Genomic DNA, 110,856 nt, shown 5'->3' with positions numbered 1-110,856 from the left:
GTTAGGTTAATGGTTGGACTGGGTGATCTTCAAGGCCTTTTCCAACCTAGATGATTCTGTGATTCTGTAAACTATTTGAGGTTCACAAGTGTACTGTGGAGGGAAAGGTCCAGCCAGCAACAGCTGATGGCTGTATAATGGCTTATAGGAAATGAATCTGCAGTCTCAAACTATTTCCCAGAGGGTGTGTGATTGCATTAGATAACAACTCTTTCTCACAGTTCTTAGAACAGCACTGCTACCAAAGAGACAAAGACCAATCCTCTTACCTCTGTGGATGATCCTGAAGTCCTAGGCTAGACTTACAAATAGAAATGCTTGTCTCGCTACTTGATGAGATGTGTGAGATAGTCTTTGAAGATGTCGATATACTTGATAGTTTTCAGAATGGACATGTATCTAAAAATATCTTTTAAAACTGAGGTCTGGCGAGATCTGTTGTCTTTGCAGTTGTTTGCGTTCAAGACTGAGCACCGTGCAATTGCTGAAAGATAAACAGGGTCTGAGAGTATGCTGGAGACAACAGACTGCAGGCTCTTGGGAGACCCAGAATACTTTTTGCCAAACAGGCCTTTAAGGAAGCAAGTAATGGAGAAAATGAGTGTCTTGATAGGCAAAGATGTGGTTCACAGGGCGGGAAGTAGGTCCTATGTATCCCCAAGATTAGCTGGATTTTCTTCAGTTGCCCACTGAGATATATTTCATTTCACTGTTAAACTTGTTTCACCTATATTCTTATACAGTTTCAGGTCTAACACTATTCCTTCAAGGTTTAAGACACTGTTTGGAGGAAAACACTGAAAGGCGGGCATGCATTTTGGACCAAAGCCAAATAATAATATGCTGAAATCAAATATATGCTTTATTTAAAGGTTTGATGTTTGGAAATAAGTTACCCTTTGTGGGAAAAAAAGGCAACACAATGCAAGAAAGGCTCCAGTGGCCAATCAAGATAAAAATCTCAAGCTTATCTGTAATGGTGACTTCCTCCACAAGACGGAGAAGGCACATGAATAACAGAAAGGTTCTGAGGTCTAGTACATCACTTTACCAGGTGTCCAAACTTGGGATCAGTGCTCTACTTTTCCTTGTAAAATGGAGAAATATGGTTGGGAAATTATTACACACAAAGGCAGTTTCGCTATGACTGAGGGAAGAAAAAGTGATGCATGGAAAACTGGGGAGAGGAGGAAGGGAAATGGAGAAGAAATAGATTTCAAAGTGAAACAGGAACCTGGAGCTTCCTCATGCATCACACTCAATGGGCTAAAAGAATATTGTAATAGTGGAAGAGGCATTGAAAAAAACAACAAAACCCAAGTGTTCTCACAGATCTACTGTTGTTACATACAGTTCAATCAGAACCTTTTAAAAACAATTTTCCCATTAAAAAAACAACTAATGGACAAGAAGACTTCAAGTTAGAATCACTGTAGACATCAAGTTTAATGAGTACCTACAGAAGCAAAATTAGGGTAGTTTAGAAAAGTGTTTCTCCATAAAACTGAAAAAAAAATCAGGAAAATAAATCTTATAAATACTTCTTAGGAGATTTTCTTTCATTTTATGTCATAGCTTTCAGGTCAAATTGCATGAATTAAAAATATGGCTAAGACCAAAAGCAAGCTGACTTAGTAACTGAATTTAAAGCCAAGAAAAGCAAGATTATTCAGTTGTTTTAAAATTGCAGGGTTAAGAATTATATGGTGCTTCTCTGGTATGTGCTTTTTGCAGGTAATCATAAAAATTACTAGGAAGGAAATTTATGTGATGTCTTCATTTAAAGGTTCTTTTTCTTGTTAAGATAAATTCTGAATTGGTAGAAAGTGTGGTTACTGGTATAGTATCCTTGGATTATTTAAACTTTCTTGGAAGAATATGTCTGTCAGTAACAGAGTGAAAAACAAGCTGAAAAATGCAGCTTACTTTATACTGAATTAATATTACCTCATCCTTGTTTCTTAGCATCATTTCTCTTTGCGTTTTGGCATGCCACCATGGTAAATGAAACATCCTTCCCTCTGTTAGTTTTGGCCTTTATTTTCTTGGTGCGATTTGACTTTCACTCCTTTGATTTGGATGGAACAGAATTAGGCTGCCTGCCTGTGAACAATAACAGCAATTTGTGTATTCAGGTACAGGATGATGACAGAAGACCTCTGGGAAGAAGCAATGCTGGTTTGAGCCGATGCGTTCACACCAGTGGAGCCACCTTCCATGCCCTCTTACTACACCAGAGTCTTGGAGGACTTTCTCCAATTCCTCATCTGCAATCTTGTTTGAAGTTTAGGAATGGGAGCAAATTGAAGTCCCCATCTTCTCCAGCAATTTGCTTAAAAAGCTGCTCTCTGGCTCCATCTTCTGTTTTGTTTGTTGGTTTGGGGATTGATTTTTAAAAATGTATTTATTTTGGTTTATCAAGGTGAAATTCCTCTGAGTTTTGCAAATTAAATTTGTTTAAAATAGTAGGTAATCACATTTTGTGTGCCAGTTCGGACAAGCTGGAGAGAATCCCGAGCTGCAGGAGAAAAGTGTGGCCCAGAGAGGAGGCAGCTGGAGGGTCTCCAGCTCTGCTGTCAGCCCTGTGTTTAGATCCTCCTAGCTGGGAAGTTGTTACTTCTGTTACAAGAAGAGTAACAGAATTGGCCAAAAAGCACGGCAATATGTTCTGTTTTGGCATTATTCTAATTTTTCTGCAAAATTATGATCATTACATGATCTGGTAACATAGTGACATCTCACATACCTTTCAGCTAAAAGTGACAAGCATTGGGGCCACTGAGTAGGAGAGGGACAATTTAAGAAACAGGTTGGCCTCTCTGCAGATACTAAGGAAAACGATCTTTTTATAAAGTGCTCAACAATAATAAGAGTAATATTAATAATCCCAAGAACAGGCCTTTAATAAGGAAAAAATATTTTATGGAGATTAAATTTTAGGCCCAAACTCTTCAACACATGCCCCTTTCAGCCATTAAAGTAATCTGATTCCAGTTGCTCTCACTCTGCAAGAGGGGGCTAGTGTGGGAGCGAAACTGCACTTTGACTGATTCAGTGCTTAAATTTAAAACTGCTTTTTTGACAGTGAGCCAGATTTTGGCTTCTGAGGCCTCTTCCTCAATCACCCATGCAAAACCAAAGAACTTATATACACAAAAGATAACCACATAAAAAAGGTAAAACCACTTGGCAACAAGTAGAGCTGCCTCTCAGTAGCTGTCAAATGTGGCAGTGCTTTATTCTCCCATGCTTTTCTTCTCCGCCTGTTTGTAAACTGAATGTTTTCCAGCTCTACAATATACGGGATTTACAATTTCTTCAAAACTTGCACTCCTATGCAACTGCAAAAATGCATGTTTAAAATTCTCTCCTTCTCTTGTTTTGTCAGCAGTGATAGCCTTCATAAGATAGTTACCGAAAAATATTTTTAATTTCAGATGCTACATCATTCTTGGAAGCATGTGGGAAACAAATATAGATGAGCTCTTTATATAGAAAGTCAAGACTTCACAGATCACCAAAAATGTTCTGTAGAAAATTTGCTTGTCCATCTTGCTTAAAAACACAAAACTTGTTATAAAAATGCACCCTCAGTTTTAGACATTTCTCCTTATTTTGCTCCAGGTATTTATCAGTCACACAATGAATAGTACTGCCTATCACATTTCTATTAATAAGCCCTACATGCTCATTATGACAGTTTCCTTCTATATTTCATTAGTCTTGTTTCATGTGGGTATTCAGAAAACGAGGACCTATCAGAAACACAGCTGGAATCTGCTGTAGGTCAAAGTTATGGAGGAAAAGATTAGCTTTAAAAAATATGCATGGCAGTATCACTGTGTAGCACCTTATCGAGAAGAAATACACTCATTTTTAGCTGCCATGGAAGTGATGTTGGCTTTGTAACTGACTGTGAACATGTGAGAACAAAAAAAGTGATGCTGTGTCAGTGTGTGGGCTGCAAATGAGAACTCCTGGCTCATACATTTTGCCCCATAAGCAGTTCTGGCATTGTATGCAGTCTTATTGCTGTTTCCTTTGTCCTCATTGATCCTGCTATAGTATTACTCACATTTTGGGCTCCCGACTTGCTGTAAAAAAACCTCTGTGATTTAATTCACTGTCTTTTTGGTGGAACTTTCTGACCACTAATTCTTCTAAGCTCATTATTCTTGTATTTTTCTAGGCCTTAGGACTCCGGAACCATTTTTTTTCCTAAATTTTTCTTCCTTCTGTGATATTGAAGAATCATGGAGTATCATCCATGAGTACATTTTCTATTTGGAAGATGTATTAAAATCACCTATCTAACCTGCTTGAAAGGAAAATAAATTTCTCTTACATGATGCACAAACCACATGAAAGCTTTGAAGTATTTCCTTTTCTTTCATCTAAAGTGTACAATTAAGAACATGTCCAGGGAATATCAAGGAACATTTTCTTACAAATTTTGTCTTTCACCTTTACTACATATGGGCTTACAGTGCATGTTGTTAGACTGACAAAATGCTTTCAACCAGCAGCCAACCATTCAGAAACCTCATGAAGTTCAAGAAGGCCAAGTGCAAGTCCTGCACCTGGGTCAGGGCAATCCCCCATATCAGTGCAGACTGGGGGATGAATGGATTGAGAACAGCCCTGAGGAGAAGGTCTTGGGGGTTCCAGTAGATGAAAAATTGGACATGAATCAGTAGTGTGCGCTTGCAGCCCAGAAAGCCGATCTTTCTTTTTGGGCTGCATCTTCTTTCTGGGCTGCATGAAAAGCAGCATGGCCAGCAGGTCGAGGGAGGTGATTCTCCCCCTCTACTCCACTCTGGTGAGACCCCACCTGCAGTGCTGTGTCCAGCTGGGACCCTCAGTACAGGAAAGACACGGACCTGCTTGAGTGGGTCCAGAGAAGGGCCGTAAAAATGATCAGAGGGCTGGAGCATCTCCCTTATGAGGACAGGCTGAGAGAGCCTTTCAATATATAAAGGAGGTTTATAAGAAAGACAGAGAGAGATTTTACCGAGGCCTGCAAGACAAGGGGCAACGATTTTAAACTGAAAGAGGGTATGTCTAGATTGGACATAAGAAGAAATTTTTTTACAATGAGTGTGGTGAGACACTGGAACAGGTTGCCCAGAGAAGCTGCGGATACCCCCTCCCTGGCAGTGTTCAAGGCCAGTTTGGATGAGGCTTTGAGCAATCTGGTCTAGCTGAAGGATCCCTCCCACTAGGTGATCTTTAAAGGTCCTTTCCAACCCAAACCATTCTGTTATTCTATGATCTGAGCATATAAAGAGAAAAAGCAAACAAAAAACCTACTATTAAATTACTAAACACTGGGATTTGCTTGCTAATATTTAAAGTACTTCAGAAGTAGGAATGAAGGAATATTTTACCAAAAAAAAGTCTGATACAACTTATGGTCTAAAAGATCCTAACAGTGCTATTGTTAACAAAGCTCTAACATAATTTTAATACACATTTTTCAATAGAAAGTTTTTTGAGCTGGGCAGTTTTCTTGAAGTCAAGCCATTTTGTAGATTCCCCCTTACTGCAATTACATGGAAAGCTTCATATTGTACAAAACAAGCACCTGAGTCTAAAAAAATAGGTAGATACTCACTAAATCTGCCAATTTTTGTTGACTCAAACCTGTGACAAAAGACTGCTTTAAAAGCTTGCAGTTCCTGAAGCAGGGTGACTGAACTAGTCCTTTCTGTGGAAAACGATTCCTGCAGAGAAGTCCTGAGAAGCAGCTCGAGAGCAAAATTGCTGAAGTTTCAGTGTATACAGGGACTTATGACTCAGTACCATAGGGCTGTTTGAGGAGTTAAAAAAGAATCCCAGATTGTCTAATCAAACTTTTTCATGTTTTGTGCTGTGCAAATGTTGTGAGTCACCTTCACTTTAGCAGGTAAATCAGCATTTCTGGCCATCACCGCAGGAAGGGGTTCTTCAGCCTGTAAGCACATATATACGTCCCAGCGACGTCACATTTGGATGGGCACTATCATGGATAGTGTTTGGAGCATTTGGTTCCAATTACCTCACGGCCATTCCTTATAAGCGTCATTTTTATTCTAGACAGAATATCTGATTGCTTTGAACATCTTGCACAGTAGTAGGCCCATATGTCTGTAGTCAGAATCTACAGAGTGCCCTTTGATTTTGAAGAGAGAACCATATCTGAGTCAGGTTTAGTTGCTTTGGGGAGACATCCTTTGGGACAAGAGTGGGTGTGGAAGCACTGGCCCATTTTAGGACAGACACCAAATGAGAAAATTCATGAAAGTGGGAGAAATACTCTTTATTTGTGAAATAGTAAATGCTCTAGAGACAAGAGGCCACACATGTTTGTAGGGTAAACCCAATTATTCAGTCACGTGCCCATATGTAACATGGTGACCTCCTTTTGTAAAAATATCATCTGAAAAGATAGTAGAAATACCTCTGTGAAGACTGAGGAACTGGTGAATCTGGTGAACCTTGTACCTCTGAAAGTGGATGAAGAAACTCCAAATGGGAAAACAAAGAAAACCCCCAAGTCAGCTCATCTGGAACTGACTGAAAAAAAAAAAAAAAGTAATCTGACATTCTTAGTAGTCTTGGTTAGCCCTGATGTTGAGGCCAACTGGCCCCAGAATAGCCTCTGTATTGTATGCTTAATATGAGCACAGGACAATTTTCACACAGAGGCTCTAAATCAGGTATCAATGTCAAAAATAAAGGTGCTCAAAAGGCTCCATATGAGACTGAGTGATGCTCTTGAAGTCAAAAGAACTTTTCTGGTGTGTTAGATTGGTTCCCAGTAATAGGAGGGAACTAGGGCAATGGTTATTTTTCACTGAACCATGACAAGAAACACTGTAAGAATTGACCATATTAGTGCTCCCAAAGTGTTCAAATGAGAAGACATTGGAGAAGGGACAGACAGTAACTAAGAATATGTAAAGACCCTTAAATTTTAAGAAATGGAAATAGGTTTCTCCATCTGAAAAGCCACAGGGGTAGGTATGCCTGTATGCACGTACTTAGACACATTAAAACAAACAAACATAAAAAAAAAAAACCAAAACCAAACTAAAAAAGAAACCTTTCCCTAAAGCTAGAGAGCCTGAGGCCAAAACTGTAGCAAGAAGTTCTGGTACCTGCTCCAGTATGGGTCCAGCTCTATTAGCTCATAGAACAGACCAGAGATCGTTCTTTGGGCTGTGAGGCCAGTCTGTCCCAGCCTTGTATCACAGAACTACATTTTCTTCTTCCCCCAAGAAAAAGTGAGGATGTAAAACTGCCTTTAGGGAAATGGTGCCTGCTCCACCCTGTCCTCTAAGCCATGTGCCAAAACTTCCAGGTAATGTGCTTAAAATGTAAAACCTTTCGTAACAGTGCCGGAGTGTTGGCCTCTGAACCTTACTAGTGTAGATCCAGCTGATGAATCTTTCTCCAGGGTTTTGGTACCTTCCAATCCAGCAATTTAGCCACAATGACCTTTCCACTGTAGCAGCAGGTACCAACAAGGCATCTAGCAAGCTTCTTGGCATTCAGGAGCTACATGATGGGAGTCCCAGGCGGCTGCTGGGAATCTGATTGCTACAGGAGCACTTGTGTGTGGGCAGCGCAGCTTCTCTCCTTCACGGTGGCACACAGTGAAGTATGAACCATCCTCTCGAGCACTTCATTGTGCAGATTTATTTTCTAGGGACTTTGGCATCTGGCTTGCAGAATCCCTCCACAGGGATGTTAGACCTGTATCAATCAGCATTCAATTCCTTGAGCCCCTCCCTTGCAAGAGGAGTGCCAGATGTTAGGGACTCTCTTACCTCCTCTTTGATACAAGCCTGCCCAATAGTTTTGCTCTCCAAGTGCCAATAACTGAAAAGAGAGAAAAAAAAAAACAGAAGAGAAACTAGGACAACTTTCCTACGCAGGGATGGACTTGAGCCTGATCCGAATGGGGAGGAGGAAAGAGGGAATGGTTGTGCAGCTGCAGCATGATTTCATACTGTGAACAATCACTGGCCAGCAGTAGTGATCTGGCTCCAGTGCCTCCAAATCCTCTTGCAAGACTACATTTGTCATATGTGTAAAAGTGACAGTCAAGGACGCTTTCCTACCATGGACTTTTCTAGGCATCTACCCTTTTCCCAACTTGAAGGTTGGCAGTGTCAGTTCTGACTTGTATTTATGAAAGTACTTTTTCTTTGAAATGATATTTTGATTACTTTCAGGGGTTTTTATTCATGTCCTTTGTTTTTTGCCAGAAAAATATGGATGTATATGCATTTATGTATGCAGCCATTCATGAACATAAAGATTCAAAAGAGAATTGAGGGAGAAATACCACTTCTGACTAGGCATAACAATTCTGAAGGGAAAATTTATGCACATTTATGCTTTTGTTTTTTAATAAGAGGTGACATGCTGCCCTAGTGCTGACTTGTAGCAGAAGAGATTAAAAATTCTTGGACGGTCAGTAGCAAGAAATCACAGGGCTGCACTTACAGAGGTCATTAACTGACCAGACATCTGTTGGGTAACAAAATCTGCTAAACATAGATCATGAAACGGTTCTTGAATTATGCAGAGGATAATTTCACAATCTAGAAAACAGATAATTCAAGCAGAGAAAAAGCCGTGTAAGACCTTCTTATTGCTAGTTGGGGAGGAATTTGCTATGATGTCAGAATTATAGGAAAGTTTGGTGCTAGTGGCAGTGGTCTGCTGGATTGCTACCAGTATGATAAGGAACAGATTTAGATGATGGTCACAATTACAGTTACATACTCCACAAAGTAACTGAAATTATAGCAAAATTGGCCATATTAATTAAAAGCACACTGTGACAAAGGTGTCCAGCTAACTAGACAAAAGTAAAAAATTCAAAAGTCTTGATGAAAGCTACGGTAAAACATGTTAACACACAAGTAATAGATTTCAGTATAAAAAAGGGAGTTAGGAAGCAATGAGCAGATGCAGCAATGGAAAAAATGGTGTTATGGTGGAAACAGGCTGGAGCATTCCAAACAATGTATAAATTAAAGCATAGCAGACCTTAATTCCCCTTGAAAAAGGAATACTGTCCCATTCTCCATAACTGTAGCAGCAGGTTGGTAGAGTGAGTCCACTTATGCTGCACTGGACTGTAATTGGGTTAAAGGGCTGTCACCTCTGAAACGAGAGCTCAAGTGATATCTGTCTACCTTTGGAATCAGGAGTTACTCTGGAATCAAGAGTTACTTATTAGCTGCTGCAGAAGTCAAGCACACAGCACAACCAAACATTGAAAACACAGAGAATGAAACACTTGTCAGGGCAAATGAGTAGTTTTGGCTTTTTTCCTTGGGCCATCTGAGGAGAGCCATACTGAATATGTAAGTAGAAATGTCAAGACCAACATATTGTAACTTTTTCTGAAAGAAGAGACAAGATAAAGAGAACCTGAAATGGAAGACGTGAAGAAAAATAAGAATGGATCAAGGAAAATAAAATACACACCCCCCCACCCCCCCCCCCCCGACCCCTGCAATACTTTGAAAGTAAACGGAATGGATATAATAGTTAAAACTCTGATTTTTTTGTCTCCTTTTCATTGTTAAGTTTAATCTTCCTTCAAGACCCCAGTTATATAAATCACTGTTAGCTGTGTATTCACAACTCCCATAAACCAGCCATCATGAATGCATATAACAGTGTCAAGGCCCTAGGAAAACAGAAATAACAGAAAATAGAAATGCCTTAAAGGAGGGAAGGAGCAGGAGAATCTCAGAGAAAATGTTACATTCATCACACAACTAGTGTACACAACACACTGTGCCAAACCTGGAGAAGCATACACTTAGTGTCAGCCTGAATTATGGGATGGGCTTTCTTGGACTTTTTATTTTGGACACATGCTTGGAAAATAACCATAAACTGTATACTGCCTTAAAAATGGCTTACCAACAGGAAAATATTAGAACTGATCCCGAAACGTTCGAGGCTTTCCAATTGCAACATCATGAAATTGAAAGCCATCTCCAGCAACAAAAGAACTCATCGCTGACCAAAATAGCACTGCTTAGTGAAGACTGTTGTTACGAAAAAAGGTAAGGTTCATTATAAGCTGGTCTCAAGTCAGCTCTAAAATTTTCTTAATGAGGAATGCTTTTGTAATCTCAGCTTTGTAAGAATTATCCTTTAGTGCTTTTCAAAGCCATGTTTTAAGTGTCCTTCCTTCCCGTTTGAAATATTTCTAAACCAAGACACTATTTTTCTGCAAGTTGGTGCAAGACAGATTTGCCTACTGTGACATCCATTCAAGATTTCTGTAACAAACAGGCCTTACATCAGGGCTTCAACGTGTGCATAAAAGTAGAAAAAAACCCTCTCATTTAACTGTATCTTTCGAATAACGTGTTCAGCAAATGGTCCCAAACACCTTGCCAAAGGTGCTTGAAGTCAGGGAATATAGATGAACAGGTTTCTTCCCTGGATGAAAGAGGCTTTATCAGGTTTGTTTTATCCTAGAAGACCTAAGTGTGTGCTTTATAGATGGCTTTTGTAGAGATTTCCAATTAGCTACTAGTTGAGATTTGATAAGTTTTCATTAACTGCCAAGTGGCAAAAGATAGACCAACTGGTCTATGTTCCTTTTGACACCAGTCATGCCAGCTGCTTTGCAGAGAGCAATCAAGCACATCTTTCTTTTAGAGTGTGTTTTGATTTGGGGCAAAAGATGGCAATGTATAATAGTCACATTTAGAGTAAAAGCTAGATAATAAACTTCTACGGTGTGGAAATATTATAAAGAAAGAGCTCCCAGCTCTCAAATACCACATGCAGGTGTGATACCTCAGTGAGAAGCAATTTAGGGATGAATGAATAATTCTGTCCTCTTGTTTACCAAGACTATACCCATTACATTGGCCATTAAAAAAGAAATAGAAAAAAAAAAAAAAAAGAAAAATACACCTCATTGTTTTGCCTCCCTGGGAAGTGCTAGTAGACTGTCTTTTAGCTGTAACTGCTTTATACTCCAAGCTGACTGTTGTTGGAATTGGTGTCCCTTAGCCACTCGATTAGTTAGATAAATTCTGCACGCCTGTGTCTGGGATCCATGGTAATGGAGTTACGTTGCTATGCTATGAAATGTGCGGGAGGGTCCAGCTCTTCGGGAAGGATATGATTTCCGGGGCTACTGAAACTTGGTAGTGTAGGCAAGAAGGAATGCTTGGAGGAACGAACAAAAACAATTGCTGGAATGGTGACAAGGGATTGCTCAGGTCAGCGGGTACGGGCAGGGCACTGATGCCCCAGGAAAGCTTCCCTGGGAGGGATATAACAACCATCTCAAAGACTGTTTGAAAGTAGTGTTGTGGGGGAAGAATATCCTAGTTCTGTTCCTGTCATCTGGAGGAGAGCCTGCATGGCAACATTGTGTGTTACAGGTATTTGTGTGAAGAACTGCATTAACCCCTTACACACAGATGAACTTTTAACCAGGGCTACAAGAAGAGAAAGCTAAACAAAACCAGGGTGGACTGCTACAGATGATCTCTCTCAAACTATCTGATAGATATAAGTATTATCTCTGGCCATCCTGATAAGAGAGGACTTTTTTTTCCCCTGGCATAATAAGCAAAGGTCTCATCAGACTTGTTTTTTTAGCGAATGCAGAAGACTCCTCCTGTCCTCACAGCCGGGGGGGGGGGGGGCTGGAAGGAAGATGAGAAATCTGTACCAATATTTTCCTGGGCACTGGTGTTATCAGGTGGACTGCTGCTGCCTGCTGCTACCAGCATCTCTAGGATGAAAAATAAGTTAGAGGAGAGGAGAGGAGAGGAAAATATCTTAGCTTTTGTATGCTAGCAGGTGTTTTCTGTTCTCTTTCGGTCTTGACATGCCAGCTGAGATACCCAAGAGATGGAATAAATTTAAAGGCCCAGAGCTGAGACAGACTTTTGCTCTTGACCACAGTCCTATCATAAGTGAAAGGAGCAATCTAACACATCAAGAAGAATCTATAAGAACTGTAACTCTATTTGAATTCTCATATGTATTACCTTATTACAACCGTAATTTTGAAATGTTTTAAGCAGCTTTCTTCATGTTGAATTTACTATTCCCCCTCGGTATCAAATAGGAGAGCTCCTCCTCTGTTAAATACATATGAAGACAACTCATAGCCTAGAAGACCTAGGCCAGTAATACTAAAGGAAAAGCATGTATCAAACATACAGTTTGATTTTAATGACAAAAGCCTCCTTATCTTCTATTCAGGTGCCTTGCAACCTCTCCATCATTAATTGACTGACTTCTGCTGTCACAGCACAGATGGTCCTCAAAGAGATTAGTTTTTCCTCTGAAAATGATCTTACTGTGCACTTCTATCATAACTTTGTTTGGAAGAACCTAAGTACTTCACAAATATTCATGAACTTAGCTTCCAGCACCCACATTCAGTCTGTACAGTTAGAAAACAAACTATATCAAACTACTATAATACCCGTTTCTTTGCATTTCCACATTAACTATTCTTCCCCTGGATGGCAGACTGCTGTTCACTGTGGTTCCAACTCCTGAGCCAGGAAACAGCAAGGGATTTGGATAACTGGAGGAGTGGTGGGGAATACAAAAATCCCTAGGAAGCTTCAAAGGCTATCCTCTGGGTTTCCCAATGGACAGACAATGAAATGGAGGTTGTCTTTGAAGATGGGCCAAGAGAAGCCAGAATGCAACTTCTTTTAGAGGTCATCATTCTGCAAAGGTTTATAGTTTTGCTGTGTTCTGGTGCTGGGGAAGCCAAAGTACAGACTTCTAAAAGGTGCTAGACAGTTTCAAAGGAAGGCAGCTGCCTCTGCAAATTTTAGAAAAATAGGCATCCTCAGTCCAAGTCCTAGAATATACATTAAAAAGCTGAGATCCAGTTATCTTAATGTCACTTTTCTGAAAAATTTTTGAGACTATATCTTATCTGATCCCAGCTTTCTCAGTAATTACTCAGTCTAGGATGAGTTTTATATTTTTACCTAAACTACCTGAATTATAAGATTAAATCAATTTATCTTTGGTAACAATTTCAGGAAGAGAAAAAAAAAGTAAGGTCAAAACGCTAAACTAGTAAAAATGACCAAAACCCCCACAATATGAGCTGCCATGTATGCCAGACAAGTGAAAAATAAATCTTATTTTTTAAAAAAAGCAATTAAGTTGAATGTACAGAACTTGGCTAAGGGAAGACTAAAGGGAATAGGACACAAATATTAAAAGATAATAAACTGAAACTCAGAATGCTGTATAAAGATATATATTTTAATGATAAGCAGTAACATAAAATTAGGCAATGGAAAATATAAGACTTCTAAACAGGGGAAAAAAGTTTAAGGGTAACAATCTACAAGGCTACTGAATGTATTCTAAAGGAAGCTCTGAAAAATTTATCTGTGTCATTAAAACCTGGACGGACCAAGATCTTGAAATATTATTTGTGAAACAAGAAGGAGAAAGCCAAGTAAAAAAAACAAAACAAAAAAAAATGCTGTCAGTTTTAGTTCTCAGACCTGCTTGGAGGTCTTTAGCATAACATCTTCCATTCAGACTTGCAGTTTAGGACAAAATAAGGCTAGCACTATGTGATAATAAAACAAAAATCTCACAAATACTGACTGGGAGAAGAAACTGTTTAAGGAAAAAATACAGTAACAGCAAATGATACAAAACATGCTCTTCATTTTTTTTCATATGATTTTATTTCAGGTATATTTTCCTACTTGTATTTGAGTTTTGATGTATTGACTTAGCATTCAAATTTAAAGTGAAATTTGCATTTTTAATACCATCTTGTTTTTCCCCAAATGGACAATGACTATTCTGAAAATCAGAATATGAGTATTCTTAGACATAGATATACGTTCATGCTTCCTCATGGATGCATGGCAGATAAGAATCAAAAACTGTACAAAAAGTAGCTGGAACCTTTGGCGTCATCAGGACAGCAAGACTATTCCTTCAGACAGAACCGTACTGAAATAATTAATCTGGATTTAGGAGAAAAGGTAGAACTGGCTCATTTAGACTACACATGTGGTATAACTTTGCCCACCATATAAAAAAGCTGAAAGCAAAGTAAGATGCATCTGTTTTCAGTGACAGCCTCAAGCTCTCTTGCTGCTCAGCTGTGTCAGCTCTACCAGTAATGAGCGTAAGTACTAATATAACTGGGTTTTGTTCCTTTGCAGCAAATCTCCCATATTTATAAATGTGACTCTGATGGCAGTACTAGCCATTACGACTCTCACATCAAGAGGCTGATACACACTTAAGGCTTGGGTTGATTATCTATCTTTGAAAGAATCTTTCTCAATATTAATCAAATTGGCCAGCTCCCAGCAGAAAAGTACTAATGCCTACCAAGACAACACACAACCAGCCTTGACTCTGCCCTATAGGGGATGTAATATGGCCCTAATACAAAATGCACAGGAGCAGGTAGAACGGAATGTTCCAAATGGCTTCAAAGATAACAGCAAAAAGCAAGTACATAGAGAAAACTACAGTTAAGTGGTTTTGCTTGTAAAAATCCCATTGGAACTGCATGTAAGTTTTGTCTGTGGGATTCTTCTATCAGTAAGAATCACCAGGGCTGAGGGGTAGAGTGGGCCCAGCTGTTTTGGTTCCACCTTCCTCTTGTGTTGGTAAGAAAATTACAGCATGCCTACAGCTTGCAATTTTCAAAGTTGATACAGAATTCATGCTGATTTATGACCAATTCTGCCACTAAGAGTTAACATGGCTCCCCCCCTCCCCCCTCCCCCCCCCCCCGCTTCATTTACTGGCAACAAAATTTAAAAATTCCAAATGACCCTCCAGTATTTATGCAAAGTCTCCATGGCCCAGGCTGCCTTTCACCATGACATTTTCCTGGTAGGGAAATGGCTCTAAGATGCCTTTTTTCCAGCACTTTGGAGAAGGAAATATTACAGAAGTTTCCCTTTTTTAAGATGCTCTCCAAGAAAATACGATACTTGACATGTAAAAGTGATGCTGTTATGTCAATGAAGGATAGTCAATGAAACATCAGCAACATACAAAAAGACGAGATGATAGCATGTCTGAAGAATATGCCTATCTCAGAGATTTAAAAGGAAGCCAATTAGAGGCCGACATATACTCACTCAACGTTACTCCCCAATGAAGTTACTAATCCCAAGGCATGATTTGTTAAAGCAGCACTAGAGCCTTCACTTAACAACTCGAATCCCACCACCTCAGGGATACAATTACTACTCTAGCAGCAGCCAGTCTTGCTCAACCTTAGGAGCTGCAGAAGATACCTGCAACTTTCCATGGGGGGCTGAAGGGAAGAAAGGTGTACCAAAACACTTCCGTAGAGAGAAAACAACTGTGAACCAAGCCTCTCTGATAGTCCGAATGTTTTACTGTGTAATGGGGGCTGGCATGCAGCTAGACAACCCAGCAATGTGGCCTCTGGGGCACCTGCTGGTTTGCTTCCTCTGACAGCAGGGATTCAGATTAACCAGTAGAACATGGACCAGAACAGTCTTGCTGCTGGTCATGAGACACAGCACCACTGCTGGAGCTCCAACATTGGATTTCTGGAAAGATACAAGCAGCTCAAGAGCTCCTGGGTGCACATGAGCTTGGCCACTCTTATCACCACCAGCAGACTTCACACTAAGAAACATTCATAGTAAAAGATGTTGCTTCCAAAGAAACCCAGTTGCCATAATTTGGTCTGCACCAGCTCCAAATTTTCCTTCCCAGCTCTCATGGCATCCTTGAGACTGGAGATTCCTTAATGGCCTTGAATGGGGAACTGGGTTGAAAGGGAAGTGTCCCTGACTTCACCCCAATGCCTGAGAAGGGATGGTGCAGGCCACAGATGCAGCCCTGACAGGACAGCCAAGATCAGCTGCTAGCAGGCATAAGAATGCATACCAATCTGTAATGGAAATATGATTCTATCCCTCTCTCTTCCTAGAAACTAAATGCTAATCTTTCATTAGTCTAAAAAAAAAAAAAAAAAAAAAAGCCCAAACCAGCTCTTGCCTAACAACAGAAATCTTGCCTGGAAGAGCAAGATGAATCAAACCAGGACACTGCCAATTTTATCTTGAGAGAAGGAAGGAGCACAGTGGCTTCATACCTTCTAGCACAGTGGCTGTGGGAGCACATCAACTGGATCAGGCAAAAAAGTATCAGTCAGATAGGAAGCAGAGCAATCTCTTGAACAGATTATGCTAAGAAATGGCTCCGGAGTTACTGCTCCAAGGCTATGAGAGCAGAAACAACAGAGACTGAACCGCTGGGGGGAAAAAAAAACAAGAAACCCAAATCACCAAACAAACAACTGAGAACAGAGATCTTCGTCATTAATTGGTTGGAAACACTCCACAATTATATGCTTTATAGGAAGTAAATTTGGAGTGCCTTAGTGTGGATCAAAGAAACATTAATCTCTGACTGCATGTAGGGGAAAAGGTCACAGCTAGGGCTGGCCAAGTTTTTTTTTGTTTTTATTTTTTCCCTAAACATGGCGTGAAGGCCAGACCATGTCTCCGGGAATTCACCATGAAAATGGTACCGAACAGTCTTCCACATCCTAAACCCAGTGGGTACGACAGACGATGCAAGTGCTGCCTGCCAGGAGCCCAAGTCCCCTGCTCCCCCCGCACCCGGCCCGGCGGGCTTCAGGCTGACCTCGGGTCCCTGAGGGGCTGCGCTGGCAGCTGGTACGGGCGCTCCCAAGAAGAGTCCCCGTCCTCCGGGCGAGGGGGAAGGACCCGCCGGGGCAGGGGGGGGCTCCCCGCGGCCCGGCCCGGCCCGGCCCCGCCGCGGCCCGGGGACCTTCCCGCAGCCTTAAGGAGAGGCGCGGCGATCGCCCCCTCCCCCCCGTGACTCACCCGCCCGCTCCCGGCGGGGACAAACCCCCAGCGCCGGAGTCACCGCCCCGGCCGCCGCGGGGGAGCCTGCGGCGGCCCGCGCTCCCCCGGGGCCTCCCCCGCCACCCGCCCCGAGCGGCATCGAAGCAGGCGGGTCGGGCAGGGCGCTACCCCCGCGGGAGGCGTCACCCCGGAGCCCTCGAAATAGCTCGGCGGGGGCGGCAGCAGGCCCCTCCCCGCCCCTTCCCGCTGCCCCGAGAAGGCCCGTCCGGGGGACGGCGCCCCCGCCCCGGCCCGTGTCCCCCGGCCACCCCCCGCCACTGCGCCTGCGCGGCGGCCCCTCCGCCGCCCGCTCCCTCCGCGGCTCCGGCCGCCCCCCCCCGCACCGCCCCGGCGATTTGAATATGCTAATGAGCGGCTACGGGAGCCCTATGGTGGGGCCGGGAGGCGGTCACGTGGGGCGGGGACGTGTCCTTCGGGGGCGGGCCCCGACCTGCCCAGGCTGCCTTAAAAGCGGGCGGCGAGCGAGGAAGCCCCTCAGTCAGAGAGAGAAAGTGCCGGGGTGGCGGGGCTGCGGCTGCTCCGCCTGAAACTTCTGAGTAACATCAACAGGGGGAGGGGAGGGCGGGCGGCGGCGGAGGAAGGTGGTGGGGGGGGAAGGTTAGCAGCAGCGCAGCCCTATCCGCCTCTCCCTCACGAACCAGCCCGTGTTGGGCTGAGCAGGGCCCTCACACAAAGGAGGGCAGGGCAGGCAGGGCTGCCCCCCCTTCCCCCCCGCCTCGGCAGAGGGGCAGCGGGGAGGCGCCCTTCCCCGTGCAGAGCACTCACAGCCACTTACTCCTCTCCTGTCCCCCGTCTTCTTCTCTTCCTCCCTTCCTCCCGCCCCGCGGTTCTCCCCTCAGCCCCCCGCCCGCTGTCCATGTAGCCGCCCGGCCGCCGGCCCCTCCGCACTATGCCCATCTTACTCTTCCTGATAGACACGTCCGCCTCCATGAACCAGCGCACCCATCTGGGCACCACCTATCTGGACATAGCCAAAGGCGCTGTAGAGACTTTCATGAAGGTACCGGCTCTGCCTTGCGAGAGGAGGCGAGAGAGAGCGAGAGTGACTGCGCGGGGAGGGGAGGGGGAGGCAGGGCGCGGGGGGCTGCCTGGGCCGGGGGCGCGGGGCGAGGGCGGGCGGGAGTGCGTGCGTGTGTGTGCGGGCAGGGAGGGAGGGGAGGGGAGAGGGGGAGAGGAGGGCCGCGCCGGGCCGTGCCGAGCCGAGCCGGGGGGCTCCGGCCGCGCTGCCGCCGCCTCCCGGCTCACCCTCTGCTTTGTCCCCCGCGCCGCAGCTCCGAGCCCGGGACCCGGCCAGCAGGGGAGACAGGTACATGCTGGTCACTTTCGAGGAGCCTCCCTACGCTATCAAGGTAACCCCCGCTCGCCCCCCCCCTCCCCCCGCCGGTTCCCCCCGGCCTCCTTCCGGCCCCTCCGCGCCGCCGCGGGCCGCTGCCGGCGGCCGCCCCCCCGCCCGCCTCGCCCGGGCTGCCGGCGGCCCGCGGGAGCTCGGCAGACACGGGCTCCGGCGGCGGCGGCGGCAGCGCTGACATCAACATGGCCGACATTTTTTCCCTGTGTGGTGTGTGTGAGCAGCAATGAACTGTGGGGGATATTTATTCAAGTTGGGAGAAGTGACAGCAACTCCAAGGAGAGAGTTCAAGCTTGGAAGGGGCGAGCGGGGGAAGGACCGACTTCGGCCCCGAGAGCCCGCACTCGGAAGGGGACGGCACTTCCCTCACCCCGCCGGAGCGGGGGGGCGTGCCGCGCGGGGGAAGGGGGCGGTGGGTCCACATGACACAGGACGGTGAACCTGTTGGAGGTCGCTTGAGAGGGCTGTGGGAGCGCGGGGTAAACAGCTGTAAGGCTTGTGCATCGGTGACTTCACAGAAATTTGACCTGTGGAACAACAACCAAAAAAACCTTCACTGAATAGTTGGGGAACTCTGTGGTTTAAGAGAAGTACACCTTTTCAGGCTTTATGGAACAACAGTAAATAGTAGTAACTTCCAAGCTGCTTTGTTAGCGTTTGTAGGGAGCTGCACACAGCAAGGAGGGCACTTTGTAGCCTAACAGGAAAGCAAAGCTCCTATCTGGAGGATAAGTCTTCTCACGTTTCTCTTTTCAGGCTGGCTGGAAGGAAAACCATGCAACGTTTATGAATGAACTGAAAAACCTTCAAGCTGAAGGACTTACGACTCTTGGCCAGTCCCTAAGGACAGCTTTTGATTTATTAAACTTAAATAGATTAGTAACTGGCATAGACAACTATGGGCAGGTAGGTTGACTATTAACAGGCGGAAAAATTGTAAAAACACAAACTTCCTGGAGACAACAGTTAGCTAGTTGTCCAAAGTGGCATCTTCATGAAATACTCGATATGGGTGCTTCTACAAAAGTAAGCAGAGCTCAGATAGTTTGAAGAAATGCAGTTGCTGACTATAGTTTGGTACCCAACTTTTCTCTCTTTTTTCAACTTCAGTTATTTCTCAGTTTTTAAACTGTGATGTAGCCTCCGAGTTGACTTCAGTTAAACTTTGTCTTTTTTTGTATCAAGTCTTATGTTTCAGAACCTTAGCTGGTGAGCCTTCTGTGTTCATGAAAACTTTGCTTTCTCTATACAGTCCTGTATAATCAATTACTTACACTTTGGGAGATGAGCCCCCCCCTTTTTTTTTGTTTTTAACACTATGTGTCCAAAAGTACTGAACAGAGCACAACTCTTTCAAAACACTTTCTTTCCAGTGAATTTACTACAACTTTTCTCTGCATATCTGTATTTTTATAAATCTGCCTGTTGTATCAGAGCCTTGAGAAGCTGTGCTGTTCTAATGTCTATACTGGAGCTATCCCTTCAAAGCAGGACTTCTTTTTGGGGTGGGCCAACATTCTCTTGCTCAGTGTATGAGTTGCTAAAAGACAAACTGTAGGTTAAACATGCTTTAGGAGGTGTACCCTGTTCTTTCTGGCACTGGATCAAACCCTGGTTTTGTTTCACATAAAGGACACTTTTAGTGTCGGGCAAAGTATATTGTGCATTTTTCACGTGGGACAAACTAATCTGTATTTCCCCTCTTAATTTGTTTTTCTCATGTAATGCTCCCTCTACTATCTGAGGATTAGTTACTGCTTTTGGTATTTAATACGGGAATGTGATTGTAAAAATAAGTTCCCTTTCTGCCACCTCCCCTTTCTAGTCAAAGCAGAGTCTATGGGGTAGCATGCCATGTTTGTTTGAGAAGGGTTTCTCTCATGTCGCATTGTATGGCTTTGCCACTAGGTGATCAAGTGAGCCTAAACATTTTTAAAATGCCAGTTTAGTGATGAAATGTAAAAAAAAAAAGTGCTAGTTCCACACATTTTTTTTTTGTATGTTACCATCTGCTGTCCTCTTATACATCTGTGTGCTAATCTTTCCAATTTTCTGATGTTTTTGTTTAGTTACATGAGCTATACGAAGCTTTTGTGAACACTTACCACTGTAGGCACACACAGGAAATACTCCTTCCCATTGCTACTGATAATTATTCTAATTAAACCCATGTCAAATAATTTGCTCTAAGTGAACCAGCTGTGCTCAACTACTCAATCAAGTGGGCAGTTGAGTTGTCATGACTGTTTTGACTCACCAGTACTGTTCATTACTGCAAATAGCTGCTCTTTTTTTCTGTGGAGCAATGACTTTGACCTGTTTTGGTTACAAGTCTCTATCTGGGCTTGAACCCACCCTTGCTTTTGCATGGTTTTTTGCTCTGTTCCACATGTGGAACTGGCTGTGGAAGAGGTGTTCACACGTGCAGTCAGGTGACTAAATAGAAATTCTAACTCTTTAGTGTCTGCAAAAATAGATGAATATACTGCAAGTGCCAGGTCATCTGCTGCTGAAGTCACAGGTTACCGTTTTGGCTCTACTAATTGAGGTAGTGGTTTTTCATAAATCAGATCAAATTCTGGAGCACTTAACTGGTCCTTCAGCACTCACAGGATGAATCCAGGGCAGTTAACTTTCCTCACCTTCACATTGGCCTTTGAGCACTATGTCATGTTATCCTGTTGTTCATGTCTACTAAAAAATTTTCTCAAGATAAATGGGTATTTAAACATACATGGCATGAGAAACTTACAAATTCAGAGTAATAAAAGTAATCAGAATGCTCAGTTGCATTTGAAATAGTTTTCACTCGGAACATAAAGTGCTGATTCATTTTTTTTAAAGCAGCTACAAATACTAAGACCATAAACCAGTAGTTAACTAAAATATAGCAGACATGTTTGAAAAGTGATTATCTTAGAGTGGGAGGAGAAGATCATTTTACAAAAATGCGACCTTTAGGTGATCTTAGGTGTGATGTTAGGTGAAGTAATAAATCCAAACTTTTATTAAGCTTTTCTCTGGGAAATTTCTCTGGCTTAACATCTTTTGCTAATCATGATTGTTTTTTGGTATATTGACAAGCTTCTGAGATACTTGCTAAGATCCACTTGTTTCACGTGTATGAATTGTAAAACAGATTTTTATTATATGTACAAATGACAAGATGTGATACAAGCTCGATGGGATTGTCTGGTTATGTCATCCAACGGCATGATGTTTTGTTCTCCTTCTAAGTATGAACTGTTTGTTTAAATGGCAGTGTGACTCTTGATTTCTTTCAAAGTAGACCACAGTTCTCCATCAGCTGACTTCCTGAGCAAGAGTGACGGCTGAATGGTCATTCTGAAATTGAGGAGAATCTCCTGTTTCATATTTTCTTCCAACATTAATTTTTGGATTTTTAATATGAGTATTTATATTTTTCAGTAAATAAGTACTGGCTCAGTTGCTCATGAAGATTGAGTTACCAAGTGTACAGCTGTATTAGCTGATCACAGTATCTCACATTCAGATCTTAAAGGGACACTGTCAATGCATTTAGATTGTCAAGAACCTGGAAGCTTTTTCCATAAGCTGTTTCTGATATTAATGCTATGGTATGGCTTTATAAACCCTTTGTCTTATCTAGGGTTGTTAGATCCACATTTTTGTCAAGCTTTTTGTCAACAACAAAAGATTTTGGAAAGTACACGTGTTAAGGTGACTATTCCTTTAATTTTGACAGTAGTTTCAAATTGATAAATTATGTATTGTATTGCTTGGGTCCAATAATAGTTCTAGTTTTTTCCCCCGTAGCATGCTTTGTGCTGGTTATGATAGCAGAAGAATGAACCTTCAAACAGGGTGTCAGCTTTTAGCGTTCGCTAAAAATAGTGGTCCTCTTCACCTTCTGCATTTTTATAGAAAGCTTAGGGAAAAAGACAGGATTTGGATGTCTTCAGGAAGAAAGCAATTTAAACACATTAAGTTCAGTAAGGGCTCACCTTCATATCACACAAAACATTGTACTTCATCAGTTTGCACTTAGCTAATTGATTTCTCTTTGTCATATTTTCCCCAGTTCAGCTTCTCCATTGTTTCAGGTAGTTGGAAATACCAAACCTTTTACTAGTGGATTTTCTGTCCTCATGGAATACCCTCCTAAATCTTATAGGTATGGCTCATTCAGCAGTACATGTGTAGTCAAAATTCAACCAAGTAGTTTTGAGTGAGGCAAATGTGCAGCTTGTTATAGTTGATGGAAGGGTTAAATACTAATAGATGGGTTTCTCCTTCTGTGGAAACAGAAAACATGAATAGTGTAGCTATTATATTACAGTAAAAAATGTAAACAAAGGGTTGAATTGAGCCATCTATGTACTTCAATCATTTGCAGATTGTAGCAAACTTTCTAAGACAGAGCTCTGAATCTAAGGTAGGTAAAATATCTATCAATGGTGTTTTGATACTCACATGCAAAGGACCAACACAGCATTACCAAAACTTGAATCTGATGGATGTTTGAAATTGCTGCAGCTTCAATTCTGATACCCTGTGTGTTTCACCTTGCCTACTGTTTGTGTAATGAAGGCCTCTTACTAATTTTTTCAGCAGTATTGCATAGATTGAGGTTTGAGAGGATAAAGTGTATTTATCTGAGTGGATTTCAATGTGGTTGAGTTGATATATCAAGGTATTTTTCCAAATTTTTTCAGGGTGAAATTTCATTTTAATATTGCATCTCGAAACAGCACTTTTCAATAACATAAGCTTTTTATAAGCTTTTTATCTCACTAGAGTATCTTGCACATATTCTTCAGCATCATAATTATTGATACGGTAAAACTGGCTTAGAGATGAGCTTGACTTTTAAACAAACTTGAGGTAACAAACGCACATGCTAACTTGGTTGTTTTGAAATGGAAAAGCCAACTATGATGCTTCTGTAATCCATGTGAACTTGGGATAGGTATTTTTCATTCACAGTGATTAATAAGGTGCTCTCTGGATTTAGACTAACAGAAGAAACACCGTTTTGATGACTTACCAAGCTGTGTGCAGTCTTGGTGAAAGCCTTTTTTTCTGCAGTGCATTTCACATACATACAAAAGCATAACTAAGAAATTTTGAGACAAACTAAAATCAGAATGGAAATCAACTGATTAAGAATATTTTGGGAACTTAAAAATATGCTAGGGGCTCAAAAAACCTATTCCTGACCTGGAAGTTGGAAGGTGTCCTGCATATAATGTAATTGTTTTTAAACCCCACTTTTTTTTTTTTTCCCCCCAACGATTTTATTCATACTATCTGTGACCATCAAACAAGACAATCTTAGGTTAACCGCAGTTCTGTCTGAAGATATGGTTAGACCCATTTGTAGCTACAGTAGCAGTATTGCTGATGTGTTCACACAGTAAAACTTGGTGTTGGTCTGTTGAAATCAGCGTGTTTTGCCATAATGGCTTAAATACTATAGTATTCAAAATACATGTAAATAGCATACCTAGGAGATCAAGTCTGTGCTTGTAGGCACACGACAGCTTTGTTTTTGAGTCACACATTGTAGACTGACTCCTTGCTTATGTGCTTATCTGTGTCTTAAAATATGCTGAGCTTCAAAAAACCCCAACAATCGCACATGTGAAATATTTTTCCCTAACATTGCATACATTATGCTTTTGCAGTGATATGTTCTGTTTTCTTTAAATTGTTGAGCAGTTTTATTTTCCAATTGTTTTTTGAGGATTGTTACTGAATTTTCCTGCTTTCAAAAGTCAAAATCCTTTGAGCATGACTTTGTTTTGGCATTCTGGGGTCATAAACACTACACTGGAATGGCCTGTGTTGAGCATGCATCCAAATTTGGATCCAAAGTTTAGGTTAGCATTTCTTGCTTTGTCATGCTGGCATGGCTGTACAGGGAGTTTGCTTCCCATGTTGGTAGAGGCAGGAGTTTGCATTTCTAGAGCATCTCTCCCATTCTCTTTTTTTTTTTCTTCCCTTCCCCAACAAAACCAAGTGGGAGAATTTCAGACAATTGAAAACGACAGCAAGCTTAAGCACAGTAATGGCAGAAATGCATATAGGAAAGGATTTCTTGGTCTCCTCTTTTCGGTGGAATAGAAATGGTTTTAATGTAAACCTATATGCATGTTAATGTCAGAGATGTATATGTGAAGTGCTGGTGAAAGTCTGTCTTGGATCCTACATTATGAAGTATATTGCTTCCAACTCGTACTTTTTATGCTGTAACCTTGGAACATGCCATCTTGTCTGCTCTTGAAGTGTTTGTAACTTTTAGTTAGTTTTGATTTATAGTATCCTTTAATGAGAGCTATGGCAGGTATTGTTGCAAGTGTTTTTTCATCGTGTGAGGTGGAACTGCATGCCTTTCAGCTTTCACAGAGCAACAGAGTTCACTGAAAGTCTCTAATAATAATAGTCACATCAGACTTAAGTGTTCTTAAAATCACTTGTCTAGTTCTAATCCAGTATATTTTAAAGAAGAATTTAAAAGTTAAAACAAGCTTACACAAAGTACTTTTTCCAATGAAAACTATCTCATCAATCTGTTTCGCTAGCCAGAAGAAGTGAGATACTTCCTTGTGGTCTGAGTATCAAATATGCTTTGACCACTTTAAATCTTTAAAGTGCTCAGTATTTCAGTAAATTTTATTTGGAAGGGGTAGTGCCATAACATGTTCATTGTAGCTTTGATTTTTAAGGGTCAGGTGAGCTCATTCATTCTGCCAAAGCTTAAGCAGATGATGCAGGTGTCTGTCTCTGCCTGATATTGTTGGATTCACTAAAAAGTCATCAGAGAAAGCCTGAGGACAGTTAGGAGTACCAAATTTTATCTCTTGGCTTGACTTTTTATCTGGAACGCTTTACTTGCTTTAGGTCATTATAGATTCCTTGGATATACTAGCATTCTTATTTGGGCGCTTCAAGGTATGTGTCCCATAGTTGAAGTATTCTTGTCTTTTTGAAATGTATTTGCACTTCGTCACAGCTAGTTGTCAGGGAGTCAAAGCAAATACATAAAGATAAAGAGCCAGGAGTTTGGTTATCTTGTGAAACACCAGTTGTGGTTTTTTTCTTCCCCCCCTGCCCCCCCCAGTGTCTTTGTCATTATGTTTATTCTCTTTAAACTTTTCATTTTTCTTACTGAATAGTTACATTCGGTCTTGGATTTCTGTTGTAGATGGTCCATATCTCTGAAGCTTGAAGGGAAGAACTGTTATTTGTGTGTATGTATGAATTTTAATTCATCCGAGGGTCAGTTGAAACTATGATTGTGTTGCTTGCTGTTGCTTTTTTTTCTTGTGGTACATTCTGTACTTTTAACAACATAGTGAGTCTTTTAGTTCATAGAACATTCCCATATCTGCATCTCCCACAATGTATTGTGATTTTTAGCATCATGTTGTCTGGCCCTTTTTTCAAGTTGTTTTCACCAGTTTATGCAGCAGATTGGAATTCCATATAATTTGTGAGTGTTAGTATCTAGCTAATACAGAACTCTTTAATCAAATGTCCAGTTTTCATTGTGTTATTATAGTGCCCATTTTAATTGTCCAAAGTGTAGAGCAGTCTCATTTAAACTGCAGATAGGACATAATGGCTATGTATGTATTTAGGATAAATCATATATATTAAAAGTTTCTTGATATTTTTTTAGAGTGAACTAGTCTGTGAGCCGTAAGAGATTTCTGATGATCATGTACTTTTCTGTGATGTCTACAAAGTATCACATGCTCATGAAGTATTTTCTATGTATCAACATATTTTACTATTATAATTCTGAATATTTACAGCAAACAGGATTTCAGGTTCTTTATTATTGCCTGTGTATTTTATTTAAAAAAAACCCCAAGGGATGTATTTAATCACCCTGGAATGGTAAAGTTGGCCCCTAATGGACTAGATTTTTCAAAAATGTATTTTATAGGCAATTTCAGTCTTACATGAATAAGAAATCAGGTATCTGTTACCTAAGCACCTGTTGTTTTCGTTCTAGAGATAGTTCCTTTGCCTCAGTTAATTGATTTTCCCTAGCTTACATAAATTTACAGTCCACTATATATCTAAGCCTAAATTTTTTTCAGTGGGGAAACTAGGTTAGCGCCTACAGCTGAATTAAAATAGACAGGTAAGAAGTTGCTGACTGCAAGATATACTAACCTTAGTCAGGAACCTAGAATGATTATGATTGGGACACTGAGTAGATAAGGGTTCTGGTTGTATGAAAGCACAAGAGGATTTGTCAAAATCTGGTCCTACTGTCGTTATTCTAATATGGGTGCTAAGTGTGGATCTTGCAGCTCTGCAGAGGTAGATAACTAGAATAGCAGATAAATAAGTGTTGATTATGTCTTAGCGGTTCTATGGCTTTAACATCTGAGGTGTTTTAGAAGACTGATCTCATAGGAACTGAGGTCTCTAGTATGGGGTTTTGACAGTGATTCAGGCACATACGTACTGAAAATAATCCTTAATGTCTTCTTGTTGACTTGGCCAGGAAACTTTTAGCGAATAATCACATTTGGTGCCTGCTCAGTGTAGCCACTCCCATTTCCTTTACTTATATACATGTTACTGCTTCTGCTTGTGGAGAGCTGGGTGCTAATCTGATTTCATCCAATAATAATGTTGAGCATAAATTATCTGAATACAGTGTGCATTTTGTCAATGTCTCCTTGAGCCAAAAAGCTACATTGAACAAATCCAAAATATTTGTCACTGAAATCAGTTTAGGGCACTGACATTGTTTTTTGATGCTCAGCATACAGAGTATGAATGAAAAGTGGCCATCTCTTTTGCACCAGTATGCTGCCCACCCCCCACCCCAAGGATTTGAATCCCAGAATGCTGACTTGATTGTATGCATCGATATGTAGGACGTATCTAGTCTAGCTGTCTGCTCGACTCACGAACTAAATGGCCTCTCATGTGCTCATAGTTGTGCCAAACTTGCTTCAAGTTGTGAGTGTGACTTCACATAGTAAAATAAATCAGTAATTGATTCAGATCCTTGGTAAGCTGGACTGTGAACTGTAGTGCTTCAGAGCCTCTTTTAAAACAGCTAAGTTGCTCCTTCTGTAGTAGTGATAAACTCTGGGAAGGAGTTCTGTGGGAGTTATGGGGCAGTTATTCAGAACTGCCTTATGTTTATGAGTCAATAAGCTACTTTCTGTGATAACCCCCAAAAAGGTGGGGAGAATTTTGTACGCAGCTCTCTTTGGCTTTTCCCATTGGGTGTTGGGTTTTTTGTTTGTTTGTTGGGGGTTTTTTGTGTGTGTGTTTTACCTACTCAGTGTGCTGGCAACTGTGAGATTCATTACCCTTCTTCAGTATGGCTTAGCACTGTGAATTGCACTGATTGAGCCAGGACCAGCTATGTAAAGTCATTGCTGTGAAGCAGAAAGGCTGAAGTAATTAGGGACTTGATCCAGGGCTTGACAAGGTCAGTTATTTTTAGAATAAAACATTCAAAAATATTTTTAGGAAATATGACCAAAATCATCTTTAAACCCAGATTATTTGGGGCTGACTTTAAAGTTGTGTTTGGTATGATGGTTATTTTAGCTTTTTTAAAAGTTTATAAAAGGTCAAATATAACCTATTTTTAGCAGCGTGCATTTACTATATTCAGTCAAATAACTTTGGAAACCACCAGGTTTTATTGGTTGGTTTATCCAATTTCAGATTATTCCAGTAGTGATTCATTTACTAATCTGTAACTAACTAATAATGTGCATCTTTAAGTGACAGTTTCCATTACCTTAATAAGGTACAAACTGATCATGGTTGCTTTGCTGATGATATATTTAATTTAATGTAAGGAAAAGTTAAAGTTCTTCCCTTTTTGGCATTATCACGTGTTTGGCACATCAGTGCTTACATGTTTCAAATATTAGTAGCTTTTTTGCCTTCATTTCAATGCTGTTCTTCACTGTTCAGTTATTTTCTGGAATTCACTGTATGTAAAGTCCATACTATGTTGTTTTTTTCTTTTTTTTTTTTTTCCCTCAGAGTGGGGAGAATGTCACATAATTGTGAAAGATTCAAGGACTGAACTGTTTTTGAAACTTACCAAGGACCTCATCTAAATTGGAGCACTTAGAAGTTAATCAGGAAGTTATCACTTATATAATATGTTATTTAGAACTCAATTAAATTTGTTCTTAAATGAAAGAAACAGGACAAACTTTTATACTAAACTGGTATTTCTGAAGCTGTGACTTAGTAATGTTGGGAACTCTGTGATTTAGGCACATGAAGACCTCAATGTATCTTGAGATTTTAAGTTTGATGTCTTAGTAAATCCTACCATGTATTCATCACTCCTTTATAATTATAAACTTAGTCTAAAAATGCTTCCTTGAAACACATCCCTTCTGTTTTCACAAGTGCGCTGTTCAATATGGAGATTTTGTATTCCAAAATGATTGTTCCTTGCATTGAATCTCCTTTTCTCCATTCCTTGCTTTTTTGCTTTTCTTGCTGTTAGTTTTTGTTTTGTTCTTAGCACAAACTTTTTGAGTAGAATTCCAAAATGACTGAAGTTGTGCAATTAAATGGTCTTTAAGCAGTACATTCAGTACCAGACTTTAAAACCCAGAATGTGTAAAGTTATGAGCATCTATAAAAATGATACTAAGTACTGAGAATATTTGTGTTACACAGTTCAAGATGGATATGCAATGAAATCATTGCCTATAGAACACAAACTTGCAAGCTCAGGGAAAGCAAGCAGCTGATATGCTTAAATATATTTCTATGTTTGGTTTTTGTTTTGTTTTTCTTTTTTTGACAAAGGGTGTGGTGATCTCTTGTGTAATTTGGATAGCTGTTTTATCTTTGAAGTATTTTTATAGAACTGATATCTTCCTGGGTCTTTGACTTTTGCTGTCGGGCTTCCAGACTGGGCAGGACAGATGACATATGTTTGAAACTTTGGTAGTTAATTGAAGCCAGAAATGGTTATTTTTAAAAAAAATGCTTAGGAGTAAAAGACTGAGGAGCAAATTACTTTTTTCATCTAATTTATTTTCTTAAATACCTTAAATGTAATTTTCTTAAATGAAACTTAGGTAGCCTGCGTTACGGAGACAGTGATTGATTCAAGAATGCTCCCTTCATTCTTACATTCTGCAACGGGTGTGCTGAGGAGTTTAATTTCTGCCTCGGCTTTAGAAAGAATCTGCTGTTGCACTTGTATACTGCTCTGAAAAACTTTTTCTAACTGTTTCTTTTTTTTTTCTTTAAACGGGCAACTCTTTTGTTCCAGTCACCTGAAATATAGGAAGCTCCAGTTGTACCACCAAATCAGTGTCCTAACTACGTGTGCAAAAATAATTTTATCTGCTAATCTGTAGTGTCAGTAAGGGATGAAGCAAAAGCCATGTAACTACCGTGTAATCCTCCATAGAGATTCCAAATAATAAACTGTGATTAGTGCATGTCTTGGGCATTGTAGTAACTCTTAGGTATTTGTAATGCTGTTAACTAAAGAATTGTCTAGGGCATGAAAAATTACTTTGCCTGTAATAACCTTGCTGTAGCCCGTAGGGAAGGACAGGTGTACGTAGCTGAATTTAGGTTTTGGAATTTCCTCATCTCATGGAGGAAAGGTCCTTTTTGGTAGCCATCCTTACTGTGAAATTGTTGCTGTTGATACCCTGACTTTCATAGTGTGAATGAATGCAGGAGAAATAATGACTGCATGAACAGCATTTCCCATTTCCGTGGGAGAAAAGATGGTGAGTTAATGGAAGCATGGGATAGACCTTGATACATTCTAGTAGACTTTCTTAAAACTGTTTTTAAAGTCTTTGCCAAAAGGTAAAATAATTTGAGATAGAATACTATTATTTGGCTTCAAAATAAAAAGCAGTGTGTGTGTAGTACAGTTGAAGGGTTGTGTCTGAGCCTTCCAAAAGATGGGTAATTGGCAGCAAAGACGGGAGAAGTGGAATTATAGTATGTGCTGTCCCTGATGTCAGAAATGATGTTAATTGCTGGATTAAACATCAAGTTAGATCAACAGATTAGGATTCAGTGACTGATTACTTCTTGTTTGTGCTTATACAGTGATATAGGGTTTTTTTAGGTAAACACAGTTTTGGAAAAGAAGCATTTACCTTTTTGTATATATTTTGAAATAGTATTGAAACAGAGCATGCCTCACGTTTATCTCCTTGTTACTCTATCACCTCATATAAGGGTAGATTTTATTAACTTGTGCCCCCTCTGCTGGCTAGTTTTCCAATTACAAAGTAAAAATAGAAGTTTATGTAGGTAAGCTACTCTCTGATATGCTGTTTTGGCCAAATATCAATTTAGAAAAGTCCCTTTTATGGGGGTAAAACTACACCAAAACCCATGTGTCTTAATTTGTGAGAGTCAGGGGTGGCGTTAAGACTTGGTGTTTTCATAGTGCATAGTTACTGTCATGGGCTCAGTCAAGATTCCTTCAGCATTTGTCAAACTTGCTTCTTTCCTTTATCCCTCAGTTGAGATTTGGTGGTTTTACCCACCTTGTGTGTGTATATTGATTCATATACAGAGGAACTAGATCATTATGGTTCTTGGGACTATGGAGGACTACGCTTCAAGCTTCTAAAACCTGGTATGATCATCTGAATTTCTTATGGCAGTCATTTTCCCCTTAAGATGTAGAGCTCTCTTCTTTTGGGTGTAGTAAGAAGCTCTTTCAAATTACCTTTAACAGGTGATTAATTTACCTGTGTTCTTCCTGAACCCTGTATTTGCAGGTGAGGTAGTATTCCCAGCTGTCTAGCATGAAGGGCAGGTAGAACAGTGTCCTGTTCTGGGTACTGCAGGGAGAGCTAAAAGGTGTCAGTGTTATGACAGAGAATGTATGTTTGTAGTGCGGATGTTCATGGACCTAGAGTTAATAGTAAGAACCCTCATGCTGGCCTGCAACCCTTTCAGAAAAACACAGAGCACTTTTTCTTGGTATTCCTGGAATAGTGCATTTCATTAGGTTGTTTCATAAGATTCTAATCTGTGATCGATCTATCTATCTATCTTTGCCATTAATCAGGCATCGAGGGAGATTTCTGCTTGATATTAAAATTTCTTTTATGATTTGAAAGCTTCATAACAGACTCCAGAACACACATATCCTGTGTAAACGTCAAACTGCATAGTGTAGCTTTCATTGAACTTTTCTTAGGCTTCTGAACGTGATCTTGAAATACATCTGCAGTACAAATATCCGATCATCTACTAGTAAGACAGAATTGCTACCACTGAAAAACTGCACTATCTATTGAATAATCAACAGCATCAAGGGAATATATCAAAATCTTATGGACTGCAAACCAGAGATGAGTTAGCAGCTTTGTGCATGCAGCCTGGTTAGTCACTGATCTTAATCCTGTACGGAATTTCAGTAGGTTTTCCAACTCTTATTCAGGCTGAAGTCACTGAAGTCTCTCTGACACTTAAGTGGTTCCCATTCATGGAGTCAGTTTCTGTTTGAAACCAGCCATAACAAATACATATGGTTTCAAAGCTGTTTTTATCATGCAGATTCAGGCACTTGGATAACACCATGATGCAGTTCAGAGGTGCAGTAGCTTTCAGTTTGGCCACAAAATCATGGAGCTTTTGTGGCATATCCTGTGAGAAGTCAGATTTATCAAAGCAAATGTTCTGGTAGAACCTGACTGCCTTTCTTGCTCTTTACCTGCTCTTCAGGATTATTCTTCCTTATGATCTGGTAGGTCACAGAGTTTCATAGTGTGTTTGAGTTAAGTATTAATTAGGTGATATGCAGCATATCTTCATCTGGGAAAGCTTCCACATAAAAACATATTGCTGTTTATCAAGTAGTAGGAAAGAATTTACTAATCTAATGAAGTAGAAAGCATATGCATTCCTGAGTACTACAGTGTGTACATATATGTGCGTGATTATGGTGCCTGTTTACATACATTTGAAAATGTAGTTTTTGTGAAGTTATACTGTCAATTGTGAATTCACTAAAATACTACTGCAATGCCAGTGTATTCAACTATGTTTGTGACTCATGAAACAATTGTGTGAATGCATAAAATACAATTGATTTTATAGGTCTTCAACTATATTGATTGGTTCTGCAGGGGTAGTGGAAAATAGTTAAAGCTGAAAATGTGAGTGGGACAACTAAGTTGCATGAGATGCTACAGGTCTTATGTAGAGCAGCTTATGTCTTATGTAGAGCAGCTGTTAAATACCTGTGTACTTGACTTATAGTGTTCTGCCTTGAGCAGTGAAGGAGAAAGTCTCTAATAAATGTTAAATCAATGTTTAAGACATTTTGTGATTTTGCTAAAGGGTAACTGGAGTTCCTAAAATATGGAAAGTAAGTGAAAACTATGATGGGTTTGGACCACCTGTTTTTGTTTGAAATTCAAGCTCAGTGTTTTGATATTTTAAAGCTGTTACCAGTTTTTTAAAAAATAGCTTTAAACTAAGAATTTTGCTGTCATTCTGACTTTCATATTTAATTTTAAACTATTGTTTTTGAAAATGATTACTGACAGAGTTTCATGAGCATTTATGAGAATCTTGATCTTTTAAATTCTAAAAAACCTGATTGAATTGAAAAAACTGATAGTGCACTTCTGTTCCTGGTCAGATGACTAAATTTGCGGGTAGGTAGGGCTGATACTTCTGAAAATAACAAGGCTCAGCTGAGATAATGTAATGTATGATGGATGTGCAATACAACATGTTAAATTTTGTGATTTACTGAAATGAGAACGTACATTTTAGACATTTGACCATGATCTGAAATTTTTTTCCAGTAGTGTGTTCTGTTAAAAACATGCACTTTATTTCAGTTTACATTTATTTTCAACTTCTAACCTTTCTTGGGCATGAAGCTTTTGTACTACTAAATACTTAACTTCTTTTTATAGTAGTTGCTTGTTGAACATGTCATTTTTAGTCTCTGACTTGGCATTTTTGGGCATGTTTCTACCTCGGCTATTTCTTAAATATTTCAACACTTCTGATTCTGAAAGTAATACTTAAATGTGTGCACTGAGATAACGGTAGTCTTAAATCAATTTTCTCTTACTACATGTATAATACTGTATACTTGCACATCTAAAGGTCACAGTAGCTCTTGAATTGCTTTACCTGTACACCTAGAAGAGAAGAAAAAATCCATGAATGTATTAGTCATGTTGAGAATTGTTCCTAAACTTACCTAGGAAAGTGAATCCTTAGTTCTGAGAGTCTTAACCAGACAATAATGTGTCTTGGTAATTTGATAACAGTTCTGGCTCTGAGGCTGCCTTGGAGAGCATCAGGCATGCTCAGTGGTGCTCACAGCTCTGGATTTGTTTTGTATTATCTGAGCACAGAACTACTTCAGCTGGAGACTGAAGAAATGGCAACCAATGCAACTGAGTTGCTTTGTGATTTGGAACAAGTAGTCCTGAAGCTGTCCAGTTGTTCAAAAGAATGCGTGTTGTGTAACAGATAAGTTTTTAAGTTTTAAGGCTTTGAATCTCCTGCTTGTTCCTTTTTAGCTGAGCAAGCTTGCAAGATTGCCCTGGTATTGATGCTGATTTTTAAATAGCTTTCTTTTAAAAAGAGGTGTGTATGGGGTTTTTTGTACTCTTGGTGCTCATCTGTCCTTGAAAATGCAGATTGTGGGTGAATGAAAAAACCCTCTTGTACCACATTACAGTACTTGGTGGTTGAACAGGATGATCAGCCATTAAAACCTTAGGTACTACTTCCTTAGTAATTTTTTTCACCACTGCTAGGAACCTTCAGAGGGAAAGGGGTATTACTGAAAAGAATTTGCAGTCAGATTACTCTAGCAGCTATTTAGACTGAAAAGGATACCAAATGAGCCAATTTGTCTACATGAGTAATTAGCGGAAATCTCTGTGGAAGCCAGTTGCCAATTTTCAGCTGGAAAAATAAGTAATATTTAGTTTTTCCAAAATACTTGTTTATAAGCAAATGTATTTAAAACTAAGAATTTAAAATAAAGCTTGAAAATACTTTTCAATTTACTGTAGCCCGAGTTTCAGTTTATGTTGCTTGAGTAGTAAATTGGGACTCAGAGTGCCACAGTTTAAATATAGCAGTTGAGTTTCTAGACTTTAAAATGTTTATCCACTATTAGTGGTTATAATCTGTCTGAAAACAGATAATACCAGAAGTATCTTTGTATGCTTGTTAGAATAGACCTGTATAATGCTAGCTTAAATTGTGATCTTTAGTTGATCTTTACTTTAAGAACACAGGGTTTAACACTTTCTATCTTTCACTTTCCTATGTGGGAATGTAAAATTAGCTGCTGGATTATTTTTGCTTTTGAAATGAACAAAACTTCATGGTGAGTAGTTAGTTGTCAGAGTAAGTTGTAAGCAGGCTTACTGTCTACACCTGGGTATGCTGATCTGATTTCCAGTGCATTTCAGCATACCTGTAAACTACCAACGAGCTGGGAATGTACGCTGCTGTCTCACTCACTGTTTCACTGTGTAACTAAAATAATTGGGCTGTGCTGAATTGATTTCCTATACATTCAGTTAATGGTGTTGCTTTTTTTTTAAGAATGCAGTATTTTTAATGTTTAAATTCATAGTGTTTTGTTTTAGTAGTGTATTTCTAAAAGAAGAGCAATAGAAAATAATTTGATTATCATAGAATTAGATTCATTAGATTAAAGTTCTAAAACAGTACTTGATGAAACGGCTGCAGTTAAAATTGGTAAGTGTAAGTCTGCTGGAATTTCGTTTTGCCTAATTTGCTGCATCTCTGAGTTTTGAGAGCTTATATAATGTGAGGTTTTTGTTTGTTTGGCTTTTTTAACAGGAATACCTGACAGTACTGGTTTTGTATGCCTTCATACAGCTACAGTGAGGATTGATGTCAGAAGAGTCATTGGCGTTCTTTAAGAATTAATGACATAGAAATTTTTAGTCAAAAGTAGTAAACCTCAATGATAGGCATTTTATCTGAAATTCTTCCTGGATAAATTCTGTTTATGTTCCTTTAGGTGGAATGTAGATACTTAATTCATGTTTCTAAATTGCATGGAACTATGAACCTAAATGCAGCTAAGTGAACTCGGCTCTGTTCACTTCTCTAACTCGGTGGTGAATTGTGTACTCTGTAACTTGATTTCATAAATTCTTTCTGGAAAGGATAATATTTATAGCTGTGTTGATGAGTTGATGAAGTCAAGATTACTGTGTTTTCATATTAGTGAAGAATAGATTTCAAGGGGAAAACTTTCCTTTATTACTTAAACAGGTGTGAGGTATTCTGCAACAGTGCAGTGATAGTTACCACAGTTATCCTGTAGAGAATACATGTGGAAATGCGAGTTTCTTTGGATTTGGGGTCAGAGATTCTCAAATCAGTTGTTACTCTGGCTACAAATGAATATAGTTCTTGTTCTGGTCAAAAGAAATTCTTGCTTTTGTAAATATGTTGCTATATGAGTTGATACTTAGTAGGTGGTCATTGATTGTACAGGTAAAATACTTGTGAAATTATAAAAGATAGACTGAAGATGAACTCATTTCTCTCTCAGACATTTGGAGGGGGGGGCTCAAGCTTAGAATCTCTTGTTTCCTTCCTTACAATATAATAATTTTGAGCCCATTGTATTTACATTTAAGGCTTAAATTTTAGAGGGTTGAAATTGAGAAAGATTATAGTTGAGGTACACAAGTGTTTAAGATAATGAGGATGTCTGGATAACAGGGGTTGTCAGTGACTGAATTTTTAATACTTATTATTTCAAATATAAGTATTTGAATAATATCTGGACCAGAATACTGACCTAAAGAACATTGCTTATTACATTCTAAATCTAAGATCTTGTTATTTTTATCAATTGTCAATATATTTTTTCAATAAATATTAGCATTAGGATTAAAGTACTTTTATGTTTCAGTATTCATGAGAGTAATAATTCTTTTCCTCTAATAAGAAACCCTGCATTCAATATTATTTCAGTGCAACATAATTAGTTTCCAACTGATGTTTTGCAGTTGTGGTTAACTGTTAGTTGGTAAAATAACATACCATAACTGTTCTTCAGAATTAAAAATGGCTAAATATTCTTAGGAAATTATTTTAATTAAAATTGAGTGTATTTTGAGAGTCCTTAAATTCTTTTGAGTAATTGTTTAAATTGGATTATGAACTAGCTAACCTTTCATGGGAGAGATTGATCTTCACTGTTTAATTATATTATTGCATATTTTTTTGTCTGTAGTAATGGTATGCTATTTTAGAAGAAAATTTTAGGATTTTCACTAAGGTTTGAGAAAATATTGAGTAAATATCTTTTAAATTTCTTTGTTGGCATATAGTAAATTGATCACTGTAAATGTCGTGTTGCCACTTAAAACTGGACATCCCTCACCAACTATATTTCAAATTGTGTTCTATATTTCTATTTGTGTTCTAAGCACAAAATCAGTAGGTGATCCTTTATATGAAATGGGTTCTTTTTTAGAATTTTTAAAATGGATTTAAAAGGTCTTTTTCTTAGAACCTATTAGTTCTCGCTCCATATTTTTAGAGTAATTTGTAAGAATTCATGAGATAGTTTGTCTTTATAAGCAGAACTAGGCTGTAGGTCTAGTTGTATTTTTCTTGTTTTCTGAAGAAGAAAAATTAGTCCTTAAATTTGGCAATAGGAGTGTAGAACAAACAAAAGCTTGTGATGACTTTCATTCAGTTCATCTTTAACCTTAGCTAGAGTGGAATGTGCTACCTGGGCTTGGAGTTGACATGTGCATGGATTACTTTGGGATCCTCCTTTTCTTACTGCTAGTATGCTAGGGGACTTCTGTCCCTCCTGAAAAAGAAGTGCCAATAGCAAACCAAGTTGGTTTTGTTACAGCTAGGCTAGTTGAATATCTTTGTAGGATCACAGAATGTCTTGTGTTGTATATGTTTCTGTCTTAAAATAATTCATATAGAAAGTTTACCTATTTTTCAAGTATTTGTGCAGTAAGTTTTGTGTGCGTGGTTGAACCACTTTGGTACTATTCATGACAGTTTTCCTTAATACATAGAGTGTTAGTTCTTAACCTGGAGATCATGATCACAATGTGCTATGCAAATGCTTTAGTTCGTCACACAGTAATTAAATAATGCATAGAATCAACCCTGGAGTAGGGGGAATTGAAAGTATCTCTTTTGAAGAGACAGTTGCTCCTCTATAAACAGCTGCTAGTTTGTCAGAATACTGCAGTACACATTGTTCTTGAAGTCCTATGTTAACCATTTTTGCCATGTTTTTTGTAGGCATTTATTGAATACAGATATATCGTGTCGAGTTTTACATGGCCTAACTGCAAAAAGAAACACATAATGTTGTACTATATAGTACGTGAGAAGAAATCCCTCAGGCCTCATTGTTTTGTCAGTGGGTATCAGTGGCCACTTAATGACTGAACAGAAGCATATGAATTTGTTACAGCATTTTAAATTAAGTTGTGGTTTTTTTTCCTTAGGGACGAAACCCCTTTTTTCTGGAGCCAGCAATAATTATAACAGTTACTGATGGAAGTAAACTAACTACTACCAGTGGGATACAGGAAGAGGTAAGATCTGACCTCTGTTAACAATGATGTGTACTTAATGTTGTGTTAGAATACTTTTTAGAGTAGGAGCATGAATGATGACTCAAAAGTATGCTCATTAATAGCTTAAACTTGCATGTTTTTTTCCTTTTAATTTGAGGTAATTTTATGCAATAGTACTGCAAAAATCTGAATAGCCTTTTTTCCTCATATGTGACAGAAGCATGTAGTACAACTGTTGGCCTGTTTAGTAGATTCAGTTTGCTATTTCTATTCAGGGAGTTCATGGTTTTTCAAATATGTTGGCAGAAATTGATTTTTGTAAAGTGTGTATGTCTTTAACTGGTGTAGATAGAAGTTCTTTATGTATAGATCCAAATTAACATGGTGATTTCTCAAAGGTTGTGGCCACTAGGGAGCATGTGAAATATGTACTTCTTTCACACTGGGCTCTTAAATTGATTTATAATCAAATCAGTAGTGTCCTTATCAGAGTTAAGAGATGGAGAAATGTATTTCAAATGAAATCTGTAGAGCAGTTTCAAACATCAGTTCTTAATATACTGGAGTACCTGCTCAGATATCTGGCAAATCAGAGCCGTAGCAAATGCAGAGGCACTGAGCTGTTTTGATTTACTGGCCATTTTGAATTCTTTCCTTAAAAAAAATGGAGGAGGTCACTTGAGATAGGGTTGGCCTGACCAGCTGAGTGCCCATTCCATGCAGTAGTAAAAAAAACAACAGCAGCAATATCCATAAGCTCATTCCCATTTCAGGGGAAAGGTTAATATCCAAAGGTCTGCCCTAAAGATTAAGGGGAGGATCCAGATTTTTCCATGTGGTACACCACATATCAATAGACAGATTAATTTATACATCACTGTTCATTAGTTACCTGAATTTCTCCCAATAGTCTATTATTATATCACATTCTTACAACACTTAGAGAAGTTGTTTCTATGGAAAGTCATATTTCAGTGTTTTTGTAATGTATCAGAGGAAGAAAGTTGAATGATCTGATAATTCTTATGTGGACTACTAACAAATAGCCATAGCCAGTAAGTGAAAGGGAATGCCTGGATCCATGATACTAAGTAGGCTGTTTTATTGTTACCCAATAAACTATCTTCAGCTTAATCCAGTAATTGACTGGGTGTGATCCAAAAATACTAAGTAGAATAGAAGCCTCATGGTGATTGTCAGTGGTCAAGTGTAAATTAAACAGAGGGTAGCCTGACACTTTTAGAGCCTTCTACAGCTTTTAGTACTGTTAGCAGCAGAATACTGCTCTTTTTTTAAGAGCTAATTGAGTAATCACTTAGCTGTGTAAGTCCTTTCTTGAGAAGGACTTTTCTACTGTCAGATGACTAACTTGTAAAATCAGACATTGATATCCTGGAGTGAAGGACACCAAGATGCTCAGGGGGTAAAGCAAAAGTCATACGGGTAGAGGCGGAGAACTGCGTTTGTTCATCCTTTAGAAGAGAAGCCTGTGGGTGCGGGGGGTATCTTACTACCATCTGCAACAGATTAATGGGGGAGGGAGCCCAACTTTTCTTGAAGGTGCACAAGGCTGAGATGAGAGGCAACAGCTGCAAATTGTACCTTGGGAAATTCTGATTGGATATCAAGAATAATTTTAACTGTGGGTGATTGAACACTGGCATAGGTTGTCCAACTGTAGTGAGAACTCAGTTATTGGAAATGCTCAAAACTGGGTTGGACAAGGCCCTGAGCAATCAGAAGGCTCTGAACTGTATAACCTTCAAGTGTTCCTTCTATAGTGTACACAGTTCTGTGATTTTACATTACATTTCCCTTCATCTTGTTCATTTATCCAAAATGATTTAGGTAAGAAAGCTCTATTGACTGTCATGAGCTCTTCCTTATTAACAACAGCCAGAATTTTTTTATAGCCAGCAAGTTTTTTGTGTTCCTTCAAATGTGGGTACAACTTTTTCACCTTTAGTCTTCACAAGAAGACTTTTTCTTACAGTCAGACAACCATTTGGTCATAAATTCGCATCTTTAAATTGCTGTAACTTATGTTGAGAAAATGGGTTCAATCTACTAAATTCAGGCTTGGCTCATGAGCAGTGCTGGCTGGCTGGTGTGTGCTACACCCAGAGTTTTAGTGTCATGATTGTGTCATTGGGCCAACTTTGACACCTACATGATTTGCTGATTGTTAAATTAAGTTCTAGAGATGCAGGATCTGCTCTACTAATGATAGTGATGTTAAGATTTCTTGGTAAATGAGCAAATTTAAATGCATTGTCTTTTGGAAGAAGTGAAAGTGACCACTGCTCTTACTTCCTGCAAGACAAAATGCAAGTTTCTTAGAGTGGTCTTCCACATGTATTTACAGGGTATATATTTCATACCCAGCAATGTGATTTTTTTTTTCTCTTTTGCCATAGATGTACTGGTAGGAACATCCTTAACGCTATCAAAGAGCAGTGGAACAAAGCATCCAAAGGTGCTTCTGTCTTTCAGAGATGATCTTTTGCTTTTGTCAATGTGTGTCCTATTGAAGAGAATTTTTCTTAGTGCAGCTTGAGCGTCCTTTACAGTTACCTCTCAAGTCGGACATATAGAAATGAAGCAGAATTAATACAGTAACACCACCCAGGAGATACGGAAGTCCGTTGTTGCTCTTCTGTTCAATAACAAAGCTTTTTTGTCACTTTCAAATGTCTCTTCTGTTTGGTTTTGACTTTGGAGAGGCTTTTCAGAGTCTGTGTTGGAAGTGATCATATCCCACTGGCTATGACAACAGTGTTTTTACTTACCATGTAAAGTTCTCATCATGGACTAAGGCAGTACATTTTTAGTTCTTTTAAAACTTACGTACAAGAGAACCGACAAACGTTGTTTTTGGAAAGCCTGTGAAGCCAGCATGGAACCTGGAGGCAAGTTTTCTCAAAGCTTTGTCATTCAGATGAACATTTGCATTCTTACCAATGAAATCAGCTTTATCACTATGGGAACACTGTCATTTGCCCTAGTGTGAAGCAGTCGAGCTTAAAACCTGTCTCAGAGCTCTTGCTGAATTCTTCAGATGTCTCGTTCCCTTTGTGGAATTTAATATGAGTTTTGCAGATAAAGAGCCTTACCCATTCAGCACTACTTTGTCTCTGATGGATGTGGTTCCTCAGACTGAAGACAGAAATGATGCAGTCTCTGAAATTACCATCTCCACCAGCCTAAGTTAGTGGGATTTTTCAGCCCTTTCCCTTCTGGCACTGACTTCTGATGCACCAGTGTTGATGTACTGAAGAGTGCCACTGTCAGTTCATGGCATGTTGAACAGATTCTTCCCTGGATTCACTTGTCCCAGACATAACTTGAGGAAGGGATGGGATCATATTGTTGGAACACCATCATTAATCATTGGTCTCATGCTATGGATTCCACTTGGAGTGGCTTTCACTTCTGGCCTGATCCTTCAGATTTGGTCTTAACCCTTTCCTGATATTTCCTTTAACAAGTGTTTAATTGCTTGAGGGGATTTCTCTTATTCTTTTTATATTATGAAATAGAATGTCATACTACTTGAATTTTGCAGCTGCTGAGCTATGTTCTCTTGTCTTCCTTCTACATACCCTCTGTTTTAAGAGGAAGCATCATACTCCTGTTTGCAAGACTGAAACTGGGTTATTGACCTATTGATACATTCTGATGAATGATTATGCAAATAAAAAGCATGAGCGATGCTGCTTGACTTCTGTATGTTGCCATTCGTCTGATTTTCCAGTTGTGAGAGACTCTTACAGGAGGAATCAGTGATTTCCTTGACTCCTTATCCCAGAATTGTGTGGCATTGTCACATTGCTCCTTCAAGGCTTGATCATCTTTCATCCCTGCTGCAATAACTGTAACAAGTAGCAGTGTCCTTCTTTCAAGACCAATCAGGAACTGTAAATGCTCCATAATTTTTTTAATCATAGTTCCTCCAGCTAAGAATCTTGATTTCTAAACAAATTCTTCAAGAAATATGTGGCACATCTCATTAGGTATATGTTCCCGTCCTTCCTCATCCATATTATTCCTGTTGGCAGCAGCTGTCAGGATCACAGCATTTGGCACTGAGCCCCAGAGCTCTTGGTGTGTGAATTCTGTGTTAACTGTCAGCTCAGTGTGCTGATAGTTCATGGTTAATGCTAGCATCAGAAGGGCCAAGTATATCATGCTGTTGACAGGGTGTATCAGTTGACCTCATGTCTCTCTGTGGTCTTATTTCCTATAGAAGAACAATTTGTGGCTTTCTATCTCTGTGTTATAACTGCATACAATTGGATGGAAAAAAAGAGGAAATAATGCTGCTGTTAACTCCACTTAGAGTTTCTTGGTCTACCAAAGGCTAGTTTTCTCAGCTGGGTTTGATTCTTGTTGCCTGTCCTTAATCCTTCAGTCCTCTGAGGATGAAATGATGTATTTGCTTGGAATGTTAAGATGTGTCTTGTCTTTTTATGGGTACTAGAAAAACCTGCAAGTAAGATTACTTGCAGATAGATTATTTTTGTTTTTAAAAGATTTTTCTAGATACAGAAAGAGAGAGAAGTTTACTGTCTCTTTATGGATAATTTTGAGTGCCTAATCAAAGGTAACAACCTTTTATGAGATTTCCCAAGATGGAACTGCCTGTAATTACCTGGGTACTAAAGCTTAAGCAGTGCTAGTGCCCATTGTAACATGCGCCTGTACATGCAGTCATTGCCAGCAGAGCATTGCTTTCACCAACTACAGTGCTACGGCAGAGTTCTCTAATGCTTACTTAGCTTTTATTCAGCCTAGGGTCTCTAGGATCCTCTGATGTTTTCTGCAGATTTCAGACTCTGCTACTTCCTATGATTGTATAAATGTGTGTAGAAACAAGGACTCAGAATAAACAAAAGACCTGCTTATCAATAACAGGGTTCTTTAAGATCTTGTTAGTAAAAGGTTGTCCTCCAACCCCTCTTGGTTCTTAAACATTTTAGTGACTTTAGGGATAGGGTAGAGGGGCATAAGGCACACACTGCTACCTTATTGTGGCATTATGGCATTTAGGAGTGGTAGGGTTTGTGTATGCTCCTACAAACTAGTGTTGAGACAAAACAGCTGGTTTTTAGTACTAAGCTGGGAGGACATTTGTATGTGATTATAAACAGACAACATGTTGAAGACCATTAGTAAATACCCTCACTTTAAATTGTTCTGTCTGTCATTTTCTCAACAACCAATATGAAGGACAAAGGAAAAGATGTGCATGCCTTCATACTGAAATATGTGTGGGAATAGAGAAATGAAAAGCAAGATGTACATTTCTAGGCTCATCTTATTTTCTGCTGGGTATGCAGTTGCTATGGTAATACAATACCAGTTTAAAAAAAAAAAGTAACTGGAGGTGAGAAGACCAAGTTAACTGATGTCTGTGGAGAATGAGGCCTGGTTTGAATCTCTAAATTCTCCAGTAACATGGATGTTAAATTTAACTGGAATGAAACTGTGGGAAAGAAAGTGAAGACATTTGATTTGATGCTGATAGCTTTGCATGTCATCTTACAGTTTGAAATTTTTTCTGATAGTAATACATACATAATGCAATATCCTATTCCTAAGTACTGTCTAGTTTTGGGGTTCTCAGTATAATCAGCTGAGCCAAAAAAGGTTTTGTAGTTTGAGATAAACTGAGCTCAGGACAGTGTCGGTGCAGGGACTAATGGGATACTTATATAAATAAATATATTAAAAAATATATATGCTGCCTGAAGAACAGTGCTGTAGGTCTGTACTGCAGTTGAAATGTACTCTTCAGAGCTAGTAAATCTTCTGTTCAGTCAGATAGAAGTAGGAAAGTGTGGTGAATCGTGCTCCTTAATAATAGCTCCAAGTGAGGATGGTGTAGTCGTTGCAGCAGAGTCCTCTTACAGTCAAGATTCTAGGCTGGTTGCTAAGAATGTGGCTATTCTATTAACTGAGTTTCCTTTGCCAGGCAGGCATTGCTGGCTCTTTGTGTGAAAAGGGGAAAGACATGCATGTGAATCAGTAATAAACCAGGTACATAGCTGAGTGTCCTTTGACCAATTTCACGTGAAATGTTTCAGGAAAATAGTGCTCTTACATGTGCTCTCTGCTTGCATCAGCAAAAGCAGAAATCTGGGGGGAAGCATCAGATGCACTAATAAGTCCAAAGTGTTCTGATTCTTGCTTATGTGTTATGAAAATGGGTTTGTCAGATTTATTCCTGGTTTTGAATTGTATCAATAAATTGATTATGCTCCAAATGTAGACATGTATTTTTTCCAGTATAAGATGCTTGCCATTATGTAAATGAAGTAGCTGAGGTTTCCAGTTTGGAAATTAGGTTTAATGCTTTCAAGTTAATCTCTTAAAAATAAGCAAACAAGAAAACTGTTTCAGCAGCTTGTTGCAGACTTCTTAACTACTATGAACTAAAAGTGAAGGCAGTGTGTAATGGACGTTTGTGTGGACTTGCATCAAATTTTGTAAGAGACTAGTAGTTTCCTTTGTGAACACTGAGTTCAGATTGAGAATTGGGATTTTTTGAATGTTGCATGAGAAGGAAAGTGTTGGAGGAAGTGTTGAGTTTGCTTCAGTTTTTTTGGCTTAACCCTTGTATTTGGCTAGGTAATGGAATTGTTTGCACCACTTCAGTCATTGCTTTGGGGATTTTTTTTTTCCCCTTTGTGGCTGCAGAACTCCAGGTGAAATGAGAATTTTGCTTGTATTGGTATCAGTGGTATCAGCCAAGGATCTATCAAACTTTTCTGAAACTTGTAATTACTTGTTATAAGTCTAGTCTATCTGTTCAGAGTTCCTGTAGTTGAATGTTTTAATAAGCTTTCTTTTTCCCACTAATCTCTGTCTGAGATATCTGGACGCAAGAAGAGAGGCTAGAGTCTCCTGATTGTGTTGTACATCCCTTAGAAGCTAATGCATTGTTGTGTTTGGGTTTTTTTTCTTCTTTCAGTTAACTAGTTATAAAACTTCCAGCAACTCTGGGAATTTTAGATGTCTGGCTGTTGCTGTTCGTGGTTAATAAATAATATCCTGACCATTTCTGTATCTGTAGTGCAGCATGTTTGAAGTCTGAAACATGAATCTCTTTACTGTCTCTTCTGGGAATTAAAGTGAAAAGAAATGCTCTCATGTATTGTATGTCCCTGGATGGTATCTTCAATATTTTGAACTAAAACTTTGTGTAGTTCTTCCCAGACAGGGGCAACACAGTGGCACATGGCAAGCAATTCTTCCTTACATGAGTAGCTGTGGCTACTGCTATCTATTACCTAAAAGTGAGAGCTCATTTTGCATTTCCGTGTTGATTTTAATCTTAATCTCTGCTTTTCACTTAAAGCACAGGCATGAGTTTAGTTGTGGGATATACCCCACTTATATATAATCTCTGCCATCTGATTCTATAACTACCACACTTGTTGAAACTGAGTTATTTGGAAGAGATGATCCTAGCAGCTAGATTTTTTTAAACAACTCTATCCAAGTTATATTTCTTCTGCAGAAGTTTTAGATTAACCTTTTTCATGAGGTTGTGCCTTTTATCTTGAAGGATCAAGGAAAAGACTGAGCTGAGAATGAGCGTATTCTGCAGAAAATTGTTTAAACAAAGGAATGCTGCAGTAAAGCAGTTCTTGCTACTGAAATTCTAAAGAAAATATTGATTCTGAAGTTTAGATCAATTTTAAAAGTGGTTGTTCTCACTTGATTAGTAACTCTCAAATTTGTGTACCATGTGGCCTTGAAATGTTTGAAGGGTTGATTAAATGGTGGTTGTCTTGCTTGTAATGAATCAAATTCTAAATATCTGTGGAGAGGTGATAAGTGTGTTTATGCAGAGTGATTTGCCATCGCGATGTAACCTGGAATTACTTTTTTTTGTTCAACTTCAGTATAGTCACTGATATAAATTCCTTTTCAGCTTCATTTACCTCTTAATTCCCCTCTACCTGGAAGTGAGTTGACTAAGGAACCCTTTCGATGGGATCAAAGGTTATTTGCTTTGGTTCTCCGTTTGCCTGGTATTACAGCACCAGAATCAGAGCAGATGACAGGAGTACCAGTGGATGACTCCGCAATCACACCTATGTGCGAAGTCACAGGAGGTGAGTGCCTTGGTTTCCTTTGACAGGTCTTTTAAAAATGAAAATTAATTCAGTTTATCTCTACTAATCATGTATATGTGGTGGAATAAGTATTTCTAAGCTCTTATATTACTTGTAAAAACTCAGAACTCTGATATAATAAAACTAAAGGCACTTCATTAAAGCTCCAGATGATTTGATGTAACCTGTCTTGGAAGAGCATGACTCTACTTTAGCAGTTTTTTAGAACAGAAAACTAACTTTTTCTAATGCACATTGGTATTGCATTTAGAAATTGTAAGAATTGAGTCTGTTCTGCAGTACGTCAATCTTACTCTCATCTAAAGAAGCTAAAAGCGAAGGAAATGTGTCGGGTTGTGGTTTTCTTTAAATGAATTTATGCAATGCATAATGCATAGTAATTCTGCAGAATTGATACTTTTCTCTCCATCATAACTCATTATATTTATCTCTTAGAATTTATATTCCAGACCAAACTCAGGCATTAATTTCATGATTTGTAAAAGGATTTGATTCCACTGCTTTCTGACTGTAATGTAGGCTATACTAACAGTGCTTTGACCAAAGTTCGTGGACAGTTAAGTGTTGATGTCTGTCACAAGAGGGAGCCCATTTTCCATGAATGCAACCAAGCATTTGATTTAAAGTGATTAAGGGGCTAAAATCCAAGAGTTTCCAATGAGGTGCATGTAACACTGTCAGTTCTTCACTAGGCTGCCTTGCTGCTTAAACAAAGAGGGGAGTGTTTGGTAGAAGCTTTAGAGCAGTGATCCATACATAAATCAATGTGTGTGGCAGGTGAACAGTATTGAATGATCAAGTTAAAATAAGGGCAGAAACACTGAAGAGTCTTGAAAACCTTGACTGTTTTGTTCTAGGTCGATCATATTGTGTGTGCTCTCCAAGAATGCTGAATCAGTGTCTTGAGTCATTGGTGCAAAAAGTGCAAAGTGGAGTGGTAATAAATTTTGAAAAAGCTGGACCGGATCCTTCACCAATCGATGGTACTTGAAATTATTTACACTGTCATATCAAATGGTGGGGATGAGTATCAATGTCATTTAATGAACTTAATGTAATAGTTCCCAAAACAAAGGGAAAACGGTTGCAATTTAAAAAGACATTATTACAGAAAGGACCTGCTACATCTGAATGTAGCAATCAATTCTGTTGTAATTTTTCAAAATACTGGCTATAGCTGCTGGACACTATAAAACCTCTACATTTGGTCTTATTACTCAGGTAGTCTTAAATGCAGTGATTCATGTCAAGCATAGTTAAGTGGGTTCATGAATTTTGAGCTGTAGCTTTCAACCAGATAAAAATGTAAATAGTTTGATATGGTAATACTGTGGGTTTATCTGCTTAATCCTTTTTTGTTTAATGTAGTAAAGTGACTGTACTGAGTTAAAATAGCAAATATGACTGTGCAGCCTTAACCTCATTCTAAATGGCTTAGTTAGGTTCCTCTTAGGATGTTACTGGGAAGTGTTTGTGAAATTTTTTCAATCCTACTTTGCTGCAATAAAAAGTCCAGCAGTATTAGTCATGTGTATCAAATTTTTTTTAATGCATGGAGATTTGAAGGTTATCTGGTAATAACAAAGGGAGGAGAAAGAAACTGATTATTATGATGGGCTCCAGAATTGGCTTTCTCAGCTCTGATCCTGTAAACTTTCAGTGCTTATTTGGTTTCTCGTAGTTTCTGGGGTTTTGCAGAAATGCTTACTAACAACTATCTGCTATTTTTAGAAATAATATTAACTGCAGGAAGAGCTTCCCTGGGGATATAGTTCTTAAAGTCTTCACAGAAGTTGTTTAATACTAATTTTTAGTTATAATGTATTTTGACTCATAAGGCCTTTTTCTTCTTTAGATGGGCAGATGGATGTATCTAGACCCTTTGGGCCTCAACCTTGGCACAGCTGTCACAAACTTATTTATGTCAGACCAAACCCTAAAACTGGGGTTCCTATAGGTCATTGGCCTGTTCCTGAATCCTTTTGGCCAGATCAAAATTCTCCAACGCTGGTACGTACTGAAGCTAGATAAAGCAAAGGGTTTGTGTGTGTGTGTGAATATTCCAGGATTTCCTATTCACTGTTTTTTAAATCTTGCGATATCTACTTCATTGTAGCTACTGTAAAAGCAGTGTGACCAAAGAAGGAATGACCCATGTAAACCTGTGTTGCAGTTATCTTGGATAAATTACTGATGAGCAAATATTACTATGGGGGTTGCTTTTTAGTAACTTTGAAGCATTAAGAAACTACCTGAAACAGATTTGTTGACCTGGTACATGCAGGTGGTGTTTCTGTTTGAACTCTGCTAAAATATCAAACCAGAAATAAAGTGACACTTTGATGATACGCTATCAAATTCTATTGCCTCGCAGATGGTATTAATAGAAGATAGCATGATCTTCCCAATTTTGAATCTTTGTGATAGTTCTTTCTTCATTCTAGCAGGTGAATGTAATTTCATGTGCTGTTCAGTTTAGTCATACCTTCAATTTATCCAAAGTAGAGAAACTCACCTTGTTTTCTTAAATATTATCTACAGAATTAATTTTATTTGTTCTTTTTCATAAAAAATGTATGCCACTGCCTTTTGGTCTGAGAACTAATCATTAGTGTAGTATAATGTACTTTTGCTAATCTTTGAAAATCATTAAAGGAGAAATAATGCAGTTGTATAATTGTTCCCTACATTTCATGATGACTTTTTTGAATTTCTGTGGGGTTTTTTGATTTGAACTAGTGTGCTGACTAGAAAACTTGCTGAACTTTTCATAAATTTTATGTCCTTTAAAAAAAATATATAAAGTCCTTTGAAATACAGATTGTTGAGGAGTGATACAAGTATGAAATTTTAGTCATATTTACAGGTTTGATATTGCTGGTGTCTGTGGCCATATTCATTGAAGGATGTGGAAGCCCTTCTGTGAACTACAAAGCAAGCTAGCGTATATGAATAACGTAAACCTTCTACAGTAATTTAAAAACCAAAATGTCATTGTGTACTGGATAGTAAAAAGCTGGTCTGTAGGAAAACTGTATTGTGTACTCCTTGTAATCACTATCAATGGCATGTCTGCCTCCGTTCACTGTATGAAGTCCATATAGTTTGCTACCACAGGTCTTGAGACTGCTAAAATAGATCTTGCCAAGTGGTGTTGAACTAAATCTGCTAAAAACGTGATGTTGATTTACCCAAATGGTGAGAAGATGAGAAAAAATTCTCTGTTATAACATGTATAACTCTTAATCCAGAGCTTTATGCAGTTATATTGCATGTGCAGCTAAATTCCTGTGGACATCAATTGAAACTTCACATTGAGCCTTCCTTATGCAATGTTGGGGAGCTCAGTTTGCTGATAGTATTTCAAGACTTGTATTTTCTTACTGTTCTGAAAATATGGTGCTAAAACTCAGCATATGTTGTAACTCTTGTCTGCTTAAGTCCACAGTTAGATATCTTTCTTTTTGTCCCTGTTACCTGATCCACAGTAGAGTTGTCTCAAACAATCCTACCCCAACAACTGTTTTGTATACTCTAGGTAATGATACTATAAAGGCTTTCTTAAATGTATATGAAAGTCTGCTAATAATTATGTTGTCAGATCAATATGTAAATGGCTGCTCCCACTGTTCTGAGGTAAAAATAGTTCTGCTGTCTGGCCAAGGGTTATCGGACTTCTCAAGTCTTAGCATTCAACTTCTTTTGCAGCCTTTTTATTCCTAGTATAACTGCTTCATGGCTTGGGCAAAAAAATCCACCACAACTCTTTATTGGAGGCATCTTCTTTGAAGAGAATTGCAGTTCCTTCAGTTGATTTGGCCCCCTGTTTTGTGTGCACTTGGAGAGTACACCTTCCTCAGAGTGGAGACACTCAAGGCAAGACCAGCTCTGTGGGCAGATAACATTTGGGTGGCTCATGCTAAAAGGAAGAGGCTAGAGCTTATAGATGTAGAAAAATTGAGGTGGTAGGAAGGTCCGAGAAACCCCATGTTTCCCTAGTTCATTTTATATATTTATTAGTTTCCTTCTTGTAAAGAGAGTAAATGGAAGGAGGCTTCCCAGTTGAGCTCTTCCCCAGATTCTAGTGGCCTTGGAGGAGGCTCAGGGTAAGTATAATAGTTTATGTTCCTCTACCCTTCAGTGGAAGGTGTACAGCTCCAATTTTCATCACACACAAAAAACCCTCTTTCCTTTTCAGCAAAAGAAATTTCAAATGTATTGTTAACTTGTACTTGAAACGTGAGGCACAAAGGCCTTTTCCCTGTGATTAATAAAAAGATTAAAATTTAAATACTTAAATTGCTTGAACTGAAATAATTTTGCACAGGCCTACTTAAAATGTGAGTTCTTCTAAAGTTTTTTTTTTTTTCTGAACTCATATCGCTCTTCATCATTATAATTCAGTTTGAATTTTGTAACTGTTAAATTTGCCAAGAAGTAAAAGTGCTGGAGGAGGTCAGCAAATGCAAAAGTGCAGCACCTGCTTCTGTGGGCAATAAGAATGGGCATGCCTTAGAGTAGCATTGAAGATTTTTTTGTCCCCACTGGGATTTAACTTCCATTTGCAAAGTTTTGGGGAAAAGCAAGAAGTTTTACTTGCATACTGTTCTAGACTTACCAGATAAAATAATTGACATTTATTTAGAAACTAAAGGTTCCTTCATATTTGAAGACAGTGCTAACATCCTAAATTAATTGCTTAGGACTCATTAATAATAAATATGAATCCTTTACTGAATAGGTTCCTTAAATATGTCTGTTTTCACAGAACCTGTGTTACTTTAGTTGTTATAGCACAACTGCATTTTAATTGTTGTGCGGACTTATTAACAGTGGAATGTTTATGTTTAGCCACCTCGCACATCTCATCCTGTGGTGAAATTTTCCTGTACTGACTGTGAACCAATGGTCATTGACAAACTGCCTTTTGATAAATATGAGTTAGAACCTTCACCACTGACCCAGTTTATCCTGGAAAGGAAATCCCCTCAGACCTGCTGGCAGGTAAGTAGAATGCATGCTGTATTGAAGTTATTTATAGAATGCTGTTTTTCATAGACTTTATAGTCAAAAATAGGGTATAAAATTGCAACACACAATATTTTGGATTTACATACAATATAATGTGTTTTATTGCAGGTATATGTGAGCAATAGTGCAAAATACAGTGAACTTGGTCATCCTTTTGGTTACTTGAAAGCTAGTACAGCGCTGAATTGTGTGAATTTATTTGTGATGCCTTACAATTATCCAGTCCTCCTTCCACTGCTAGGTAAATACTACTTTATAAACATTTTCTTTGGTGATAGGCGATTGAAAAATTGATCTAATCTAAATAGAGTACTCAAACTAATGCCAGTATTAATCACACCTGTAGAAAGGTAGAATGTTGAGCAATGTATTTGTTGTCAGTTACTTGTTTCACTTGTCACCAGTTGGCTGACCTTCATGACTTAGACTCAATGTGTAAGATGATTTACTTAATCATAATTCTTTCTGATATGTCTTGGTCTTGCTTCTTTCATTATTTTAGGAGCCATTTTTCCCAATCTGTTGTCCCACTTATCAATTCAATTTGATAAATAATTTATCAGGCTTCATCTTTTGGCTGCAGCATTAATCTTGTGTGTGTGCTTATATTTAGTTTAGTTGTATATATGTTAAAATACACACATTAGTTGAAGCATTGAGGAATTAGCATTTCTTTGACAGTTTTTTACTGGAAAAAAGGTGCAATGCTGTCTAGACATGCCTTTCATTTAGTCTCTTTTCTTTTTATAACCATCAGATGACTTGTTTAAAGTACACAAGGCAAAGCCTACACTGAAATGGCGACAGTCATTTGAAAGCTATTTGAAGACAATGCCTCCTTATTATCTTGGGGTAAGATGACTTACTGTGTTAAAATTTCTATTTTATTATGTAACTATAGTTATCTTTCCACTGTGGGTGTATTCCCTATTTCAAGTAGAATATGTATTAATTTAAGAGAGTATAGCTAAACTTTTTGCATAATGATCTTTACTGTTTTCACTGGAGTCCTGGGAAAGGCTTGAGACCTGAATGTTATGAAAATGTCATCAGCTGTGACTTGTATATAAATGATAATCTCTGTTAATAATTGATTCTGTATGAATAGAACAGTGCTTTAAAACAACAACAACAAAAAAATGCTGCCCTGAAAGTCTTTCTTTTTTTCTTTTCTAACTTTGAGAACCTCAGGTTCTGTTTGAAGTGGATACAGTTAGGTGGAAGTATGTATAAAGTTAAATATGACTATACAATATGTTCCATGTTTCAGCCTTTGAAGAAAGCTGTGAGAATGATGGGAGCACCAAACCTTATAGCTGACAATGTGGAATATGGACTTAGTTACAGTGTCATTTCATATCTCAAAAAGTTGAGTCAGCAGGTAATGTTGAAGCAAGAGAGCAGTAAAAACTTATTCTAATATCAGGATAATCTTAAAATACTCAAGTTCAATGACTTTGAAGGAAAAAAGAGCAGAAAGGTCAAATTAATACCTTTCACATAAGCAATTAGCAAAGAAGCATTTTGGTTTTCTGAAATGAAGGAAAACTTAACATTTAAATATAACCTTTATAGACTGGACTATGAAGATAGATATGGAGATACAAATTGAGGGGGTTTTTTTGTATTTAAGGAGCATTTTTACTTGTACAGACAGTAACATACTTTTGTCCAAAAGAAAACATGTTGTCCTACTTTAGATATTAAAGATGTTCTAGCATTTTTTCAGAAAATAGAGATTTGTACTTTGTGCATCTGAATCAGAACATGTCCTTTCTTTGGCTTGCGAAATGAAATGGAAAGTGTCCAGTAACTATAAAGTAAACTGACAAAATTCAGAATCTCAAGGATACAAACATGGCAAGTGACCATTTGGAATTAACTGTGTTCAGAATAGTGCCTGTATTTTTGGCTAGTCTCCTGCACCAGCTAAAGCATTTCTGCCCTGCTACCTCCACTTCTATTTTGTTAAACTGTGCATGTTAAGCTTTCTTGTTCAAGATAATGAAATAATGCAGTAGGCTTGAAACTTCAAGAAACAGTAGTGTAATTATTTGTAACTTGGCTAATGAGTCCTTATGGACCAGCTTTTTCTTAAAACATTGATATAAATTATTACTTTAGGAAGCAAACCTCCTTAAGTTTACAGTGTATCCTATTAAATTATAGTCACATTGCTCGGTATTCTGTGAATTGATCTCTCAACCTAGACATCTTGGACTCCTAAAATGTAATGACATGCACTGCAAATCATACTTCAAGCTTTTCTGACTTTGAAAGGTACTGTCAGTAGAGACTCAGTATTCTGAATAAGTACATAGTCAACTTTTGAGTGGTCTATAAATTTATGTGAAACTGCAAAACCAACATTGGCAGGTGTATTACTAAATTACTTATGGCTCTTTGTTCAACTGTATTCTGCCAAAAAAGCTGGCATTTATGAACATGTTTAATTTTGGTACAAATCTAACATAATATTGGGGGTTAGGTCTGTCTAGTCAAACAGAATTGGGTATTATCATATATTTAGTGTATATTAATGTTACGACCATTCATATCAGGCTTTAAAAAAGTTGGTACCATTGGGTGACTGATTGCAACTATAGTTGTGGGAGAATCAGTCTTTTGAGAGTTAGTATTTAGCTGTAATCATAGTAAACAGTCTATGTGAGTACAGATAGATTTGCAAATAATTGCTAGTCAAATTATGACAATTTATGAAAATAAAAGCATTGCATGCATATTGGTGCTTAGATGCCGTAATGGGCAGCAGAGGAGAAATATGCAGAAGACCTAGGTACAAACTGTTCACTATATTTAAAACTGTAGTAAGCATTAAGTGGTTATGTATTAAGCACTCCTTAAGCACTCATCCTGGTTATGGTCGTCATAGTGTATTAGCACATTGTTGAATCTTCTAGGTAGGAATTTAAAATGAATAAGTCTGACTAATCCTTTTAAGAGCATATTGTCAATTTTATTTATTTATTTATTTCAAATTAAGGCCAAAATAGAGTCCGATAGAGTCATTGGCTCTGTAGGCAAAAAGGTAGCGCAAGAGACTGGAATTAAGGTCAGAAGCAGATCACACAACCTGTCTATGGCACATAGGAACGATTTTCAACATCTGCTACAGGGGATTACTGGGGAAATTCCTCATAGACCTCTAGACCTCAATATGAAGGAGTATGCTGGGTTCCAAATAGCTTTGCTGAATAAGGTAAGCACCACTGTGTGTAATGTTGTTATTTTCAATATACTTCCATTGAAATGCTAGATATTGTTTCATACATGGTATTAACTTGAAATTTATTTACTGGAACCATAGGATTTGAAACCTCAGACTTTTAGAAATGCTTATGACATACCCAGAAGAAATCTTTTGGATCAGTTAACGCGAATGAGATCTAATTTACTGAAGAGTACTCGCAAGTTCCTCAAAGGACAAGATGAAGGTTAGATAACTTTATTTTTTGTCTACCTGTGATATGATGGGTACTAAAAAAATTAAGGCTGTTACAAATAGCGTAGTTCTTGAAAAGTTGTTGGATGTCTGATGCTGCAATTAAACTATATGTTTTCTTAGAATTTTTTTTCCTTAAGTAACTTATTGGAAGATAAAATGGTGAGGATAGAGAGGACTGCATGTTCACTGCTCTGTCCATTAGTCCATGTGAGGAGACTTGGACTCTTACATAAGAGTCTTTGTTTTTTCCCAACTTTCATGATGTATCTGAGGAGAAAAATCACAGGGCAATTCTGAACATCATGATCTCTCTCCATGGAAGTGGATTGTGAGCAGTGGAAAAGTAAACTTGCTCACTGGGTGTTGCCAGTGTGATTCTTTTGCCCTTCAGGCCAGCAGCAAATAGTTTGATATTCTGCTAACTTACCCCTTTACTTTTCTGCTGTGTCTTCTGGCACTGCTTTATGGCATCTAGCAGAAGATAGTGAAATAAGTGGAGAAAATGAGAAGGGCAACACAAGTGAGAGTGTATGTTACGTTAGGCCTACCACTACTTGGGTCAGATTAACATGTGATCAAGTGATAATGTAATGTGAAATGCAGAGAAGTTGCTTTTTGAGGAGTGGATTAAACCACATAAAAACTAATGTTATTTTTTTCCCTGTTATTTCTGCTAGTGTATGTTTTGTTTGATCAAAGATTTGGCAACTTTAAATCAATAACAAGTTTAGAATCTGGTCCATGTTGATTCCAGTGATCAAAAATCACTGTTGCTTTGGGAAAATGCTAGTCTCAATGATTAAATTTTGTGTAACTAAAATTGGGTAGAGTTATGTCAAAGCTGTATGCTTTGTATGCTTTTACTACTTTGCATTAATGTATCTTTTTGTAGGAAAGTTTTAGCTATTTGTTCCCAGTTTTATTTTTTTCACCCATCTACCCTGTTGAAAAGTTACAGGACACATTGGAAAACTAACATTCATGCATGAAAACTATTGCTTATTTCCCTGTCATAATGATAAATACACAAGCCATGTACTGATTCACTTAAGTTTCCTTCATTCAAAACATGATGTTACAAATATCAATTAGGCAAGAGTAATGGTGAGTTTTGCACATTTGTTTTGTTAATGCATTTGATAAAAGACTGAAAACTGGAAGTGTGAAGTGGATATAGACTAAATTCTCATAAGGTGAGCACTATCATATATTAATTAACCCTTCTGTTATGATAGATCAAGTTCACAGCGTACCTATAGCACAAATGGGAAACTATCAGGAGTATCTAAAACAAATACCTTCGCCACTCCGAGAGCTTGATCCTGATCAACCACGAAGGCTTCATACATTTGGCAATCCATTCAAATTGGACAAAAAGGTGACTTCTTTGTAAAGCTTTTTTAAAAATGTGCTGTTTTGAGTGTGTGTGCTGCTGATTAGACTGTTCAAAGAGGAATGTATTGGAGAAACACTTTCAAGTATTCAGAAAAGTACTGCTTACAAGAAAGTGTCTCAGATGCTTTTCCATCAATAGTATCCTATAGAGGGTTGTCTTTATTGGAAAACCAGTATTATGCCTCTGAATTGTATTATAAATGAAATACGGTTGTCACTGTAGTATAGCTAATACCTAATCATGTTTCCTGTACTAAACTTCCGCCAGAAAAAGCTTCCTGTATCTTTGAGAGCATAGATGCTCCCTATTGTCCAAATCTGTGTTGGACTTTACTAAATTACCAATATAACTTAGAGCTCTTCTTTTAAATGTCTGAGTCATTTTGTAGTTACTGAAAAGGAAGGTTGACAGCCCACTCGGTTGTCTTACTTGGCAGACTGTTGGGTCAGGGCCTTAAGGACATTGATGTAGTCTAGAAAGGATTTGGTCAACATTTGAGAATTCAGTACATAATGGCATGTTGTACATAGTTGCCTTATACATGGTAATCATCATCATAACATCAAAGCATTCATTGTATTTTATATTATGTGTTTTTGACGTGAAGCTTAAGAAGTCTCCCCATTAAATTAATTTCAGGGAATGATGATAGATGAAGCGGATGAATTTGTATCAGGACCTCAGAATAAACATAAAAGACCTGGAGAACCAAATATGCAAGGGATTCCGAAAAGACGACGTTGTATGTCCCCCCTGCTCAGAGGTCGACCGCAAACTCCTCCAGTTGTGAATAACCACATTGGAGGAAAAGGGCCACCGACACCAATCACACAAGCACAGCCTGACCTTGTTAAACCTATTCCTATTCACAAAAGTAAGTGAATTGTCATCTTTAGAGAGTTTGCTTTTTATTTTATGCAAAAAAACTTGTTTATGTAGAAATACCATTGGCTGATTTCCCAAATATGGCAATTTTATCCCTCCTTTTTGAAAATGAAATATTTAAGTGTGCATCTGGGGTTAATTACTGAGAGAGTTAATATAGTCCTTCAGACAGAAGTCTTTCATATGAACTTTCCAGTATCAACAATGTATTTCCTGTATTCGATGAGGAGACAATGTAAACGGGCAGAAGGGTGTCCTTCCTTTGCCTGGGAATTCAGATGCTCCAAAAGTATCACAATAGGAAGTTAACTTGCATTTTGCTGTAGTGCAGTGAATTCACTTCCCTTAGTGTGAAGCTGAGGTGCTATGTAGTAGTTGTGCTCACTGTTCAGCACTAAAGTAAATTCAGTTTAGTTCAATTGGGAAAGATAAACATGGCATAAAAGCACATTTTACGGTGCTTTTTCTTTTGTTGGTAGTCCATATATCAATTGCCCTTTTCACATAAAGAATATACCTGTGATTTTATTTTTTTTGAGCAAGTCAGGAAATATAGTAATGTGCTCAGTGTTACAACCCACAAACATGTTTTCTTATGAATTGGCATGTACATTAGACTATACAAGCTGGAGCATAGCTTTACAAGAGTTTAATACTGAACTCACTCACTGACTTCTATCACATGATAAAGAATGTGAATCTGACAAGTGTAATCTTCATTTTTTTCAGCATCAGAAACAAATAATGAAGTTACAATGGATGATGTGGTTGAGAATCATGTTACAGACCCACTTTCACCAGACATTTTCCCAAATTCTGTGGATTCAGAGTTTACAATGTCCTCTTCATCATTCAATTCGTTGGATCGACCAGCAGCTCATACAGAGGATGTAGGCCATGAACATTTAGGGAATAACTTGAATGTGGATGGATTTCTGGAGAATCATGAGGAAGCAGGTAGTAAAGAACAAAGTACTGAAGAGAACTTGCCGATGTCTTCACCCAGCAAAGGGAAAAAACCAGTGCATTGCAGAAGTTCCAGAGAGATTAATATAGAGCTCAGAGCACAAATCATGAAAGAGATCCGAAAACCAGGAAGGAGTAAGTATACCAACTCTCTCTTTTTCAAATGATTGGCATGAGAGCTAGACAAAGAATTCTTATTAGATCACTGTTTTAGAAACATACTGAACCATGAGACTGAAGCAACATAAATTTAAAGCTGAAAAGATTTGGTTCAATACCTCTGCTATAAACTTTCTGAATGAGTAATTAAAACATTGTTACACCTATAAGTGTTCATGGAAGTCATGTTTTGTTTATTAGCAGTATTAAAATTAACTTGTCTGGTGTTCCAGTGATATTCTAAACTCCAGTATCCTGTGTTCTTTAATGTTAGCATCCATTAAACAATATGTCACTGCTACAGTCCTGGTTGATAGGAGAGACATCCTAAAAGCTTACAAAAGCTGCATGAAGTTTGTTGCATTTCACTCAGATTTCACTCAGATCTATAACAACAGATATCTGTATAGGCATTTCTTAAGTAACTGATTTTGCTCTTTGTATCTTTAAGAATATGAAAGAATCTTCTTTTTACTGAAGCATGTACAAGGAAGCTTACAAACCCGACTGATATTTTTGCAAAATGTTATTAAAGAAGCTTCAAGGTAGGTAACTGAATTGTATTAATCTTACAAAACTGCACCATATACTGCCAGACGTAAGTGCTTGACAACTATGCAGTTCTTTGAAACTTGCAGCACAGTGCTTTGCATTTGCAAGTAAATCCCTAGAAAAAAACAGAAATCCATAAACTTCCTGATGTATGTTGTTTCTACAAGCTTAACTTTTTACCTCAGATTTTGTCTTTTAGAAGATCATTCAGGTTCCAAAGTTCAGTTGTGAGTGTACTGCTAATTTGAAAAGCTGATAGAACTGCATATTACTGTGAATTAGGCTTTTGTAAACAGCTGAAATTCATTATTCTGTATCAACTCAAAATCTTGTCCTAAAAATAATTTTGAGATCCAGGTATGTGCCATAATGTTATGTGTTCTTCAGATATATTTCCTTCAGAGGTACTGTAGTCCTGTCTGAGGCTGTGGAAATGGGAGGTAGTTTGTCACTGGAGTAGAGAGATTTGTTGAGGACTTAAACCCCGTGTTGTTAATCCAGGTAGAAACTGTTCCTTACAGTTTACAGACTGACTATACTTACTTAGCCTTCTACATGTTTACTAAGAGGAAAGAAAGGAGAAACATTTGATTACCCTTGGAACCTATAGTCTTTGAGGTGAAGTGAACTAATAATTCCAGCATCTTCCATGGATCATAAACATAACTATCTCTGAGGCTTATTTCAGAAGCCTCAAAGAATAGTTGATTATTTTTTTCTCTAAACTGTTTTTGTAGTAGTCAGCTTTTTTCTGTGGCATTGTTAAACAAATTTTATGATTAAATAAAAATCGAAGTAATTATTGGATAATACTATGTTGAGAGTTTAAGGTACATTGAATGTTGGACATTCATACAGCTCCTCTAGCCTTCTACTGCCAGCACAGTGGGGCATGCAGATTTATAGATCATGCTCTTCCTATAGCAACAATTGCTTTATCATGCATTTGCTTGATCTGTCTTTATTGTTATATCACCTATCAGAGTTGTTCTATAGCCTGTAGTTTATACATGCTTCCTCACTGTCTCAGCACACCAAAACAATACTGTTGCTCTTGGAGCCTCTGGCAGCCCTTAGTGGGGTTTGGAATATTTGTGCCTATAAAATTAGGCTCTTTAGATCATCTGTAATTCTCATTTCTGTTGCACTATCTCTCTATTCCAGTTATCTTGAATTGACTCCCTATAAAATCTGGCAGTGATTGAGTGTTGATATTGGATGCACCAGAATTAAATCCTGTGTCTCACCATAGCCAACAGTTTTCTGTATCTACTGGTTGAAGAGGTTGGCAAGTCTGTTGGCTGTTGTTAAACTTAATTTTTTTTATTGGTTTGAGTTTAGGAACAGCTTAATCTGTCGTCTTCCTCTTCTGCTAGGTTAGATTTTTATAATGTGGTCGTTTTATCCACCTGGATAACACTGCCTACAATCCCTGTGCAGTTCTCTGCTTCTTTTCTTATCCAGGCACACTTATCCAAGATTCCCTGCAGGAAACAACTCTAGGCTCTCCAGAATTATCAAGATAGTCTTGTTAACTCATAGCTGACCTTTGCAATGCCATGGAATGCAATTCAAATCTGGGATGTTTCTGCTCTCTTTCCCTGTTCCGGGGAGCTCTGACTCTGAACACAGACTTGTTCTTGAGCATTTCAGCAACAAAGGGTGTGTTTAAAAACAGTCCCCATTCAATTCTGGAGGTTAATTCACTAGAGAGTTGTGAGGGGAGAGGAAGATTTCTAAACCAACCCACACTTTTCAGCTTCCTTTTGGTAACTGGCTGTCCCACAACTCCTCTTCTGATAGCAGAAAAAGCTATCACTTTTGAGAAGCAGAAATCAAGATGAAGTAGATAATGGATTTTTTTTTTCTTCCAGTCAACTGTGAAAATATTAAGGATGACGAGATACCACATCTCAATTTCAAATTCTTAGCTATTTCTATTTTGACAAAGACTTTTCTTATGCTTAGTGTTACAGATTTGGCTCCCTGGGTGAGTAATGGTATTGTGTGCTTATAAGTTCTTACAGGAGACATGACTTCCAATAGATGGCTACAACTTTGGATGCACAAAATGAAGAGTTATTTAGGAAGGGGCTAAAAGGAATTAGCTTGTGCAGTGGAGAGGTCTTCAGTATTTCTGGAGCTGGCATAGCAATCAGAATAAGCGTGTTTTTAATTCTCTGCTAAATAGTCTAGAGCAAAAGCTGGCAAAACACAATCAACATTCTTAAAATGAACCAAGTTCTCAGTATGACAAATTCAATTCTCTCTTTATTCTCCAAGTTAAGAGCTTTAAGCTACTAATACACATAGAAAAGCCCAGAGTGTGTACCTAGACAAAATGCTGAGCAATACCCACTTGTGATGAAAGTCCTGGCAAGAATTAATATAACCAATTTCAAAATAATGAAGCTTTATGCTCAATAGCTAGAACTACTCAAGGAAGTTTTATTATTAAAGGCACTAGTATTCCTAGCAGACTGAACAGTTGAATTAGAGTAAATGCTTAATTCTGTTAATTACAGTATTAGTTAATGCAGTAAATTGTATCTGTTGCCTTGAAAAAAAAATGTTTACTGTAGGATTCAGCATCTGGAAAAGAATTTTCAGTGAGATATACTGAAAGGCTTGACATAGTGCACCGTAAACTTCAATTCTTGTGCTAACAGTAATGTTACAATAGTTAAGCAATATGGTTTTTCCCTGCCTCCCACCAGGTTTTAAGTTTCTAGGAAATGTCTACTGTTAACTTGTACAGCTGCTTTGGAGAGGCTTGAAGGTATTCTGAAAAGTAACATTGCCCAATCACTTGCACAAAATATAAGCATGTTAAATTTTTGCAAGGATTATGTTATAGTAAAGCACTTTGCTATTAGTTTAGATAATTTGACTTTTACTAGAGGGAATGAGAAAAAGTAATTATCTATTATCTAGGTTAATACTTTTCAACAAGCAGGGAGCAGTTGGAAAGCAATGAGGAAGATTGGAGGTGAAGCGGTACATGACGTATGTGTGTTTTCTGTAGGGTTACTGAGAAGAGCTGTGATGAAAAGGGTGGGTAAGGGCCCAGAGCATGGGTATTCAACAAGATAGTAAGTGGATGGGAGTTGGAACCTTGTTTCCCCATAGTCAAGCTGGGATTTGTGGGGAGGTTTGTTGTCTGGGAATTAGGGCAGATGCCATGTTTCTGTGAGTGAAGAACATGGACTCGGAGGCCTGGATGGGACCTTTTTACCAGTGTTTAGTAAGGTCATAGGACTGAACTTGTTGTGTAGTTCAGACTAGTACTGAGTTGAGAAAGTGTGTGATCTTGTCATTGCTGCTTATCTTTGAGTATGCATATGGCTGCCAAAGCATCAGTCAGAAGTGACTTCTCAGATGCAGAAATGTTTCAAGGGGGAGGGCTAGCTGGGAACAGCAACGAGCCATGTGTGCTGAGGCAGGGGTGTAAGCAAAGGTGACAGAATGGTCTGCTGTTCAAGTTTATGTAATCAGTATGGAATAGAACTGCAGAGACTCCAGGTATGGATTATGTCTGTATCTTCTTTAATTTCTTTCTCAAACTTTGAATTTGTATTTTCTTGTCAGGGAAATCTGCTCTGCACTGTGTAATGGCTATTCCTTCACCAGTACCAACTTAGTGTTTGTAAATGCATCATAAAGGCATACAAATAATCCCTAAAATCTGTTGATAGATTATAGTTCTTTTGACATATATTTTACTTCTACTTCGGAGATTTACTTCTGGACAGAGGAAACACTTAACTCCTTTTCCTGGCTTTCTGAGGGCTGAATCATGTTCAGCAACGTGCTAGAATAGACTGTAGTAAGTGTAGTTTTGCATTCTCTCATTAAATGGAAAAGCAAGTTAGTTTACCAGAGCTTTAGGAGACAGCATATATATATTTGAGGTATGTATAACCTCATCGTGCACTGGACCTAAAATAATAACTGAAGTTTCCTGAGTTCAGTAAAACTGCTGTGAAAAATGTTTAATGTATTACTGTGTGCATCCATTATTATGCTTTCTTTTAAATACAGGTTTAAAAAACGAATGCTGATAGAACAGCTTGAGAGTTTTCTGGAAGAAATCCATCGCAGATCCAATCAGGTCAACCATATCAACAGCAGCTAAGAAACACTGCACACAACAGAAAGCCACAGCAGGGCACTGCTGTCCTTAGTTGCATTCATTTTTGACATGCACTCTTATCTCAAGTTCCTGTACCTGAAAGAATGAGAAGCTGCTCTATAAAATGATGAGAAAAGGAGAAAAGTATCCATCATCTTTTTTTTTCTTCTGTTATTTTTGTAATGTGAAAAATATTACAAAAACATTTTTATTTAACTAAATGGAGAACTTCTTGCTTGTCATGGACTTAAGTGTCACTTTCCCTCAGGTTCTATTTTTCTTAATCCAACCTTCAAAACTATCACCTCTTAAGGTTGAACTTTGCCAAAAAGTTGCTTTGTAATTTTCAAAAAAAAAAGCACATACATTAAACAAGGTAATGTTTTGTATATACAGTTATTTTGGATATATTATTGTAAGTTGTATAAATGTATTTTGAAAAATATTTAAGAAAAGCACTTTTGTTATTCCATCAATAAAAGCTCTATTTTAATCTTTGTGTAGGATTGAGTATGGTTTTTATTGGAATTTTGCCTTGCCTTTCCAGAGCTTACATGTTCTGGTATCAGTGTTAAAGAATGAAGAGCAGTTTTGTATCACCGGATATTCTGTTCTTAATCAGAGAATGAGTGAAAGGAAGCTAATGCTGAATCACAACCAGGGTAGGATGATACCTTGTGTCCTTTTGTACTTTGTGCTTCACTGTTTAGTGGCTAGCATGATGAACTGATGTTCTTTATGCGCATCCACAGCAATGACAAACCCCACAGTTTTGTGAGGATATAGTGTAGTAAAGCAGGGCTCAGTAGCCTTTGAGGAATGCTGCACAGAGTTCTGCTGTGTCAGAAGTTTTTACGTGTTTACAAATGCAGGAACAGCCAGACGGTGCTGCTGCTTAGACACAAAATATCATCGAAGGCTTTAGTGGCCATGCCTTTCACCTGTGCTAGATGCTCCTAACTTCTGGAAAGCTTTGTTTGATTCCGTAGGAGTAGCTTCTCTCTGTTGCTTTTCCCACGAGTGAGAGGTTTGCAGTCTTCACCCAAAATCTTTATGGGCCTGGGTTTCTGATGCTTGTGCCATGAGTCGCTGGATCTACTACTAGAACAGTCGCTGTATCCCACCTTTTGTCAGGATGCTGAAAAAAGCATTTTTCTAGATGCTTTTAGCCTCAGTGTTCTTCAGGAATGTCTGTTCTATGTTATGTACACTTTAAAAAAGTAAAATAAAGGGTAGTAAAGGTAGTAGTAATACCTTTTTTGGCAATAGTGTTTGTTTTGGTCACTGCTTGAGTGGGTATTTCTGCTTCCTACCTGTTCTGTCAGTTTTAAAACAGCCTCTCAACTTGTTTTCCTTTTCACAGCATTTTATTCTTTGTTATCTAAGTCTGGGACCAGACAATTTCAATTTTGTTCTTCAGTTTTTGACTTCAGGAGAGGGAAATAAAATTGCACTTGAAAAATAAGATATATCACAAGGTTTTCTTGCAGGATGCTTTCTTTCAGATGACCTACATACTTGGCAACAGTCAACCTGACTTCAACCATGATGAAGTTAAGCAGAAGCTGTTGGCCCATATTCTTAAGCATTTAGATGGCAAAATCTGTTTTTTCCTCAAATGTTTATATGCTTTTACTATCATTGCTGTAGTTGTGGTGGTAAGGATTCCTAGAGAGCTGTAGGTTTCCAACAGCATGTACAAGATAATGAAGTAGTGGAGAGTTTTTTCACTTATTCTTGCAAAAATTATATTATTTAAACCAGTGTTTTAATAAATATAATGCAGACTTTAATTTCACTGAAGGGAAGCTTACCATAGGAGGACTAGAAGACAATGTATTTGTCTAGTGGTTATTATGAAGGATTTGTAACTCTTCCTATAAAGAGTACTGAACCTGTAAATGAAAACAACATTAACAATATTTCAGTTTGGGACCACATTTTCAAAGGGTAATACATTTAAATATATAAATTAAGCATGGAACTAGCAGATTTATGATCATTCATTGTTTGTATGGAAAAAGCAACTGCAATTTCATGCTTGCCTTGGGATAATTTGAACATTTCTGTATTAAAAATAAAAAGGCCTTTCCTTTCTAGATAGCTGGTAGCCTAAACCAGAAATCTGCCCAAACCTGAAACTTACCGAAACCACTGGCTAAAGAATCACTTTTGAACTGAGCAAAACAGAGCCTAAATTCATTCACTGATATTGTAGTTAGAGAAGAGGTATTACACTTGAATGAAATCACTGCCTCAGATTCATTGAATTTGTGGTTCAGTTGTTTGTACCACTGTTACCTTGTCTCTCCTTCAAAGGGAATATGTTCAGACCTGAACTTCAGATTAAAAACTGAACATTTTTCAATTATTTCAGGCAGAACTATGCTATTTTAAGGCTTGGAAAATATATTTCTGCTATTACTAGAAGACTGATGCAATAAAGACTTCTGGTCTACATAAAGATTCATTGTGAAGTTCATGGGGATAGTAAGTTTTAAGTACCTCTAGTTAGGTTAACAAAGCGTGTTAAAACCAGATCTTGTTTACCCTTTCCCCTTTTCATACCTGAACAACTTCAGTCACTAAGTTTGAACAAGCAAAATGACCGAATGTTTTCACAGTTTTCACTTTTTGCATTCAAAAGCTTAACTTAGAAATGTACTGCTGATTTTGAGTTGATTGGAAGGTATGTACTTTGTTATGCTTCATATAAAAATCCTAGTTTACAATATGGTTTCCTTCCTATTTCTATGATTTATCATAAAACTGCTGTTTACAGTATATTTACAAAAATCAGTTTGTTCTTAATCCTGTGGCTGAGGTTTCATAGATCAGCTTTTAGTGCATTTTCCAAATAAAAATACTTTTATTTATTGAATGGTAATGATTGCCAAAGCATATTTGATAGCAAACCCCCAACAAGGTAGCACTTTTCTCTTGAAAAGAGATGTATTTGCATTTTGGTCAAAATGTAAGATGCAGGTTTTTAAAGCAGAATGTTGCATATACAGGTATTCACCAACTAAGAGAACAGTGTGTTGCTTGGAAGCAGAAAACGAAAATTACTATCTTCAGTCTTCTTGCCAGGCCCCAGTGTTTTACTGAACCCTACAAATGGCTGTATGTTCCCAGGAATCTAGATGGACATGACCCCAATTTTGTGAGAAACTTGGTGGTTTGAATGATTTTTTTGGAAAAAAGGTGCAAATTTACTGCATTGCTAAGAGTGGTAAGTGGTGTTGGAGCTGGCCTTATGTTTCACAGGAGCAGATGCCTGTTAAGTGGTGCACAGTGAAATTCTTTATTATTGTCAAAGAACTATGGTGGTTTCCTTTGCCAGAGACTCTGCATAACTTATGTGATTGGACATATCTGAAATGAGACATGTAGTCTAATACTGAATTCAAAGGAGCACTGTGATGCTTCACTCTTTAAGAGATGCTCTGCAGTTTTATTTGTTTTGGGGGGCTGGGGGAGTTAATTTGCAAGAGATTTATCAGTTGCAAAAGGAACATGCATTTTTTTGACAGTTCCTTGCAAAAAATGAAGACACAAGTTAGGGTTTTTGCAGAGCTAAATTACCTGATTACATACAGTGAATATCCATGGCTTTTGGTAACCTGAATGTTTCATGAACACACTAAGTAGTGAAGAGTCCAGATGGGCAAAACTCCTCAAAGGTGTTGATAGTCAAGATACGGGGAAGAAAAACTTGCAGCTGCATATTCTGAGCTATAGCTGGGCAAAAGATTGTTGGTCTTGAGAATTTCTGAGTTATCTCTTTAGAAACTGCTCAGGTAGGAATTAATACAGGGAGTTTTAGGCCCTAGAGTCCAGGTGCCTACAGGCAGAAGTCAGCTGTATGCCATCTGTGTAGGCATGAATAAGTTTCATTTATAGGGAAAGATTTCTATTTTAACTTCTTCAGGTATTAATCCAGTTGATCCAGCCAATTTGTAATTTGAATTGCCCTGTGGAGATCAGTCCCTAATCCTCAGGCATTTAAGATCTGTAAGATCTTTCTAGTGCCTATAGTTATGGTAGAAATCTTTTTGAGCACATTGCATATACATAGAAGAGGCTAATCTGGCTTCCCTGGCTTCTATGACCATCATGCATTTTTTTTAAACTAAATTAAACCAAATTCCTTATGCTTAAAACACACTTAAACCCCCTGTTTCCATGGTTGTTGAAGTTTCCTGGACCGAAGAATGGCATGCTGTTTACAAAGAACTTGCTCTTGATTGTAGTGCTACTTGTGAAAGATTCTGCTACTGAGACACAAAGCATACGTACCTGTATTAGCTTGTCTCAGGAAAAATGTGAAAGGTCTGTCTGCTTTAAAAATAGGTGTTCGAGATCTTTTTAGTAATACCATTGCTGTAATGCAACAAAGAAAACATTAGTAAAATCTGTCCATTTTCTTTCCATCTTCCATGCAGTGCCCTCAAGCTCTGATGTTTAGTATCTTGAGTTTTGCATTGTTCCTCTGCCTTAAGAATAAACCAAGAATTTTATCCAGCAGTGAAATCAGTCTGGGTGAATGAACAAATCAAGTGTTGTGAGACTACATGCAGGTGATTCACGTGTATTTTGTTGCTGAAGGGAATATGCCTGGCTTTGGATTTCAAAGGTAGTGTAATTTTTGTTTTATCACAGCCCTAACTCTGCCGAAGTCATACCATGCTGTTGCCTAACCTGTTAGGCAGTTCCTAGCTCTGCTTAGATAAGCAAGGCACAAATGTAGTCCCTTTTCTGAATGGGAGACAAACATCAGAGAAATATCTACTGGCTATCATCCTGGAATTTCTCTGTCAAAACTTTCAACAAAACCTGTTTATCTCAGTTTATGACTGTCTTTCTCCTCTCTGGCTGTGGGTTAACTATTACGCTAAAAAAAGAGTTCTCAAGAGTTACAATGGCTCAGCTATTAATAAAATACATCTTATTTAAATAAGTTATTCCTTGTGGCTATATAGTATTAAGAATACGTTGTCAAACACACACACACACACCCCCCCCCCAATACTAAAAACACAGGTTTGGATTATTTTTTAATGAGCTGTTAAAACAATGGCATTCAATTGAAAATTCAAGACTCATTAAAACTAGTTTGAATGGCACCGTTTCAGTACTCCTAAAAAGTGCCTACTTTAGCTTTCAGGCCACTGTGTGACTAGATCCAGAGTTTTTAAAGTAAACAGTAATTAAACCTTTGTAAATCAGCCTAGAGAAGAGAAGGCTTCAGGGAGACCTTATAGAAGTGTTCCATTACATAAAGGGGATCTACAAGAAAGCTGGAGAGGGACTTTTTACAAGGGCATGGAGCGAATAGGACAAGGGGTAATGATTTTAAACTGAAAGAGGGTAGATTTAATTTAGATATAAGGAAGAAGTTCTTTACTGTGAGGGTGGTGAGACACTGGCACAGGTTGCCCGGAGAAGCTGTGGCTGCCCCCTCCCTGGCAGTGTTCAAGGCCAGGTTGGACGGGGCTTTGAGCAACCTGGGCTAGTGGAAGGTGTCCCTGCCCATGGCAGGGGGGTTGGAACTAGATGATCTGTAAGGTTGCTTCCAACCCAAACCATTCTATGATTCTACAGTTCATGAAGACAACTTTTCCATCATTACCTTCAATGCTATCAAATAGAACATCTTCAAAAAACAACCGCCATAACAGTTTGGGAGTTACAGACAAAATGTTAGTAACCTTTTTTCATTCTTTGCTTTTATGATCTGAGCAAAGACATTTAACCAACAGAGAAATAAGTGGTATGTTTTCTCAAACTGGATATTCTCTGGGCTGGTAGAGCTGGTTTTCACTTGAGACTTTACGTGTTAGTCTGAGACCAAAAATTAAATAGTTTGTTACACATAAAAGTTTAAATTTAGGTTAGGTGTACATTTAAATGCTACCATGCCTTTTTTTTTTTTCCTCCAAAAATAAAAGACACCGTTATTTCTTTTAGTGATAAACTCCAGAAGTGAGAAGTAAAGTCTGTGTATTTGATTTACCTGTAGCTCCTGATGCCTTTGTACCATCCTCTGTTATTTCAATCTCTGCTTTGTGGAGAGCATCTGAAATATAAAGACTATCTTGCTCTGCAAAAACCCAGAAATGAATATTAATAGTTACTTTCTGAATTTCATTGCAAACAGTTTTATTTTTTTTTTAAAAAATTTCTCTGCAGAATCTAAGGATCATATAACTGTTAGATGTTTCAACTGGGCAACTAATTCAGTGACTGAAACTGAACTACCCTAAAGGTTCTCTACGCCAAAAGATTCCAGTCCCTTGACATTTAGCTGGAGCAGCATTAACTGCATCACTGCCTGATGCTGCTGGACAAATAGTGGTGTATGCTTGGCCTCTGGTCCATTCAACTTTCAAAAAATCAAGCAAAAATTTCTAAAATATTATTCTTAAGATAGCACTGCTTACAAAATGCTTAATGCTTACTAGAAGGAATATAATTTTAGACAGTTTAGCTCTGAAAGTATTTACTACAATAACATGAAGTACAGGAAGCTCTCCACCTTACTATATGTGAACTGATGCTGAATACAGTGCATGTCATATTATTACCTTCTGTCAAAAATTCCTTTCATTTGTTCCTTTAGCACATCATGTTTATAAAGACAACACAGTATAAACCTGCTTTTCAGTATCTTGCTTCCATGTTAGAAGATACTTAGTTCTAATTTTGACATGACTCCTGATTTTTCGTATGTGTGCCTAATATGGGTAAACATAGACAGCCTGAAGGTCTAAACTAGCTTAATATTACAGACTTTCTACCTCAGCATGTAACTGAGATAATATGGCTACTTTGGTTTTGGAACAGCATGACCTTATATGCAGGGAACTTGAACAATAAGTGTGTCTTGAATTTATTTGCCCAAACATGTCGTTTGTCATAGAGCACAGCTTGCCTGATGGCCTGACTGCCTCTTGACTTTCATGTGAAACATGGATCCTGCTTTCAGATGAGCAGTGAAGTTCTTAGGAAAGAAGCACTACTAGGAACACAAAGTTGGGGTATTTTTCTGCTTAAGTGCGTTTCTGCTATTGACTACTCATCGCTCAGATCTGCTTTCTAGTATTGGGGAGGAGGAATGATAAAATTTTGACTCTGTGTATTGGTGTAAATCTGGAAGAGCTGTGAGGTGTCCTCACATGTCTGGTGATGGAGCCAGCCGGCAATCTGACCCATTTCCACTGATGTCCAGTGTTGGGAGTTGGGTTCAGGCTACAGAAGAGCATCACTTTGACTCAATATAGAAACATCTTTAGAGTAAGATAACAGACGAGAAAGGCAACATTAGGGTACTTTAGGGAAGACAGGATGTCTGAGATCTCTGTATTGCAGATGGAGGGAAGCAGGTTCCTTGCCAGTGTGAATAGGAATGCACACATGTGACTGCCTCTGACTTATGTCACCATTGTGAACACCCTCTTCTCCCTCATTTCTACTCATGTTTACCTATTCTTTCATCCTTATGAGTGTTTTCCTCCTATACATACAGCAGCAGGCACAATGCTGAATGGGAATTACTAGTTTGAGAGGTATCTGGGTTGTGGTGGAAAGCAAGGTTACGTGATGAGAGTAGAAACTAATTAACTCAGTGAGGACAATGTATTAATTGGGGAACTCTCGGAAGGGAAACTGCAGAAAAAACACTCCTCAGGAAGAAATGATGGGACTGTGACATAAAATGGAGCTTGGAAAACACTAGTTTCAGAAAGATATCAAGGAGAGTGTTACAAGTCTGCTGCTGCCCAGAGAGCAGAAAGTAGGGAAGGTTGAGAGGTTTTTTTCTTTCTTGTCTGAATCTGAGAACTGAGAATTTGACATATAGGTGAAAACGGAAACACTAAAAGAGCACTTTATCTGTTTCTATGTGAATTTTGTCCAGTCAAAAATCTGGGATGGAAACAAGAAAGACAAAACTAGGGAGAGACAGATTTTTTAAAATTAGGTGAATCTAACACTTTGGAGGAAGAAAAATTAGTAGTTTTCAGCCATAAAGAAGCTATTCCAGGTCTGGAATAAAGTAACCCATTTGTTTGCTAAATGTGATCTGAGAGTAAGGATTCTGAAGACTGTGGTTTCTGCTTCATATGGAAGAGGAAGTGAAAACTTACTGGTTCTTTTTCCAACTATATCTATTTGTCAAATAAAAGATAAACCTTCCTTATAAACTCTGCCTCACGTAACACACCATCATAGCTATAACCCTACAATTACGATACATGACTAGGTAGTGTAAGAGTAGAATTGAGAAGGGTCTCAACATATCCTTTAATCCATAAACCTGCCACAGGCAGGATCAAATACTTCTACAAGCCTTACCTTGTGTGATGAAAGCCACTGTGTTGCATACATGGGAAAGAAGCTGCTAAATGGTATTGTTTGTGATGGAGTTAATTTCCTCAAAGTATTTATCTTATTTAAATAAAAATACATCACAGAATTATAGAATACCACATTGAAAGAGACCTCGAGGACCATCTGTTCCAACCTTTCTTGGCAAAAGCTTGTTCTAGACAAGATGGCCCAGCACCCTGTCCAGCTGAATCTTAAAAGTGTCCAATGTTGGGGAATCCACCGGTTCCCTGGGGAGATTATCCCAATGGCTGATTATTTTCATTGTGAACATACTTGTGCACTTTATCAGTATATTAACATTCATTTGTAATAAACAAAGCAGTAGGCTTTAACAAAATATTGGGCTGTAAGAGATTATTTTAATGTGTATCTCTGCAGTTCGAGATATATGCTGCAATAGAACAATGCTATAGAACAATTTTAGAAGGATAATTAAAAAAACCCATAAGTAACACATCTTCTGAGGTTATCCAAGGAAAGTAACTTTTCTGTAAAAGTATCTTTAAATTGGAGGAATTTCATTTATTCACTCACACACACAAGAATTACATGAACTCTCTTCATCTCTCTGGGTAGCTACCACTCTGAGTCTTTGCTATAAACAGAAATGACTAAGTTGAAATAATTTGTGTTGCTGAAAGTAGTAAAAAGCAAATAGATATTTTGAATTCTTTTTGTATTTAATATTAAATAGGGATAAACATTTTCCAAGGAGCAGAATAACTTCAGACTTCCAAAACCAAGACAGTTTACAATCATAACACTAGTATTTCAGCAAAGGAAAAGTATAATTTAGTCCACTGGTCACTGGATTAGCAAGACAACATAACGTGGGCATATGCCAATATTGTTTGTGGTGTCAGGAGTTGGAATAGAGACTTGTTGGACCAGCATCCCTAACTGTTAAACAACTATTTAAAAACACAAATAGGAATGCAAGTTGTACCAAATCATCCTAAATTTCTGAACAAAACACCATTTTCCAGGCCTGCACTGTCTTGGCAGTTTTAATCTTGAAGAAACAAGGGGAAAAAAACCCAAAACAAGCAACACCAAACACAACCCTGTCCCTTTCAGATTCTTCTTTCCTATAAAACAACAGCTCAAAATACAACTGCCAATAATAAAATAGAACAGTTTTATCAGTTCAGAAGGCCCAGGTCTACTGAATTGTTCAAATGTAAGAGTTTACAACTATTGGGTCAGCAATCATTTTTTAATTCAGTCAAGCCTCTTACCTGAAATGCCTTTAAAATTAGCAGTGATGGGATCAAATGCGTCTCTAATTCCCAAGGCAGAAAAAACTGTCTTTAGGTCAAAAAGGCTTTGAATACTGAACCTGAAATTAATATGATAGATTTTATTTAAATACAGGATTTGTAGTTTCATAGAGCTAAAATGTGGAGCAGATGCAATTTCTTTTAAGCGTTTGCATTTCATCCATCTATTTCTATATGATCCCAATGCATTCCATCTGATTAAGTGTTCTTTGCAGAAAAGCAACTCATCTTCACCTGAAGACATTAACAGAAGGAATCCCTCACCTCCATCTATTGCAATCAGACCACCTCTCTTCTTGTCACATGAACTCTGCATTTCCCCAAGTGCCCTCTTTTTAACAATCTTTTTGGCTGTAGCAAAGGGCCCTTTGAAACATTTGCCAAAGATTAGCTTGGCGAAAAAGAATATTAATGTACAAATTGTTTTTCAGCGCTTCATTAACATGAGGAATGCATCGTAAGAGATGTGTAACGAAGCCCTTCCATGCTGATCCATACAGTAGGTACAGCTACGAAAGGCCCTCCTGCACCTGATTCCTACTGCTATGCAATTTCATTTGAATAGATGATAGAAAATACCTCCAGGATATGTGCATTTGCTAGCAACGGCAAATGACTAATGTGGAAAACAGATGGCTGAAACTTACTTTGTGCACAGAAAGATAGGTATGACTGGTGGGGGCCCCCAAGTTCTTTATAAAGTGCTTTTGTAGCAGACTAACAAGTTGTAAACATAAGCTATTGCATTTTTTAAAGGTTATATATATATTTTTCCTTAAGCAAAGAGAAAAATGGAGTGTGGGAAAGGTCCAGGAACATTTCTCTCTTTTAGATCCTTAAAGGATTTTTTTACCCCAGACAAATTTTAAGTAAAAGCTGTAGGATCAACTGAAATACTTGTTTTTTAAAACAATACGGAGCATACCAGAAAGTTTTGGCATTCCCAGTTTACCTCTTCATGGCTTAAGAAAGGGTTAGAGCTTTTCTAATCATGTGATGAATAACAAAACCGAAAACATCTCATTTGATTTTGCTTCATACATTGCCTGTGTCAGCACTATCACACAGAATTCTGACAACTGAAGTAGAGAAGCCGTCTTGGAGTACTAACATTGCTTACCTGGGTAGAAAAATATCCATCTTTGTTCTCTTTAAGCTGTTGGCCCAAAAGGTTATGGTTTTGGCAGAAAGGTGCAACTCAATCTGGGACAAAGATGTTCTTTTGTGGCTGGGAAGCACTAGAAACATGCTGAGTTTCTCTCCCAGGTAGGGTAACTCGACCACGCTGAAACCCTCCAGAGCTGCAGTCTGGAACTGGCCTGTGGGTGGGCAAATATAGATCTTATTTCAGCATTCAAGTGGGGAAAAAACCCCTGAAACCCATAACCTGAGCCTGGGTCAGCAGACAGTTCAGAACTCCAGTGATGGGATATAAGAGGCTGTCTCTAATGCATACTCTTGCAAGCAGCTCAGGTTGCTCTTAACTTCTATGTGAATGGAGCTGATTGTGTCAAAACAAACAAACAAAAAAACAAATTTAAAAATGTACCTATATATATATCTTGGCAGAAAAATGCCAGTGACAGTAATAGTACCTGAAGCACTGTTTCAACACAGCATGGATGGTTTATTTCTCATATAGTAACTGTCCTCCTTGCTGACTTCACAAAACATTACTGAGACAGTGACAGCAACTTTATGGTGACTGTTCTTGCAATGCTTGTTCTTTGAATAATCTCACCATTTTCTCTGTGTTTTCCATCTAATACCTTTCACTAAAAATTCACTACTGAAAGAAATTACAAAAACAAGATCAGGAGTGTCCTGTTGAATTAATTGAAAACTTTACCTCATGTTTCTTTACTACCTTTAAAAATCAGTTTTAATCTTATTTCAGGCTGCAAGTAGCTACATTAATAAAGTAGTTAGTCTTATGTTAATTTAAGCACCAAATTTTTTATTGCTGAAAATCTAGGCCTAAAGTATATCAAAATCAGGTGAAGGTTATAAAATATAGCCTCAAAAGTAAGGTAGGCTTGTAATTAGTTATGCAGCAATTTGTAACAGCCATTAAAAGTACAATTTTAATTCCATATTTTAAGTGAACAATTAGTCCAGGCATTTCTAATGGACTGTTAGAACAGCTCTAATGATCACACTTTTGCTTTCTTATTTTTTCCCAATAAATAACATTTTCTGAAACACTCATCAATAGTTAGCAGGAGTTAAATACAAGTTGCAAGCAAATGACTTACTGTCATTGCTGCAGGCCATATGAAATATTTAATCTACTCCCTCTTCACCCAGCTATAGTAGTTGTATCTTCAAGGGTCGATACTCACGCTTTTTCAGTCAGTGATTGTAAATAACAGAATATAGATAGTTTGTGTTCATCATACATAAATATCAGCCAATACGTAGCTATAAGATGTCTCAAATATTTAGTGTACAACATTTGTTAGTTTTGCAGATCTGGATTAGATAGGATTTATTAAGTGTTGATTATTCTGCTAGATTAAATTTTAGGATCTTGTATTAGCCCTCCAGCCATTCAACGTGGGGAGGGAACTTCATTGTTAAAACCACCTCCCAGCACATGGATTGCTTTGCCAAGAAAAGACTTTCTGGTTTGTAATGGGTAAGCAGAGAAGATTTACGTTTGTGGTGCACTGGTTATGAGTGGTTTAATCTATGGGCATGTTATTATTTTGAAGTCAGCACATTGTGCACAAAGGTTATACAGATCTTATTAATGAGAAAGAAAACCAAAAACTTGAGATTACTGAGTCAGAACATTTAGCGTTCCTAACTTGAGCTGCTTTTGAGCATCCCATAAGTATTATATATATGCTAAATCGATCTTCAAATATAGTTAACAAATTGTTTGGAAAAATGAATATGTAAAATAGCTGCAGTGTTTATAAGGCTTGCATAAATAGTATAATAATGTTGACATTTTCTTGGAGCAGTGTTAATTGTCCTCAGGCTGATTTGTTCTGCGTGACCCTGTTAAAAGGATAAACCATGTTGTAAATGTTGAGATCAATATCAGGCCACAGCTAATCTTTCTCACTCTGTGCTTTTATCCTGATGGTAGACAGCTGCTGTAATTCAATAATGAAGGGAAGTTATCTCATGCCTCTGTTTTGCTGTAGTAAACCTGTCTTTTGTATTAATTTCAAACTGATTCATTAGAAATGTTTCCAGCATTTCTAGTGACAAAGACTGAATTGGCCCTATCAAATCTGACAATCAGCAAATTTTAGATGATCCCTCTCGTTTCAGTTTCCTCAAGTCCTCCAGCTGCAGAAAGCTCACACATTTTAGACTGGATGAAAAGGTAATTCCAGTATTTTGGTTAACTTTTTTTTTTTTCCTATGCAAATATTTAATGCTCCAGCTACTTAAGGATGATAGGATGGTTTTTGTGTTTAGGCAAATGGTCAGACAAGCACAACTAACAGTTTCACATCAAGCTTGCAAGGGATCAGGAGCAAATATATGGTCAGTCTGCAGCTCAGCTGCTGAATTTCTGATCACTGATCTTTACCCAAGATCTCCACTTGTGTGAGCACTGGCAGCCTCCTGCCTTTGGTCATTTTAGATGTCTCATTTCTTTATTTCACTCTACTAAAAGATAAAGTTTCGAGAAAAGATTTGTTCTTGTGCTAATAGCTGTGTGTTAGTCCCGAGAAACCTGTTTAACTGGGTAGGTTGTGAAGCAGTGAAGGGTGATGCTATTCCAGACTTCACGAGTAGCAAAGGCCCCTCAATGAGCTGGTTATACAAAATCAGGGGGCTGAAAGATCACTAGCCGATGTAGTAGTTTATGTTACTCAACAACAAGGATGATAAGGTGGAGGGTTTTGTAAAGGGAAACTGCACTCCCGAGTAAAGTCAACTAATGTATACAAGGTTCAGATGCAAAGAGGATGGGGGCGCTCCAAGTCAGACCTGTGAAGTCACTCAGGAGGTGGCAGTCTCAGCAGGAGGAAGAAGAGTGGTGGACACACCACGGATGTCCCGGATGAAGAAACACCACAAAGAAAGATGTAAGGACAAACTTACAGAAAGCAGAAAAAGTGATCCCTTACCCGGGTGAATGATGGTTCAGAGGTAAATAGGCATAGAAATAAGGAGTGGCCAACTGCCAACTTGATGTGACTCTTGCACAGAAAAGGAAAGTGTTTTGGCCATATAAACAAGAGAAAAAGGAAAGAATAATAGTGCTGCTGAACACTGAATTTTTTTATTTTTTTTTTAGATTAATACCAATTATTTGCTGGAAGTGATGGGAAAGAAATAATCTGATGATATAGCAAAGGATAATGGTGAGGTTCCTAAAGGAAGTGAGGAAGGAACGGGAGGTATTGCAACACCAGAGACAGAAACAAAGTTTAAGCTACTTGAGAGAGACAAATAATAATCTGGGGCCTGGATGATCACCACCCCAGAATATGAAAAGAACTTGGATGTGAAATTGCAAATATGTCAGCAAAGATTTTTAATAGACCTGTAGATTCAGTTGTGTTCCATAACTGGAAACAGGAACATATTAATAAAGAGAAAGTAATCCAGAAAATTTTAGGTCTTTGAGAAGTTTTAGAACATAGGCTGGAGAAAATAATCAAGTCACAGAGGGAAATAGAAAGTGAGGAAAAATTTCAACATCAGGTAGACCCTAGCAAACAAATCTATAAGTTTTTTTGACTTTATAACTAATTTGATTAAAAGGTATAGATCCGGCCATTTAGTTTTGAGTAAAACATTAAACATAGTTTCACTATGGCACTATTTACAGTTAGAAGTGATGGCAACTAGAGCAAGAAATGAATGGCAGCAAGCAGCCACTTGAAGGGGAAACTACAATGAGCCAAGTTAAAAGTGGGGCTCCCAGGTTGAAAATAGGTTACCAGTGGCTTTCCAAAGTATTGCCAACATTCAAGACTTTCATCAAAGACAAACAGTGAGGTTATTGTGATGACTGGAGCAGTGGAAATCAAATGATGGTTCAAAACCACAAAAGAAGTATGTACTTGTGGAGATTTCCCTCTCCTTGATAAACCTAAGACTTAACAGCTGGAAAAAAATGGAGAAGGAAAAAAAGCCCAGGTGGGTTCAACATTGAGTAACCACTCTGAGCTGATTCTGCAGTGCACTATGCAAGGTATTTTTAGCAAGTCATAGAAATATTAAGAGCATTTTATTGAGCATGGATATGACCTTATTAAATGTATTATGTATATTCCTTGTCGCTTATTTTCAAGAAAGATTTATTTAAATTGGAAAAGTGCAGAAAATAACTAGCAGAAACTTGGAGTATCTGTTTTTTTTTAAATAGTTTAGAAGAGCCTGGCATCTTCATCTTAGCTAACAGGAAATTGAGAGGCAGCTTGGTGACTGGCAAATACATTTGGGAGTAAATATCAAAGCTGAAGAGAAGCTATTTAACTTAAAGGAAAAAGCTAGCACGATGCTAAGAGATATAAATTGGTCTTGAAAAAATTTAGACTTGGAATTAGGAAGGTTTTTAACCAAGTACATTTCTGAAATTTAGGATAGAAGGGAAAGGAGCTTTTTATATTTTTCAAGAGATTGTAGCCCTAAATGGAAGAATTCCTGGTAGTAGAAAATTAAGTCTACAGCCTGAGTCCTTCTGTCAGTAACCCACATACTCCAGGCCTTTGAAAGGAGCATAAAATATATTGATATAGTATACAAATAAATGTTTGATCTGTATTTATACTATTTTAAACCCATGTTGAGAGCATCCACTGATGGGCTATAGCAGCTATAAAAATTTATCTCCCTTTTGTTGCAGAATTTTTTGCTGAAGATGTGCAGTTTTACCCTAAAGCCTTGGAGAAGGGCTTTGACCAGAGACAGGAGAGATGGGTGTGTAGTGCTGGTGCTCCTGGTGATATTATCCTCTCTCTGGTGCTCACACACTCAAGGGACAAACAGCCGTCAGGCTGAGTGCCCCAAAAATTTCTTAAACCCCTGACTCCAGATCAAATTGGTAGGAGCTTGATCTTGTTTTAGTTCTAACTGACCCTTTGTCATGCTATCAGATGTGCTTCCTAGGGTCCTCCCTTCTTATGCAGCTTTATTTAACAAGCTCCTTGCTACTGCAAAGGACTTTGTATACCAAGGTGCCTCCAGTCTTTCCTGTTCCCTCCTCTTAGCTTGTTATCTTGATACCTTTTGGTGGTTTGCTATAGCTGACAAATTTGTTATGGAGTGCTGGGAGGTGTTGGTCTGTGAGGGATGGGGCACAAACAGTACATGTTTTGAGTACCATTTTGAACCCAGGATCTGTTCTGTGGTTGCCTGGGATTATACAGAGTCAATTCAGTCACCCAGGTGGTCTCTTTGTTTGATGGGATTTCTTCTGAGACTTCTCCAGGCTGGGAAAATAACACATCTTAGTGTGGTAGCTGTGTAAATAAAACTGTTCCATGTTGTACAATGGAGAAAACTGGATCAAGGACAGTTACCATAGTTAACTTCGGCTGTGTGATGCATTGTTGGCACTTTCAGGGTTGAGCCCTCCACCGTGGTAAAAGGCAACATCTGGGTATCCATAAAAGAAAACTTCTCTTGCCATGTGCTTTTGAAGTACATGGTGCTCACCAGGGCGACCTGGCTGAGCGGTGATCCAGCTCTCTCCAACCAGATGCCATGCACATCTCCATCTGCATAGAAAAGAGGTGGGGAGGGGGACACACGTTGTCCTTCTCACCCAGGCCTAAAGCCAGGTCTGTGTGAGTAAATAAAACAAGTTGGGACTACTCTCCATCCCTAAGGAAAAGAGACACACCTCACAAGGAATTGATAAACCTTCCACCTTCCTCACCTGCACATGGACCTTATTGGGGTTGCCTGTTGGTCCATGCTCTCCCCTGAACCAAGTTCAAATAAGTCAATACTGAGGGCCAAAGTTGTGCCAGGACTGTGCTACGCACTGTAGCACGGATTGACAGCAGTCCAGTCGTCAGTACCACACCCTGGCCCTGACTGGTCTTCTTGCTTAAATGTGCCTACATGTGTCTTGGAGTGGTTCATCTTTAGCACCAGAAATCCCTCATGAAATGGATTCATGATTACAGATTGCTTTATGAAGTAACTAAGTCAACTGAATTTCAAATCCCAGTTCTCCCTCTCTCATTTAACTGGCAGTTCAACTGATCCTGCTTCCTGGGTATCTCAGAGATTTTTGAAAGTGTGACCCACTTTTAATTCATTGATACTCATATGAGTACCACAGTATGAACTCCCATTTTAGTTCCTGCTTCTAGAGCAATACTTTCCTATCATGAAGCTGGATCACTTATTACAGTTCATTTGAGAAGGATAGCAGCTTTAATGTGTGTATTTAACATCACTTTACATGTTGATGGCCAAATCACTACTCATGTAACTTAAGTTGTTGGGGCAAATTGGGGATTGATATGGTCTGCTGCTTCTAAGGACTTACTTTTTCAATTATTTTTTCATTAACACAGAACTTAATTTCATCGCTTTTCTTGCTTGTGTGGAAAGTAAGTTCATTTTATTTCCTATTTTGACTTTTTAAACTCAGAGTCTGACTGCTGAGCTTATGGCCCTGTGTGTTCCCCACAGCAGCATGAACACATTCAACACAGCAGACTTGGTCCCTGGGGAATCTGACTGTTCCACACTAAAACTGAAAACACTTCAAAGAATTGCCATTTCAAAAATTAGAGGAGCAAGTCCAAGCGGTTACCAGCTTGATACTGCAAACTTATACTCACAGATTCAGACGTATTCCCACTTTCCTCACACTTGAAATGAGCATCAGCACAAGAATTAGATTTCACAGCCCTCAGTCTTGGTTTGAACAACATGGGATATTAGCAAAAAACTTTATACTTGATTAAGTGCAGGTTCTCTCGTTACTCTTATTTTATATTTATTCATGTGCAATCATTCTCATCATCTGTTACGTTACCTCCAAGGTTACTGGTGATCCATTCCTGTATTTGTGTTGTGGTTCTGTTGGGGTCAGTGAAGTTGATTTGCTGCAGGCTGCTGTTTGCCCAATGCACAGCATGTGCAGCGAAGATGGGCGAGAGCTGCACACTGGCATCCATGAAGAAGGAACATGACAGCTGAACCACTGTACCTTGGCTGGAGTCAGTTGCTCTTTCATACACTGTGTGCAAGAAATCCTGCACACTTTGATCTGCCAGGCAAGAGAGAGGAAGAAACTGCAATTATTGTGTTGAGGCTAAGGACAGCAGATTGCACCAGGGCTCAGCATCTTTCAACTCTAGTGCTGACACTGGTGTCCTCTGAAAGTTAAAGCACTATAATAGCTAAAGCATCCTTGACTTTATGGGGTATTACTGTCAAGTGCTGCTGTCAAGGATGGTGATGCACTGGGCACAGGAAAGTACTCCTCATGTTGCTGTAGAAATCACTCTAGGCAGTTATGTCAAGTGACTGATTTCACATCAGGCTCACACCCCTATGAAAACACAGCTCTTACAGTTCATAAGGAACTTTATTTTCTTTTGGGAAATCTCTGGGTTCCCATTAGTGAGACCTAACACCTCTGGCTGTGACTGGCTGAGCTGCTGATGCCACAGTACTACCATCTTCTCCTGCCATTATCGATGGCACCCACCCCAGGAAAGACATCTCCTTGACTGCTCCAGGTCTGTCTCTGCTACCCTTGGCCCTCATGTGTTGTTTTGTTTCTTGAAGGGTGGTGCGCCAAACTGGTCCACTATTGCAGATGAGCCCTGGAAATGCTAAGTAGAGCTGATACATTGCTTCATGTATGTTACAAGCAAGTCTTCTCTTTATACAACCCACAACAGGGTCTGCTTTTTCTGGAGTACAATTATATTATTATATTTCACATTTAATTTTTTTTTTTTTTTTTTTTTTTTAATTACCGAGAGCCCTCAGATCCTTTCCAAAAAAACTATTCTTTGGCTCACTGGTCACCAGTTTGAGTGGCTGATTACTCCTTCTAAATGTAGAATTTTGCATTTGTCCTTACTGATTTGTGTCCTATTTCACTTCACACATATCTTCAATTTGCCAGTATCCTTTTGAATTCTATTCTCATCTTCCAAAATGCTCGTAGCAACTATGAGCTCAGTGTCATTGAAAAAGTCAGTAATGTATTCTCTAGTTTGTTGTCTACTGATGGAAATAATTGAATAGTGCCTCAGGCTCCTGTTCCTGGGGATCCCATGGTAGTTCACAGAATCATAGAATCATAGAATGGTTTGGCTTGGAGGGCCTTTAAAGGTCATCTAGTCCAACCCCCCTGCAATGAGCAGGGACATCTTCAACTAGATCAGGATGGTGGTGGCTTCTCTGATGGATACAGGTTTGAGCCCCTGTTCCTGGGCCCAACAGGAACACAAGTCCTGCAAAATAGAGGATCTTGTATTTTCAAAATCACAGAGTTTCTAGTAGGCTTCCCTGAAGGGTGATTTAGCAGCTGTTCCTGGTTGTCATTATTTTGCTCACTGGTTTCTGATGGGATGGTTCATGCCAAGGTGACCTCCTGAGGCCTGGGACTTGTACCCAGTCTGAATGTCTGAATGATGTTGATGGATTGTGTGTCAAATCTTCTCAAATTTCTTGTGTTTGCAATTCAGCCCCTTTCCCATATTCCTTTTTGTGCTTTGGAGACTTGCCTACATCCAGACAATAAAAGTCTTCTTGAGATTGTTACTTGCCTCTAAGACATTTCCAGCAGATTCCTTCTCCTATAAGCTTCCTCTGAGGACTGAAAAGTGTCTGGAGATTGCTTTACTTCTGCAGCAAGACATCAGTGCCTCTTGGCTCTGCAGGACCACCAGAACCTCTCTGCTTTCCCTGGGAGAAGAGGCACCAGGTGTCCTAATTTCTGTGTGAAATTTAAGCAACAAATTGCTGTCCACTGTGTCCAAGAGGAATCTGTATTGTACCCCTCTCTTCTCCAGGGTGCTGTACTCATCTCAGGTGCTCCTCTGCCTTGGCCTGAAACCCTTGGGCACCCTGGCCAGCCTTCAGGTATCTGGGTCCCCATGGGCATGGCTGGGCTTGCCATTATGGCCCTAGCTGGAAATCTTGGTTTTGACTCCAGAAAGACCTTAGGAAAAGGAAGGCATCACCGAGTTTTTCCAGATACCTGTGGGTGTAGGCAGTACTGGAGGGAAGTCATGCTGGGCTGCCACCTGTGACATGTTTGGGGCTGCTAACTGGGAAGGATCCATCCTGCCTGGACTGACCTGTCTGAAGCTGAGCATCAGGTCAACACCAGGATTGCTGTGAAGCTCCAGCTGCCAGCCACGTCCCTGATCTCATCAGAGACTTCTATTGCATTGGTTCAGATTCTTGATGGGATAAAAGGGGAGTTTCACATCTACTGATTTCTACCACCCAAGATTCTGTGCATGTTTTCTGACCTAATAGTGTTCCTTTAATAACTGCAAGAAGACTAATCACCTATAGGAAGTTTGGTATTAACATTTAGATCTATTACTCTTTAAGGGATAAAATATTGAACTTGAACAGATGTCAAGAAAACTCACACAGTCTGAGGTGTAAAGTGCTTTTCTCGTATGTTTTGCATTAGTTCAAGAGCATTTGGCAAGCTCTCTCGAGGATGTGAGAAATCAAAGATGGTAAATTGGAAGCAGATGTTAACGTGAGATGTGGTGTCCTGAGCTTGTAACTTCAGTCATATCAAACTGCTTAGCTAACCAAAGTCCTGAATTCTTACTTCGAAAACAGTTCAAAGTGGTTTCAGAATACTCTATTGTTGATAAAATAGAACAGCAAGGAGAAAGCATTTTTGAAGCATGCCATTTTTTTCTGTGCTGTCTAGAGAGACATCACATCCCTTTTTACACTGTTTTTCTTAGTACTAGAATAAAGGTGAACAAATCTTCCAGACATTAAAAGAAGATTACAAGTGCATGTAAGAGCGGATTCTCTGTGAATAATGAATGTACCATCAAAGTTTTCATTGTTTTCAGCCTGCTAAGGTTTTAACCACGTCCTTCATTACTGATTAAGACAGACCAACAGAAACACTAATGCAAACATCTAACAGAAAAAAAGAAATTTATCAGATATACATACACGTGTGATTTGGTTTTACTAATCTGATAGAAAATTTGATCTAAGTATTTGATTTATTTATTTGATTTAAACCATTTGAGAAAGTGATTTTCTTCTCTGTCACTGGAAATGTGCTGTTATATTCAATGGCAACAGATCCCATCCTATTTTATTTTCGCATTCATGCATTAACTCGTGCATTAATATTACTGAAAGCCAAAGCTCATGTGGCTTGTGCCACAGACAACTAAAATGGAGATAAAATGTCTGCTTGATATGATGCGCCACATGAGAAGAAGTAAGGTAGCACAAAAGAGCTAGCAGGTCATTAACAGCCTCTGCACTCTCTGTTACATTTCGTGTGAAGATCTGTGCCTGAATTTCACTGTGAAGTATTTTTCTTAAGGTTCTTTCTTAATAACTAAACCCCTAATGGCCAGAAGTATCAAGCAAAGTGTAATCGTTGTATGAACTAACATTGTTTAAAATTACTCTACTGAATGTACAGAAACAGGATTTTCATAGGCAAGACTTCATTATATCAGCTGCTCATAATATAGACGTAGTGTCCTTATGTCGGTACATGCAGCCACATATATATATCAACCAGAGTTAGCTCTTACTGCTGTGTTGATTTTGAGTATCAATGCTGTAGAGAATGGTAAGAGTGACTAGGGTAGGTTACAACACAGGATAGTGAAATTGCTGTAGGGTTTATCTTTACTCTTCATAAACTGAAAGTAAATTTTATGCTGAGAAATAGCAGTGTCATCTCTATACATGTCTTGTATGTAAGCTGCAAATTTTGAAGATGAGGCAGTCATCTGCTTTTCATAAACATTGTGCCCATAATGTAAAATAGTTTTTGACATGTGATGTGAGATGATAGGATAATCCAGAGCTAAAATGAAAACAGCATGCTTAAATTCAGCTGACTTAATGTTAGATTTTAAGACATCTGCCTTTTCCATATCCCTTCCAGATTCCCAGTGAGTTTTTATTTTAGCTTGCTTTCAGGCAAAGATGCAATTGAACCATCCATCTGTCAATGTATATATCTCTCTGCCAGTCTCCTAATAACTTTTCATTATTTTGGCCAGTTGTAATGACATTAGAAAAAAGCACAAAGTCAATTTCTATGGGTTTCATAAAAATTGTTAATGGGGTAGGAGAGAAAATTTAAGTGGGATAGGAGAGAAGACGACTGTCCTCTGCCTGGCAGCTCTTCGCGGAGGACACAGGGGACGCCAGGACACAATGGACACAATGAACCTCTGGGAAACCAGAAGCAATTCTGCTGTTCATGTAAGCAGCTTTTGTAGATGTGGTTGTATTTTGGTGCAGTAAAAGAGCAAACACTAATCAAGAAAATAGGGGCATAATAATATGCATATCAAATACTCCCTTGAGTTTCCTTTGTCTAGCTGATACCTGGCTATCAAAGATGGAGAAAACACTCCTAAGCTACATCTTGCACTGAGACAGAAAACAGAAGTCTAAAATTATGTGTGCAATTGCAGTCTCCTTAGTAAAGCTGTGAATTTATTGCAAAATGTATGACAAGAAGTATTTTTTTAAGCAATACATTACCATGAATATTGTATCCTAGGGCATCCTGCAACTCTGTAAAGGTATTTCCTTGAGCTCCAAACTGCAGCAGCTCCAAAGAAACAGCCACGCTTGCTGGAGAGACTACCAGATTGGTTCTGTTCTCTGCTTCAGATACATGCCGGTAGAGATTGATGGCAAATTCAGTCTTCAGCTCTTTTAACTCATCATAAGAGATGCAGTTTCCTTTGGTTAAGCAGCAAGCAGACAGGATGAACACAGAGAAGAAAATGGGCAACATGAAGGTGAGCTGGGAACAGTCTCCACCAGATAATCATACCTGCAATTAATAATAAAGACATATTTAGCAAAGCAATAGGCTGAGCTGACAGAGGAACTTTCTCTTTCCATCAGTGTTTAGATATCACTTGCAACAGTAAGGATCACTGTTAAAATACTTGTCCGGGTCTACCCAGTAGCTATTGTCGTAAGAAAAAACCAGATGTAAGGACACGCTGATGACTCTGTTGACTAACAAGAAGTGAGTTTTCCAGAATGCTGTACCCATATAGGATGGTTAGCCATTACAGTGCATGGAGACACAGAGCCCCTTGGTTAAAAAGTTAGCTACCTACAGACATGATGGGACACCTTGGTGTGGTCTCTGTGCTCCTGAGCACCACAGCTCCTTTCTGTGCCCAGCAAAAAGGGGCATCCAGCACTCCCAGAAGGAAGGCCACCCCTCGTGAGTTCCATCTAACCGGAGACTCAAGGTTGGGCTTTAGATCCAAGTTTGAAAGAGGCTCCCTTCAAATTCCTCCACCCTCTGCCGATATTCCTCCTATGAAATTTATCCCAGTGAAAAAAGGTTGTATTTGCAAAAGAGTCCAGTGCTTGCAGCACAAAATCACTGCTTTGGATTTTTATGGGAAATCAAGCATTGGTCAATGTTATATTAAGAGACACTTTGATTCATATTTAGAGGAATAATGTTAAAATGACAGAAGAGCTTTGCTTTTTGAACATTGTATGCAAGTATATTTTAAAAAATACTGCACCTTCTTTCACTTCAGGATTTCCTACAAATCTTTCTCCATGCCCTTTGCTCTAGAGAACACCTCTAATGCCTTGTATTTACTCACAGTTAGCTCTGTTAAATTGTCTTGCCTTTCTGTGTCCTTCTGGGTGTCTGAATGGAAGCTGTCTATGTACGTCTTGTCTCCTTTAATAGGTAGTGGAGTAAAGACTAAGTCATGAGACTGCATTTAAAGGGATAGTCAGTGATCAGAGTCTCTGTCGGCGATGTCTGTACCACTCTGTCCAAATTCCTGTAGGCTACAAGCTCTGTGGAGAGCCAGGCAAAGCAGCATGCCACTGACCAGCAAATCCAAGGCAAGGAACAAAAAGGTACACATGGAGATACAGTCAGCAACTTCCTTGCAAGCCCTGCTTGAGCCTCATGAGACTTGTGACCTGCTGGTACTGAGCAAGGCATCTCTTATCTCTCTTCCCACCCCCCTCCTTATTTTATAGGAATTCCATTGATTCCTCTGCCACAAAGGGGAAGAGAAAGGGCTCTGTGTACCAGGCACACAGCTATTTTTTCCCCCTACTTTGAAACCTTATTCAGAAATCCCATGCAATTAAAATGTCTTTATTTGTCATTATTATTTTTTTAATGCCATCCCAAATAGCAAGATTTTTATTCACTCCTTATTTTCCAGGGGGAAAGAAATAACTAAGTGATGCACTTGAAGGAGATCAAATGAGGAAGGGGTCACTTTGAATGAACCAGCAGCAGAAGAGCTGTGCTTGTGACTGCTTTAAAAGCAGTTGCATCTGTTCATGGTTTTCTTCATGTGACAGGATCAAATCCTGACCATCATATTCACAGGTTCAGTCTCACAGCTTCGCAATGGCACCTAAGTCAAGTGGGTTTTCAAATCAAAAAGATGTGTAAAACTGCAGTTTACTGATCTTCATAGAGTTTAACGTTATATATACACCTAGTTATTTTACAGCATACATTCCTCTTGCAACTGGGAAGGAATACATGGGGAAAAGGTAATTTCAATCAAGCTATAGTGTTTAGGTGCTACTGTTTCATCCTTACAGGGAAGGAGCAGTCACACAATTGAATTAGGGCCCAAATGAGAATGAAGCAACTGGCCTCCCTTCATCTGCACTTGTGCTGTTCCTCTTTCTGATGTTTTGAGCAGATGGCAGAACAGACATTGATACTGGGGTCTGGCTCAGGATCCTGGGGTTTACAGAATGGCAGAGTCACAGAATGACTCAGGTTGGAAAAGACCCTTGGGATCATTGAGTCCAACCATCAGCCCTACTCTACAAAGTTCTCCCCTACACCATATCCCCCAACATCTCATCCAAACGACCCTTAAACACATCCAGGGATGGTGACTCCATCACTTCCCTGGGCAGCTTATTCCACTGTCTGATCACTCTTTCTGTGAAATTTTTTTTCCTAATGTCCAGTCTAAACCTCCCCTGTTGGAGTTTAAAGCCATTCCCCCTTGTTCTGTCACTAATCACCTGTGAGAAGAGACCAGCACCAACCTCTCTACAATGTCCTTCCAGGTAGTTGTAGGGAGTGATGACATCTCCCCTTAGACCACATTTCTGCTAGGACAGAGGAAGGACAAGAGTTTAGCCAGCTCCAGTCTAGTACAAGAGGCAAGATGCAGCTTTTGCCATGGGTTTCAATGGCAGTATCCTCATGCTGAAAATTACGTTTGGACATAAGAGTTTTATTGAATGAAGACCTCTCTGCTGGAGTTATCATTTATAGTGTCAGCTGGACTGAAGATGTGTTCAGAGGGAATTAAATGGAGGCCACCAAGTGATTTCTCAAAAATCTTGGAACTCGTTAGATAAATTAACTCTGGTCAATGGTGAGGTCTGTACATCTGTATTTGATGTGATGTTCCCAGAGGCTCCAAATCCAATAAGACATTTCCTCTGTTCCTTGCTTATGCTTTCCTGTGGATTTATTAGGATTTGGGAGAAAAATATGGAACCCCTGAAGGCTTTAAGTATTACTGTCAAAAATTGACACTCAATTCCCACCCAGCAAAAACGGTGCTATTCAGATTTGGGGTAAGTGTTTATGTAATATGTAATTGAAAATTGGACCCAGTATAAATGTGGTGTAGGACAACATAGTTTCTGTGAGAAAGGGGAAAAAGAAACGTTCTGGGTCATGTCTCATCACAGAGGGGGCTTAGAAATTGAGGTATTTGTTTCAAAAATTTGTTGTTTGTCTCTGCACCTGATTTAGGAAAGGAAAGCTGTGGAGGAAACTTAGCAGAAACAATGTTTGCAGACAAGGAGAGAGGAGTTAAGAAAACTAAAAATGAATCATTCAAGTTCAAAGCAGCCATGAGGAATAAGAAGTGTGCTTTAAATATAACAAATATGTCATGGTTTAACCCCAGACGGCAACTAAGCACCACACAGGTGCTTGCTCACTCCCCTGGTGGGATGGGAGAGAGATTCAGACGAGTAAAAGTGAGAAAACTTGTACGTTGAGATAAAGACCGTTTAATAGGTAAAGCAAAAGCCACACATGCAAGCAAAGCAAAACAAGGGATTGATTCACCACTTCCCACCAGCAGGCAGGTGTTCAGCCATCTCCAGGAAAGCAGGGCTCCATCACACGTAATGGTGACTTGGGAAGGCAAAACACCATAATTGCTAATGTCCTCCTTTCCTTCTTCTTCCCCAGCTTTATATGGTAACCATGACATCCTATGGTACGGAATATCCCTTTGGTCAGCTGGTGTCAGCTGTCCCAGCTGTGTCCCCTCCCAAGCTCTTGTGCACCCCCAGCCTGCTCACTGGTGGGGTGGGATGAGAAGCAGGAAAGGCCTTGATGCTGTGTAAACACTGCCTGGCAGTAACAAAAACATATCTATATTATCAACATTGTTTCCACACAAACCCAAAACATAGACCTATACTAGCTACTACAAAGAAAATTAACTGTATCCCAGCCAAAATCAGCACAGCATAAAAAAGATAATCCATTAGTGAATAATTAGAAAGATAAAATGCAGCAGAACAAGAAAGAACGAAGAGTTGGTGAAACTAGCTGTAGCTAAAAAATGAATGATAAAATACTGGGAGGAGGGTATGAAAATTTATCATCATTAAGGCCAGACCTGAAATTCTCATGCGCCTTCAGTTTAGCAGCAGAAGTTTTCTCTTCCCCAAACTGGGATCCAAAGCTGATAGCTGGGTGTCCAGGGAGAAGCTGGTGCTATGTAGGGGTGAGTCAGAAAACTGAGATTGCCAAGTGAGATCAGGGAGCCAGGAGCTGAACTGTCCAAGTGAGGGTAGTTTGGACAGTAACCCCAGGGCTGAAAACCAAATGGGCCAATTACAAAAATTCCAGGTCAGAAAGAGAGGTGTCCTGGACCTACAGAAGCATTAGGGTTGGGCTGCTGTGCAGAAAGGGAAATTCTGGCACTTTTTTAGATTTTTTTAGTCCTTAAACTTGTCTGTGTCCTAGTTTAGGCATCACATCCTTCTTCGGGTCTTAATCTCTCTATGCATCACAAGGTGCCGAGGAAAGTACTGATAAATTTGCTGGCAATGATTTTATTTTTAAGACACTGGAAATGAATTTAAAAAGAAATGCAACGGATTTGTCCCCAATATAACTCTTCAATGAGAGAAAGGGGCAGAGGTAGCATCTGTATTTTGAGAAATTTGAGAATTACATTCCTGACATTGAGATAACTTAGACTGCCTGTGAGGAAAGGCACAAACCAAGGACATCTGGAGAAAATACAGCACAGGGGTGTGTGGGTAGGAGGTTGGAGTATGGGGTGCTGTGTCTCTGTGGAGCTCCTCTAGGCATCTACAGAAGCAGTTCTGAAATCTTCAGAGGGAGTTCAATCTCTCTATCCCCTTACTGAGCAGAGAAAACCACCACTCTTTGAGAAGGAAAACAGCAAAGAGCTTCCTGTTGTGTGAACAAACCACCAAACAGGGAACAATACTGGTGGAAAGGGCTGGATAGAAGCGGTCGGTGGCAGTTGCTTTCACAGATGGATTAGATCCTGTCTGCATCCGTGGTGTGCCAGTGCTTTTACTGTGTGGGCTCTCCATTTCCTCTGTGTGCCCACCATAGTGGGCAAGGGGACAGACTGCTGAAGCATCCCCCACCACTCAGCAGTGACAGATGCTATAGTAGGTGACTCTACAACTTCTCGTATGGAGTAGAAAGGAGAGACAAGGGAAAGAGAAGTGGTCAGAGACAGCTCTTCTCCAGAACTTAGTGTTCAAGATCTTCATGGGCCAGATTCTTCTCTCAGGTACAGGAGCGTGAATGCAAACCATCAACATCAACTTGGGTCCTGGAGCAAATGGGGAGCTGCTGGGGGAGTATAGGCTGGGAGACTCCTCTGGGGACGGGGTGCTCCCTGACTGTGGAAAACAAACTCAGGGTTGAGCTTCCATGGTGGTGGCACTGGAAGGAAGGTGAGGAACTTGTTCAGCCCTGGAAGCAGCTAGAAGTCACAGGATGGACATGAGAAATGAGGGAAGGGCTCAGCCTACATGGGCATTATGGGCAGAGAGAGATTTCTTTGGAAACATTTTTTTCCCAAAAAATGTTTCGCCCAGGCCACTGGAGTTTTCTCTTGATTTATTAATCTGTGTTCTAATAAAACTGAGCCCTGGGTTTGTGTGGCTGCTGGGAGGAAAGGGAGAGCAGTTCTGCTTTGGGGCTCTGGCCAATTTGGGCTACTGCTGCATAGACTTCACACAGCAATCTGGAGCAGAATTTGGCCAAGGAAAAGGCTGGAAGAGAAAAAGGTGAGAGGGCCAGGTGAGAAGCAGGTTTTCCTCTTCAGAAACCTCTTGTTTGCTTTCCTGTGTCAGGTCAGTATCCAGAAATCTTCTTTTCATTATAGCACAACCCACGTAACAGCAGGATTATTGTACATATACCCCATCATAAATGAGAACAGAATTTAGTCTTCTATCTGTGTCTGGTTTTTGTGTGCTTGCTCTCTTTAAGATATATAACCCTGGGGAAATTAAACTGAGTACGAACTAGGTTCCTTCCTGCTTACATCTCTCCTCCAGGAGTGAGCCCGCACTGCAAGATACCAACACATTTGCTCAGTCAGGAAGAAGGTTTTGCTGAATTTCAGGATAAGAAAAATTTGCATCATTGTTTCATACAGAGCTTATTCTGTGGGGAGGTGGTTGGCTGTGGAGCTGTGAAACAGCCAGCTGAGCAAGTTCAAGTGAATTTGCTTACTGCTATCCACATGCCATGGTAAAACTACCCACTGCCTCTGCCTCCCACGGGAGCATGAAGACAAAAGCTGGCTCTTCAAGGGATGATCACTGTAGAGGATCACCTTCAAAGAGAAGTCCAGTGAAGTGAATAATTTCTGTGGGGCTTTATTAAAATCAAAACCAGCCAGCTGACCCTGTGATAGTGTCTCAGACCAAACTCCACATGCTGGCATGGCAGCAAACCCCTCCTCAGGGCATGGCCTTGCTGAGCAGATGACCTCAGTGTCAATGCCTGTCCAGCCAGGACCCAGTGGGGAGGACACACAGTGCAGAGCCTCACAGAGGGGCTCCATTTTGCAAGAACCCTCAGATGCTGGGTCCAGCAAGGAGCCCTGTTGCAACTCTGGGCTTAGAGTATTTTCTTTGCACATGGGTTGAAGCAGGTCCTGGCTCCCATCCCTACATGGTGCAGATGGGGAGTGGAGAACTGGCAGGCACAGCAGCGAGGACTGCTTCACTCACACCCTCCTGCCCAGCTCCAGGTGGAAAGAAGACAGTTAACAGCGATAAGGCTTTTTGGAAGCTCTCAGCTGGAAGTAGCCTCCCTGCCCATATCTGCAGGCTAAGTAGCAGAGGTGCAACAGCACAGACCAAACTGCACAGCACCTTGGCTCTTGATCCTCTACAACCTCTATCGTTCTAAATCATAAATATTATGGGGTTTGTGGCTTAATTTTCCTGTTTCGCTAATACTTTGAGTGGAATAACAGATTTTAGAGCATGACGCTGAGAACTGAGAACTAAAATCTGAGAACAGATTTCAGAGCATGACACTGAGAACTACTCTTTTGTGACCTGTGAGATGCTCAAGGGCATGTGGGCACCCTTGGGGATGTAAGGACTAATGGGTTGTCATTGAAGGACTGTGTGGGACCCCAGCTTGGGGCAGGCTCTGCCATGAGGACTTTTGGGATGAGTCCTGGAATAAATGAGCCTTGGATTGCACCCACAGGCAGCTTTGGAGACAGGTATTGGGAATAACCCAAAACTTATCCAGGCAGGAAGTTAACAAGCAGTGTGGGCTATCAGTGCTGGAGTCAATTCCTGTTTCAAGTTGCAGGGTAGGTATTTCTAATGTGTTGTGTGATGACTTCTGCAGTGGGCAGAATGGTGCCTTTCTCTGGTGGAGAGAAAAGCAAACAGGAGATCCTCTGACTGAATGAGGTTAACATCATAACACTGATGAAGCAACACATGCAGAAGTGTAGGATGAATGAGACCCCAAATCAGGTCAGTCTTCTAAATGACGTGACCATTCTCATTATATGTTTTCAATACATAGAATTCAAAAGGGCTCAGAAACCACAAGGATGAGATCGCTTCATTAGGTTGATGAAACTTGCTTGAATTAAAAAAAAAAAATGGAAGAAAAGCTGATTGAGGAGAGAGTAAAGATTTTATACATCCTTATTGTAATCCAAGTTGTTCTCGTATGCATGTCTCACAGAGGAAGATGGCTTAAGAGACTCCATGAAAAATGATGCATGAGCTCCAAAGAGATAATCTCAGCTGTGTATGTATTTCCTGCAGTATTATATGAAGATCTTAGGAGTAAACCCTCTTCCCTGTGGACTCTGAATGTATAATAAAAGCTTTCCTCAGTGCACAGCTGACCTGTGGCAGCTGCTGTCACAGATCAGCTACTTTGCTGTCTGCAGTAGCTCAGAGGTGCTGCATCAGCATGTTCAGAGTTGACTTGCTGGTCTGTGAAATGCCACCTCTGCCCCCAGAGGTCACCTTTTTGGTATATGCAGATTTAAAATACTTCTGGGAACGAGTCAGTACCTTGCATGGGGCCTGGTAGAAATTCATACTCAGACAAGACATGTGAGTGAGCCAAAAGCAGGAGTGGATAGCAGCACATTTTCCTCCCAGATGACTACATGAACCAACAATTTGAATACTCTTGACAGGGAATATAAAGTATGATAAAAGCTGGTTTTAATTCAGATACCCCCGAATGCTTATCTAACTGACTATCACAGTCTTCTACAGTGCCAAATAAATGATGCCAAGTAAATGACATTGAGAGAGGTCTTCATATAAGCATATTGCCAACTGCAATTTCTGCTACTGATCTGGCTAAAATAACAGTGAACCAAACAGAAGATGAAAATATGAAGATGTTTATGAAGTTGCATAGCTGACTTCCCATAAGAAACCTGGTTTTCAGAAAGAGGGATTTGATTGAGTAGGCGAGAGATGTGAGATCAAATGGGAACTTTCAGAGTGAATAACGTGGAAGAATGTTATTTACAGGGCAGTGCTGCATACGCCAGTTCATCAGCTGTGGTTTAGGTCTTCAGTGGCCCAAGTCGACCAGGTGGATCCATGCTGAAAGTTACATTGCCAAACTGGCTTAGTACACCTTTTATATCCTGCCTGTCATCCCACAGACAGTCTCCCTTCAGCTTGGGAGAATACCAACTGGACCCAAGTGAGCAACATTTGAACGACTTCTTGTCCCACTACAGCTTTCCTCTGTGCTTGCCTGTGCTTGCTGCAGTTTCACAGAGAGCTGTTGTCCTGTGCTGTCACCCCAGCTTGTGATGTGCCCCTGAACTGGGCAGAGAGGCAAGGTTGTATGTATTTGTACATGTTTCTCAGGCATCCATTTTGGTGCATCAAAATTCACCTAAGCTAACCAAACCCTCCTACCTTGTCAGCACCCATCTTCCTCCCTGAAGGAGTTTACTCCCTGGCATTCAATGCTTCTTCACCGGAATGTCCCATACATTAGTAGTTGCGGGAAAGTTCAGATGTAGTTTACAGATTCAGTCTTAAGCAAATTTCTGTATTTGTGCCATCCCAATGCTGGCACGGCAGCACTGAAGAGCAGCAGTGCAGGTAGGAGTCCCAGGTCTGGAGGGCCTGATCCAGCTCTCTTGTCAGACTTGCTCCACCAGAGCTCATGGAAGAGCCTTGGTGGGTTTCAGTGGCAGCATCAAGGGGTCCTTGTGCTATCAGCCAGCACTGCGTGGAAAATTGGTCCTGCTCCACCATGACAGGTGAAGGAGAAAGGGTGGGTTGGCGGGCTGCTCCCTTCTCTCTCTGCTAGCAGGGCTAAACAAAACCTTTATTCTTTAGGAGCTGATTTGCTCTTCCATCTTACTCCCCACTTCAGGTTATAATCCTTTTTGGTGACATCACAGGTACTGTTGTGGCCACCAAGGTGATGTCACAATGAGAAGCTTATGACTGTAAATGGGGAATAAGTCACAAGAACAGATGACCTCAAAAGAAGCTATTATTTTGTTATTATATAAATGTCCCTAATACTTATAGAAATGTGCCAGTAACAAAAAATAAAAAAGAAAACAGGCCCAATGATCTATCAATATATGTGAAGATGTGTGTGAATTTGATGTTTTCTCACAGACCTGTAGATCCTTCGTTAGTCTGTCTTTAAAAATCTTTCTACTGTTATCTGAATTTATACAGCTCCTCAGCTTTTTAAATCAACCTCAGGATCCTTCCCCATTTAAAAATACTATTACATTTAAAATTAAGAGAAAAACACAGAAGTTCTCTGTATTTTGACACGTCCAATAACTACTTACATGCTTAGGGATAGCTAAGCATCTCAGCAAAATATAATCTACATTTTAGTGACAGGAATGCATTAAATAATTTGAATATATAAGAGAAAGGAAATGTGTTTTTTCTGTGAAGCCCCCTGGGCTCCACGGGGACTGCCACAGACTAGGTGTAAATATGAAACTATCTAATTATTAGCTGTTGTATTTTTATGATAAATAGGAACTAATAAAATGGAAAACTAGGTGCAATTGTATCCCAGAAAAAGCTTTATTGCAGTTATAAAAATTATACTTCATATGCTGAACTAGGTTCTTAGACATTGGAAATACTGTTCAGAATCTCTAAGGACTTTTTTGTAGATGTCTTGTCTCCACTGTGCTGCTGATTTGTTATTTTCCATAGCCAAATATTTGTTAGATTTCTTCCTGGAAATTTTTTAATGCGTTTTCTTGCTTTGATAGGATAAGATGCACGCCTCTAGGGGTAAATAATTTCACATCCACACTTTCAAGCACAAAGTCTGGATCTTCAGCAGGTTTTATATTATGCAAGTAGACGTTTAAGGTACTTAATACTTTCTAACCTCTAGTGCCCTTTTTACACAGAGACAGGCAGTCAGCAGGGATTAATCTGATCCTAATTAACCACAAACTCTTCTGATATTTGGTCACTACACAGTAGCGTGCTGCCAGGTACACAGAGGTAAACTGATCTGGATTATCTGCTGGTGCATGTGCTTCGTGGAGGGAGAACTAGTGCTCTGTGTTGTGGGTGAGTTACAGGCAGATATGGCTTTAAACACAGAGTGTGGAGACTGCTGTACAGAACTGAAGTTGTAAGGAAAGGGGAAAGCACTACTGGAAAGCCTCTTGCTAACAGCTTTCTATTGAGGTTTCCTTTTTTACAGATAGCATTTGTCAGTGTTGCACTGCAACAGGACAGAAAGTGAAAAGCATGAAAATCTAAAGAGAAGAACAGTTTCTTCCTCTTTTTCAGCAGTAAAGGAGTGGGACTTCATGGATACAAGTCCCCTCCCTTTTTCTTTCCTGTCTGATGGAGCCTAGGGAAGGTGTGAGTGAATGTGTGTGTCTTTAATTGCGTGCTGCCCAACCTGGCTCTCATCTTCCCTTACTGAGCAGCTGAGTTCTGCCCTCCTCACATGACACAGAGTGCTGAAGGTCTTCCCCAGCCTCATGGTAGCCCATAAAGCAAACAACGCAGCAGAGTGAGCAAGGTAGGTGTGAGAAGAGTCGTACGCAGGTGGTGAGGAGAAACGGCTGTGGAGACTTGCACTGCCGTGGCACCGCAGGCAGCAAGAGCATCTGCAAGAAGAGGGATGTGTCTGCTCGAGGCACAAAGGAGACTTCTGTGAAGCACAGAGGCCACAGCAAAGCTCTCAGGCTGCTGCAATCTAAGTGTCCTGGTGCAACCAAAAAGCCCAAAACAGCCTCCCTGAGACCAGACTCTCCTCTCCCTCCTGATGCAGGATCAATGGTAGCCCACAGTGTCCTGCACCAGGAAGGGAACACCTTTGCCTTACCATCTCCATAGAGGAACTGTGATGTCCAGTATCTCTACCTAGTGGTCTGGGCGATGGGCTCAGCCTGTCCTTGTGACTGCTGTGAGTGACAGCTGAGCAGACCTGAAGGGGCAGCCATGCACAGGGACAAAGAATCCTGCTGGAGGAAAATCAAGGTTAGTTTACAGCCGTAAGGATAAGAGCAGGGGGAAAGCAGGAATTCCCAAAGTGGATCAATAAATACATTCACAATGGCATTGGGATCCTCTTTCAAGTGGAAATACCCCTTTGATAATTGAAGTTAGTCAAATTCAGGACAGAAGAGAGCATTAAGGGGCTGATTTACAGCAGGGTGGGTGGATTGCACCCCCTGATGGTGTTCAATTTAATGTGATCCAGCTGTTGCGACTGAGAAATGAACCATCACAGACTTCCCGTTATACACCATTGTTTTCCTGCTGACAGTTTTCTACAAAAATGTATGCATTTACAGCAGTTCCTTTTTACTTTTTTCAGCAAGGCAACTGCCCTAGCACACATCCTTCACAGGTCTGAGTGGGTCTCTACCAACTCAAACCTTGACCTGGCATTTGTTCCTGAAAAAGGACATGCAGCATCTGTGGTTTGTGTCCTTTCTCTCCCGATATATCCGAGAATACTGGCCTCCTGTTTCTCTCTGCTGTGCTTGTGAGAGAGCTAGCTGCTAAGAATAAGCCAGGGGCTTTTCTCACTAGGAGGCAAAGCAGATTTCTTTACTTTTCAAGGAAGAGCTCAGGATATCATCTGCCTGATTCCCTTGCCAGCAACTGGCCCTGTGCCACTGGTTTTCCCTCCCCTACGATGCTCACTGGTCATTCCCCAGCCCTCTCCCTTCCACCCCCGTCATAACATGGAGCCCTGAGCAGCTCTCCTGGGCTCTGGTACATGGGTCTTACCCATGGCAGCTGCATTTCTCTCCTCCTAGGTATGAAAGAGCATGCAAGGATAAAGTTGTAATGCAGTGTTAGAGCTGGAGATGATTCATGGATTTCTTTTCCACAGGAACAAGTGGTAATTTGCACTTTCAACCTCCTACCCACTGATGTCGGGAGATAATGGTGTTCAGATCTGCCAAGGCTGGTCTACTACTTGCTAAGGCAACAGAGAAAACTGGGTACATGAGGTGGCAAGAAAAGCTTATTATAGAACCAAAGTAACTCCTACCCAGTGTTAATGATGGATGTTGGCAACTCTGGCTTTTGATTTTCATGACCGGCAGTGGCCAGACCAGCACTTGAATAGAGAGCCAATATGTTAATATAAATCTTTTTTCAAAACGGTGGGCCCTGGACAAAACAGAAGCCTGTTGCCCTGCTCCCTTTAGGCTCTTTGCAGGCCTTCAGCCGTTTTGGATCATTGCCTCTATCATGTTGCCTCATTTGTGATGGTTGCTCAAGACTTCTGCATCATGTCAAGGCAGGCTGATAGGGTCACCCTTATGGCTCAGGGAAACAATTTAATATTGAATTTTTTTTTCTATATTGTTGCAGATGGAAAAAGGGAGGGAGCAGCAGAGCAAAGGTCGGGAGAGAAGAATCTCCCAAAAATGGGAACCTGAAAAGTAACTTGCTGATCCTGAAGTGGCTAACATTAGGAAAACTCACCAAGGAGCTAGGTGGTAGTTCTTCAGATACCATGGTGACCGGGGCACCTCCGATTCTCTGAACACAGCATGATCCCCTGCCTGGGGTTTACATTTGTTCAGACATCCCCAAACAGGAGAGGCAAAACCCAGCTCAAGCTGTAGAAGAGGTAAGCAGATACTCTCATGAACAAGTGCTGGTTTCCAGCATGACATTTGTTTGCTTGCTGTGCACATTCTTTTTATTCCCCCTTAACTCTGAAGCATCATCCCTGAGCCATAGTGGTTCTTGGAGATCAAGAGAGTAAAAATAACATCCAGAGTAGCAGTGATTTTGGGAAGCTGCCCTCACTCGTATCAGTGTGCAGCCTGCTTCATATCCAGCCATGAGCTCTTTCTGATACAGCTGGAGTCTGGCAGGAGAAGAGAGCTTGTCTCCAGGCTGAGCTTTCAGAGCTCAGATGTGGGCTCAGCTCTTACAGAAAACATGCACTGCCTTTAAAGTGAAGTCTGATGGAATATGCATCTAACAAAATAATATCGTTTTGTTTAGGTTTCTGTCTAGTAAGCAACTTTACAGTAGACCTAGGTTTGGTAACACAATGTTACTCTCAATTTTTCTCTGGGGAGACAAAGGCACCACGTGGCTGAGGGTCTTGTGTGAAGCCATGTGGAAGACATGTGCTATTAACTACAGGATGGCTGCTGATGTTTCATCCAGAGTTGTCCTCTGTGCACTTTGTCTCGAGATGCCTGTCAAGCGGGGACCCTCAGCACTGTTATATTCCTAGCACCTGAGGTTGTACATTTGAAAATGTAAATGTGGCAAATTTGTGTTCTGGAAGAAGACAAAATTAAACTGTTAAACTATCTTGTTTTATCAGAGATGTTACTAGTAATAGAAAAGAAAAAGTGTTGAAAAGCAAATTGGTCTTTCTGAAGGTCACTTCTTCAAGGACACAATGATGTGCTGATTCTGCTTGAGATGTAGCATAGCACATATGCTCACTACGTGACTGTTGTAATTAAATATAAAACATTTATTTCTCAATGGATTTTTTTTCTCCTTGCTTAATGTGTGTCTCTTGCTGCATTGTCTCATAACAACTCTATTAATTAAGAAGAAGTGTCAAAGGACCAGCTGATGAATGAATGAATCATGAAATTAAGAAATTGCTGTTTTTCAATGTTTTCTTTCTTTTAGAGATAGAACAGCTACATCTGTCTGTAAGTGCTCTTGTCAAATATGGGGACATTTGATATTGCAGTTCCTTGGAAAATAAGACTCTTCTTTTACTTTGGCATTTCTAGAAGAGAAAAAATATTCATAGTTTGTATAGAGGAAAAAAGAAACAGCTAGCAGTTGTCATAGTGTCAAAATTAATTATTTTGGATTGGTCCATTTGCCTTGATCTTTATGACCCTCAAGAATTTAAAATACTTATCAGTCAATCATATAAATTCCTCAGCTAAACCCTGTACCTCATTCAATAAAGAAATAAGGAGGGTCTTGATATGCTTTTCTTTAGGCCTGTCACTCTACAGTATGAAAATACAGATCATGGAATCTTAAAGAATTCTCAGGATTTTCCTTTTTAAATAGAAAAAGACTTGTGTTTCTCTATATAGTTCATTACATTCTCATCAGTGACACTTTCTTGCTGGCCCCTCTTCAGATTAACTTGAAGTACCACCTTCAGTGGTGGAAGGAGACCATGGGGCATTAAATTTACTGGTCACTGTGCTAATGTTACCAAGCAACAAAAGACTGTTGGGTGTTGTGATGGCTTAATAAAAGACAAGGGGAAAGAGAGAAAAGGTGCATTTAGGAAACACATATGGAAAAATTTAAGATACATATGAACCTTTTTATGTGTTTATTGACTTCTTAAAGACATTGGGAGTCTAATGGGAATAATGCAAAATGGAAAGAGTGACTCAAAATATCAGACTATAGGAGTGTAATATCCCAGATTCTGTGCTTTCTTCATATGGAGTGCAAAGCAAAACAGAGGTAGGGAATTCTGTAACATGTACCCTGCTGAGATACAAACCACACTGGAGAAAAGCAGAAAACACCTTTGAGCATTATGGGTGAGATGGGAAATGGCTTGAAGGCCATTATTCCCAATTATTCATTATTACATATTCCCCCAGAAACCTTATTACTGGTGCTTTGTGTGGAACAACTTGTCTGTCTCCACCATGTCACAGCTGCTCTCTCAGTGCTCAGCAAGACTCACGTGGGCTCCTCAACACTGAACATGTGCAATGGCAGAACAAGGTTGAGATCCTTCTCACCTCCCTTCAGCTGCTTCCAGGTTAGGTTTCCTGTGATACCTCAGTGATGGAACACCATAGCTGAGCTATGGGGGACACACACGTACATCCCCGGAAACATTCAAGGTCAGGTTGGATGGAGCTCTGAGCAATCTGATCTAGCTGAAGATGTCCCTGCTCATTGCAGGGGGGTTGGACTAGATGACCTTTAAAAGTCCCTTCCAACCCAAACTATGGTGCTATGCTCCTCCCCTCTCTGACTTGCTGTGCAGTTGTAAAGCTTGGATCTCCCAGGGGTTCCTCCTTCCCTGTCTCCCACCACCTTCCCTGGGCAGCTGAGGCAAGCTGCTCTGCAGTCCTCCTGCTGAAACTTTCCATTTCGTGTAAGACCAGTGAAGTCTGTAGGGAGGCAGGATGTCTGTTAATGGATGTAGCTGAGAGAAGATGTTAGGCACACAAGCCCTTTTCAGGCAGTTGTGGCTGTAGTAATGAACCAACCACATAAGAAATTTTTAGCTGCTTCTTAGAGATCATGGAGATGCCATATGGGCATCTGGTTATACACCACATCTCAGAGGGGGATTTTACTTTGTAGCTCAGGGAATATCTGTTACTGATGGAGAAGGAGCAGCCACTGCCATGCAGGTTAAAAGCAATTGTCAGTTTGAAGAAGGAAAAAATGATCATTACTAACTTTCACAGACCTTTGCTGAGCTAAACAAACACACATTTTACAGGGCTTCCAAAATCACACAAATGCTCCCTTGAGAGATCAGCTAGGATCTTTCAGTTGATTCCAAGGCTCCCCTATATTGGTCATCTTTGCACTTCTTCAGGTCAAGACCCCAGTGCTTTGGTGAGCCACAGTAATGCGCATTACAGTATGCATGGGTAACATAATTTTCCTCTTTCCAAACCATAGTAACTTCACATTCAAAGTTCTGCTGATGTATCAGATTCAATGTCCAAACTGTGCCAATAGGTGCGTTTCATGTATAGCATCCATTTCATTCCATCATACATCTCTACTGATGCATGAAAGCCAGCTTTTGCCCTGTTTTTTCTCGTGACAGATTATTTCTACTCTGAGCATTCAGCCTACTTGTGTTTCTGCTTCTTTATGATGGCACAGTGGATTTGTTTTCCACTTCCAGTTTTTTACCTTTCATCTGCTTTTCCCATTCTTTCATGATGTGATGAGCATTACAAACCAGTATCTGGACCTGAACTGCTGCAAAAGGGGAAGCTGAAATCAGAGGGAAAGCAGAGCCATTTATAAATCAAACCTGAATAGATTTTTGCTGCAATTTGTGTCTCACAGTATTGTGGACTATGATAACTTGAAGAGGAAAGGCATCAAACACTCAGGGTGTAAAGAGGATCAGAGTGGCACTTAGTTCCCTAGACAGAGTCCAGACTTCTCAAGTTTCTCTCCTCCTGGCAGGTAAGACCTCTCACAGAGTGGTGACCCTTGTCCAGATCTGATGAGTTGCTCCTGCCGATAGCACCTGTTTCCCCAAGACAGCAGAGCAGCAATTTACTCCTTTCCTGGTGTGTGGGTGACTTCTTGCACCTTCATTTTTCAGGATCCATGGCCCATGGAGATGTCCCCACCATGTGCACATATAATGTATATGGAGATGTGCTACACCAAAGTTACAAAATTTGCAAATCTGTTTTCTTGTCCTCCCACTTGGCTCTCAGGGGCAATGTCAGCACCTCCCAGGCTCTGGGATAAGAAGTGATAATGTTCACTCTGTTGGTCAACATCAAGGGAAAAACCTAGCGCTACCACATTAGTTACTGAACTCAGTGGAAACAGCCTGATGCTCTTCAGGAGGGCATGCTCTCTTGTACCTGTAGTTTTTGCCCTGTGCAAAATCCAGGTTGCATGTGGCATCTTCAGTGAAGCTTCCCAGGAAAACAATTATTTTAATAGAATAGTTGTTGCTCGATCCCTGAGACTGCAGTTCCCTAAAGAGTCTAGTTCTAAGAATCAGCAATAAGAAATAGGACTGTTATTCCTATCACCTTTGGGAGTATTCTCTTATGTAACTTCAATTTAATTTAATTTAATTTCTATACTTTTTTCTATATAGCATTCTTTTCATGTGCCCAGAATCTTAACTCCTGTATCACAGATTGCAGTCCCCTGTCTATATTTCTCATCCATCCAATCTTGTCTTTTTTTTCATGCCAGTCTTTACATGATTGCATATCATTTTCAGAAGATTTCACACTTCTGAAAGTCCATATGGTTGTCAAATTCTTTTCTGATGCCACTTGTTTATGGCTTCAAAATAATCAACATGGATTCACACATCTTTTTTTTTCTCCCCTCAGTCTCTTTTGTACACAACTCCAATAAGACTAATTCACTTCTCCAAATGATGCTGCCAAACTTAACACATCAGCAGAGAAGGCCTGGGGCAAAAATCTGTTCCATCTTGCTATGCTATTCATTTTGTGTCAGGCTGCAAGCTAGCTGTCACTCAAGAGAGCAACCAGGTTCTCTTTGGACCACCTACCAAAAATTCCAGCATCAGAAAAGGCACATTCTGGTGACCTGGTATGTCTAACAGAATACAAGCCTCCATGCACAGAGAAAAGCAGGGTACACCTGCAGCTGCATCCTTGTGGTGTCACTGAATGATGCCCAGTGGTGCTGAAAGCTGAGTTTTGTACACTGCAGCATGCTAGATGTAAGGTACCAAATCCCACTGATTCAATAAGGAGGTGCTGAGGAGAGGAGTGGGCAGAAGCAAAGGAGCCTGAGGCTTGTCCTGCTCCGTTCTGTACACAGAGCCACAAACACAGCCCTGAACTTGGGTCCTGTCTGAAGAGGGGTCGGAGGGGTTGGAACTAGATGATCTTTAAGGTCCCTTCCAACCCAACCCATTCTATGATTCTATGAGACAGAGGAAGATTCGGCGGGGGGGGTGGGGGGGATGGGGTGGGGGAAATGGGAAGAGTGGGAGCACTTCCAGGCTCATGTTGGCCAAGGAAGGGTTAGTGCTGTACTGAGTGTGAATTTTATGCGATTGGGGTTTTGTGAAGGAGAGGGATGAGCTGGATGGGAAGAGAAAGAAAAGGGATGATTAAGGGAAGGAAGGGAAGGACAGGGAAGAGGAGGGTCTGTGGGGAGAGTCAGTATGAATCCAAGGGAACTCATCTGTGAAGGAAGGGTTTGAAACAGCAAACCATCCTGCCAGCTCAGAGCAAAGGTTGTCCTGGAAACCTGGAAAACATTGTGTGTGCTTGGGCCCTTTTGGCAAACTGACAACTTCAGCATCCTTAGTCCCTGGGGCTGACGGCTCCTCGCCACCATCCCCATATCTCACTCTGATTCCCTGAAGAATAGGGTCTTGTGTGGCCCTGCATGTCTGGAGCTGGTGCACCATCTGTGACTGGAGACAGGGAGGAAGATCACAGCTGGATCCTATCTTTCGGCTCTTCTCCTGCCATTTGGCTTGTCCCCATGTTCTGCTGGCCTCATTGCCAGCTCTCACCTCTGTCCATCTACTCAGGTGCAGGGCAGCAGCAGCCCTAGCAGTAGCTGTGCCTATTGCTGCCATAGGCAGCCCCAACATTTCTTTCTTCAAAATTTCTTCAGTCTTTACAAATGTGGCAGGGTGGGAATGAGCATCCTCACCCCTCCTGTGAGTAAACCACAGAGCAACCAGCTATTAAAAGAAACCAAGGCAGCAAAGTGCTGGGAAACTTAAGGACAGAAGCTGCATTTCTGTGGATTTACATGGCACAACAAGGGAATGCTGGCAACTAGTCAAAATCCATGAGCAGAGTCACTGTCTAATTAATTAAAGATTTGTTTTCTTGTGACCCAAAAAACCCCAACCCAGAGTAGGAAAAAGTGGGAGTCATAGCCATGTCATGGCAAACTATGTAAAAAACTCACCTGCTCCTAATCACAATCCAGTGAAAAAAAAAATAAATCTGTCCATGCAATAGCACAGGTGCACTACAAAAAGGTGACTGTTAATTCACCCAAGTGGAGGAATTGTAGAATTGGTATTATGTGTTGCATTCTTAAACTGTATCTGTTCCAGGAGGCCCCGTCACTGAATTCATTACACCTAAGGAGCAGGAGCGCTCTGGTGGCACTGCTAACCTCACAAGAAGCATTGTCTTGGCAGGAGTTGGGTCATACTTAGCAGATTATCTCCGTACCAGGAGGGTTAAAATTTTCATCAAAGTAAACAGTGGAATTTGTGACAGCCAGCCGGCTTACCATGTCGTGCTCAGGGGCTTGTTCGCAGCAGATGCTCAGCTCCATCCTGAGTGCAGAACTGTGTGGTTGCCTGCAGCTCCAGTGCAGCTAAATGACACGGCAGAGCCATTTGGGTCATCAGGCTGTTGGGTTATTCTGCTCCCCAGCTTTGTGATGGAAAGGAGGTGGGTAAGGCTCAGTGGCGGGCTGGAAGCCCAGCTCAGGCACAGATAATGAAATGCAGGGCACAGAGGGCATGAGCTCTTGTTGGCGGAGGTGGCTGGAGAAGGCTTGCTGTGACGCCACTACCTTCAGCCCATGCTCTTTGGGGACGCTTGCTGAAAAGTGCCTGGCGGACCCTGGGGACGGGGACACGTCTCAGGCCGTGCCAGGCAGCGCTGGGGGGTGCGGAGGGCACGGGGCCAGGGCCTGCAGGGTCCCCTGCTGGGTGCTCTGCGGGTGACACCCGCCTGGGCGGGCAGCTCTTTGGGCTGACACGCGTGTGCATGGAAACCACGAGATGGCACTAGCAACTTTTGCAGGCTGGTGGCTTCCCAGCAAGGTACACAAAAAAAAAAAAAAAAAAAAAAAAAAAGCAAAAAACCCCCAGCATACCGCATTGCTGTGATCCTGTCACAAAATACTGGTACTCCGCAGTCATGGCGATGTGAAGGGGATATTTCTCTTACTGACTGGTCAGCTTTGACTAAATCCTTTTCCACTGCCATTGCATTATGTACTAATGGTCAGCAGTTTTCATTTACAATGGGCAGATTGGATTAATGGCCTCCACCTACCAACCTATTTTGCATTCTATGCCTCATATATTCAGGAGAAAAGTGATTAAAAAGGACAAATGATTGTAAAGTGAACCATGCTTAATCCGAAAAGTTGAGTCAAAGCAGAGACAGAGTGCACCTGTTCAGTTGTGAAGCTTTCTGAGACTCCTCATGCCCTTTACTGTTGCCAGATTGAAGCAACACTCTCTATCTGTAAACTGCTAAATAAAAGTAAGCTGATCTCAGCTCCAAGGCCTGCCCAGCACCGTTTGACTCATGTCCACACCCTTCAGAGCTGTCCCATTGGTCACAGGCATACCACAGAGCAGCTGGCTTGGCTTCCCTCCTGGACTCCTGTGGGATCCTTACAGCTCTAGGACACAATTATCACATTTTGCAGAGGACGTTGTTGTCTGAAATAAAATGAGGACTGTATTTTAGTCCAGATGAGAGGTATTTTTACAGCATGACCCTGAGGGGTTGTGTTTCATGCCTGGTGGGATGCCCAAGGGCACGTTGACGCACAGGAGGATGCAAAGTCTGATGGGACAGTGTTGGAGACAGATGGGTCCTGGCTCCATGTAGCCTCTTCCATAGTGGGGACAGTCCTTAGGGTGAAGGGCCTCTGGCAGTGTCTTGGAGAAAGCTGCTTGAGGAAGTTCAAAACATAGTCAACAAGCAAACAAATGATCCAGTGTCTGAACCTTCTTCCTGTCCCTCTGTATTTGCTATTGTAGACATTTCCTATCACAGGATTTACAAGGACTTGCAAGTCTTTCCACATCGAGCAGTTGGATATCTCCCCCACAGGCATATGTGCAGGATGTTTCCTCCCAGATATCTCACAACCCATTCATTTCTGGGCTCAGGGTGACAGAATCCTTCCCAGGTACTGAGGTAACATTGCCCAGCACTCTTCATTGACTTCTCCTGGAATGGGAAGCGCTCAGTGAAATTATCTGGGTAAAGGCTGCAAATAAACATGTGTGGAGAAGTTTTTGGAAGATAACGGCCACCTGGTGCTTGATACCGACATGAGTAACTCTCTGCTAGCTGCCTCTGTGTAAAGAACTCACTGTTCAATGTTCTTCTCTGGCTTGCCACTGCATAGAGAGCTATTGTTTAGCAAATTCCTTAACTAGAGATATGGAGTGAAGTTGAAACATTGAGTAGGAGGTCCATAGGCTCGTGCTTCTTGCGTGTGCTTCTCGCGTTGTACCAATGAAATATGAGTTATATTGTGTGGACAGTAGCTTAGAACCAATCACAGCTTGTTTAGCTGTACGTGATCACGCCTTATTAGTATATAAGATGCTCTGTACTTAATAAAATTGGATCAAGCTGGCAAACCATATTGGTGTTATTCTTGATACCCGGGCTTTATCCGTCGACAAACATGGCTATTTTCTCATGCGGGGCATGAATTCTGTGCCATTCATTGACATGAACTGCTGTGGAAATCCAAGGAATGAAAAGACATTCAATAGGAAATTTGACAAATTGATGGAGGATAATTCCATTGGTAGCACAATGTAGCAGTTGGTCACACAGTGATCTGAACATATTTTTTGGCTCAAGAAGTCTGGATTCAGTGTAAATTTAGCAATTTACACTATGCTGAATCTGGAAGCTGGGAAATGATGCCACAGGGAGGATTGCTCTGTACTCAAATGACACTTAGGCTCAGATGAGAGAGAATTCGTTATCTGAACAGAAATAATTTTGAGTTAGTTTGGGCAAGAGTCAACATGGTTTTATAAAGGGAAATCACACTTCATAAATCTATTAGAAGTTTCAGAAGGCATCAACAAATAGGTGTACAGATAAGAATGGTTTTCCAAAGTCCTTCATCAAAGCCTCTTGAAGAAACCATGCTGTGATGGCTTAAGAGGTAGGGTTATGTGAATAAAGGACTGATCAGGAGGCAGGAAACAGAAGGTAGAAATAAATAGCCAGTTCTGACAGTGGAAGGAGGTTGGCAGTGGAGTCATGCAGGGATTTGTACTCAAGCATATATTGTTCAGCATGACTTAAACCTGGAAAAAGGGGCACTTTGTGAGATGGGAGTTTGCTGAGGTTATTAAGCACTCAAGATAGTAAAAATGATGGACAACTGGGGAAGTTGCAGAAGAGTCTCACAATATACAGCAACTGGGCAATAAAAAGGCAGATGAAATTCAACGTAGGTAATTCTAAAATTAATTACATAAAAAAATAAATCTAATTTTACATACAGCTCTGAACTGACTTTTACTGTTTGGGATTGGACCTTGGGGCTATATAAAGATCTATGAAAAGGATAGCTCAGTAGTCAACCACAGTCAAAGCAGCAAGTTACATTACTAGGAAAGGAACAGAGAATAAAATGGAAAACATCTTCAAGACATTCTATAATGCACACAACGCATCTACAGCTCCTAAACTGTGTGGCTATGGAACCCCTAGCTCAAAAAGCACATAGCAGAATAGAAATAAAAATACAGAAGGGTAACAAGGATGAACAAAGGCATGGAATGGTTTTCCTGTGAAGAATAATTGACTAGATTAGAACTTCTCAGCTTGAAAGGAGAAAACAGATCAGAGGGAAGTTTTACAGAAATCTATAAAACCATTGAGTGGTCAGGAAAGGTGAACAAGAAATGGTTATTGACTGTCTCTCCATAGAGCAAACTTAAGGGCTATCAAATGTTAGCAGGTGACAGGTTTTGGAGACAACCCTTCCTGTACAACATGTAGTAGTTCCACATGTAGACACAGGATGCTGCAGATGATAAATGGTCTCAGAAAGAAACTGAACAAATTCAGGAGAGGGAAACCATTTACAAAAGTGCATTCTATGGCACCTCAGACCTTCCTGAGCCACACCATCATTCATGTAGCCTTTTGATATCACAGAATCATCTAGGTTGGAAAAGACCTTGAAGATCATCCAGTCCAACCACTGACCTCACACTGACAGTTCCCAACTACACCATATCCCTCAGCGCTATGTCAACCCGACTCTTAAACCCCTCCAGGGATGGGGACTCCACCACTGCCCTGAGCAGCCCATTCCAACACCTAACAACCCCTTCTGGAAAGAAATGCTTCCTAATATCTAGTCTAAACCTTCCCTGGTGCAGCTTGAGGCCATTCCCTCTTGTCCTATTGCTTATTACTTGGTTAAAGAGACTCATCCCCAGCTCTCTGCAACCTCCTTTCAGGGAGCTGTAGAGGGCAATGAGGCCTCCCCTCAGCCTCCTCTTCTCCAGACTAAACACCCCCAGTTCCCTCAGCCGCTCCCCGTACGACCTGTGCTCCAGACCCTGCACCAGCTCCGTTGCCCTTCTCTGGACACGCTCGAGTCATTCAATGTCCTTTTTGTAGTGAGGGGCCCAAAACTGAACACAGGAATCAAGGGGCGGCCTCACCAGTGCCGAGTACAGGGGTCAGAGCCCTTCCCTGTCCCTGCTGGCCACGCTATTGCTGACACAAGCCAGGATGCCATTGGCCTTCTTGGCCACCTGGGCACACTGCTGGCTCCTGTTCAGCCGGCTGTCAATCAACCCCCCCCCCCCCCCCCCCCCCCCCCCCCGGTCCCTCTCTGACTGGCAGCTCTCCAGCCACTCCTCCCCAAGCCTGTAGCGCTGCTGGGGGTTGTTGTGGCCCAAGGGCAGCCCCGGGCATTTGGCCTTATTGAAACTCCTCCAGTTGGCCTCAGCCCATGGCTCCAGCCTGTCCAGGTCTCTCTGCAGAGCCTCCCTACCCTCGAGCAGATCAACACTCCCCCCAACTGGGTGTCATCTGCAAACTGACTGAGGGTGCACTCGATCCCCTCGTCTAGATCATCAATAAAGATGTTAAACAGGAGTGACCCCAACACCGAGCCCTGGGGGACACCACTTGTGACCGGCCGCCAACTGGATTTAACTCCATTCACCACAACTCTTTGAGCCCGGCCATTCAGCCAGGTTTTTACCCAGCAAAGCGTGTGCCCATCCAAGCCATGAGCAGTCAGTTTTGCCAGGAGAATGCTGTGGGAAACGGTGTCAAAACCTTTACTAAAGTCAAGGTAAACAACATCCACAGCCTTTCCCTCATCCAATAAGCAGGTCGCCCTGTCGTAGAAGGAGATCAGGTTTGTCAGGCAGGACCTGCCTTTCATAAGCCCATGCTGACTGGACCTGAGCATCTGGTTGTCCCGCATGTGTTGTATGGTGGTACTCAGGATGAGCTGCTCCATCAGCTTCCCAGGCACTGAAGTCAAGCTGACTGGCCTGTAAAATTTCATACTCCAAGAAGGGCAAAAAGTACAACCTGGGGAACAATATGGCTGATCAGTCTAAGATCAGGCCCCTGGAAGATTATCAAGAAATTTTCCTCAAAGCCATTTCCAGGCACAAGGTGAACAAGAAGGTGATTATGAACAGCCAGCATATAGTTACCAACAGTAAATCATGACTGACTAACCTGATTGTCACGTTTGATGAGATGACTTCCTTGGTGGGTGGAGAAAGACCAGCAGATGTCATTTTGATTGACTTCAGCCGGGCTTTCAGCAATGTTCCCCAGTATACTTGCAGCCAAATCAAGGAAACATGGAAGCTCTGGGTGGACTACAATGTGGGTGAATAACTGACTGGACTGTCAGGCTCAAAGGGTAGTGGACAACAGTTTAAAGTCTAACTGGCAGCCAGCTTCAAGTGGAATTCTTCTGAGGTCAACACTGGAGCCTGTGTTGTTCAGTGCTTTTGTCTGTCTTGCATAAGGGGATTAAATGCACCCCCAGCAAGTTTGTGGGTGACCCCCAACTGGAGCGAGTGACTGATACACCAAAAAGCAGGCCTGCCATTCACAGATACCTTCACAAGCTGGTGGAAGGTGCCACCGAGAACCTCACAAAGTTCAACAAAGAAAAATGCAAATCCTGCACCTCACATGGATTAATCTTGTATGACAGCACAGCTTGGGTACCTACTGGCTAGGGAGAATCTCTGTAAAAAAAGGATCTTGGGGTCCCAGTGAAGAGCAAGTTGAACACGAGTAAGCAGTGCATCCTTGCAATGATAAGGCCAGCAGCATACTGTGTGGTATAAACAAGGGAGTTGCCATCAGGTTGATGGAAATAATTCTTCCTGCCTACTCAGCACTCTTCAAACCACATCCAGAGTGCTGTGTACAATTTTGGGCTCTCCAGTACAAGAGAGATATTGACAAAGCGGAGAGAGTTCAGAGGGGCTGGAGCCATTGAGATTATCAGGGAGCTAGAGCATATGTTGTGCAAGGAGAAGTTGTGGGAGTAATAGCAGTCTTCCACCACCTAAAGGGAGAGTACAGAGAAGACAGAGCCAGAGTTTCTCAGAGGTACACAGCAAAACAAGAGGGAAAGGACACAAGTCTGAACATGGGAGATTCTGACTGCAGATTAGGAAGTAATTTTTTACCATGACAGTGGTTAAGCACTGGCACAGGCTGCCCAGAGACACTGTGAAATTGCCACCTTTGGATATTTTCAAACCTGACCAGTCAAGATCCTGAACAACCTGATTTTACTTCAAAGCTTTGAGGTTTGAGCAGCTCTGTGCCTGCTTTCAGCCCTCACTTTGGACTAGACAAACTCCAGAGGCATCTTCCAACTCCTGATGTTTCTGAGAGTCTATAACTGCCATATAAATAT

General features: G+C 39.9%; 2 protein-coding genes across 5 annotated transcripts; one reads left to right on the top strand and one right to left on the bottom strand.

The window, feature by feature from the left end:
* The first annotated feature begins 17,461 nt into the window (after window positions 1-17,461).
* Window positions 17,462-63,078, top strand: INTS6 (integrator complex subunit 6). 4 transcript variants are annotated; one of them, XM_074913539.1, is made up of 19 exons: window positions 17,462-17,531; window positions 17,774-17,934; window positions 18,206-18,283; window positions 19,039-19,188; window positions 37,788-37,877; window positions 45,799-45,982; window positions 46,861-46,986; window positions 47,859-48,013; window positions 50,855-51,007; window positions 51,143-51,275; window positions 51,792-51,886; window positions 52,305-52,415; window positions 54,039-54,254; window positions 54,363-54,489; window positions 55,736-55,878; window positions 56,536-56,770; window positions 57,511-57,882; window positions 58,358-58,451; window positions 62,500-63,078. In XM_074913539.1, the coding sequence occupies exons 2-19, from the start codon at window positions 17,824-17,826 to the stop codon at window positions 62,591-62,593; spliced, it is 2,667 nt and encodes an 888-aa protein (XP_074769640.1). In that variant the 5' UTR covers window positions 17,462-17,531; window positions 17,774-17,823; the 3' UTR covers window positions 62,594-63,078. The 4 variants fall into 4 exon arrangements, with proteins under 4 accessions (XP_074769640.1, XP_074769650.1, XP_074769631.1 ...); XM_074913549.1 differs by lacking the exon at window positions 17,462-17,531 and having other exon boundaries at window positions 17,543-17,934; window positions 54,171-54,254; XM_074913530.1 differs by lacking the exon at window positions 17,462-17,531 and having other exon boundaries at window positions 17,543-17,934.
* Window positions 63,079-64,444: 1,366 nt separating this feature from the next.
* SERPINE3 (serpin family E member 3) lies at window positions 64,445-85,201 on the bottom strand. The gene is made up of 8 exons (XM_074931705.1): window positions 84,943-85,201; window positions 80,234-80,467; window positions 78,759-78,956; window positions 73,382-73,580; window positions 72,220-72,320; window positions 68,607-68,693; window positions 66,890-66,973; window positions 64,445-64,485 (listed from the first exon to the last, which is right to left on the bottom strand). Exons 1-8 carry the CDS (start codon window positions 85,199-85,201, stop codon window positions 64,445-64,447), a joined length of 1,203 nt encoding a protein of 400 aa, XP_074787806.1.
* Window positions 85,202-110,856: the final 25,655 nt, after the last annotated feature.

The sequence above is a fragment of the Athene noctua genome, chromosome 1, assembly GCF_965140245.1.
Source record: "Athene noctua chromosome 1, bAthNoc1.hap1.1, whole genome shotgun sequence".
Classification (NCBI taxonomy): Eukaryota; Metazoa; Chordata; class Aves; order Strigiformes; family Strigidae; genus Athene; species Athene noctua.
This window is presented reverse-complemented; position numbering and strand designations above follow the sequence as displayed.

Bases quoted from the DNA above. Each gene is read 5' to 3' on its own strand.
- INTS6 (XM_074913539.1), top strand. From the start codon at position 17,824: ATGCCCATCTTACTCTTCCTGATAGACACGTCCGCCTCCATGAACCAG. The intron at 52,416-54,038 runs GTAATGTTGAAG...TTTCAAATTAAG, and splicing joins TCAAAAAGTTGAGTCAGCAG to GCCAAAATAGAGTCCGATAG. The intron at 54,490-55,735 runs GTTAGATAACTT...CTGTTATGATAG, and splicing joins CCTCAAAGGACAAGATGAAG to ATCAAGTTCACAGCGTACCT.
- SERPINE3 (XM_074931705.1), bottom strand. From the start codon at position 85,201: ATGTTGCCCATTTTCTTCTCTGTGTTCATCCTGTCTGCTTGCTGCTTA. The intron at 72,321-73,381 runs GTAAGCAATGTT...TATTAATTTCAG, and splicing joins ATGGATATTTTTCTACCCAG to GTTCAGTATTCAAAGCCTTT. The intron at 66,974-68,606 runs GTAAATCAAATA...GTTGCATTACAG, and splicing joins AAAGGCATCAGGAGCTACAG to CAATGGTATTACTAAAAAGA.